Source organism: Asterias rubens, chromosome 9, assembly GCF_902459465.1.
Source record: "Asterias rubens chromosome 9, eAstRub1.3, whole genome shotgun sequence".
Taxonomy (NCBI): Eukaryota; Metazoa; Echinodermata; class Asteroidea; order Forcipulatida; family Asteriidae; genus Asterias; species Asterias rubens.
Window position 1 is genome coordinate 17,737,491 of NC_047070.1, and position 123,555 is coordinate 17,861,045.

General features: G+C 38.3%; 9 protein-coding genes and 1 long non-coding RNA gene across 14 annotated transcripts; 5 read left to right on the forward strand and 5 right to left on the reverse strand.

Moving 5' to 3' along the window:
• The first annotated feature begins 1,262 nt into the window (after nt 1-1,262).
• LOC117295081 lies at nt 1,263-6,408 on the forward strand. 2 transcript variants are annotated; one of them, XR_004519632.1, is made up of 3 exons: nt 1,263-2,604; nt 3,177-3,273; nt 3,657-6,408. It is a non-coding gene; the product is annotated as an uncharacterized LOC117295081 (long non-coding RNA). The 2 variants fall into 2 exon arrangements; XR_004519631.1 differs by having other exon boundaries at nt 1,263-2,598.
• Nucleotides 6,409-6,413: 5 nt separating this feature from the next.
• Nucleotides 6,414-11,114, reverse strand: LOC117295080 (protein DPCD-like). Its single transcript, XM_033777649.1, has 6 exons — nt 11,005-11,114; nt 9,035-9,115; nt 8,428-8,549; nt 7,861-7,994; nt 7,438-7,540; nt 6,414-6,621 (listed from the first exon to the last, which is right to left on the reverse strand). The coding sequence occupies exons 1-6, from the start codon at nt 11,090-11,092 to the stop codon at nt 6,517-6,519; spliced, it is 633 nt and encodes a 210-aa protein (XP_033633540.1). The 5' UTR covers nt 11,093-11,114; the 3' UTR covers nt 6,414-6,516.
• A 5,453-nt stretch (nt 11,115-16,567) lies between these two features.
• On the forward strand, nt 16,568-22,909 carry LOC117294799 (protein MAK16 homolog). The gene is made up of 7 exons (XM_033777329.1): nt 16,568-16,699; nt 18,479-18,635; nt 20,537-20,753; nt 21,114-21,243; nt 21,681-21,788; nt 22,261-22,332; nt 22,559-22,909. Exons 1-7 carry the CDS (start codon nt 16,685-16,687, stop codon nt 22,733-22,735), a joined length of 876 nt encoding a protein of 291 aa, XP_033633220.1. The 5' UTR covers nt 16,568-16,684; the 3' UTR covers nt 22,736-22,909.
• A 1,510-nt stretch (nt 22,910-24,419) lies between these two features.
• On the forward strand, nt 24,420-65,228 carry LOC117294431 (UPF0687 protein C20orf27 homolog). 2 transcript variants are annotated; one of them, XM_033776826.1, is made up of 5 exons: nt 24,420-24,834; nt 32,972-33,223; nt 53,175-53,303; nt 58,968-58,973; nt 64,013-65,228. In XM_033776826.1, exons 1-5 carry the CDS (start codon nt 24,702-24,704, stop codon nt 64,120-64,122), a joined length of 630 nt encoding a protein of 209 aa, XP_033632717.1. In that variant the 5' UTR covers nt 24,420-24,701; the 3' UTR covers nt 64,123-65,228. The 2 variants fall into 2 exon arrangements, with proteins under 2 accessions (XP_033632717.1, XP_033632718.1); XM_033776827.1 differs by lacking the exon at nt 58,968-58,973.
• Nucleotides 65,229-69,838: 4,610 nt separating this feature from the next.
• Nucleotides 69,839-81,844, reverse strand: LOC117294432. Of its 2 annotated transcripts, none has more exons than XM_033776829.1 (8): nt 81,662-81,844; nt 79,557-80,776; nt 74,782-75,114; nt 74,089-74,220; nt 73,444-73,798; nt 71,704-72,925; nt 71,076-71,273; nt 69,839-70,474 (listed from the first exon to the last, which is right to left on the reverse strand). In XM_033776829.1, the coding sequence occupies exons 2-8, from the start codon at nt 80,758-80,760 to the stop codon at nt 70,190-70,192; spliced, it is 3,729 nt and encodes a 1,242-aa protein (XP_033632720.1). In that variant the 5' UTR covers nt 80,761-80,776; nt 81,662-81,844; the 3' UTR covers nt 69,839-70,189. The 2 variants fall into 2 exon arrangements, with proteins under 2 accessions (XP_033632720.1, XP_033632719.1); XM_033776828.1 differs by having other exon boundaries at nt 74,782-75,117.
• A 603-nt stretch (nt 81,845-82,447) lies between these two features.
• Nucleotides 82,448-86,399, reverse strand: LOC117294434. Its single transcript, XM_033776831.1, has 4 exons — nt 86,112-86,399; nt 84,860-85,108; nt 84,634-84,681; nt 82,448-84,047 (listed from the first exon to the last, which is right to left on the reverse strand). The coding sequence occupies exons 1-4, from the start codon at nt 86,235-86,237 to the stop codon at nt 84,021-84,023; spliced, it is 450 nt and encodes a 149-aa protein (XP_033632722.1). The 5' UTR covers nt 86,238-86,399; the 3' UTR covers nt 82,448-84,020.
• Nucleotides 86,400-87,020: 621 nt separating this feature from the next.
• Nucleotides 87,021-96,573, forward strand: LOC117294433 (serine/arginine repetitive matrix protein 1-like). Its single transcript, XM_033776830.1, has 9 exons — nt 87,021-87,178; nt 88,836-88,956; nt 89,785-89,943; nt 90,301-92,024; nt 92,413-92,462; nt 92,940-93,165; nt 93,450-93,611; nt 93,848-93,993; nt 94,975-96,573. Exons 2-9 carry the CDS (start codon nt 88,944-88,946, stop codon nt 95,219-95,221), a joined length of 2,727 nt encoding a protein of 908 aa, XP_033632721.1. The 5' UTR covers nt 87,021-87,178; nt 88,836-88,943; the 3' UTR covers nt 95,222-96,573.
• Nucleotides 96,574-97,048: 475 nt separating this feature from the next.
• On the reverse strand, nt 97,049-103,947 carry LOC117294435 (NAD-dependent protein deacylase sirtuin-5, mitochondrial-like). Its single transcript, XM_033776832.1, has 9 exons — nt 103,893-103,947; nt 102,644-102,848; nt 102,283-102,390; nt 101,886-102,003; nt 101,533-101,620; nt 101,272-101,325; nt 99,113-99,236; nt 98,675-98,790; nt 97,049-98,436 (listed from the first exon to the last, which is right to left on the reverse strand). The coding sequence occupies exons 1-9, from the start codon at nt 103,919-103,921 to the stop codon at nt 98,361-98,363; spliced, it is 918 nt and encodes a 305-aa protein (XP_033632723.1). The 5' UTR covers nt 103,922-103,947; the 3' UTR covers nt 97,049-98,360.
• A 702-nt stretch (nt 103,948-104,649) lies between these two features.
• On the reverse strand, nt 104,650-111,531 carry LOC117294341 (cilia- and flagella-associated protein 99-like). Its single transcript, XM_033776706.1, has 14 exons — nt 111,446-111,531; nt 110,899-111,021; nt 110,588-110,732; nt 110,353-110,447; nt 109,864-109,976; nt 109,609-109,700; nt 109,099-109,265; nt 108,450-108,691; nt 108,072-108,276; nt 107,557-107,698; nt 107,045-107,238; nt 106,438-106,601; nt 105,870-106,041; nt 104,650-105,487 (listed from the first exon to the last, which is right to left on the reverse strand). The coding sequence occupies exons 2-14, from the start codon at nt 111,004-111,006 to the stop codon at nt 105,332-105,334; spliced, it is 1,995 nt and encodes a 664-aa protein (XP_033632597.1). The 5' UTR covers nt 111,007-111,021; nt 111,446-111,531; the 3' UTR covers nt 104,650-105,331.
• Nucleotides 111,532-111,611: 80 nt separating this feature from the next.
• LOC117294263 (protein SERAC1-like) lies at nt 111,612-121,258 on the forward strand. 2 transcript variants are annotated; one of them, XM_033776623.1, is made up of 16 exons: nt 111,612-111,746; nt 113,014-113,168; nt 113,606-113,727; nt 114,355-114,438; nt 114,887-115,015; nt 115,270-115,388; nt 115,610-115,735; nt 115,971-116,084; nt 116,309-116,474; nt 116,898-117,048; nt 117,338-117,503; nt 117,742-117,842; nt 118,131-118,228; nt 119,208-119,390; nt 119,794-119,937; nt 120,425-121,258. In XM_033776623.1, exons 2-16 carry the CDS (start codon nt 113,041-113,043, stop codon nt 120,643-120,645), a joined length of 2,052 nt encoding a protein of 683 aa, XP_033632514.1. In that variant the 5' UTR covers nt 111,612-111,746; nt 113,014-113,040; the 3' UTR covers nt 120,646-121,258. The 2 variants fall into 2 exon arrangements, with proteins under 2 accessions (XP_033632514.1, XP_033632516.1); XM_033776625.1 differs by lacking the exon at nt 113,014-113,168.
• Nucleotides 121,259-123,555: the final 2,297 nt, after the last annotated feature.

Below are 123,555 nucleotides of genomic sequence, written 5' to 3' on the forward strand. Positions count from 1 at the left end.
AGTGCCTGTAGTGTAAACTTCACCCCGCCCAAAAGCCGAACTCAAAGACATCATTGAGGTAAGAAGAGGCTTGGGGACATTTTTCATTGGCTACTTTAAGATTATGGTGGACATGTGAGTGCTTTACATGTGTGTCTTTCACTTAGAATACACACTAATTTACCACCTTAATGTGTCCACTCTTTCTCAAAATGCAACCTTCTGACCAACACCAGCCCCTCCCCCTTGACTTTATTGTAGCAATGTGTTCGATCATTTCGCAAATAATTGCATTGTTTGGACATGAGTGAATTGAACTGTTCTGATGGGTTATGATCTTGTTTCCTTTATTTCATAGGCGGTGAACTACTGAAGCACCTTTGAGCGATGTACCAAGACCGGGAGCAACTTGAGCATCTGTCCAGCCCAGCTTCAAGAGACATTGATGGTACTCTCCTTCAGAGAGATGCATCTTTGCGTCTCTCAAGAGACTGTGAGCAAATGGGAGTTGAAGATCTATGGATATGTGGTGTGTGGACGAACATTGGAGTCCTCGCCGGATTCAGGTAAGGAAAACTTGGCAACATCCGACCTCCACTTTCTAAGTTCGCTAAAAAAAACAATTCATCTCTTGGATCATATGAAGACTCTATAGAAGTTACAGTTTGTCATTTTGTTCACGGTCCATGCATTGCCCAAAATTAAATGACTTTCTTTGTGTTTTTATTACAAAGTCGAAACATATCTTCGTGAGCTAAAATATGGAAATGAAGAACGTTGGCATCTTATCAGAAGCCGAATGAAAGGAACATAAAACGAATAGAACCGGCAATTCGTTATTTTTCAAAAGTAAACAAAAATGTAGAAGGGGAAAGTTAGATAATTTTTTTAGAGGGCAATAGTGGAGGTCGGATAACGCAAGTTGACCTTTCAAGATCAAGATCAAGACGAAGACTGCGAATTGTAAGAGAAGATCTAACCCGTTCTCTTGCAGAGTCCCTCCCCTTGTACCGCCCCTTCCCCCCAAGATGCTGTGCGATCTTGTTGATGTTGTCCTTGCTTGTGCAGATTTCAAGGTGGCTTCATAGTTTCTTGGCATTTCTTGATGTGCATATTGGTCGAAGCCAATGATGCTTTTTAGTTAGTAGACTGGTCTTACTGGAAATGTCTGTCGGGGTTACTTCAAATAGTCAGTTGTCATGTTTATTTGTATTTGTCATGATTTTTATATGCAGGTAGTGTCATGTTTATAAAGAAACTGTACAAAATTAAACTAAAACTTTAATTGTAAAAAAGTTCAAATTTTCTTCTAAAGAATTAGTACTTGTTGACGAAATAAAGCAAAACAACTTACAAAAGACAAAGTTCAAAGTAATCTGTAGTCCTACTCACTCCTCTATCGTGCTTTGTACTATAGTACAAACACTGAGCCATAACTGAAAAAATCACCCGTCTAAGATCCTAGCCCATTCCCTATTCTCCATTTAATGATTAATGTTTGATTTAGGAGTATAGTAAATATATTATTTAGACCAGCTAAATGAATATTTACATATTCCAAGCATCATCATTACATCATTTATGAATGTAGTTATTTTCATAATCAAATCTGAATGAAGTCATTCTCATCTGAGCATGAACAAAATCACGCAGTGTAATATTCCAGTAGAATCACTATTCATTTGATGATTAATGTCTGACTTAGGAGTAGTAAATAGTTACCATTTAGACCAGCTAAGTGAATATTCACACACTCCAAACATCAGCATTACATCATTTATGAATGTAGTTGTATTCATCTGATGAGTATGAAAAACATTAATGAGCGCTGCGAAAGAAAAAAAATGAAAAGAAAATAAGAAAGGCGAAAAGAAAAAAAGCAAACAGAGGAAGACAAGATTGGAGACAGGATGATGGAGAAAAGAGCAGTTCGTCCATGGGGAATGAAAGATCAGTGATGCGTAGGTTTGTATGGGTGGTAAGATCACAGCTTAGGCTTAGACTATTCATAGTGCAGGCCTAGACATAAGACTAACTCTCTACTCTTTCAGCAGGTTTATTGGCTATGGGTAAAGTATAAGTTATGACTGGTGTAGTTCTTAGTCTTGGTTCTAAGATACTCAATCTTGAAGCAAAATTAAGAGCTACCCAGTCATCAGTAAAGCCATATCTTGAGTAGACGATGAAGACTCTCCCTTTGATGTCCCTGATGAGTGGCTGGAGGCAAGTGAGGTCAGCTTTGCAGCAATGGTTAAGTATAACGTGTGACGTATCGGGTGAAAGTATAGGAAAGAAACCTATAACCTTTTATTCACAGCCTATAACATTTGTATCCACAGTCTAATCTTTTATCTATAGCCGAAACCTTTTAACATTGGTATTTTTTTTTTCACAGCTCTTGGACACCTCAGCTGATATTGGTTAGGTAAGGTATTAGGGTTACCTCATGTAATGTACATGGTGAACCTGACTTTGGCTTATTGAAGTGACCCAATAATATAACATTTCTTGCTATTTTTGTCATCCAAAAAACAGATCATGTTTGCTCTTGAGATGATAAAGTAGCGTATGTGCTGAAATCTTCTCTGAGCTGTGGTGATGTCTACAAGCAGGGACTTGGTTTGTGTAATATAGATTTTGTAATGTATCGATTTTGTTATAAGATACTGGTGAATAAACTTAATGGGGCAACAAAGCAATCAAGAAATCTGCAGGATCATGAATAAACTCTTTATGTCAGTTTATCAATAACTTTGGAGGGAAAACAAAAGCAAGCACGATCAGATTTAAAATTTCAAGAAATCTTATAAGTAGTAAAGATCAGAAGTCAACTAGCAGAGATCAGCCAGCAAGGACTAGCTATAGAACCGCCAACGTAACACATCTTGAGAACCAGTAAACTTGCTTGAACATAAAAACATAGAACAAATGAATGAGCCAGGTCCCAATTCCACAGAGCTTCTTAAGCACAGAAAGAAGCTAAGCACAACAAAATGATGCTTATACCAGAATGAGGTTTCCAGTCAAAGTAACATGTCGCATGTACAATTTATGACTGGTCTCATGCTTGTATTTGCTTAGCAGGAGGTGTGTAAGCAATCTCTGTTTAAGCAACTCTATGAAATTGGGCCAAGGTCTTTGCACAGCGGTTGTAATATATGCTGAGATAAATTTGTGATGCTTTATGTTGTCTTCAGTTGAGCAGTCCCTTTTGGAGTGGCGACTACAACCGGACCAGTTGGATTGAGCATCGCTTGAGAATATGGGTGCAAAGTGTCAACTACAGGCTGCTTGGTAAGTTTGAAAAACTCGCGTGCTAAATTTAGTTTTTAAAGAGAAGTTTCTTCCCACATTATAAATTGGAAAAGGAGTTATTTTTCTTTGATTTGAAATCTTTTGATTTGGAATGAAAGAGTATGCCTACAATCATTTCTACTCTGGTGCTTGCATGCAACAACTACAAAAACAAACTGGGCAAAAACTTCATTAGAAGTTTGAAACATTCACAAAAAGAAAAACAAACACTGTATGTTGTGTGTAGCCCTTTACCATGGCCTATACACATGTTCAATTTTATTTTTTTCGAAACTAGGGTAACATTTGAGGGTCACAAGGGGGTGAAATCTTGTCTAGGGGAGCAAAATTAATCTTTCAAATTTGTTTATTTTCAACCACAGATTGAGATGATGACCTTGGAGATGACACACACCGTATCTTGAGGCATTACGCTCTTTGGACTGTGGAGGGCATGCAACCAAGGAGAACATCCACATATTGGAGCAGAGGGTGAGATCTCGAGACGCAAGACAACCCTACAGTGGCATCATGTTGACTGATGACCGACTTAGCACATGAATCACTTGGCCAAGGGGCGACTTCCCACTGGGATGAGTAGCACTTCATCTTGGAGGTTATGCACACCTGCGAACCCTGGGCTCGCCGGCTTTACGCCTTAAATTGCAAGCTGACGGTGTGACCTCGCTTGACCCTATACTCATCTGGGAGATGCTGCCTGCCTCCATCATCTTCATGCAATTGGAGTCAACCACATCCCTCGCAGTCTATACGGGGCTTACCAGGAAAGTCTACTCAGTTGTAGCTCCAGACCGGAAACTTTAGACCATGGCCCAATTTCATACATCTGCTTGATCATAAAAAGTAGCTCAGCACAACAAACTTATGCTTACAGAAATTACGTTACCAGCTAAGACTACCATGTCACATGCTTGTGACCGATACCCTGCTCATTTCGGCTAATCTGCTGAAGCAGTTCTAGGAAATTGGTCCCTGACCTGATAGTCGTGGAGAGCCAAGACCACGCCTATACATCACTGATGACGTAGCCACCCTCTTCAAACCTCAGAGATACCCTCATTAGGATGGAACACAAGTGCAACAATGAGTGACTATGTCAAGTCTAACTAGATAACTCGTCACTACAAGTCACTATAAACACGTGAATGTTGTGTGAACCAACGCTCCGTTGACTGCGGCTGAAGGACTATGTCAAGTTTAACTACAAGTCATCCGTTGACGTGATAGGAATTTTGAGAACAAACAATGCTCCTGTGACTCTAACCACCAGCAGCTGAAGGACTATGTCCTTCCAATGATTGTTTATTTATTTTAATAATTATCTGACTTTTGTTGTCTTAAAGGTACCGGACACTATTGGTAATTAATTACTCAAAATAATTGTTACGAAGTGAGACTACTAGTCTTTGACAATTACCATATTGTCTAGTACCTTTAAGTTATTTGATTACTGGTAAGCAGCTTGTGTTGCCCCAATTTCATAGAGCTGCTAAGCAGAACACCAGTGACAACGGGTACATGTGGAAGGCTATTCTGGCTAGTAACCTTTTTCTGGTAAGCATAATTTTGTTGTGCTAAGTAACTTTATGTGCTTAGGCAGCTCTATGAAATTGGGCTGTGGTCAAAGGCCTCCCTGTGGCTGTGCATATATTTGTGAAATTTAAAAGTAGATTAGATTTCAAAATTCCATGCACAGCAACAGTCCTGCTAAGATTATGACAACAGTTTCCCTTTTAAAGGGAATGTATACCTTTGGTAAACACTTTTAAAAAGAATGGCAAACAAACTTTTGGTTTTAAGCCTATAAAAGCTTTTGATAGTATAAAGCTATTTGAGAAATATCATTTTAAAGTAATTTGTTTATGGATAATGATATCAGTTGATGTGCTCCCAAATTTGAATCTGAGAAGCATTACTGTCAGTAATGTTTCTCAGATTGTGATATTCCTATTACAGATTCTTCTTCCTGCGTGGCTTACTCACTCCAGATTTTCAAAAACACTACCACATATTGAAATAAATTTCACAGCTGGTTAGTTTTATTGTATACATCTATACTTATTTATATATAAGATTAAAACAAGCGAAAGTAAACTTCTGGGAATCAATCAATAAAAACACATCAGTCTTTTTAAAAATGAATGTCACTTTATTACTGAAATAATTATTTACACAAATTTTTACATGATACAAATTCAAAAGAATTAACTTTGAAGACAGGGTGGTACAATTGCTGTCACTATCAACTGGGGGATGCATCTGACCAGTTGACCCATATACCCCAATTTCTCAGCACTGCTTAACCTAAAATGTTGCACCTATGACACCCTTTTAAGTGTGTGGTGCTGTAGCGGGGCAAGCAGTTGTGGAACTTTAGATTTGATGATATGAATGATTATCTTTCTTAATCGCACAACCCAAAAGAACAATTACTCACACATGAAATAATTGTTGATGTTGTTTGAGCAGTTAAAATCTCAAATGTGAATTATAGGATGATAAAAGGAAGCTGAATAAAGTAGCTTAGTGCAGGAAAATCTAGCTAAAACTATAAATAAACAAAGCACCTGGTAAAAGTTGAATCATTGTAAAACAAAAAATCCATTCAAACCATTATACACATGTATTAAATGCATATTAAGTGCATTAACACAGAATATCATCACTCTGTGAAATCGGGACTATTCTATTTCACAAGTCGAAGCTCACAGTAAACACACTGCCAGACAATGCGATATGAGAGAGATTTTTCAGCAACTTGAGCAAGGTTTGAATTTAACTTTTTCAATGACTAGCCAATGGGCCAAACTAGCTTTCATTTCACTAGTTTATCAGTGTTTTCATTAGTCCATATTTCAAATAAAACAGGGATATTTTCTAACGGCTGTTTCAGACAGGCGCTCCAGAGTCGCCCTGAACCAAAATTCTGAACCAAGTTCATAAAAAATTCAATGTCTGAAATAGTTGGGAGCGGCTGAATGCACTAGAAGTCCAAAGATCAACTGTTGCAGTAATTATGTCTTTGTTTCAAACGGCAATCTTGTCATGAGCCAAACCAAATGCTATGTTAAGTTCACCTGTCTGAAACCTTAACTTGTTTGGGTCGACCTAGAGTGACTCTGGCGCCTGTCTGAAATGGGTGTAACACTGCCGGACCACTTGAAGAGAATTCCAGCTGGTCCTCAGGGTGTTAAGGGATGGGCGACCGATGTCGACTGGAACTTAGCTTGGAGCACATTCCATATCACCATCTCTTGTAGCTTTTATCTTCAACAATTCCTGCTGGACTTGTCTCTCCATACTTAAGATCTCTGCCGGCTTCTTGTACTGCAAGAGAAGACAATAATCGGGGAGGAATATTATCTATGGGCTCATAGAAAATCAAGCAAGTAGAAATCAAACTATTAGCAGCGGGTATCGCAACAATTTATTAGATGCTGAACGCTATCCCTGGTGCAAATTTAACATCTTATAACTGTTTCAAGACCCACTGCTAAAATATAGAAGTTGAAGTGCCTCTAGATACGACGCTAGCTATTTCTTAAACCATCTCAGCTCCCTGAGGAGTATACAGCCTGTGCCATCAAATATGTAGCGCAATCAATGCTAATCCATCACAAGAACAAACTCTGCCCTCACAGGTACCCATTTACCCCTGGGTGGAGAGAAGCAATTACAGTGAAGTGTCTTGCTCGGGACACAAGTGTCATGACCGGGATTCAAACCCACACTCGGCTGAACAAAATCTCCAGAGCTTGAATTCGGTGCTCTTATCCGCTCGGCCTAGACACCCCAAGGGTTTGTACACATGACTCTGGAAAGTACTGAGTATCAGTGCAAGGGTAAACCCAAATCCCCCTGTATGCTTCAGTTTTAAAAGAGCAAGGACACCGAGGCATTTTCTCATTGGTGAAGGGCGCCCTACTGTAGAGCCTTTCAACATATTTGAGGGCACCAAGTCACTGACAAGGGGGCATTATGGCAATTGCCCCTGTGCATTCGTAAAGTATCAAGCCTGGATGCCATATAGCTGTACTGACACATCCAACAGCAGCAAGTTTTTCATTTGTACCACCCTTTATTGTACATTTCACGACCCTTTGCCTCTATTTAAATGATCCTTATCTCAGTCACACAACTTACCGTCACGATTAATGTATTGTTTGCGTGTGCTACTGTCAGTGCTTGAGGGTCCAGTGGAAGACCAGCTCTATCCATATCAGTCAATGGGAATTTCTTGTAATACCTTTAAGCAAAGAAAATATAAAGCATCAATTATAACACAATGTCATTAAGACATGTTTAAGTCTGTAAGCAGATATTTTTGAGCCAATAAGCAGAAAAGTTTCTTTTTTAAGCCTATAAGTCTTTATTTTTAATAATAGAATAAACCTCTGTTGGAATAGCTCTTTGTTCCACCTCTCATCAAAGCAAGAAAGCCTGGCTTCACTTTCATACATCCTGATAGGAAGAACCAAGTCAGGAACACTGATGGAACATTTACCATGAAAATATCTGTAGAATAGATGCAGGTTTCGACTCTTCGATACAAAATTATCAACTCACTTTTTATTTGAAGTTCTGATAATGCAACATCTGTTGTCTTTGTCTATGGTAACATCATACACACTGACTGGGTAAGGCAGGTTACGAATCCTCCATTGGAAATTCTGTTTAGTGTCTTTCCTTGTGAAGATAGGCTGTGGGATCAATTCATCAGAAAATTTGAGCGGGTAGGTTTTCATCAATCAAAATCACACAGCAAGTTCTCTTTGTTTAAGGTTTTCCATAAAAGGAGTTCATTGTTAGAGCATGCGTTTATGTTGGGGTCGTACAAAGACAAACTGACTAGAGTAGGACTTAAATCTGAGATCTCCCAATAAATATCGCAATGCTCTACCAACTGCGCTATCTAGCCCTATGTTGGCAGTCTCCCAATTTTGTCAATATCTTTGAACACATGTGTCAATAGGAAGCCCTAGCCTGTAACTGCCATACAGCCAGGGATCACACAAGGTTTCCAAATAAACAAGGAAAGCAGAGAGGGATCACCCTAAGAGGATGCAACTTTATATTAAAATCTTAAGCGATAAACCACAAGGGATACTGGGTTAATTCTTAGATAATACTTACATTTAAGTTGCTTTCCCGGAAAAGTTCAGCTTCCAGATTACCAGCTGGGCTGAATTGTTCACCGATCTCATAATCCCACTTTCCCTCTCTGCCTAATGTTGTCTTCGTTTTCCATTTTCTGACTAAATGAAAGATGAGAGTAACATTCCATTCTTATTATATTATAGATGGGAAGGAGGTTTTCTCTATTCGAGTTGTACCCAGGAGAGGAAGTCCATATGCCTCTCTTAATATTTATGCATGAGGTACGTCACAAGGCTAATTCAAAACGAGGCGATGGGCGCAGCCACTGCAAGTGATGGGGAACTTGTGCCCATAGCCTCATTTTGGGTAAGAATTATGACGCCATGCATAAATATTAAGAGAGGCGTAGTGAAATGGGAGTGAAATATTTAGCAACATTTGAAGGACTCCACAAAACTCATGACAACTTACAGGGTACCTTGTCTTTATACACAAAAGAACAATGCTATTAGTTGCTCTGAAACAATGTGGGTCTTTAATATTGCAAAACTGACTATTACATATGCAGAGACAGGGGATGAATTCTTAGAGGTTAATAAAGTAAGAAGTGAATAATGAGGAATAGAGTTATGGTGTAATTTACCGAGTAATTCATTTGTTTTGATGTCGTACTCCTCTACCATTTCAGTGCCTGTCTTAAATATGAAGTGGATCTTCTTACGATCTGCAATTGAACCACAAACGAAATAAGCAAGTAGTCATAATAAATGTAGAATGTATACCTGGCTGTAATAAACAATTCTTTCACATGTTATTGGTTTTGTTTGGGAATATAGATTAAGAAGAAGGTATATTTTGCTTTTACTGTTTTCTTTTGCTTACATTTTGTTTTCTTTTAACCAGGGTTGGTTGACAATGGTTTTGGCCACTGTAAGAGTGTAGCCTTTTTAAGGGTAAGTACCGGTACCCCCTGGGTCAACTCATCAAATCTGGTGAACAAGGTCTATAATGATGCCATATATCAACCGATGCCTTAATTATCTTCATTTGTTAATATGAAGTATGCAAACATATATTAAAACTTGATGGACATTGAAATGTTCACACCACACACAGATCTTCGATGACTTCAACTGGCCCCATTTGTTTTGAGTTTTTCCTGTTTTCACGGCAAACGAGAAAGTATGGTTTCCCGGTGAAGCCATACATGAAAGAAACATCTGCAGTGACTACAAGTGTTCTTTGAGACTCTGTGTATGACTCTATAGCTAGCAGTTGCCTTCATTTTATTCATAATATTTTTTTATTAAATTTTAAAAATTACCATGGTAACTTGCAAAAAACAATTTTTTAAATAATAAAAATTATAAAATGTGTGAATAACTACTGGTTCCAAATCTGATTTTTATTTATTTTGTTCATATTTTTTTTTCTTAATATTTACAATAAAGTGTATAAATAAACAGTGATAATTGAATCAACAAGCTGATGTTTAAATTTCAATATTAATAATAGTATTGATATGAGGGTTAAAAAATTAAAATCTCCAAAAATATTAGAAAATGATATAAGTTTTCCAGAATGCTCAGCAAAACATTTAGTCACATGATTTTGATCATCATGAATTGTGAATTGAAAGTGTTTGATGAAACTTTTTCGAAGGGCAAATATTTTTATATGGCCTCAACATTCTGACATGTTTTTGAACCTTGTAAAAATGCCTAAAATACCAAACTTTTTGCATTTACAAGTGCAAATGACCAGCGGAGCCTTACGTGTTTCTAAGTTTTGGTCAAGGGAGAGGAGACTCTTTTCTTGGCAAATAAAACCACACAATTTTTATATAGGGACTGTTTACATCACGCACAGAGAGGTAAAAGATTTGCCACGATTTTAGGGACACCTCGAAAACAGGACCTCCTAAGATATATTCATATTGAAATGTCAGAGCTTAAGATGTGACACCACAACAGCCAGGATTGAGTTAAAAATTTGATTAAAATAAAGAGATTTGTGCATATACTGTTATTTTGGAACGCATACATTCAGTGCACTGTGTACCAGGCCGGGTATGTATCCATTTTTTTATTAAGTCAGCATTGACATGATTGACGAGTAGGCAAGAGATGGAGTTCTTGCTGACTTTCTTGTTGGACGGTAAGTTTGAATGAAGTTCAACAATAGGGACTTTTTCGTTTTCGACGACGGATGGTTCTGCGACGGTAAAGATGACATTTGGCGTCATCTGCGCATGTGTCGGCTTTGAGGACGGTCGTCCCTCAATTTCTACGACAGTACTTTGGATGAATCTTCATTGTGCTGAAAACGACAACGTTTAGCTGAACAACCGTCGCAGAACTCTCCGTCGTCGAAAACGAAAAGTCCCTAATAGCGGGTGCCATTGAGGAGAAAACTCTTCTTGGGAATGAGGTGTCGGTACCCTTTTCAATTTTCATTCAATGACAATACTTTCATTCCATCATTCATTGATTCATTGCCCATCATCGGGATTGGGCATTATTGCTGGCTTCCGAAGTGAAGACCAGGTTGAACTCATCTACTCATGAACTCAGTTATTCCTAATCAATGACTAGGTTTTCTTCATAAACCTACCATCTTGTACCAAGGCTGTCTTCTTGGCTGATTGTAACTCTTGCAGCCAGTTTTCAATTGAGGAAACTTGGCTCGTGGAGGACGCCATTTTGTTTTCGGCAACTACGGCAACAAATTAATCCACTCAATAGAGGGCGGTATTTCAGTTTAGCTGTCTCCATTATTTATTTATTTGTTCCAGTCAGTAGAGGGCGGTATTTCAGTTGGAGGTAGAATTAACTTCCATGGTGGTCACAATGGTCACGGTGTGAGATGAGACCGGTGTTAAAAAAGAGAGCTCAACAATGTGGGCTAAGGACAGGTAGGCGCATAAACGATGTGTTCAAAGTACATAATATGGGGCGAAAATTTTAGACAAAATACGATACTTAGGACTTTTTTACTCGGTACACGTTCGTGTCGTTTTCGTGTGTGACATTTTTACAACCGATTTATTAACAATAATAAATTTAATTAATACATTCGATTTTTTTTTCACACACGAAAACGACACGAATGCTTGGCAATCAAGTGAAAGTCCTTATAAATAATGCTAATTTGTCTACAATTTTCTCTCCAAACCTTGCTTTGTACATAAACAAGGCGTCTGGGTATGTCCAAATAATTGATCGCAAGAAAGAATCAACAAACATGACAAAGCGCCCTTTTGTAGATATTATTGTTCCCTCTTGGTTTCTGCATAGAGTCCTATGGTTTCTGCAACTCTATAATTCGTCACCGTTAAAGTTTGATAGCGCCCTCAATCAAACAATGGGCCTTTCAAGTAAATCTGAATAATTATTTCGGACCTTCGGCACCGTTAAAGTTGAATAGCGCCCTCAGTGGACATTGAAGTTGTGAATGTATTGGTTTACACTACAGCGAGTGCTTTGGACTGTTTTGAGATGAGACTAAGTTTCGAATAACGCCGTTATATGAATGCACAAAGCGTCGCAACGTAGTCTTATGTTCAAGCCGAAATTTTGCAGTTAACACGCAGTACAAAACCCTCGCTGCGATGTAAAACAGAAATACAGCGGAGACCGTTAAAGTTGAATAGCGCCCTCAATTGAACAATGGGCACAGTGTGACTTGTGGAAAGTTCATTTTGGTCACACCATAGAGTAAGGACAACTCTATGGTTACACACACGACGCGAGAAAAACTTGAATTGTGAGAGTCTCTTAAAATCGTTGTAATTATTAACAAACTTAGCCCCCAAACTATACTTTGTTCAAAAACTTGGCGAAGCCCAGTTTTGCCAAAGTAAACTGTTGTGCAAATTAACACTGACAGCTGGTTTCAGAAAATCTTAACAATTTCGGCACCGTTAAAGTTGAATAGCGCCCTCAGTAGGCATTGCAGTTGTGAATGTATTTGGTTTACACTACAGCGAGTAGGATGTACTGTTTTGAGATGAGACTATGTTTCCGATAACGACAGTGTATGAATGCACAAAGCGTCGCAACGTAGTCTTTTTGTCAAGCCAAAATTGTGCAGTTTACACACAGCAGTACAAAACCCTCGCTGCGGTGTAAAACAAACATACAGCGGCTGAACAAGAGCAAATTAATTAAAAGTTCACAGATTTACAAATAACTTACAGGGTTTACAGAAGGTAGTGGTGAAAGATTTCACTTGAAATATTAATCCATGAAATGCTTTACTTATGTAGAAAACTTAAAAGTAACATTACAGAATTTGTTTTGCTAGCAAAAAGTTGCTGGCAGAATAGCACGTGATGTAATCCACATATACCTGAAGAAGTTCCAGATCGAATAGTGAAAAACAGATTACACATCTTGCATTGCATCGATGCCTAAACAAAAATGAATAAAATGCTCACTGAGCGATTAACTCCAAACGCGTAATTAGATTATTATTTCTCATCAAATTCAAATATGAAATTTCAGACAAATATATTTCATGGGTTGTTTTTCTATCATCATTAGACCGTGTAAGTTTTATGTAAATCTGTGTTCTTCACGATTTTTGTTTCTTACTAGTTCTGTACGTTCCTTTATATCAGTTCTCGATATCGAGAATAACAGATTTATTTTAAACACATGTCATGACACGGCGAAATGTGCGGAAACAAGGGTGGGTTTTCCCGTTATTTACTCCCGACTCCGATGACCAATTGAGCCTAAATTTTCACAGGATTGTACATTTTATTTTTAATTTGTGATACACGAAGTGTTGGCCTTTGGCCAATACTGTTAACCGATGTTGCATGGCTGCTTTAAAATTGAATAGCGCCCTTTATATAACACCCAAGCAGATCCTTGCCATTTGATTGGAGGATTATCCGTCACGTGATAGCAAATAAAAGTACTGTTGAAGGCTATGAGTATGTTACTCACCAGGCATTTTTCGTTCCATCCGAAAATTACTATTGCACACTGAGTAAAAAAATCTGCCCTTACGATCACGATTCCCCGCTTATTGCAAGTGCTGAATTTCTGCGCTAGCCTTGTTAGCATAGAATACCTATATGATGTGAAGTTCTCACACGCAGACCCCAAACATTTTCGCTTGGCTGTGAAATATGCTTGCCGTAAGCACGTAACTGCCGATTCTATGCTAACGGTAAGCAGAGCGATGAAATTTGGCCCAGGCCATCCAAAAGAAACGGTTGTAATTTCACAATAAAAAATTGTAGGCCTAAAAATTGTAGGCCTACGCTTTGTTTTGAAAGTTGTATATCCAATCAAAATGACAAAAAACTACTTGGATTTTTATATATAAACACATAATGAATGTTTTTCATTCATGCAATAGTGCAAATATTTTAATTTGTCAAAAGCTGGGATGCGTTCCATTCAACTCGGCTCCGCCTCGTTGAATAGATCATTCCATCTTTCAACTCATGATATTCGCATTCTTGCATCTATTATTTGTATATAACTGAATGATGGGCACAGAGTGGGTGTGTGTGACAATTATGGAAGGGACATTTTGTTCACACACTAAAGATTTCATACTGTGATAGTTAACAAACAGATTATTAACAAATTTATCCCCTAAACTGTACTTTGTACAAAAACTTGGCATAGCCTACTTTTGCCTGAGTAAATTATTGTGCAAATTAAAAGTATTTTACCTCCATGGTTTCAGAAAATCTAAATAATTTCGGCACCGTTAAAGTTAACTAGCGCCCTCAGTAGGCATTGCAGAGCCAGTTGTGAATGTATTTGGTTTACACTACAGCGAGTGTTATGTACTGTTTTGAGATGAGACTAAGTTTCCAATAACGCCGGTATATGAATGCACAAAGCGTCGCAACGTAGTCTTTTGACCAAGCCAAAATTGTGCAGTTTACACACACGGTACAAAACCCTCGCTGCGGTGTAAAACAAAACTATGGGTACAGTTTGTGTTTATTTAACATTGCAAAAAGTGTACAATACAGAGTAACATGGTCAAAGCCTGGGCCGGGCATGGAGGTAGTGGTTAAGATGACAAAGGTCAACGAATTTTAACAGTTTTAAATGATCAAAGAGAGGCCCAGAGTGCACACAATAGTCAGCTTGGGAAATGACCAGAACTGCCGCACGTTATGGAAGTTTCATTAAGTTAGTTAATTCACACACGACGACGGCACGAAAGCTTGAATAGTGAGAGTCCCTAAAAATCGTTGTAATTATTAACACATTTATCCTCTAAACTGTACTTTGTACACAAACTTGGCATAGCAGTTTTGCCTATCGATGCGCCTTTATTTATTTATTTGTTTCTTAGGCCGTGTCCGAATTGGCGACTTCGGCTACAGCTACGGCTAGATCAGCGCGTCTGTCAGTGTTAAAGAATAGCAGACGCGCGCGCCCTAGCCGTAGCTGTAGCCGAAGTCGCCAATTCGGACGCGGCCTTAAAATCTAAATAAGTTCGGCACCGTTAAAGTTGAATAGCGCCCTCAGTAGGCATTGCAGTTGTGATGTATTAGGTTTACGCTACAGCGAGTGGTATGTGGTGTTTTGAGATGAGACTATGTTTCCGATAACTCCGGTATATGAATGCACAAAGCTTCGCAACGTAGTCTTTTGAACAAGCCAAAGTTGTGCAGTTTACACACAGCAGTACAAAACCCTCGCTGCGGTGTAAAAAAAAATTTCCTGAACAGAACAAAAATTTAAAGTTCACAGTTTTACAAATAACTTACAGGGTTTACAGAAGGTAATGTTGAAATACTTCCCGTGAAATATGATTCCACGAAATGCTTTACTTTTTGAGAAAACTCTAATTCAATTCTCTATACACACGCGGATACAAGGTGGGTTTCCCGTTGTTTTCTCCCGACTCCCATGACCAATTGAGTTTAAATTTTCACAGGATTGTAATTTTAGATATAAGTTGTGATACATGAAGTGTGGGCTTTTGGACAATTACTGTTAACCGATCGGTGAATGGAACGAAAAATGCATGGTGAGTGACGTAGTCTGCAATAGCATTTATAATTTGCTATCACTTGACGGACAATCCTCCAATGAAATGGCAAGGATCTGCTTTGGTGTTATATAAAGGGCGCTATTAAATTTTGAAGCAATCGCACAACTTCAATTGAAAAGCGCCCTTTATTTAACACCTAAGCAGATCCTTGCCATTTCATTGGAGGATTGTCCGTCAAGTGATAGCAAATTATAAATGCTATTGCAGACTACGTCACTCACCATGCATTTTTCCAATAACGCTGGTATTTGATCGAAACGTCCAACGGTTCTTTTCAGAACCACCCCAACTCATTTAGAGACTAGTCATTACATGGTGTTACCGCAAACTCTTCTATATCATGCATTTTTCGTTCCATGGCACCGTGCATTTTTCATTCTATCCAAAAAGTACCATATTGCACGCTGAGTAAAAAAAAAACTGTGTGCGCATGTCTTTGGTAACGCAGCAGTGTTACTGCAATACATTCTGCGTCTATGTTTTAAAAAAGCGGTACAGAACGCACATTGTCGTGGTGAATGCAACAGGGCCTAATTTCAAGGCTCTGCTTACCGCCGAATTCTGCGCTTACGATCATGATTCCCCGCTTACGTGCAAGTGCTGAATTTCTAGTAACGTTGGTTCGAATCCCACTCTAGTCAATTCTTTGTTTAACCCCAAAAGTCATTTCAAAATTTACCCAGTCAGTTTCCCTTGTGGTTTATATTGATAACAACCAGTTTGCTATTATTTAAAAAAAAATCGCCTAAACTGTACTTTGTACACAAAACTAGGCAAAGCCAACGTTTGCCTGAGTTAATTATTGTGCAAATTAAATGTATCAACACGCCTTTATTCCTTTCTTGGTTTCAAAAATCTAAATAGTTTCTTCACCGTTAAAGTTGAATCACGCCCTCAGTGGGCGTTGCAGTTGTGAATGTTTTTGGTTTCAGTGCAGTGAGTGGTTTGTACTGTTTTGAGATGAGACTACGTTTCCAATAACGCCGGTATTTGAGTGCACAAAGCGTCGCGACGTAGTCTTTTGTTCAAGCCAAAATGTTGCAGTTTACACACAGTAAAAAAACCCTCACTGCGGTGTAAAACAAAATACGGCGGAAACCGTTACAGTTTAATGGCGCCCTCAGTCGGTTTATAATTAAAGGACAGTGAGTTACACGTGAGTGAAAACTCTGGACGTGGAAAACATTTTAATTCTGTATTTGTCATTCCGTGTGAAGAAAGAACAATTTATTTGTTTGTAACTCATCTTCTTACAATGCAGCACGACGAGGTAAGTTTCTTATTTGATTGCTTTATGTGGTCTTCACAAAACCAACGATTTAAATAAATTGTCCAGATTCCGGACGTGTTGAACTTGAAATGAAAATTGAGGGTCGCACTAAATACTGACAACTCACGACCCCTCACGACAACAATTTTTAAATGCACTTTAACAAAACATTTGAACATAAGTCAACCTCTAAATATATGCACAAGATTCATATGCATCTAAATCACTTTTAAACTGTTGAAAAGATTGTATTTTTAAATGTACAAAAAGTGTTTTTTACCCCGAATTTAGTTAGTAACAAACGAAAATATCCGCCATGTTGTCTTTCGAAGTACTTGGACGATTCTATTACACCGCAGGGGTGATACAATATGCAAGTTGATTATTTACCATTTTATGTGCCTCTCTCATAGTCCCCATAGAGTTTTTAAAAAATATTATATTTAAACCTTCCCTTTTATCAAATTCCAGAGTGTCGGCTTAGTTACTAACAAGAAATTTAAAAAAACAACAGCTAAAAAAAACAACAAAAAAAAACTCAGCCCTCAGAAATTACCCATGCCCCCTGCGGTGTAATAGAATCGTCCAACCAAGTACGTCGACAACATGGCGAATATTTCTGTTTGCTACTTAATTCGGGGTAAAAACCATCTTTTTTACAGTTGAAAGAACAACATTTTCAACAGTTTAAAGGTGATTTAGATGCATATGAATCTTGTGCATATATTTAATGGTTGACTTATGTTCAAATGTTCTGTTAAAGTGCATTCAAAAACTTTTGTCGAACGCATCGCGAAGGCACAACAAGTGACGATTATTGTGTACAAAACATATGGACACGCGTCTAGGAATCAGACGCCTGTCCATATGTTTTTGTACACAAAGCACTGTTGAACGAAACCGTGTCCGAGGGGACGAACAGAGAATCCACTCCGCAATCTCAAAAATTTTTACAAATTATAAATTCTTACCGTAATTCAGTCCCCAACTACTCCGTTTTACCACTACACTACAAATGCTGATTGTCCCCGAACCCTGCCGAACGCATCGCGAAGGCACAACACGTGACTATTATTGTGTGTACAAAACATATGGACAAGCGTCTAGGAATCAGACGCCTGTCCATATGTTTTTGTACACAAAGCACTGTTGAACGAAACCGAAATAGTTCTAGGAGTAGGGTCAAGACAAGTCGACGGATGACAGTGACGGGGGCTCAGCGCGGGGCGAGCGGGGTGGAATAGCAGTCTGGTGGGCGTGTACTGACTTGGCACATGCACGGGCGTTCCCCGGGGTTGCAGGTATATTATGGTGTGTGGGTTTAATATTCTGGTGAACGGATATTAATTTCTATTTTATTTTTAACATTACCATTTCCAAATATTGTTTTTACCATCACATTGTTTTTATGTCACATGATCGAGTTGTTGTTGATGTAGAGTCATACAAGTCTCACAGGACATAGTCACTAACATATGTTTCTTCTACGTATGGACACCTCCTTTTCTAGACTTTGGATAAATAATAATTGTTAAATAATAATGATACATTATAGAATCACAGGATTTAGGCTATACAGGAAAATTCTCGTTGTCTCAAAGTCAAGTTGTTTGAACTGTCGAGTTGTTTGAACTGTCGAGCTGTCTGAACCGTTGAGTTGTCTGACATTCTTAACAATTTATCATATTATTACCAGGATTTATTACCATTTCCCTTCTCTAATCTAGATTAAAAACAGATTGTTTTCAAAGTAAATTGTAATGAATTTTTTGTTTGCAGGTAATTTGGAGTATTATCAATACAACATTTTGCTCCTACAAAGTCAATGCAAAGACACATCAATTCTGTCGCAATGAATACAACTTGACAGGTCTCTGCAATAGATCGTCCTGCCCGCTAGCCAACAGCCAGTATGCAACGATCAGAGAAGAAAAAGGTACACACTTAACCTCAGGTCACCATGGTCAAGTGGTTAGACTGCAGGACTTGCAATCACAAGGTTGTGGGTTCGAATTCCCCAGCTAATTGCTGATTTCATTATGATTAGAATAAATATTGTTGTCTATTTACTTAATCACAATTTCTTGATTTTGTGCAATTCATATTCATAGATGTTAAAGCAATGTTTGTATGAGAGAGATTGGCTGTTGCCAGCTCAGTGGTTATATCCCCTTGTGGGAGTTTGCCGAGTTCCCTGGATGGGAAGATCATCTAAACAAACAAACAAACAAACAAACAAACAAACTTCCCTGTGGCTAGAAGTGGTAGAATGTGGTGTGTCGTGGCCGAACGGATAAGATCACAGGACATAAGCTCTGGTGTTGCTGATCAGCAGAGTGTGGGTTTGTGTCCTAGTCATAGCAATACATTTTATACAATCATTGCTGCATCCATTGGATGGGACATAAACAGGCATGAGAATCTTCCGGTTTATTCCGTTTTTTTTCCTTTCAAAATTGTGGTCTCCGAGTTTGATGTGAATTTGCTATAAAATTCGGGGGGGTAGGTTTTTGGGGGTATACATTTGGATTTCTCTAATCCCTCTTCTCTAGTCAGACAATGTCAGTTTACCTCTGTAATTAATATTATCGCGGATCCACACGTACGGCGTTCATGAAAAAAACGGCACCTAAAAACTAAACAATAAATTGCCGTCCAGCAACTGGCCCAGTTTACGGCTTATGGTCTTCCTGGCATCGCGCATGCATGCAGCAGCAGCGACAGATGTATAAACTTGCCTCATTCCTCGCTTCGTTTAATGTGGTACGGTTCGATAATGTTTGCGTGTAATGCGCTTGCTGCTGCAGCAAAGATAACACGTGTGGAGACTTTTGAAATTCTACTGAAAAAACAATGCACGTGTTTGCACCATGTGTACTGTGAACTTTGTAGGTGCAGGTTTGTACACGAACCAATGAGCGGCGCGGCACGAATCTGAGATCGCCGGCAGGCCATGGAAAACTGGTACCTGTTATTGCTTCACAACCAGCGAAAGATATATTGGGAACCAGCGAACACACTGTACGTCCGGACGACGTGCTTTCTTCATTGGTTCTATTTCTATGTTGGGGTCTAATCTCAACCTCGTTCCAGTTATACCCTATGCTGAATAACAACCTCTTTCACAAAAACACATCGCTCTCGCCAAATATATAGGCCTATATATATTTTAAAATGTGCGTCGCCGATGGATCGTTAAAATCACAAACATTTAATTGCAAAAGAATTTCTTTTACACAACCGAATTTAAAATGGTTGTTGGTGAGAAAAAAAGCATTTTCAAGGGCAGAAATAAGGGATAAGATCGTCAGAAAAATAAAAATATTATTACTATTATGTATTTTTTTCCTTTCTTTTTCCGGAATTGTTACAAAATCGCAGGCGAACCCAAAATTGTTGGAATTGTTTGAGCTTTACATTCCTTATTTTCCCTTAAACCTATTATTAAAATAAAAAAAAGGAAAAATCACACAAAAGTAGCTCACTTCTACCTGGAAAAATAGGTGTCAGAAATGCATCAGAGACCACCACAGAGCTTCTAAAATACCCTTCGCACACAAAAATGATGGAATATTGACATTTCCGATCAACTGAATTTTGTTCCTGTTTTTTTATCATCACTCATTCTCATGCCTTCATAAAGCGGCCCATCCCATGTGTTGTGGGGGGGGATACAAATCTGCATATTTTTATATAACCACATTCTCAAAAGTGTCTCAAAATGCTTTTGAAAACTTCTGTACTTCTAAACATGTAACTTTGTATTGCCATTAATTATTAGAGTGATTACCAAGCAATACCTTTTCTTTTTTGAATTGTTCCTTCATGCAATCTCAGGTGTGTGCTATCTGTACATGAAGGTCATTGAAAGAGCAGCCTTCCCCGACAGGATGTGGGAGAAGGTGAAACTTTCCAGGAATTATGAGAAAGCGCTCCAACAGATCAACTCTCAACTTATCTACTGGCCGGGCTTCATCCAACACAAATGTAAACAGCGCTTCACTAAGATCACTCAGTATCTTATTCGTATGAGGAAACTCACCCTGAAGAGACAGTGAGTAATATTTACCAAGCGTTTTAAAGGTCTCAGGCCTGATACTTCATGAAGGTAACATAGGTGATTACCTCCGCAGGCACACGCCCACAGTCCATTGGACCACCAGAACTTTCCGTTACTCTGCATCATTATTCCAAAAGACAGGAGCAATTCTACACAAATGAGTGCGCGCACAAGTATTTTTACTGAAAAAAATACGCACGGGTATTTTGAACATTTCAAGAGATTCTTCGACGGTTAATTATACCAGTCTATGTACTAAGAATATATAACCAATCCATTGGCTAAATATTGGACCAAGCTTGTTTTGGTGAATCTTTAATACCTAATAGATGCTTTTTACTTTTTGATTTCTAGGAAGAAACTAGTCCCTCTAAATAGGAAAGTAGAACGCCGTGAGAAGCGAAGGGAAGACAAGGCTTTGATAGCAGCAAGACTTGATAACGCCATCGAGAAGGAACTTCTGGAACGACTGAAGAAAGGAACTGTAAGATTTGCATACATTAGTATTATTATCAAGTAAAAGTTACATCACCTAAGGTGATCCCTCTGCTGCAGCTTCCCAGGTTGTATGAAGCACAGCAACATTATGCTTAATCAGATTAAGATTATTAGCCAAAATACCATGCCTAATATACTATTTGTTACTGTTAATCCTGTTCATTTCTGCTGAACAGGAAACCTCTCAGCAAAGCAGCTCTATGAAATAGATTTACCTGAAGATCAGCTGTCATGTGACAAAATCTTTTAATTCAGTTGTCAATATCGCCAGTAGTGATTTATATTGTGACATCATACTTGGCAGAGTGACTAAGTTTGATGCACAGTCTTCGCTCTTTGTGAAATCAGCCCCTGCTCCGACAAATCGGTCACAGCTCGGATTACAGTTGGGTTTTTGATCATATGTTTGTGTTTTTCCTGCAGTATGGTGACATCTACAACTTCCCCGTGACTGCTTTTGACAGAGCTTTAGAAGAAGAAGATGGAGAGAAAGAGGACGATGAAGAAAGAGAAGACGAAGAAGAGGAAGAGGTTAGCAACAAATATTTACTTTATTGTTTAAAGACATGTTAACCAATTGAGGCCAAGCCCGGATTCAAGGATGGTCTTTCAGTCCGCTCAGTTTTACCTCCATTGAGCCAAAATACAGCAAAATACATCAGTGGAAGCCTCTCGAGGCCAAAGAGACAAAAACCTGCAGTCGAGGATTATACAATAACCCAATACAAAGAATGTTACCCTTTTTTCTACTGCCAGCTTGCTGTCCTCATTGTGTGGTTGAAATGAAGCATTATACAGGCATGTGTGCTCTGTCCACACTCCTTGGTGGACGAAATATGGCATGACAATACAATAGCCAGCCCCCCAAATTCTAGCAGTGAAAAATATAGGCGCGTCAACACGACATCTGGCATCAACATTGCCAACTGACTGATATATGTAGCAGGAGAACGCTCAATGTATACATTTGTATATAACTATCTTTTTTCTTTCTTTCTTTCAGGAGGAGGGAGAGGACGAGATTGAATATGTGGCAGATGAAGATTTTGAAGAGAGTGATCTGAGTGACTTTGAGGTAAGGAATGTTACTAGGAAAATGATAACAATAATGGTGTCAATTTATATAATACACAGTGGAAACCAACGAGTATGAACTGGTCATAAGGCATGTACATTTTTGGAGTAGCGTGTATTTTGCTTGAAGTGATTGTTCGAATATCAGATAATGGCACCTGGGGCCAGAGCCCAAGCCGAGGTCTTAGAAAGGCCCCTCTAGTAATTTAATATTTGTTATTTTTCAGGATATGGACAGACTTGGGGCAGAGGGAGGTGACAGCGATGACGACAGCTCCTCCTCTGATGATGATGATGCAACTACAAAGAAGGCACTCCGAAGAAAGAGAGGCCACGTCGAGATTGAATATGAGCAGGAGACAGACCAACCATCAACGTCAAAACAGAAAGTCACGACGGGCTAAAAGTGGATTTTCAAATGTCCTCCTTATTATTGTTAAACAACTGAAGGGACACGTTACCTTGGATTGTGCGATTTTGGGCTACGTTTGAAAGGCAACATGTCCCTTTAAACAACAAAATCAAAAAACTATTGATGGAATAGAGAATTGCAAAGAATTGAAATCTAGAAATTGTTTCCTGTGTGCATTGGCTTGGTGATAGTCCTCACACATACTTTCAGCACAATAAGCATCTAAATTTGGAAGTTTTCAAGACATTGACAAAACTCAGATCTCTGATAGTTATGTTAAAATAAATTTAACGAACACGAATGACTGTTTTTAATCACCTAGGAGTATGGGCACCATCAAGGGCAGGGAGTTTTCAGTGGTGTAACCATGTCTTAGGGGTGGGTGCACGTGAGGTGCAGAGATGTAATTTTGGGGCCATAGAAAGATCAATTTGTTTCTTTCTTCTTTTCTTTTTTCGGGGGGGGGGCCAATGGTTCTGTGTTGGGAGGGGGTTACGACTCATGCTTGTTGTTCTTAATTGGGAACACAGATTTGTAAATAACACTCCATGTTATCAATAAATACAACGTGTATTTACCAGAATCTTTTGTTTTGAGTGAAACGGTTTGTTACTGATTAGTCCCAACAATTCTGTTGTTTATATTACTCTGTAAAATTTTAGTTTTTGACATATTATTTTGTTCTGCTCTAGAGCAAAGATGGACAAGATTGAATCCCATTAAAATTCAAAATGAACCATTTAAAATAATTTAGGTTTGGACAAAGGCAAATTTACAAGAGCAGGACTTGAACCTCGACCTCTATATTAATAGGCTGACACTCGACCAACTGAGCTATCTAGCCCTCTTTTGGTAGTCTCCCTTTTTGTGGTCAACCCTAACTTATTGTTAAACTTACCCAGTCCTTTTCTCTTGTGGTTATATGTGATATGAATCATTTTCCCAACCATAGGGTAGATAACAATCGTAGCGCTGGAATGTTAATCTGGAGGTCATTGGTTAAAATCCTACTCTGGTCAGTTCTTTTTATCTTTGTCCAACCCCAAGTTGCTTTTAATATGTGTAATAATAATCATAACAAGTGGCTTCTTATAAAGCACGCATATTCGTCACTCAGTGATGCCCATGGCGGCGTAACATACAGTATATTTCCTGCAAGATGTGGGACTGCGTTACGAGACCTAATCCTTTAACAGCATATGCTGTTGGCAATTTGCTGCCGATCAGACCAGGAACACTGGGGTGAACCCCGTCTTTATCATAGGTGCACTGGGTTATTTTACATGTGTTGAACAGCACACAGGACCAACATCGTTGCGTCCCATCCAAAGGATGAAGCCCGAAGGGTCTCGAACCCACACTCTGCTGAACAGCAGAGCTTGAGTCCGGTGCTGTTAACTGTTATGCCATACAGGCCACATGTATGAATGTATTGTGAACCAGAAGACACTCCAAACATTTCTAGATATCGAAAACAAAATAATTGAACAAAAAAATAATTATTTACTGGATGGGGAAAGTTTGCGCCATTATTTCAACAGAGGGCGCTTTCTCTGCATCCACTAAACAAGGCGGAAAACGGTAAGTCCTCTGGACGTCACTATCCTAAATTGCACCTGTAAATGAATTGGGTACCAGTCTCGACTTGCTGGTTGTTGTTGATGTATGCAGCGCGAATGTGGTGAGCTAGTTGAGAGTCGACTGCTGGAGGTTGAACTGAGTGAAAGCGGTAACTTTTGTACAGCTCTTTTGCTGGCTTTTTTGAACTCGGAAAGATAGCTTCACTGCCTTTTATTTGAGAATAATTTGTTTAATTCAACGTAACTAGTGAACCTCGTCGAAGAACAACAACTTGCATTTGGCTACCTACCTCCTGAGAGCTCGATAGAAACTTTGTGTTTTTGGGGGTGAGCGCAATATTTGTGATTTACTGAACACTGGACTACCACCAACCAACGATGGCTGCAGCTGAGTGTTCAACATTGGCTGCCCCTTCCCTGACAGCAGACCCTGTTGTAGACATGGAGACGGATACTACTCCCAGTGCTAAAGTCGTGGTGGAAGCTACAGTGGTTGAAGAAGACGAAGATGGTGAATAAGAGTTTTATTTGTTGATGGTTTTAAAATTTATTTAGGACAAATACAGGCTCAGCAGATTGGCAAAATTAATTAAATGTACAGTGATGACGACTACCAAAACATTGTTAAGCTGTGAAGCTGATAAATACCTAGGCGATACCTAAAAAGGGATAACTTTCCGTATGGCGCCACCACTTTTTCACTCATTTTTACAAAAAGGGAGGATAACATTCCGTATGGCGCCACCACTTTTTCACTAATTTTTACAAAAAAGGATATCTCATTGAGGTAATTTAGATACTATATTATTTCATATCGAATGAAAAAGTGGTGGCGCCATACGGAAATTTTTCCCTAAAAAGTGCTAGATCCAGATTGTGTTATTTGAAAGCTAGTCTTATTTAATCTCCTCTCTCTCTTCGATGTGCAAATTCTAAAAGCTCAATTTAATTATACTTAAAATAAGGACACGTGATGATTAATTGAACGCGTACTGATAAAGTTCATAACAATCATACCAGGTCTGCCCAGGCTTTCAGTGCAGTGCAACAGGGACAGAAAGGCAGTACTTTACAGCTACTCCACAAACAAAAAATCTGACAAAAATTTAATTTTGTGTTGTACAATTTATGCATTTGGTCTACCTCCCTAGTTAGGAAAAGAGTTTCTAGATAAATCAAGTGTGCACGACGGCAGCTTTGGCCTGATTAAATCTCCACTCACCTCGGAGGAATGCCTCTACACGCTGGCGAATTCAATTATAGGCCATGAAGACGTGACAAAGTTCAGGCCTTTGGAGACTAGTAAAAGATGGGATTAAACTCACTGCGTGTGGTGTGTTTTTTGAGGCTTTTGTTTAGATGACGAATTCATTATTTGCCATGGCTTGCCTTTGTTGTAGTCTCCTAGTCTCTATTTCACATAGAAACTAGGCTCATTACTTAGTGTGTTGTGGCCGAGGAGGGTAGTTCATTGGACCCAAGCTCTGGTGTTGTCAGCGGTAGAGTGAGGGTTCGAATCCTGGTCATGATAAGTGTGCCATTCAGCAAGGCACTTTAAAACCATTATTGCTTTGTAAACAAATGAGAAGGTTGTGCACTCTGCTCTGCCAGCCAGGCTCCTAGTGGATGTGAGTGATACCCATACCTATGTCATGGACTGTGAAGGGGGTTACCCTGTTTCAGCCACTCCCAGGAGTAGGCGACAACATGCCCCTCGTGACAGTTGATTTGGTTCGACAACCCAAATCGGTTAAGTGTAGCCCTCACCTTGGTAGTGGCCATCCGGCCTTGTAAAGTGAAGGTTATGAAAGTACTGTTTTTGTGACATAATCCGTTAGTGATACATTAATTTAACGTTAAATTAAGTCATTTTAGTGTGAGTTCTGTAAGTGTCCTGACTCCCCTTCAACATAAACAGGTGAACCCAGGCTACCCAGCCACTGTACAGCTTCCCTGATGTTGCAATCTAAGATTCATTTCATCTTGATGGCCTCCCTGTTATAAAACAAGAAGTGATACACACACGTAGCTGTCTGATCTTAGCAACCTGTCGCAAGCTAATCAATCTAGGAGTAACCTTTTGTCTGGAATCGGAGTCCATTCTCAAGTTGGATCTTTCTACTTCACTCTTCCATGATATTTAGACAGATCCCAAAAACATCCAAGCCGACTTGTATCCCATAGGGGATGTACAATGTAGGTCCCCCCTTCACCACCCCCCCCCCCCCCATGAACCATCGCCCTTTACATATGATACAGAAACAATGTATTGATTGCCACTGTTCAATTTCCGAATATTCTTGAGAGAATTTTCCTGTTTTGAATGCGTTATTATTCTGCCTCTGGCAGTTTCCTGTATTGTGTTACGTACATATTCATTTCATCTTGCAGGATTATCTGGATAGGATAGTCTCGTCTCACGTCGTCTTAAAGGTATTATGCAGAATTTGTAGAGCTGATAGAAAAGTCCAAGATGTGTTCATGTTATGTCTGATGAACCTTCTACAGGTGCATGAAATAACAAACCTGTAAACATTTGGGCTTCATAAAGTACATTGTAATATCCATTGTTGGAGTCAGGAGAAATTAGTCGATAACCATGCACTTTTTGTACTTAACTTTGGTTGGTACAGTTTTCTTGAATATGACTTTATTTTCCCATGGAAAGTTTTCACAAAATATAAAGGTTCTCACACTGTATGAACTCCATAATCAGTAAGCTTTATATATTCATACTTTAAAACTAAACAGAGATGTTTTTTACCCTTTTCAAACTGTCTTTAACTTTGATCTTTCTGGCCTCGCAGATACTTTGGTTCAAAAAAGTTAATCCTTGTAAAAAAATAACTTTGTAAGAAGCACTGCAGCTCTTGATTATGTTGTAAAACAATACCCTTCAAAGAAATGCAGTTTTGTAAAAAGGAATTCAAAACCATTTCAATCAGAGAAACCCTTCTCTGGTTGTGTATTCCAATTATGGATTAAATTATTTCTACATGGACACGATTACTCCAGATTATCTGCAATATCTATAACAAAAATGCTACCACCTTTTGAAATGAAGTTTTAACAGGTTAGTTTTGTTGTAATCAACATTTATATAGGGTTAAAACAATCAAACATTTCCAAAAAACATAGATTATATACTTTGGCATTATCAACTTTGAGGAGGAATTGAGGGCGAGAAGAAAGTATTGACAAAAGAGAGGGAGCTGAGTATCCATGGAGACGTCTGATAAGAATAGGAACCTGACACAATGTCACCAGCTTCTTAGATGTTTGTTATCTTTTGAGGTCTTGGGTTGTGTTCTAGAGTACTCTTGCCATTTAGTAACAATATTTTCAGATGTATTTAGTTTCATTCCCCTGCTGTTGGATGTATGAATGACGGAGTTGAAATGCAGATTGTGACAATCTCTCGGCATACCCGTGTTGATACAAAGGACTGTCAAAATAAAAAGTCTTAAAAAGTCTGCCATTTGGATTGATTTTAAAACAGGATGTTTTCAAAAAACCTGAAAATTGTTGAATAAACAATGTGTTCAAGCATAGAGAAAGTGGTTGAAGGAGCAACTTGAAATACACAGTATGCAAGTGTTGACTTTGTGTAACATTTATATTGTGTAATGAAGTTTACAATTTTTAAAGTATATTTTTGTTTTGAAGGGGGATACTCGGATACGGTATGACTGTGGCACCTAAAAACAAGAACAGGCCTTCAATTTCGCTCTTTTCCTCAGGAAAATTTCAGTTGGTATTTAGAACTTTGCAAAGGGCATCACAGCAAAAGCACAGGGAACCAAGGCAATTGCTGTGGGTGCCATGGGTAATTTTGAGGCCGCAAAATTAAACGAATTAAAGATATCACAATCACATTTTGTTGAATGTCTTTTCGTAGATTTTGTGAGATTTGTGGCCTTGAAATTTTATTAGATCTGACATCAATCTGCTTGTACAACTATTGACACACCAAATGTGACAATCCCTAGGAAATGTTATCGTTGTACACTATCCATCCTTGGACCTGCAGTGCTAGGAGGATTATTATGTCGTTCCAAACGAAACAGGTAAACAGCCATCTGAGCTCATAATTCCTACAAGAGTTTGAATAGAATCCATGGGTAAAGTGAACTCTCAACTTGATTAGTGCTGCGATGGCAGATAAACGTGCAATCCCCCTTCTTTTCACAATGTACTATATGGCGTCTCCATTATAGGGGAAATTGAACCATCTTTGTAACCGGAGCCGGGTTTTGCCAATCTCTGCTGATTGGAATGAGATTGTAGACTTTACTATTGGCCGTACACTTAGTCCCTTTGGGGATTGTATCATTTGGACTGAGTACATGTTGAAGACAGCCTAATCTGAGTCGTATTTTTCAGGCCGGTCCGTTGAGATGTTTGCTTGCGTTAGAGTACAGATTGAACTTGTACTTTCTCTGCAGGGTGTTTGTATGTAGATCTAGGTTTTTAGGATTGTAGGCTGCGGTGTCAAAACACATAATGTCAAGTGCTTTTATCCAAACAACAGGCTTAACTGTTAATCATAGATTGCCTAGAATTGTTTCCTAATATAGTACAGAATGAAATTAAGTGATCTATGCGTACATTGCAGGGGATTCATGCACACATTGCCCGTAGCCATGCAAGTAAAATCCATATAGGAATTTTCCTACAAACGATCACGTAAGTTCGGTCTGAACTGTACAGTATGTATTACGGGCCTGTAATTTTTTAAGATTTTTTGATTTAAAACAATATTGGTGTTTGACATAAATTGCCCTTGAAGGGTATTTATGAAAACAGTTGGCATTTTAAACCATTTTAATGTGAGGTTAGAAACTTTTATTTATTTATTTTTGCTCATGTTATGACTTTTTTCAGAAAAATAAGTGGATCTCACTTTAAAGCCTTTTTAAAAAAGTGCTTGACCCGAATTCTGGCAGTTCCCTGATTATTACAGCTTATCAGTTAATTATGTTAAATGCACAAAGCTATAAACCATGAAATTTTCAACCACTGAAAAGGTCATTCTTTTTAATTTAATAAAGAATCATTGTTATCTAGTAAATAAACATCTGCACTTAGGGTAAAGTTTGCACCTTTGCTTTGGAAAACTATACAGACTCCAAAATCAACATGATCATGATATGATTCATTTGAGATTGGTCATTGTCGCCATGCACAGGAACTGTAAGTACATTAACTAACATTAACATAAATGTATCATTGATCACTTATTTGAGTTATTCTATAACTATGGGGGCCATGAAGACCATTGCCTGTTGCCCCGGTTTGGCCTTGGTGCACCTATAAAACGTTGCTGTATTTGAAGAGTTTCAAGTGTTTTGCTATTGTAGGCTTGTCTGAAGGGAATCATACTTGTAGGCCTATCACACAAAGGTATTTTAATGGAGTTTGAGTGTCAAATTTTTTACATTTATTTCACACTACATAGATATAGACATCAATGCAAACACTCAGTAGGCGCGCATTAGGCGTGGAATGAGGTGCATGCTGGTCTAGCTAGCGATCAAGTTTGATCCCTACATGTAGCTAGACCAGTATGCACCTTGTTCTAAGTTTGCGCAATGGGTATAGTTATGTACACCCTGTACAAGGTATACATTACAATTTATCAGAATAATAGGCCTATGAATTTGATTTGATATTGTACAGCCTAAAAATGTATGCAACATGCCAGTTTGTGTGGGGGGAAAAAGAAGCTCATACTCATAACCTTTGAGTTTTCCTTGTTCATGCTTTAAGACGGACGGAACTTAAAACACTGGACAGACAAAACTAGGGTACAAAATACAAAACTAGGGTACAAAATACAAAACATACAAAAATAATTGGCTGTTAGTATTTAGGAAGTAATTGTTCTCATGGGTCCATGTCTCGACAACTTTCAGTTCATATCATGTTAAACTAGTCTTCAAATTGAGTAATGGTCTACATTTTACAGGTGCTTCTTGAATCATGTATTTACTTCACCAAACACCAAGTATTTTGTTCAAGATTGAAAGGTCGCAGACCAGGTGCTATGGTGAACCCAGCCCATCTTTTATGCTGTCAGCATCTTAGGAAATGAAGAAGTGACTCGTAGCTTTGCCAGTGTTCAATCCAATACTACTGTTTTGTATGGATGATGGCCTGTGTGGAAATCTATACCATTCGGACACATAACGTTAAGTCAATGGCTTTGCCTCGTGGTTCAGGCCTAAGTTTCATTGATCCAAACTCAAGACGGAAATCTATGCAGTCACTTACAGTAACGGTGCAAGGATATATGTTTTTACAAAAACTTTTACACTGACTAGCCAGTGTGGTTTTTATTGTTCAACTGAAAAACACAAGACTCCTGTATTTGTCAAGTCATGAGTTTACAAGCCTGACACCTAATCACTGGCCTTTAAGCCTGTAGTCCAAGTGTAGAATTCAAGCCCTACATGTCTTAAAACTAGCTGGTCTCATTTCAACTTGTAACTTTTTCAAAATCCCCTTTGTTTGATCATGGTTTGATGTACATCTGTAGTAAGGCATACTTGCAGTCACTTGAACTTGATGTTATGTTTCTCTAATCCTATAGGCTGAAAGGAAGCCTTCCTGTGGCCGGCTGTATGTTGCCCTGTCCATAAATTGACCTTCAGCCTTTTGTCATGACATTTTGGCTTATTTCCGGATTTTATTCACTAAACAAAGAGTCCAAGGACTAACTTTGTTTTACAATGATAAATATTTAAAAAAAAAACTCTTTAAATGCATTGTATACGATTTTACCTTGAACCATGTCAAGCCATGAAGTGTACTATTGACTTTAATATTGACCTTAGAAATTTTCTTAAAGCCATTGGACCCTTTCGGTACAGAAAAAAAAGTTCACAGATTTACAAATAATTTACAGGGTTTACAGAAGGTAAATGGTGAAAGACTTCTCTTGAAATATTAGTCCATGAAATGCTTTACTTTTTGAGAAAACGGTAAAACAATATAAATTCTCCTTAGCAAGAATTACGGATAATTTATTTTAAACACATGTCATGACACGGCGAAACGCGCGGAAACAAAAGTGGGTTTTCCCGTTATTTTCTCCTGACTCCGATGACCGATTGAGCCTAAATTTTTACAAGTTTGTTGTTTTATATATAAGTTGTGATACACAAAGTGTGGGACTTGGACAATACTGTTTACCGAAAGTGTATAATGGCTTTAAGCAGATTGCATTTGTATCTAGGCAAGCAGAAAATGCAAAATAAATACAGCCCTGGGTAAGTTGTGTACATATTATGTACAAAATTATGTCATTAGTGGCTTTAAAACCATTCCATAAAACGTATACATTGCTATAAAGTAAGGTATTATAATAAAATACGAGGCTCCTTTTAGTCCTTGTAGTAAAACCTACCAAGGCTACTTTGTGTCAAACACAGATCAAGACATTTGCATCACAAAATAATCCTGAAGTACATGTCGTCTGTAAACAAGATGTTACACATTCTCTAAAGTCGTGTTGTAGAGTTTACTTGCTTCGTAAAAAAAGTAATTAAAAGAGGCATGGTTTTTATCAGCCTTACATTTCCTGTAATTAGATCCACGTTACACTAATCCATCTGTGCGAGCTGTTTTTAATTATAAGAGAAAATATTTCCTCCGTTACACGCTGAATCGTCAGCATTGTGATATGAGCCTTCAATGCGGAGAGCGTCCTATAATTATTTGAACACCATCCTGTATTTTTTAATAACTTACATTGTAACCCTTGTTTGCATGCATTCAGTGCAAAATCAATTGGGGCTATTGATATGGGAAGCACGGGCAAACCTGATGGTTCACAGTAAATACAATTTAAAGTGTGCTGTGAACATAAGGTCATCTACAGGTAGCGCTACAAGTTGCATCATCGTATTTTATTCTAAGTATCACTAATGCGACTTTGCATGTAAGTTAGTTTCGGAATGTTTGCCAGACAAACAGATAACTTGAGCCAGAGCGACAATCATCAGAGCAGAGTGGTCAAATACTAAATGCCAGTTCTTCCTTTTGTTTAAGGGCTATACATGTAATATATATATCTATATATCTATTTTTTTTGGGGGGGGGGGAGGGGGGTTGCCATACCCCAGGCTTCCCCAGGCTACACCCCTATACCATACCGTATGTAACTATGTCTGATTTTTTTTAAACAGCTAACTTATGGGAGACTTTTAGACGATCCTTTTCACAGTAGTGGCGTGCTCAGACCTACGCATGCTCAGAGCCCCAAAAAAGGACCAATTTATGTCGTCAGCATCTCAAAGTCTCCTATTCTACAGTAGTAGGGTACATTTAAATTCATTTTTAAATTCAATAGCATCAATATTATTGGTAAACTATTGTTATTAATATGTGATCACCATGTTACGCTGTCGCTAGGCAGTACGATGAAATGTGATGCTGTTTGTCCATATCAGGTTGTTACATCAAGAGTGCTGTGAGAGCTTGCAACCCTGACCAAAAATATAGGTCATACAAGGATATGTATACATACGATCTACAGTATTTATAACTTACTTGTAAACTACTAGGTTGCTTGCTTACTTTTTTCCTGATGGTATTAGAGAGAGATTATCACCGTGTAATCTTCTTATTTCGTTCCTTTTCTGAAGATAAACCAGTCCGGATGACGAGACCTCGAGGCAGCTCTCGCGTCCACTTCCCAGAAGATGTCCACGATCCGGAGATCCACGTATCCCGAGAGATCAACTCTACGATTGACGTCAACCTGGGCTTCCTGCAGTCCAGCCACCGCTACAGGGCGAGCTTCAGCGTTGCGGACACGCTCAAGGGGGACATTGAGATACCGCTACCGGTGCAGACTACGGGAGTGGTTAACGCAGAGGCACATCCAACGCAGAATGGTGAGTTTTTGTGGGTTTTTAACTGTATCGTTGGAAATCAAAGGGATTATGGTGCAGACATCTTGATTTTTCTCCCACTCAAGTCAATGTAACCGAACCAAGTATTACTGCAGTTGGATACATGGAACGTGCCCGAGGTGGTGGCAGGAAGATAACGGTCTTTTTTGGCAGGACGACTGGTCAGTCATCTTCTAGGAAACCATCAAGACCCCCCCCCCCCCCGATTTCCTTATTATTGGCAGCAATCTTGAACTGGGGAGTTTCGATAGATTAATTTCAAATGTCGATTCCAGCGCCTTTTGTCCCTGTCTGTACCGAGGCAATGAAGCAAGACACCATGTTCATTTATGGCCAAGACAGTAAATTTTATGAGTGAGTCACACGCAGAAAGTTCTGGGCATGTTATCATATCAACCGCTTCGTCGGGCCTCAAATTACAGTACAAGGAGGTCATGTCCGCTGTTGCCCTGGTCTTGGCCTTGGTGTCCCTTCAAAAGTTTCCCGGAAGTGCCCTTTGCAAACTGTATGTTCAAAGATGAAATTCCAGGCTAATACGTGTATACAAAAAGAGTCTACAATGTATTCTTTAATATCAAGCCTCCACTCTTGTTTTGATGAAAATCTAGCATCACATAAACACGTAAACCAGCGTAAAGTGAGCCTTCAAAGTGTACTGAACTCAACCACAACTTTTATCTCACAAATTGTCTGCACACCGATTTTCTCATTACATCACCAGCTGTTTTTGTTTATGCCTTGAACTGGAGATGAATGTGTTGGGGGGGGGGGACACCTCAGGAGTGAAAAGTCCCTCAATTTCCTCTCCCCCATCTCTCTGTCTTTTCATTTGAACCTCTTTACCAAAGAATCGTTGCAATTGCTTTCCAGCTTCTGAATTGCCTGTGGGCCTATACGGTCTGACTCGTGTGAGCCTGTACTCTGTTGGGGTGTGCTGGATTGTTGTTTGTGTAATACGTGAATCAAGTGTACACGCTCTGAATGCACGAACACATGGCCATGCTCATGTTTTATATAATTAATTGGGCCAGTTAAAAAGTGACGTGATGGTTAGGGTCGTTATGAAATGTATGTTGACTACTGTTTGTTTATGTTGGTAGAAAAATATTGCTTATTACGGAGTGCAAAAACATCATTGCATGTTTTTACTTTTTGCACAGATTGAATATCCTAGTTCCCAGGGTCTTTAAACAGGATCTTTAAAACATTAACACATACTGTTAGATCAATACATTAAGGATAAAAGACAATGAACAAAGGTGATATTACATATCAAACAACAAGGACATCAAAACATGATAAAAAGAAAATTTTTGCAAGGAAAACGTTAAACTTAAAAGGACAGTAATGATTGTTCATGAAAACACAAGGTGGCAATAAACATGTCTAAAGTTAAACAGGAAGGTACTTTTACGTTAATTTGAGCTTAAATCATTAGTTTAAGTGAGAACTTTTGAATTGTTATCAATGCATGAGACCATGGTTGTACCTGCAAGTTTATATTCATATTTATATTTATAGTTGCTCTTAATGCATGCTATGTTGTGAAGTAACATAGTTTTAGAGAGAGGAAATTGTTCACCTAAAATGTTGAATCTGAGAAAGATTTATGTGAGGCATCTGAAGATCTTGTTACGCATCTGAAAGCACACAATTTTATGCGACAAGGTTTTTTTTCCATCACTTTCTCAGCAACTTGAGCCCAAATTTTCACAGTTATGCATACATGTATGTTTAAATTGGGATTTTACCAAGTGAGGATTTTGGTCTTTGGCAATTACCAAAATCATACCCTCCCTTTAAGGGGAGAAGATAACCCTTACAGCACTCTAACAATTTCTCACACTCTGTAGCGAAATACAATTTCCTTACTCTTCACGAACGTGCTCATCATTTCCATTCGTACCCTAAGCTCCAGCAGAAATCTAGGTTGCCCTTCGATTTCTAGAAAGTCTAATCCCAGCCTCTCTACTTCCTTGTTTCCCTCCCATCTATCCACGCTTCATCATCTCTCATCGTTCCTTCAAGGCAATCAATGCACACCATTTCATGAACTGAAACTTACTCAAAGTAATCAAATTAATTAACTCTCCTATATATGCCATGCCAAGATACCTCGAAATCCCCCGTTGTATACTCAATTCAATTCAATTCAAGAATACATTTATTTCCATACTCTCATAAAAGAATAACAACAGTTACATGTATTACGGAGTAAAGCTAAACCGTAAGTAAGAGTAAACATGAATAAATAAATAGAGTACGGGGCCATTTTGGTAGCATAAGTATACTACGTGCCTACATAAATGGTGAAGTAACTCATACCACACTTTCCTGTAGTGTCCATTGATTTGAATGTGTTTTGTACACGGATCATCAATCATTGTCACAGATTGCCAGAATTAGACTTCGCAAGTCTCGCTGGTATTCAATCTTCAAGGATTTGGTCCCAATTCCAATTTTGAGTTGTATGTGTGCCTGATCTATTTCTTCAAATACGTTGGTTTTTACGTGCTTTATGGCTTTTCGAATTAATATTGCTTGAAAAGTAAAATTTAGTCGTGAAATATAGGAAAGTAAAATAGAAAAGGTGAATACAAATTTCGTATTGCTTAGTTTTTTTTTGGTTCTGTTTAGCAAATAATTGTCAGAAGACCAGTCATGCACAATACCCAAGACATTCAACTTTGGCTGGTAATCTAATTCTGTAATATTAAGCAACAGTGCCTAGCAAGTACGTGGGCCGAACTATTTTTATAAATATTGACCATGGGCAGCGGAGGCCTCTTTATGTTGCCGCTGAGAATTTCCATGGAGCTGTGAACCACAAACAGGAAAACATAAGGAAAGAATCGTTGAGAGCTTTAGTTGGGTCTGACACAGGCTGTGGCTGTTGTCCTGGCCGTTAGCATCAGCTGCGATGTTGAAAGTTTGCGAGAAGATGTGGTAATCATGTGAGCGGGACTCACTCAATCTATAAATGATCGTAACGAGTAGTTTTAAAATGGTGCCACATGTGAGTGCCTGAAGTATCTGTGAAGCAAATTAAGAAGTCTCTTCGGGAATGAATTAACAATTTAAGGCATCAGCAGAGCTGCAAACTCTCCCTGATTCTGCAGAAAGCTCCATAAGAAAAAACCCAATCTTTCCACTGTTCTGATGAACATTTGAAAATCTCTGTGATTTTGGAAATGTTTTCCTTTTATGTTGAATGTACTTAAATATATCCCTGATTGTTTTTACAAGATCTCCCTGATTGCAAGTCAGCTCTACACTGGTACAATGGAATTGCGTTCCATCAATATCGGAGATGAAAAACCAATCTCGTATGAATGTTTGTATTTCAGGAGAATTTATAGACTGAAGTGTTGTTGAAACATGTACAAGTATGTCGTCGGTGCAAAGCAGTTTGCAGAAAATAACAAGCCTTGTTCAAACATTTTACGAATCAATAAGCCGATATGGTGTGGCCAGCGCGCTTGATGACCTTTTAGAGTCACCGTGTATTGCCATCTCCATGGGGTTCGTAAGCGCGCACTGAATGCTTTTCCTGTAGGCAATTTTTAGCGAGTTCTATACACAATTGGAACAGACTTGAGGGAAAAAATGCGTATTGGATTCACTGCAGGGCGAGAGAATTGTGGATTTTTTCCGCGTGTAATTTCCAAGGAAACAGGTTTTTAATTTAATCGGGGGATGGATGTTGGTACATGCATTGGCCATTAAATAATTATGTTGATACATGGTATGGGTGTATGTAACCCTAATAAATATTACATCCTTTGGTATAGGCTACTTGTGTTTTTGTTGGGGTTTTTTCTTCACGTTTTTGAGGTTTCTCGGGGGGTTTGAAATGTTTAAAAGATGATTTAAACCATCTGAGGGTTTTTGTTGCCTGAGAAAACAAACTCGTTCAAGATTTAATCATGTAATTTCTAATACAGGCCTGATGCTTCATTTTTGAGGGCAAAAGCACCAAGGCGATTTCTCCTTGGTACAGGGCATCTCTATGAGGAAATGCAAAATTTCTTGTGGATCATTTTAAGAGACACTAAGCCAATGACTTGGGACAACTGCCTAATTTGGAGACAACGCCTTGGTGCCCTTCCAAGACTGCAGCCAGTACGTGCGTGTATGTCAGCTCCACATGCAGTTTACCAGACCCTGACGCTAATACAGCGGTTTTCTGAGATTTATGTTTTGAGTAATTTACATTCAGGGAATTGGAGCATGCTACCATAAAGTAGGGCTCTGAAATGTGCTCTCATGCACCTAAGTGGCATTTCGTCTTTCCATGCATGCACACACATATAATTGGCAAACCAGCCATGAGGCTGGAGATGGAATATCAAGCTGGATGTTTATAGTTTTTCTGTTTTTTTTACATACATTTTATGTAACAATTACACGCGTACAGTGATCCTTCTTTATAGACCTTTATCATGGTGTGGTCATCTTGATTTAACTCCATGCCAACTCATTGTGACCAAACTGAGGCTGGACGACATAATAGTCTGGTGCCATGCGCAATGAATGTTAGCATTCATTACTGTTATTGGAAACAGGGAACATGACCAAGATGGTGACAGCGTGATAACGGTCTATAGTGTCCTCTGGCAAGGACATTCTTAAAGGATGCATTTCAGTTCTGGGAGAACTCTTTTAAATGTGCCTACTATTCATTGCTACAATTCAATACTCTACTATGCATCCATACACAGGTTTAATACCCAACTATTCAATATCAAACCTTCATTTACACGGCCGGTCACAGCTACATGTATCAACGTAGGGCCTATGGTACATGCTCATAATGTGTGACATGTTGCCATGGCATTACTTGGTTTTGATAAAGATCGATAAGCTGACAATTGAGACATCAGCATGTAACTGTGGATATGAGCATGCTAATCCAAAATCAGGAAAAAATATCCATACACAATATGCACGTCATTACGACAAAGGTATACCCGTGCTACATAAATGCAAGTTCAATATTTGTACTTGGTGAATGTTTATTTTTTGCTTTGCTGAAAATTGTCGAGCAATATCTTTTGTATAAGCAGTCCTATAAAATTGTGCCCATGCAACAGCCTGAGTCTTGAGTCAGTTATCCTTAAAGTCAGGTCTCAAATATCATCTATGGATATGAACGTATGATATTTCAGTTGTTTTGGTTAGATTATAATTAAAACCTATCATATCTTCAGTCACTCTCAATCAAACAGTGTTTTTTCACCATTGATTCTTCCTTCTTCACAACTCGAAGCATTATAAGTATTGACAATAGTGAAGTATTATTTTTCATCTTTTTTTAGACTGTTGTGTTGAACTGATCAATCTACATTCATATGTATGTTCACGTTTTATGGAAGTGTCCAAACCCTGGGGAAGAAGGCAAAGAGTTGCTTTATTTTTAGTGTACGTGTAAAGTTTGGTTCAGAGATCTGGATGTCGGCAAGTGAACGTAGACCAATCCATCTGCACAAGTGTTGCAGGCAACACCACCGTTGCTTGTGTGTTGGCTGCGCAAGGTTTTGTCTTTTTAGTTTTACATATATGATGTGAATTAGGTGTCTTACTTTATGCTCAACTCTGTGACAGGCTCATATGTAAGAAACATGGTGCAGGCCTGATACTTCACGGAGGCAATGGAGGCGATTGCCTCCGTTGCCTCTTGCCATTGCCTTGGTGCCCTTGAAATGCTCCAGTAGAAATTCGCGATTGCCTCCGTTGCCCCTTGCCATTGCCTTGGTGCCCTTGAAATGCTCCAGTAGAAATTTACAATTTCCTCATAGGGTGCCCTTTGCCAAGGAGAAAATGCCTTGGTGCCCTTGCCCTTTCAAAAACGAAGCATACAGGCCTGACGGTGTCTAAGAGGGGTTTTGAGTAAGACTCTCAGACCAATACTATATTTTTGCAAGATAGTTTCTTCTCACTTTGAAATCATCAAGTTGCCTGCCAATAAATGTTGTGCCGTTATTATAAGATTGTTCGTCTGGTCTAAACACTCAGCATTATATGCAGTCCCCACCCCTCATCCTAACAGTAGTTTTCCAACACCATTCTTCCACATCAATTGAATTCTTCGCGTTCTAATAGTCAGGAGATGACAATTCTACAAAATGACGTCCTCCATTATTTGTTCAGCGTCTCGTCTGGCGTCAGAATATGTCATAGTACTTTGAACCACCCCTGCCCTCTCCTTACAGATGTTAATTATTTGTATGACAGCTATGAAGAACGTACGCTCAGAGATAAAGAAATATTTATGGGAGGCACTGGCGGTGGATAGAATGGACGGGAAGGGTTTTCAAAATTATTCTAGATGCTGTGTTGACATGTTGATCATTTTATATCTTAGATGGAATGTAGTTTTTTTTTAGACCTTCAAGACAGCGTTACATATGTGGGACTGAAATTTTATTCACTTTCACTTCAGGAGCGAGATGCAAATATACATTAAGGAGTATACAAGTTTCATGTTGATTGTGTTTGATGCTTTGCAGTGTTACACCTAACCTCATTCCCAGGGGGTGATCAATCTCTCAGACAGTTCCATGTGTTAACGGCGGGTACCGCAATACTTTAATGGATGTTAGTTTTGCATTGAGGATAAATAATACAATGAAGAGAGAGAACAACAAGACCTTCTCACTCCAAAGCCTTTATCACCCCCCTCCCCTAGCTGTCCCCTTCCCACTCTACCTGTGAGATCAGGGCCAGGAGGGTTACTCCCCTCCTAGGAAAGGTCCCAGTTACAGCCAGGGAATGATTTCATCCAGCAATTTTACACAGTAAAATATCTTGACTTAACAATTTTGGTACACACTGAAGTCTAATATTGAGCAGCAATTGATGATTTCTGATGAGTAGCAACTGAAACATTTTGTGTAGCATTTTGCTCTGAGCACTATACAAGGGAAATCAGTCACTGAATGCCAGTGTCTAAAATCTAAAGCTGGAAATTATTTTGACGGCAGACCTTACCTACCATTCCTGAGTCTCCTATTTTGAGTCTAAACCAATTCCATGTACTGTCTTTATTCTAAAACCTGGACGTATAAATGCATTGCTCATGTGTTCTGCCCCAATGCGAAGTCGCTTCATGTTTATAATTTTCATTTCAATAAAAACAGCCATTGCTCAGATAATCCATTTATGATTCAATATTGTGATGTCTGCGTGCATAGCGATCCAGTTTAATCAAAAAGTGTCTTGCACAATTGTACATGAGCCTAAAGGCAAAAACAGTATCCTTTTACCAACTGCCAAAAACCCAATCAATTTCAATCAACACAATTCTTTGATTTGCACGGCGTGCACAGGTATTTTTTGTTCGAGAGTGAATGGCCGTTGAAGAGAGAAAAAGATAAAAAATGAAATTGAATTCAGACACGCTTCTGTGCAGAACAGGATCACGACAACTTCTCGTTAATGCAGAAGGTCCAGAAAGGGTGATAAAGTTAGTAGGCTTAGGGTCGCCAAACCTCCAATCTCGAGGTCCGACTAAAAGCTCTGAAATATTGCAACTGTTCAGTCGTCCCTCAGAGTGGAGTGAGCGAGGGAAAAGAAAATCAATATTTACGGCGAAAACGCGGCGGATATCAAATCTGGAAACTGGTGAATGTATACAAAATTGGTATTGATGAGGGTGGTTACAAGGACTGTGATATGAAGTTATTGATTGAGTTTTTGAAACAAAGTAACCAAGTTTAGTGTGCTCAGTACACTGTACAGCACTCCATCACTCGCAGTGAAGCTGTTAAAGTGGGGATGGTTCAAACATGACGCTTCATCGTCAGTACTACTTGGCATATATTGAGCATCACGGCTGTGTGCTTGGAATCTTGAGAATTGTTTGAGAGGATTTTTAGTTGTTTTGAGAAGGCAATGTTCAGGCCTTTATGCTTAGTTTTTGTAAGGGCAAGAGTGGTAAGGCAGTTGCTCCTTGGTAAAGTGCACCCTTTGACAAAAAATGTAAATTTCCACTAGAGCATTTCAAGGCCACCAAGGCAGTGGCAAGGGGGCATGGAGGCAAGCGACTTCATCTCCTTCATTAAGTATCTGGGTTGAATGTTCACCCTCTAATAGCATTATCATTGTTACTACGCCAGGAAACATGCACCGACATGGAACAAACAGAGTTCGCTTTAATGGGGTCTCCTTACTAGACTCTATCCATCACGCTGATGAAGAAGTGTGTAAACTGATGATAAAGTATTTTCTAGTTTGGTTCGTTGGGGAATTCATGTCAAACACATACATCAGGGGAAACCAATTTCAAATGGAATGTGACAGACAGGATAAGGTACATACTATACGTTGAGATTCATCATGCGGTCGTGACTGTCACTGTGTACTGGTTATATCCCCATGCATTCTCTTGACACTGATGGATTACCGTGCGATGGTGTGCATAGATCTCTGGCTGAGTTTGCTGGGACACATTAATTTTGAGATAATGAACACCACACTAAATGTCCTGAATCAATTTATAAAGTCATTGATTAATTCAGCGTAATTTAGGGCAACCCAAAATGCATGATTTGACAGCTTCCTTCATATACTTGTGTTCATGTTATTGAATCACAAACTGGGTTTCAAATGTGAATTTTCAAATGGAAATGTCATGCTCTTTTCCATTGAAGAAATATCAAACCTTTAGGTGATTTGATTTTGTCCCTGCTATTATTGACTTATTTTTGTGCACCATCTTTTTTCCCATGGTTGTTTTTGTCGATAATGGTTTTTTTTAAACTGTATTTTCTTGGAAGTGTGAGGGAGCTATTAATATTTATGACTATTATTGTAATGGGAAATATACTTGTTATTTATTCCCCCTTCCTTAAAGTATACCACCTTCTTTACTCATGTTTCACTGGAAGTGCAATTTCTGCTTTTCCATTTTCTATTTTTTGTGTAAATACTGCTGGACCGAAAGCTTAGTGCAAGGATTTGTCTACCGTCTACATGGCTTAACTGCTTTAGGAGAAATCCTTGTGACATTAAGTTGTCTCCATGCGTTGTGGCCATGCCAATAAAAACGATCGGTGAGTTGCTTTCCAACTGCCCCTCCCCCCTGCCAGCTGTGATTTCGGCCATCTTGGTTTTGTTTTCCCTTTTCAAGGGACCTTATTCAAAATTATGCTGATTGTCAGGTAGACAACAGAGCCCAATTTTGTGGAGCTGTTCGAGCATAAAATATATGTTCTTATAATGTTCTTGTTAAATAGTCATTGCCTGTAGGCCTGTGTATAAATGCAAAGAATTCAACTTGTGTTTGGTCGATGCAATGTCTTTAAAGCAATTTGTATTCAAGTACAACAATGTTTTCTGTTGGACCAACAGTGGAGATTTCAAGAAATGTGGTTTTAATAACACAATACCCGAACATCGCCCAAAGTGACTCCTGTGGTCACTAAAGACCAATAAATGGGTGAGAGTTTTGGTTGCCACCTCAGCGATAGCAACCAATACAAGTAGTCTGCATTATAAGACTTTAAGATAAATTATTACGGTAATCCAAATGTCGACTGCTGCTTTAATTATGTTGTATTTGACATACAATTCACATAAATCATCTTTCGAGTGCGAACCCTAACCTACAAGAGATTGTGTTTTCAGCGAGGCAGAATGTTTAAGATATGAGCCGATAAGAATTCTGCTAGGGTCCAATTTCATGGAGATGCTCAGAAAAAAAAGTAGTAGAGCATATAAACAACATGCCTACCAGAATAAGGTTACCAGCCAAAATAAAATGTACCCTTTTTGACTGGTATCGTACTCAGCAGAAAATTTCCAAACAATGTTTGCAGCTCTATGAAGTTGAGACTCTTGTCACAGTGGTATGAATTGTTTTTTTTTAGTAAGCTTGGATAAAATCTGCTTATAGAGGATTCGGAAATGCCTTTTAAAATGCCTTTTAAAATTGGCAATACCATTTATCACTAAATAATTATTACTACTTCGTGGTTTCCACAAAGTGACAAATCTACCCAAACACTCAGCTACTATTTTATAGAAAAGAAAACAATTAGATCAAAGTTTTGAGAATAATACATTTCAAATTCAACCTTCTTCTGAGACTGTTTTGACCAACAAAAGACTGCAAAACTACAAAACTGCAAACAACAATTATGAGGTCTGGAGACACTTGTAAAATAAGAGCTGCAGTGAATGCATCAAAATGTGTGCATAAACTCAGGGTTCTCCGTGGTCCGTCAAAATTCTCTGCCAATGGTGCAGCTGGCTCCATGTCGTTCAGTGTTGGGAAGCATCTCTTTTTTTTATATGAAATATGGACCGGTGTAAATAATTAGCTGACTCAAGAAATGACAAGCTGGGCCCACTCGCTGGTCAATAAATTATTCAAGGAAACCGGGTTCACTTAAATTTATGGTATCCGCTCAATTCATCACAGTGTGCTGGAAGGAGCGGTTTGCCAAGTATTTAAATTAGTCATGGCATACTGTTCAAGGGAAGATATATGTTTAGCCTACAGCAGCTTTCAATGGGTAGAAGCATTTTGAGGAACATGTCACTTCGAAGTAATGTGGTTATTTAGGGTTTTTTTGAATAGGTTTTTATGCCCCAAAATTATGATCTGAGAAGCGTAACTGTCAGTACTGTTCTCAGATCGTTTATTCCTATAATAGGTTATTCTTCCTGCGTGGACGTATTCATTCCGAATTTGTTGGCGATATCTCAAAAGCACAACCACCTTTTGAAATGAAATTTTAAAGTTTTATTTTGTGTGTCTACATTTATATAGGATTAAAACAAAAGAGTGGTTCAAAAAACCAGTGGTGTACTTTGCCTTTAATCGTCATGTGATGACCACCTGGCAATAGGGTGATGACCACCTGGCAATCAGGTGATATTGATTGTTGGACTTTCACTTATCGGGCAAGCAGCTGTCACCTGACGCCGCCGCAGGTTTTCTGTTTTTCTTTACGCTGAATACAAATGAAGATAAACTCCTTTAAGGGCTCACTGTTAACAAGAAGATAAGACGTAGCAATTAGTACGCAACATATGGTTGTATTTCAGTGTAGTCTGTTATTCATACTTTGCGTTTTATGGTTGATGTAGAGATTGACAAACGCTGTTGACAACCATATTTGTTTCAAGTTGATTGATGACTTCTCTGAGACTTAAGTCAAAATAGAGTGAGCATATAAATTACGAAAGAATAGAATTGGCCATTCCCTGGCATCTGAAAGCATTCAATTCTATGCAACAAGGTTTTTATTCCCTTTCATTATTTTCTTGCAACTTTGATGACCAATTGAGCCCAAATGTTATTTTGTGCATATTATGTCAGGATAGACCAAGTGAAGATATCGGCACCCTGCCTTTAAACCAAGTGGTTTCAGCACACCTGTCATGCAATATTATAATGCCTGAATTCGTGTATGTATCCTGGCCGTGTCATTGATATCCTTGAGCAAGAATCGATTATTCTGCCTGTTTATTTGTTTGTTTAGATGATCTTCCCATCATGGGAACGTGCTAGACTCCCACAAGGAGATATGAACACCAAGCTGGTAACTGCCAGTCTCTCTCATACCATAGAGCTAGGCATTGCTCTAAGCTCATACAAACATTGATTGAACATCTATGATTATGAATTGCACAGATCAAGCAATTACAACCAGTAACTAAACAACAATACTTTTGCTCAGTCATTATTAATCAGGATCAGTGCATTGGAACAGACAATCTTTGCTATTTGGAAAAGACCTTTCTCTTGCTAGAAAAAGAAAGGTTTGTCAGGTCTGGGGGGATTGTAATTAATGATAAATGTTATGGAAATTCCAGATTAGTTTTTTTTCCAACTTGGCATCTGGTACAAGCCTTGAAGCGATTCTGATTGCCTAATGTCCTCGTTACATGCACACCTTGAGAAATTAATTTGCTGTTAATTGAATTTGCTTGACTGCACCATATGCTGGCACAACACCCCGGCAAGCGTGCACATATAAGTAAATGTTCATCATTATTAAATAGATTTATAATGGTTGTCATTTCCTTATTGTCCATTTTTTTTTTATTAAAACTCTTTATTTTTATGTAAATATTATTTATAATAGCCAAGGAACAGTCTTGATAATATCATTAAACTTTGCATCAGGAAATTCAGGCCTGAAATTTCATCTTTGAGAAGCAATTATCCCTTTCCAATACTTTGACTTCTTAATTGAGGCAATAAAAAGATGGAGCTTAATTATATTATCAAATTTCTCTCTAGCTCATATTCGGTTATTGCAGGTAATGCGTGAAGGGTTTATAGCATTGCAATATCTCCTGTGGGTGTTATTTATTCTCATTCCATGCAAACGACATCAATGATTGACGACGTAGCTGAGTGGAATTACATACATGTCTCTTCCCATAAGTCCATTAGGGCATCAGGGGTCCTGTCCCAGGGTGGTCCTAGAAATGAACTCCCTTCAAGCCTCCCTGTCCAGTGCAGTCGTTGTTAGATCATGCAGGCATATGTGCCTCGTTTTTGAAAGGGCAACTGCACCAAGATAAACATTTTTTTCTGTGGTAAAGGGCACCCTAAAAGGAAATTGAAAATTTCTACTGGAGCATTTCAAGAACACCAAGGCAATGAGCAAGGGGCATAGAGGCAATTGCCTTCTTAGCCTCTGTGAAATATCAGGCCTTGATCACGCATGCTACTCCATGTAAAGGCAGGGTACACTTTTGGTATAAAGACCAGTATCTTCACTTGGTGTATCCCAACATGCATAACAAACCTGTGAAAATTTAGGCTCAATTGGCAATCGAAGTTGCAAGAAAATACGGAAATGAAAATATCCTTGGCTCCTGGTTTGATTGGCTGTATATTGCTCCACAGCACCTTAAACAATCTTCCACAGCAATCTTCAAGAACGTAGCTCCTCATACCATGCAACAACAAAAAACCAATGCTGAAGTGCCCGAGTGACGGCCTGTAAAAGAAACCACTAATTCTGTAGTATAATTATTATTACGATTTTATTTATTTCGTGACAAATACACATGTGGTGTACTAATGGGAAATCTTTGCTTTGGTGAGGAGAAAAACCAGAACGCAAATGATGCGAAGCAATTGTAGAACCGCCGTGAAATTACACAATGCAATCAGTTGGAACAGGATATATCATTCCATAAAAGAGATTGGGAGAAATGCAATGACATGAATGAATGAATCCAACATTTGTCTGCCTCACGTCACTCACAAATTATATTTACAAATGCAGGACACATTGTGCAGGCCTGTACATATTTGCACCAAGGCATATAGGGCACCAAGGCATTTTTTCCTTGGTTAAGGGCACCCTATGAGGAAAATGTAAATTTCTGCTGTCAGAGCATTTCAAGGGCACCAAGGCAATGGCCAGGGCAAAGTATGAGGCCTGCACAAGTTCATTGCGAAATGTGACAACAGATTTATCTGCTAACTAGCAGAAACTATAACTAGGTATTTCATGTCCGTTTGGTTGACAAGCAAAACTTACTTGTTTTCATCACATTTGAAAGCTTAAAGAAAGACTGTTGCCTGTGGGGTACATAAAATTATGAACTGTAACCCAGTTACTACACACCTACTCTAGCTTGCCGTCACATCACAAAGGGTGCTGTAATTTGGATATTGTGAAGTCACGGCCAGCGTGCGCATTTACAGTAACTAGGTTAGAGTTTACAATTTCGTGAACAGCCATTACATGTAGGTCTACTATGATCATGATGACTGTCCCTCTTTAAGTTTACAACTTGTTGGCGCCATAATTATTTTAAGAGATTCTTCTGAGACCCATTTGATACATTACTTTTAAAATAAGTAAAATAATTAAATAAAAAGACTGCCATCTGCCATTTACAGTGATAACACACTTAATTACAAATATAACTAAGGCATTGAAAATAAGCAGTCAATTTATCTAGGGATCCGTAAAGGGTTAAACTAGGACATTAGCTTAACCCTTAATGGACAATAGTGGCCACAAACGGCTTTTACCAAAATGCCAATGGCGGCCGCAAACGGCTTCGTATCAAAATGAGCAGCTGTGAACGGCTTGTACAAAAAAGCTGCAAACCATAGCAAATTTTGACCTACTTTGGCTTAAAGAACAGGTATCGGACCAAATTTACTTTTTCCATTTACCGGAATGTACAATTCTAAACCATGTATTTCTGTTACATACATTGTATTAATTTTTTCCTGAGAATAATAATGGAGCAAAATATTTCTAAGATTAGCAATGTCTAGGTGACGGTTATACAGAAATTAACAGTCTCTTTAAAGGGTTAAACATCACAGCTATAAATAAGAAGCAGAATTGTCCTACTTATTTGATTGAAACTCAAACTTTAATAAGGAAATGTGAGAATAGACTGAAAAGCAACAATCAGTATTATGGAATTCCTTTTCTGTCATCCAACCTTCCATATCTTTGTTCGGTCTCGTTAACACATTCCCTATTCTCCTACAATGTCCCAGTCGGCAATACAACACCTCACCATGGAATGCAATTTGTATCTTGCCCTTCCCTAGCGATAATCAGAATCCTGTAAGTTTTATGGTTTAACAACTTATCATCCACCTCCTTATTCATATCAGAAGAAGGGAATAACACCAAAACAAAAATGATCCCAACATCAGATAGAGTGGATTTTGATTTTTCCGAGAAGTGTTGTTATTTTGTCGCACCTTGATGATGCGGAGAGAGTATCAGGAGCTTGTTACTGAGTTACAAGCTACCCCTGGATGCAGGGATACAAAGGAGACGAGGGGGGGAGGAGAGAAAAAAATAGGCCAAGATGAGAACGGGGAATATGAAATGAAGATTGTCCTCACTGCCGAGTGTGTTTTACATGCTTCACCGGAGGCTAGAAGCAAGAGTGTTGGGGAGGAGGATAAAAGGATGTTGCTAGGGTGGGTATCCGGTTCTGTTTGTCCGTCTCGAGCAAGAGTGCCAGCGAAGCTTTGTCTACACACTGTGTGGATCCTTTCGCCCTGCCTGATGGCAATCGACAATGGGGAAGGCAGCAATTAATGGTCAGGCAATGGCATGCTTGCTTTGCAGGTTGCCTAGCGTTTGCATCTATTTATTGGCTCGTTTCACCTGTGTGGCATCGATAATTTCTAGTCTTGTTAAATGCAAACAAGCATAAATTATGATTTAATTAATTTGTTCATTATGTTGATAATGTGAAATTAACCAAGCGAATTTGATGCACATTTCACATTGTTTGCATTGGCTCGTTTCCCCCTGTGTGGCACCGTCAATTCCTATTGTTGTTGAGTGTAAACAAATTATGCATATCATGTGAAATCGTCGATGACGGGTTGTTCATTGTTCTCATTTGACTGAACAGAATTAAGGCGCTGTTTAAATTGGCGGCTACAGCTAACTTTCCACGCCATTTTTGCGTTGGATGTGCTGAGCATTACCCTTAGCAACAGTCATAGCCGTAGTTGTAGCCGCCAATTTGGATACTACCTCACTAAGATTTTGTTAACGTTGAGTTCCCTGTATGCATCAACAGGAAAGAAACCTGATGAGAGATGTATGCATAGGTTGTCTGGCTATTCCCCTTTAACATAAATTTTGAGATAATAATGGATTTGAATATAACAGCAAAATATTTTGAGTCTGAGCCAAGATTAACGTTTGTTAGAATTAGTAATATTGATCAGAACAGTGGAACAACATTTGCCTTCACTTGTGCACGGATGAAGATGTCAGCTTTTACATGGAAATTGTTGTGATGTTTTTCTGATTGGTAACACATCCTGAGCCTTTAGAAGGGAAGGTATACATTTCGTTATCACTCCTAAAATAAATGGCAATAAATATTAAAAATATCAGTTTGTGTCCCCTCAAAAATAAATCTAAGAAGCGTTACTGTCAGATATGTTTCTTAGAATGTTTATTGCAATTATGGATTATTCTTCCTGTGTGGATATAACGGCTCCGGGTTTTCGACAATATCTCTAAAATGCTACCACCTTTTGAACTAAAATTTGCAAAAGCTGGTTGAAGTACTCAGAAAATGTATGTGTGCAACGAGCTGAGTAAATAAGAATGCAAAAGATGAAATGTCACAGTGTAAAGATGATACTTGCCAATTCTTTTAATGTAAACACCTCATCACCTTTGAGCGATGAATGTTTCATTCATTTCAAACCAGACACACTGGCTCTCTCTTGAAAAAAACCTCTCTCATAAAAACCTAAGAGGGCGAACAAAAAACACACTGACAGAGGAAATGTAGAGACTTCCTCGTCGGGCATTCCGGAGCTCGGGAAATGATAAATGAAATGCTGTATTTTAAGATGTCTATGGAATCCCTCCCTCGAGAACTAATTAAAATAATTGTAGATATCAATCTTGGTAGGCGTTGTGGTTTCTTGTTTGTTATTGATGGTGGCGTTGCAGACCGCAGGTAACAGGAGGATGGTTCTTTTTGTTTGTTTTCTTGATGACACAGTACTGTACTTTTAGTTTGTAAATCACATTTTATTTGAAGATGTGTTGTTTCAACAGTAATGGTTTTCCCGTTCTACAATAACCAGAATTTATAGAGGGGCTTGTGAAATGAGTCTCTGTTTTTGGGTAGTGTTTGTTCTGAAGAAAAAAAAACACTGCTCAAAAAGAGATATTCACATGGTGTTACCACAAACCTCCCTTAGTTAATCTTTTTAGCTTATACCATCAGGTTTCATCATTTCTTCTGTGCACTTTCATGGCTTACTGTTTGTGGGAGGAGTGATGAGGCTTTTCCCAGGAGAGGTAATGAAGAGGATTAGTGTGCTGAACTCTGTAATTGCTTATGGAATTACCTACTTTAAACTATTCATTACAGTCATGGGATTTGGCGCTGTCTGCTTCTCAGACATTTCAGTTTTGAGTTGTCGCTAGAAGTAGAAAATAAGTAATGTCTTGTTTCCCCAGCAAAATGAAACATTTGGGATTTGGTTATTAAAATGGAACTGTACTCAAAAGAGCTGTAATTGAATTGTACCCTGTTTTTGCTTTTACAATTTACGTTGTAAGGGCCATACCCTATAAATTGGCAGCTAGAGCTCTGGCTATGGCTTGTCATGGGTTGATGTATAGGACATCCTTATGAACACGAGATAGCAACAGCCATAGTCGGAGTCAGATATGACCTAATTCAAGATGACCCGACATCAACTTGATTTTATGCATTCGAGGAGGAATTAACATAGACTAAGTCAGAATTTACGGCTAGAGCTATGGTTAAATTTCCAAGTCATCGTTCATTGAAGTATTGAATATTCTCAGCAACACCCTTAGCAACAGTCGTAGCCGTAGCTGTAGCTGCCAATTTGATATAGCCTATCCCTTGTTGACAGACAGACTCTTGCCATTTCAAGAGTGAAGTATCAAGCCTGTCCATGTATAAAGTAATGAATAAAGACAGTGGACACTATTGGTAATTGTCAAAGATTAGTCTTCACAGTTGGTGTATCTCAACATATGCATAAAATAACAAACCTGTGAAAATTTGAGCTCAATCGGTCGTCGAAGTTGCGAGATAATAATGAAAGAAAAAACACCATTGTCAAACGAAGTTGTGTGCTTTCTGACGCTTGATTTCGAGACCTCAAATTCTAAACTTGAGGTCGAAATCAAATTCGCAGAAAATTACTTCTTTCTCTAAAACTATGGCACTTCGGAGATAGCTGTTTCTCACAATGTTTTATACTATCAACCTCTCCCTATTGTAATCAAGAAAGGTTTTATGATGATAATTATTTTGAGTAATTACCAATAGTGTCCACTGCCTTTAAGTAATAACAATATTTCTCAACTTGAGGTTTGTAACTCCTGTTCAGAAGGCCATGGAGGTTCTGCACATGTGTCGATCATTCAACTGTTTTCGTTGGCGAACGAGCCTGTTTATAATCAAATGACGATTGCCATCTCTCTAGCATTGAGTGGGTTTTAATCTGATCATTTTTGTGAATGTTTCTGAGAAAGCCTCCGTCACACGACGGGCCAGATTGTTTTTCTGTCCTAATCATATTCATCTTACCGTAGCGGCAGCTGAAATATTGAGCTTTCCGTAGAAGGTGTGTTCCATCGAATGAAAATGAGATCCTCTTAAAAATGTTTTTTTCGTCTGTTGAGATTACAGAAATGCAGACACAGAGCTTTGGGGTGTTATGGCCGAGCGGTGGTTTAGACATTGGAGTGTGGGTTCGAATCCAAGGTGGATTTACTGTGCAGTGCTTTACTATAATTGCTTCTCGGACAAGCCCCCATTCCCACAAAGCCGGGTTATCCCAAATACCAAAAATCAAAACTAAAGAAAACTGTTCCTCCAAGCACACCACAAAATTACAAATAAACACTTACTTTTGAATTAATGCGTTTTACGCTAACTTATTTATTTACAATTGAATATTTACACTTGGACCAACTTAACAAAGGAAAATAAAGTACGAATAAATTATTAAATTACGATGTCGCAAATCAGTTAACAATAATCTGTCAAAGTCTTGACGACTACTGCGTCCAAAAATTACTCTTCTGGCTTCCACCACCCACTGCCTACAATATAAATTCATTTCAAGTTTACATCACCAATCCTTCTCGTCATTAGGTTCCGGGAGTCTCTCCCTGTCAGCCGGGTGTTCCGGGTGTAGCGACGTGTCTCCCCACGCACCCACCTCCACGGTACCCTCTCAAGGCCGATGTATCGTAATCTCTACTCCATACTGGGAGCCCTGAAGTAAACCCAGAGGCTTAAATGCAAGAGTTGATGTTGATATTTTGTTTGAAAAAGCATTCACGGCAGCTCAGACTGAATACAGAGTCTGTTAACCTCCTGGCATGTCACATCTGAGGCACGGTTAAACAAAACTTAAAAGTAAGGTTTGCAATGACAGCATCATAAGAAATTTCTTTTGTTGGTAGTGGTGGCTCTGAGAAGAGCCGGTTGGCTGCTTAACATTTTCATCATTATTCTTTGACTGGAGAATGCTGGACACTGCTGTATAATATATCAACAATTGAAGAAGTAAAACAAGGAAAAAGAAAATATTCATTTGGGAGCCACAGTGCTGACTGCTGACAGTGTAACAAGCTTTGATTTCCAGTTCCACTTGCGCAACTGTGTTTCTCCTGGGGTATTTGTACATGTACAGGTAATAAATGGATGTAAATGCCGTAGGAAAAAAACAATTGCCAAGATTGATCTTTTGAAATCAGTTGACAGCGACGAGAGAAGTGAAACATGATAACTCTGAAGGAATCAAAATTGGATTGAGTTCATTTTTTGGTCAACTTGGAATTGGAAATTCCTCATTCAATCAAGTGCTCTCCACTATACTGCAGTACCTTAAAAAGGCTAAATATAAATTGAGCCATCATCAAGTAAAATGCTAGTGTTTTATTAGACTCTTGTAGCTCCCTGTGTGTAGCTGTGACTTGGCATTAAGGGAAGGCAATTTGTGCCCGACATTGTAGCATCAGTTAGGAATCTGAAGATGCACACAGAATAAGTACTTGTACAGAAATTGGATGCATCAAATTAATTTTACCAAGGGAAGCTGCATTAATGTTACATCATTTGTATTTTTATTATTATTGTTAAACAAAGGTGCTTGCTAAGTGAACCATAAAATAGTATGAAAGGGCAAGATCAACAGCTTCTGATTATAAAAGAAACATTGCATAGTAAAATATGTTGACATCAAAGTTTTGTGCACAATGAATGCAAATATTGAGCAGCAAATGATGATTTTTGAGTAGCAACTGTTACATTTTGTGGAGCATATTTTGCGGGGCTATGCAAGGTAAAATTATTTGCTGTCTTTTTCCTTTTATCAGTCCTGTATAATATCTTTAACTACAATTAAGTTTATTAACAATGACTGTAATTTTCCTTTCTTGTTTTTCTATAGGTGAAGGACATGATATCATCCTAACGCTTATTCACCACAGGGATGGGGTCCTGTCCGAAGATTTGGAACTCGTCAGCCAGAGCGAACCTAGCAAAAAAGTCAAACTCGTCCTCCACTGCCGATTGATAAGTAAGTAGGACCATAGTCCATCAGGTCACTCATTTATCATTGCTCTTTGAGATTTATTTGATGACTTTTGTGCTCATCAGCCCAAATCCCAAACCTACTGCCGCAGAAATGTTGTTGTGGGTGCGCATTTGCAAGATGTCGCTGCCATGGTTCATCAGAGCCCAATTTAAACGCTCTGCTTATCGCCGAATTCTACGCCTACGATCACCAACCACTTACCATAATCTTTGGCATACATGTATAAGCAGTGGCTTACATTTTGGTTTTGGCCCTAAGAAAAACTTCTGCGACCTAAACGCTATAGTGTTATAGACTCAGAACCAGCGTTTACTTTTTGTTTAAAGAAAGATCTTTTTAAAAACCTCCAATCAAAGCAACACTCTTGCTCTTAAACGAAACATAAAAATGGCAAAACATGGCCTGTTTGATGTGATCATTTTGATAAAAATTTTGTTGAAAAACCCAGCACATCTTTCAAGCGGAGGTGTCATGAAACTTGTTGCCCTATACCATGCTCGTCTCAATTGAGACTTTCGCTGGTGACCGCTTGTACCAATCTTCATGCAAGCTTTTCTTGGGCTTCACTGATGCTTTTCATCAAATCTAAGGATGTGCTGAAAAAGACTGGTGTATGTAACAAACATTTACACAGCAGTTGGTCACACTGTTCCTTCAGCGTTATTCAAACTTGACTCTTGATGCCTAGGATGAGGACACCCGCTTTTATTCATGCAGATATTTGATCCTGGGCTTCAACGGGTGTTTCAGTGGCTCAAGTGTCTGTGAGAGGTGGTCTTGAATGCTCAACATTCCCAATGTTGCTTCCTGGCTGTGGCTTGTGCATTCACCTCTCGACTTTGGATCTAATAATGCCTTCATGCCAAACTTAAAACTTTCCCACAGTACAACTTGAAGTTCCACATTGCAAATAATCTGTAGCAAAATACAGACTGTACATAACACTTTGCAGACTAAAAATCCAGAAAAGAGAAATGGGGTTCAAACAAATGTGTATCTTAGAAACTTGTATTCCAATTACGGATTGTTCTTCCTACTGCGGACATGTACACTCAAGATTTTGTTGAAATCTCAAAAATGCTAACATGCTTTGAATTGAAATTTTCACTGGTATAGTTTCAGTAATTAATTACAGATTTATATAGGATTAAAACAATCAAATGGTTCCAATAACCAAAGGTACAATGTATACTTCACCATAAGACTGTCAGAGACTTGAAATTCTACAAACTCAATGTTTCAGTACAGAGCTCAGTGTACCTTTCAATTGAAGATTCTATTTTCCTTTCCAAGTTCACAGTGTACATGTTTTGAGCTTGTTCATAAATGTACAAAACAAATCAGAGCTTCCTGTTCCCTCTCCCCTTAAGGGGATACAAATCACACAAATACCACAACAGGATTTGCACCCGATGGTGCATTAGACATGTCTCACATTCATGCAGGCTGACACAACATTTGGCAAGAAATTGCGCATTATTGTATGCCGGAATCCTCCATGGGGATCTGCGGAAGCTACGAGCATGAAAGTTACCCCTGCTTTATCGGGGGAGAAGGAGAGTGTTGTGTCGCCAATAAAAACACTCATCCAGTGTCACTGTGGCATGTAACGCAGCTCGGCGTTGAACATGACAAGGGGACCCTCTTAGATGGTGTTCGGGGATTCTTAAGTGATATGCAGCCATGGCAGCGTGTCGGTTGTTATTCTGAAAACTACTCCACAACAGTAAAAAAAAAAATATATATATATATATATATTCTTAGTGTAGAAATGTATCTGGGCTATGCAAGCGATTGGTCTGGAATTATTCACGCTTACAACTATTCAAGCAAAGTTTCCCCAAATCTATGGGAAACATTTGAAGGGGTACTATGGCCAAGATCATGGGAAGCAGTAGCCGTGACCTCCGCGGCCTTCTTTTAATTCCAGGCCTGTAAAACAGACAACAAAACCATTGCATTCAATCAAATCCCATCAATTTTTCCAGAGTCTGTAAACTTCCTGAATCGTATTTTATCTGGAGAGCTGAAGGGTCTAGAACAAAGGGAACCCAGACCTGCCGACCATTTTCAGGAATTCCCGCATCTGTACATTTTCATACTTGGTGATTCACTAGTATCGTCAGGCCCATGCTCCAAGGCATTGTGGACGATTCCTTGCCTTCAAGGACTGAAAGGCATAAACATACATCAGCTTGGAACATAATTTATAAACACAGAAAGCAAAGTCATTGGCTATTAACTAGAATGATGGAAGAGGCGTACAAACAGTCTCCTTAAAACAACAGAAAGATTTACCCCAAACTCCTCTCCATACAAAATGTCACTTGTGATTTGTTTACCACAGATTTAACTCCCCCACAGTCAAATACAAACTGACTGTGATGAGAACCGGTTTTCTAGCATCCCGGAATATAAGACTGAAGTGTACCGACCAGACAAATTGTGGCTTATATCGCAGGTGTTCAAGTACAAACATGTTCAATGTAGCTTTGCTACAAGATCAATGTTTGCTGATTAAATTTCAGGAAACATTCCCCCCCCCCCTCCAAAAAACAAAATAACAAAAATAAAAAAATAAAATGAAAAAATTGTGACACGAAACGCACTTAAAAGCTCCAAAGCCAACAGACGCTTTTTATAGACGCATGTTTTCTTTTTAAGCTGACAACTATGACAAGCCTTAATTACTGTTCACAGTCCATTCCCTTCCCGGGTTCCTGACATTTTGAGAAAAGAACCAGGGGCTACGGGCTAGCTATAGTTTTTTAACTTTCCTTCTCAAGTGTTTTCTGCTCAAACTGTCGCGGGGAATGTTTTTGTCTTCAGCTTGACATTTACAAAGCCGTTTGGTGTTTTTGTCATCTCTCTCTCTCCCTCCATCCCCCCCCCCCCCCACAACAGTCTGAGGCAGTATTTGGAATGCGGGGGTGTAAATTCCATTGCAACAATACAATAAGTACATATGTGTTTGTTATTTTAAGAGGGTGTTGATCTTTAAGGGGAGGGGTGCATTTGATAATAAATGTTATTCTCTATTTATGAAATCCAATAAAAAATTGTGCAGCAAAGAATCGCCAACAAAAGTTTTTAATTGTTTTTGTTTTAATTATTGCTGATGAAAAATCTCTAGTTTTGATTTTTTTTTTTAATTACCTCGTGCTGTGTTGGCGAAGCAGTCAAGTGTACTGGACTCAAGCTCTGATGTTTCTTATTAAGCCATTAGTCCCTTGTGTTAGTGTAATGCACAAGTCGCTACGAGAAGGCGTTGTTAATATCATTATCATGGTAATATGTACTCTGCACCATCTGTGTTTGCTGAACCAGCTGGTAAGAAAAATACTCATTGCAGTTATTTGGAACCTAAATTTGGACTGATTTTATTTTAGAATTAACATAACAGGGATCTACCCTTTGTTATACAGCGCTTTGCACCATTAAGTCATGATAGGTTAATTAGACTATCATGCAAGAGATGAGATTTAGGCTGTGATTGCATGCAGCACATTCAAACAGCTGTTTTAATGTCGACTAGGTTCATCATTCGCAATCTTATATACTCTCTCTCCGTGAGTTTCTCTTGTGGGGCACAGTCTACTCTATGCCAACAACGATTGAACCCAATAGTGCCTTGAAACATGGAGCCTGGTCGACTGTCGACTCCCAGGAGAAAGGCCTGTACTGTGGTGAATCAATTCTGTGCCAGACATTGAAGTTTGAGTCAGTACTGTAAACTGAATTAGATCAACAATTCAGAGCATATTATTATAATCAGTGCGATTAATGAAAAAATCATTGAAACCTTTGATCTAGAAGAAATATATACACCCCTTTATTCCATTATTCCACTTGTGTATTGCCTTACAGGTTAAGGCAGGGGTAAGGTACTAATCAAAGGAAGAAGCAATTAAAATCAAGGTCTGGTAACCTGACACTCACACCATACTCATACAGAAGTGACCACAGGAAATCACAAGTCTGAATTTCTGGATGATTCATGTGACTTTATTATTTGGGATTGTTTCTCAAAGGAAACGTGTACCTTTGGTGTTCGGACAGTTTGATCGTTTTAATCCTATACAATAAAACTAGAGGTATCACTGCAAATTTTGAGCAGTTTATTCCGCGTAGGAGGAAAGATTTGTAGTAAGAATATTCAATCCGACAGATTTTGGGGGATAAAAACTGTTATCTTTTTCCATAACCACATTACTTCTAAGTGAAATGATTCTCAAAATGCTTTACTTCTCACTAAGTGAATTTTTATTGCAATTAATTTTCAGGAGTGGTTACCAAAAATATACCTTCCCTTGATAATTTCCAAGTACTTGTAAAGAAACAAATTGCAACATGGCATTGAATCACCAGTGACGTAGCTGTAGACTTTGCGTTGCGCAGCCATATATATTTCTCTCCAATCTGGCCAAATGTAACTAAACTGAGGTTGGAAGACAAAATAGTCTGGGTTTTTTTTAATTTATTTTTTATTGTTTATACAGTGCAATGAATATAAGCATTCATAACTGGTATTGGATAAAGGAAACATGACCAAGGTGTCGCAACAGTTGGTTCAACTCCTGCGAAACAGTTGCTGCACAAACAGCCATGTGACTTCAAAATTCGCTTTGATTTCTTATTCGTAGGAAGTATGACCCGGGCTTAATCCCTGCGGTAGTGTGAGTAATGACAAGATTTGATGCAAAGTGCAAGGGTAGATTAAACCTGTACTGTTCAAATTCAGGAAGGTCACCCTGAAGTAAAGGGGATTCTCTCCTCAAGTTATGTCAGATTGTATTTTCTTCCCCGTCTTTAAAAGCCCAAAGTACACGTATATCCCTTGCTCTATATGGTGGTTCAAGGCACAGCTGCAATATTACTTTAATGTAAGAAAAAAGATTATTACGTGAACCTTAAATATGTGTATCAACGTCGTTGATATTGCATTATCACCAGGCGCCATTAAGTGAATTGGTCATGCTTGCATGGGCAGCAGACAAGTTAGTGAAACTGTATCCACATTGGCCAGGGTGTAATGTGTTAATCCGGTGTGGACTTCATTGCCTCTGATTTGATTTATGAAAACTACTTGAGGCAAACAGGAGTTTTAGCAGATGTGGTTTGATAATCAAGGCAATTTATAAAAAGCCTCATTTGGTTTTTATGGGGACACCAGCGTATACTACTGAAGAAGGTTGAAAGTGTTTTACTTGTGTATTTGATTAGACCCCTTGCATCACTATAACCAAAACAGCGCCCTCAAGCTCATACATAAATCTGGGAACATGGTTGCCAACACTTTTGAGGAGACTTTTTGAGTTGAAAAACTTCAAGGAATAAATTGATATAGTGTGCTCTTTATTTCTGGCTATGGAAAGTCCTTTTTGTACTATATATCTCTGCACTGTAGTTTTAACATAGATTTATTACCAAGTACCTGTAGACAACCTAGACTAAAAACACAATTCTTTTGCAAATTGTTTGTAAAATGTCTCTTTCTTTTACTTCCTTTCTAACACATTTTTTGTATCCCCTTTATCGATGTACTTTTGCTCAAGCCTTTTTCTGTCTTTTCGTTATTTTTGTGGCTTATTTTGGAGTTTTTCCCAGGTCGGTGTATGAACTCTCAGCAATTCTTTCCTGTTTTAGACCCAGGTAGGTTGTACGTTGATGTGTGTAGAATCTAGGTGTAGGTTCTTCATTCATTATGCGTGTGGCATGCACTCTTGAATCTGCGACTAGAAATTTCTCGCAATTGAAGAAATTTAGGAGAAGAGTGACAAGCTATTAGTGTTCTTATTTTCAAGAAGTTTGTCCTTTTTGTCTTTTACATTCTTTTTTTGTGTGTTTTAAAATAAAGATATAGGACAACCTATTTTATGTGTACATTTTTCTTTCCCTCTTTTTTTATTTTGTATTTTTGTCGTTTTTTCGAAAGCTTTCACCATGAAGCTACTTTGAAATTGGGCCCAAATTATTTTAAGTGTTGCTGAGAATAACAAAAGTTGCAATTGTTTCTGTGAAAGGGGGGTGGCACACGTTTGCTCTTTGAAGCAGATGTTGTGTATGATTTTTGTTTTTTATTACCCAGTGTTTTCGGTTATCTTTTTATTAATTTATAAATTTGTCAAATTTGTTTTGACAAAGGATATTTAAAGGGGAAAATGTTAAGTGTGTAGACTGTTTTTTTTTTAAACGTTATTGCACGGCTAGCTTAATCCATGTATTCTTACAGGGTATCTTAGGAGAACAGCCCGTACCTGATTTGTCTGTGCATATATGCTTAAATGTAAAAATAAGAATAATATGCACTCTTTACAATTTGGTGTGCTTTTTCTTTGTACTTTGCATACAAGTAAGCTTGCTGGTTTGGCTAGAGTTTGTAGTACTTCTTAAAGTAATTTAGTCTACATGTACATTGTAACTGCAGCAATTTTGTTATAGAATTAAACTTGGCTGACGACATTACTATACTGTGAATGCTTTGTTGTTCAATTTTGTCATGAAATACGTCTGGTTGTTGAGACCGATGAGTTTACAATGATCATGACCTGTTTTTGTTTTCTTTCCATAAAGCGCATGGCTTCTGTTTTTCATATTTTCACTATTATTGTATACTTTGTAAACATATTTACAAGAATTGAAACTGTTTGTGTTTGATCATGGAGCTACCCATGCTTTTATCATAATTGATTTCGGAAATGTTCAATTATCCCATTCACCATTTCTATTTAAAAGCATGGTGTACTTTAGTAACTTCCTTTTTTAAAGATCTTTTAAGCAAATACTATCAGGCGGCAGTCAATGGAAACAAATACCGTACACTTGAAATGCACAACCACTGTTAATGCATCATGCATTTCAAACAGTGTTCCTGCTTTTAGAATCACCATGGTGCCATGAAAAAAACAGCAGCTCCATTTAAGCAACTAGCATGCAACATACATTTCGTAAGATTGAACAGTCCGGAAAGGGTAGCTACAAGGGTTCCATGCCTGATTATGTGTGTTTCTAACCCATGCATTGGATTGAATCTGAAGTTTGCTGTGTGGGTGTCCATTTTAACATGAAAGTTTAGAGTAATGTTGATAAAAGGTCATAATTGCCTTAGTTTTTAACACCAGCATTCAGAGCAAGGATAGTTTCACATTTTCCGAAGCCTTGGTCAAGGTGTTGGAGAGTTGTTTTCATTAGTTTCTAAGGCACAAACTGTGCTGTTGTTTTTATTTATTATTTTTCTTTAGGCTCGCAACCTGCCCGAGCTTTACAAGTCTGTACCTGAGAATAAAAGAAGTCCACATAATGTAGGGACTTGAATTACTACATGTAGGTGGACTTGAACATTTGAATTTGTGTGATTTAGAAACAGTAAATGGTTTCATTTTGACGAAAGGTTTACATCCACAGCAACAGCTGTCAAAGGGTGCCCTCAACTGATAATAAATGGAGAGGCATTCTGGCACTAGATAGATTATTTCAAACACCTGCTGCTGATTATAGATTTCCGTTCTTTGTGTGCATTATTATTGACTTAAAACAGCAAACTTGCTGGAAAGGAGATGGGGCAAACAAGATGAATGTTGTGTTTGTAATTCAATCATCCACCAATCTGGAGATTTTTTCCGCAATCTCAAAGATTATGGCAGATATTCCTCCCAGGGGAGATTAGATGCAAATTGGAGATTTATTCGATCTCTTCAAGGTATTTGTCAGTAGTTTCAGGTTGGATGGCTTCTGACTGGCAGCCCCCAACCATGATTATCACAAAATAGGGAGAGTGCCAATAAAGGGACAGAAAGCTCAGTTGGTAGTGCTCTGGCAAAGTAGTCTGGAGGTTGCCGGTTCAAGTCCCGCACTAGTCATTATTTCTTTATTTAATCAAAAAATCAATTCTTTAAAAAAAGTATTGTTGAAAACATGATTGAGCATTTAAACAGCTCCCTGGGCTTTCTTGAAAGGTTTGTGTGGGAAATAAAACAGAACACGTAATTTCCTCAAGTTAAAAAAATCCAGGCCTCCATCATTGACTGGCCATTACTTCTCACCTACACACTTCGTTTCTCGGAGTGCTCTTATTAAACAGTGGTCAACCAGAAAACAGCACGTATGGCTATTTCTGCAAAAAGAAAGAAAAAAAAGTAGAGAATGCTTTTCCGTTTCCAACATCCGTCCTCGCAAGAGGAAGACTGCTCGAGGGATAATCACTTCAATCATTCAGAAATTAAACACGTCTCGTAAATTACATCCAATTCCCCTACATTCAGTTGTTTTTCTCCTCAAACATCTGTCACCTCGTGGCCGGCCTCAAGATTAATTCCTGCCAGGGCTGTGGTCCAGCGATAAAAAGCTTTTCAACAGCTTTTTTTTCCCTTCTTCTTTCTTCCTCTGCTGCAAAGGGTTTGGCACTACTATTATACACTAAGGAGTTTGAAGAAAGCGGAATGCCTGACTAATGATAATGTAATCATTAAGTACATGTTTTGGATCTAAATTTAGCCTAAAACTGGCACATTAAGAATTCATGAATAGACCCTTGCTCAGTATCGAGTACAGTTGTGAAATGTCAATGTACACCACATGTAAATTACCTCGTCTAGAAAATTCAAAATGCAATCAAAACAATTGGGCGTGCCGGGTGTGCCGGGCATTAGGGTGCGATGGAAATAATCCCTGTATGCTATTGTAATAAAGATTACAGATTCTCATTATAGGAAAAAGGGGCCAGACTATTTTCCAGTCAAACTGCCACAAAAAATGAAATGTCATGATCGAAAAGTTCTCACTCTAAGCCAAGAAAACTGGGGGATATTTGTCCCATGAGTTCAAAGCTTTAGACAAAATGAAAATATACAGAACTTGTGAAGTTTCATTCCTTGGAAATAAGCAATCCTGTGAGAGAGAAACAAATTTTGAGAGAAGGTAGGGTGAAGTGAAAAACTGGGCTGGGGTCAGAAAAGAGAAGGTCTCCGGATGCTAATCAAAGTATCTGGCTGAAGTAACTGAGGGGGCAGCGTGACACGCATTGCCGAGGGCTGGAATAATTGAATAGCCATCAAATGAAATCATTGAGCTCTTTTGCCCTCCACAGGCAGGGCGCTGAATTAACCGCATGTCTCTATAAATCCCCCCTTTAAAGAGTAAGCAGAGACGGGTTTATAATTTCAGGCTAGTTCTGCACTGGATTATCACTCTGGATACTCTAAATCTTATGTTGATTTAACAGGATTATTCTTTGAAAGAGGGGGGGGGGATTCTATTTCCCCTTTCCTTTTTTCACCTTTGTGTTTTTTACTTGGACAATCATAGTTACAAAGCCAGCCATCCCACCTTTTTATTTCTTTCTTTGAAGGGTTTAAAACCGGTCACTAGCGACAGTCCAGTCGGCATGTGAAAGAGTAAACACTACCGCGTAGTTTTGGATATATTATTTGTGAACACTGGATTTATGAACTCGTCTTAACCGAACTTAATTGAGGGCAGAGGAAGCCCACTGATTGGCTGAAAGTTTTAATGAGAGGCGACATCCATGTTTGGATTGTTTGACCTCACAAAGCAGGTACCCTTTGCAAGAGATCTTTTCATTTATTGTATATCATCAAGTATTTTGCATGGCTTCATATTGCTTGCATTATAAAAATGTTACGCCATTTAATTCAGTGTTTCTTTCTTTTTCAGATTTCAATTGCATTTCATCTGCTTTCATTTTGGTGTGTGTGTGTTTCATTGTATGATAAAAAGATGTTAAATAGTTTTTTGCTTTGTTCATGATGTTACTCTCCCAATAGTAGACCCTGGTGTGCCTAGTGACAGCAGTCTAAGATCAAAAAGTAGCTAAGCACAAAATCATCCTGCTCAGCAGAATAAATTTACCAGCTAAACTAGCGTGTCACATATATAATTTGTGACTGGTTTCCTGCTCATTTCTGCTCAGCAGACAACTGATAAAACATTTGTTTTCCTTAAGTAGCTCTATCGAATCCGTCCAAGCTTTTCAAATATTTACTTTTCTTTACTTAATTCCATATTTTTGAGAACAATACATTTATCTGGTTCAACTGCTAGCACCTGGTGTCCCTGAATGCTCCCATTGGTTGCCAAGGGCTAGTATCATGCAGCTTCTAAGCATGCACAATTTTCTAGGCACTTACAAATTTGTCTGGTTGACCAGTTGTTTAAACCGAGGACCTTAACAGAAGGTATCCAGGCAATTTGGCAGGGTAGGATGGGATAACAAACCCAAGTGCTTGATTTACAGGGGTAACAATTATGTGTGAATATTTGTTCGCTTTAAATGACCATTCCTATGGAAATACACAGGATTCAAAGGAAAGGAGATGTATGTAGGCCTTTAGTTAGGCTTAAGAATACAAATTGATATTTATTTTGATTTTATCAAGCTCTCTTTTAAAGGCAGGGTATACTTTTTGGCAATTTACTCAGTCACTGAAAGAGTTAAGTGCAGCATTGAGTACGAGTATTCGGCTAGCTGAATTTGAGTAGGAGTACTATCACAACGGTGCTTGAGTAGTTCTCAGGTAGTACTCAAGTAGTACTCAAGTACCGGTACCGATTACGAATACCACAACAATACTTTAAAGGAATCATGCACTTTAACGGGTCATGATTATGGAGCAAATGGGAGACTTCCACAATCTAATTCAACTTCTCTTGTTTATTTGTATTTTTAACTTTAGGTAAGGACCAAGGCACACCTCAAGTCAAGGAAGGAATCCAAACTCTAGGAATCGAGTCTGACCCAGCAGCCGAGGAATCAGAAGGCAGTGATTGGACGCCGTTTGAGTGATGACCCCTCCTCCCTCCGTGACCTCTAATGCCTCTTTCAAGAACTTTTTTACAATCAGGAATAAAACATCTCTTAATTACTTTTTTGTTGGGTCATGGCTATTAGGTCCTATTCCGGGATGAATAGAGGGCGACAAAGTAATGATCTTATTATTGTATATCATGAGAACAGAATGAAATCACAAGTTGCAATCCAGAGTGTTATAGATTTTAGTTACATAGGCAACTAAGCCACGACCCAAACAATTAATTTCAACATATATAATAAAGTGCACACTATCTAGTAGGAAAAATGCAAACGATAAAAGATTTCTGAAGCGAACAAATATATCCCCATTTATAGATAACTACAAACACAGTTAGAGTTTACCCCAGGGCACAATTTCACAGAGCTGCTTAAGCACAAAAAGTAAAATCTGTGATTGGTATCCTGCTTATTTTTGCTAAGCAGAAAAATGCTAAGCATGATTCTCTGCTCAAGCAGCTCTATGTGGAATAGGTGGAATGACAATAAGCACCAAGCGGTTTTACTAAATGGATTTACCTGATCAAGAACAGTCAATACCCATATCGAGAGACGATTGTTCCGATCGGGGGTCAGAGTATCCCAGTTGGTTAGTTTTGTTGGCACAAACCCTGTTCGAGGTAACTATGCGGTTACAGTTACCCTTACCAAATTTGTTTATACTTGTAGTACTCAAAGCGGTCATAAGTATGGCATTGTCTTGTAGCATTCGAAAAACCATAAGGGCTATTTTGTTAATGTACTCATGGAGAGGGTTTTGCTTTTTGTGATTTTGTAGTTGCTATCAATTCTTTTGAATGTTTGCAGCAAGTATTGATGTTAGATTTGGTTGATATTGTTAGAAAGCAACTTATTGTTGTCATATTGATGGTGGTCAGTCAGTCACACCTTGCGCTTTGTCAATGGCATGCACAGATCTTGCACTTACTAGTCCCTTGGTGATCTGGCCTACATTTGAGTTTTCTTTAACCTTTATTTAATAAATTTTGGTTCTAAAAAAGCAATATAGACAGGATGAAACAATTGATTTTAGCCGTTGTGAAACACATGTCAGGACTCAAGGTGTAATTCCATAACACATCAACGCAGAAATGTCCTAATATATTGCATGGCTGCGTTCCATACAGAATGCAAAAGTGTCTTGCTTGATTTAGGACACAGACAGGCTATTTTTGTCCCCAATTCACTCATGCTTGTGTGACATCTAATATACACTTCTATACGTATGGTATTTCACCAACAAACCCATGTTTTGAATCATGAAGAAAAAACATGTATACATCAGTTGATTTTCAAGATGGCAACTTGTTTTCAAAGAGTACTCTGAAACCCACAATGAGAGAAGCATTCAATGCAAGCCTGTCATGTTTAAATGGTTCGGGACAATCCTGTTTACTATGCCAGGCTCTTAATATCCACTTCCTAGACTCTATCATTATATTCTAACCCTTTTGAGATTGGCTTTTTGGCTGTCCCCAATGAGAAACAAGATGTTATTCTCCTAGATGCCCTTAAGCCAGGATCACCTTCTTTTTCTGTTTGCCATTAAAGTCATAAAGTCATTGGAAGGTGGACTCCATGGCCCCTTGGGTCAATTAACTCCATCTTTGAGTACCTGTTACCCTGGTTCAAAGTGAATTTACATAAAACAACTGGTTTTTCCTCTCCTTTTTGCGCTGTACAGTAAAACCCTTATCGTCAAAATGTATTACAGTACAACAAGCTGTTTCACAAGTAGGACAAATTCATGACCATGGGGACAAACGGTTTTATTATTATCTTTACGGTGGATGAGGATGAATTGTTAAGTATCTATAAGTGAAAGATGGACCCTTATTGTCTGCCGCCATCAAACTGGTTCCTTACTAATTGAGCCATCAAACTGGTTCCTTACTAATTGAGCCATCAAACTGGTTCCTTACTAATTGAGCCATCAAACTGGTTCCTTACTAATTGAATAATAGCATTCTTTGGCCAACCTTGATTTTGTTGTAACAATTTAAATGTATATTAAGTCCGACAATTCTACAGTAAATATTGTTCGTTTTTGGGGGATATTCAGCATATATTTTGGATCGTTGCTTTATTTTGTATACCATGTTCTTTTCCTGATTTAGAAACAAACTTTATGATAGGTACATTAGTCATGCGTGTTCAACTGTTCTGTTATGTTTTATAAAATGAAAATCAATGTGCTGGATGTAATGGAACAAGAATAAGAAAATAATATTTTTGTGTTTGGTCGATATTTTAAAGTCTAGCCAATATATACTGAAGATTTCTATTGTATATACTGAATATTCTAAATTGATGTGTATGAAGTAGCGATAGCTATATTCATTTAGGGGAAAAGGAAAGAAAAATGCCTGAGTCTGGGAAGTATTGAAAGAAATTTAAAAGAAGAATAGATTTTTGTAAAGAATATTCACTGTATTAAAGTGGGGCAAGCCATGGCTTGCCCACCTGCCTTGGTAGTGGTTTGCAACGGTTGCGGATAGAGTAGAGTTTTCACCGGCGTTCACGCATGATTTAGGATTGAGAGATATGCTAGATAGATGCACTTAGAGGGGAACCACTTAGGGAACCACGGAATGGCTTCAACACCTCCTGGAAAAGACACTGCTTGACATGTTACTGTACATCTAGGTACTCAAAGGAAATACTCATGTACATGTTTAAACCTTTTTGTTTTTCAGTTTGTTTTTCGGTTTGCGTATTCTGTGCCAACCTTAAGCTGTCACACTGGAAGTACTTTTAATAGATGACTTGATATGAACATGGAGGTAGAACAAAAATTTGTTATCTGATGAAACTTTGTCAAGTAAAAGTGGATTGTTATTTATTTAGGCATCTAGGATTTTGTACTTAAGTCGGTTTCTTAACTGTACTGATGTCTTAAATGTAATATCTTGTTTGCTTGCGGTTGGTTCAAAGATTATCATTCCGTTGCCCAAACATTTCAAGCCAATACATTTTCCATGGTCGTGCATTTGATATCAACGAAAATCTTGGCATGTTTTGAAGAATAATCTGCCATTGGAGTACACACTCGGAGAACCTTTCTGACAGATAACATTCTCAGATTCAAATTTTTTGATAGAAAAACTTTAAAAAAAATGCTTAACCACATTTCTTTGAAGTGAAATTATTCTAAAAACTGCTGTACTTCTAACCAAGTCAGAATTATCATTGCCATTACTTTAAAAGTCATCACCAAATCATTTTAAAAGTCATATACCGTCCCTTTAAGCGTTGTCAGTCGTATGCGACTGGCACTCACTGACAAAAATATCTGCAGGCAGTCATTCGGAAAGCTTGGATTAAATACGGCAGGCGGTCAGCCATGAATTGGTCAGTACTTGCCGATCACGTAGCCCACGAAATGCAGTCAGCATCTTCCTTGTTACTGGTCGATTAGGAATTTTGTAATTACAGCATTGCTAATGGGTATGAAGGGAAGTCTTTTTATGAAGTCAAACTTCTGGTTGCTCTTCTGTTATTACATCATTGCTAATGGGTGGGAAGGGAGGTCTTTTAATAAAGTCCAAATGCTGGTTTCTCTTCTGTGTTAAAAAAAATCAAAATCATTTATTCTGTTGCCATCTTCAGATAAAAGGGCGGATGTCATTGGGTTTTTTATTTGTGTGCCACAGAGTTTTTGGGCACCTTGATCCACAAACAAGATTTCTGTGTTTAATGCTAGGCTAAATTTCTTGTTTAATAACTTGAATTGTATTGAGTGTGTAATTCAATTGAATCCTTTTGAGTGAGTTTACCTGTTGTTTTTCTTAGGAGTCACTATTATTTGTCCATCTGTTTTGTACTACATGTACGTGTTCGTGTAGTTTGTTGAACGAACTGTTGTGGTCTGTAAAAAGGTTTGAAAACCACTTTTTATCGTGAATATAAATGTGTGGTCATCTCCTCGATGTGGTAAAATTTTTCTGTTTCGTCAGTTAATAGTCAAATTATTTCATTAGTTATATTTTACAGATTTCTGAAAGAAATTTTATAGTGTGTTATATGGGGACACAACTCTGGCTCCTTGAGCTTTTTTTTTTTTTCAAGCTTTCTCTCATGCTGTCTCTGCAAAGGTAATTGAAATACTATTCTTGAAAGGTAATAATGTGAGAGTCTAGGGCAAGACTTTTAATCCACACACAGGGAGATTAACTTGTGGGGGTAGAATTAGACTGGTCCCCTGTCTTGATCTGCAAGGATAAAGAGAGGCACGTACTGGTCTTACAAGGGCAATGATTTAATTGGACACAATTATTTCATTGGATAATTGTGCAGTGAAGCTTTCTATATCTGTGTTTCGATTGGTCCGAGGTGATGTTTGTCAGCTGCACTTATGGTCATATGCATGCCGCGTGCATGATGGTTGTATCATGTACATTTACACGCGCGTGTTATGTTGTTTATTATGTATACATGGATTTGAATCTAAATTTCCATGTGAAATGGGTGCGAGGTCAAAGGTACATTCGTACGGATCAAAAACCAAGCAAAAATTACTCTTGACAACTCATTATATCAATCAGCCGAGAAAATGAGAGGGTTGTTTGGTTTTTTTTTTAATTAGCTTTAAAAAAGTAAAACTATTGTCTGAAATAATTCATAGTTTTTATCAAGTAAATGAAAACATTCTGTGTAATGTACCTTTTTTTTCTTCTGTTTGAAACAGGCTGTTTTTAAGTATAAATTATTCCTTACTTTTTTCTGATTTTAAATTCTTTACTTAGCTAGCTGAATATTTGTCAGACTGGGGCTGCAAGGAACTTGGACTGTCCTTGTTTTAAGACATTGTGTATACAAGGAACCAGACATGATAGCCGCAGTATGGTCAGACTTAACTTTAGAAAGCTTGCCCAATTATCCAGCTTTTAATTAGACATAAAACTGTTCGATGAAGCCAAATAAAAACGTCAAAATATTTGAAATGAAAACAGTTTGTGGTGAAGTGTAAATTTGTTTAAACAAATTGTGTATATTTTTTAGATTCTTTAATAAAAATGAAAGTACCTGCGATCGACAACAACTACCTTACTCCTAAATCATATACTCATTTCAGTATTTATTCATTTCAAACCTTTTGGTACATCTATATTGTTAACACAAAATAATAAAATAAAATCCTGCAATAAAAACAAACTTTAAGTTGCATTGCAAAGCTTCACACTTTTAAGGACAATTTCAAAAACTTAATTGGCTGTTGCTTGTATATATACAAAAAATGGTTGCCTATTGCTTTTTTTCTCAAGCATATTTGAAGAGAAACTGAATAATTGATTGAAAAAGTTGTAGGCCTATGCCAATTTGTATTTATAAGATAAGATTGAGTTATTCCACAATATGTATGACTATTTTTTGTGTTTTTTACCTTGACACTGATGTATATGAAGCACTGTGGTATACTCGGTATTCATACAATGCAAGTACACATCAGTGTTAGGGTACAAAATAATAAATATTCTTTATCCCAAATGCAAAATTTAAACCTACCAAATCTTTGCAATACCCACTCCTAAAGCATAGGTTTGGAACTGCCTCTAGCCACCGGGCCAGCTCGGTGGTCTAGCAATGCAAAAGTGGTGGGTTCAAATCCCAACCAAATTATTTTAGTCATCTGATCGAAACGCACATATCTATCCAACAAGGGTGGTGTTAGCTTTTTTTTATTTTTACACACCAAGTGAGGACACTGGTCTGTGATAATTACCAAAAGTATACCTTGCCTTTAAACATTGCAAAACAAATTTTGTATTCTTTCTTTTCACATTGTGATTGGCACAATGTCATATACTTGTAACTCAAGTAGTCTGAGATCTGAGTACAAACTGAGTATGCCAATAACCACTACTCAAACACTGCATCACCCATTTCTTAAATTCTGACTAAAGTTTTCTTTGAACTCTATTGACTTTGTACAGCGCATTTGTAATAAGAACTAATATTACTATTATAAAAAGAAAATACCAAAACACTTTTAAGTCAACACTGATTTTGCTATACTCTTGACCTCATCTATTTTCTATATCTGTTATGTAACCACCACCCCTTTATAAACGACCATTCCTTTGCTCGATTCCAATAATGCGGGCCATAAATGTTCCTTAATTTTTGGGCTTCGTCGGCTGGAGCTGGATGTCCTCTGGTGGACCGATGGATCAAAGGATCGTAGCTCAAAGTCGATGACATACGGAGAGCTCTGAATTGAAAGCTTCCAGGCGATGCTCACGCAGCTCGTTACAAACTTCTTCAAAGGAGTTGAGCCCTCTAGAGTGGCGTTGTCCTCAGACAAGTCGTACACCTGGTCCAGAACATCCTGTTTATATAACAAAAACGTTGTTCTCAACACAACATTAAAGGAAAATAGGTAATGAAAAGGAAATTATTTTTGGGATGAATAAAGACCAATTTACTGATGCAGTTGAACCTGCGACCTCCTGGATTAATTCGGCGGTGCTTTACCAACTGGGCCATCTATATAGCCCTAGTGTAGCCAGTCTCCCTATGCTGTAGATCTTGCTACGAAAGCTTATGCAGTTGGGTATGTAATACATGTAGGTTAGGCTGTAAGTGCCAATACTAACCTCCTTGTTTTATCTATCAGACTACATAACAAGGATATATCTACAAAGATTTTGTATACTTTCAGGAGTTCTTTGTGTACTCGGTACTTTTCAGAGTTCTGTGATTTTTGGGGAATTTATTTTACTCAGGTGAAAGTATTGACTATACAGTGCTTACACACACAATTGTGTATGGTTAAAGGTTAAAACCAAATAATATTCTTTATCCCTCTTGCAAATTTAGCTCAGAAGGTTAATAGCTCAACACAATAGAGTATTTGCTGACACACATTCATTCTGTCCCTGCATAAATGAAGTAATTGTGTAAATAGGTTTTAGAGGTGGATCACTTACGGCTATCATTGGGGAGAGGTCAAAAGTGTTTGCCATCTTGCGAAGGTGTTGAAGTAATTCCACTTGTGACTTGTTGTTCGGTGGGATGTCAATGGTGTAGCTACTCACACTCTCTTCATCATCCGTGGGTAGCTGCTGCATCCGTGCCTTTGCCATGTGTAGTTCATGTATGGTGATCTGGGCACTGCGGAAAGCAAACTGCAAAATAAAGATGACAAGAAAGAAAAGCTTCATGTAAATCGGGACATTCAGGAGGATGACTACACGACGAATAACAAAATAATGTCTATAGCAACTTTTATGTAGCACCTTTTCTGAGGGGTGCAAAGCACTCTTACAAATAATATCATGAAACACAATTGAAAATCCAGTGCCAGGCAGAGTCCAGCTTAAGCTGGGCTCTCCACATGATGAATATGTGCAGGCCCAGCCTGCAAAGTAACAAAAACAATTGTATATTTTTTCTTATTTTATAAGCTCATACAAAATTTATTTCTGTGAATGTAAATGTGAATATTTTTATGCAGAGACCTTTGCTTACAGTTTGAGATTCAGTTGTCTGTCTTTGGCGAGTATTTTTATGTTTCTCACAAAACTGAGGGGAAAAAAGAACAATATATAACCATACCACAATAACTGAGAAAAGTACAGCATCCTTCTTCTGTGGATCGATGCTCAGACCAGTCCATGCTATAGCTCTCTGCTCTGAGTAAAGTTTATCATACGCATACAGCAAGTCCCCTGTAATGTGTCTGATGTGGTGCTTGGGTAAATGTCGATTGATAGGAGTGGATTTGTTGGCTGTTTGCTGGGAGCGCTGGTGGGACCCTGTTCCCTTCTGTTTGATGAGACTGGCTGACTTGGGCTGGAGCGCTGGGGAGGAAGCCTGTTCAACAGCAGCCGGTTGAAGCCCATTTGGAATGGCAGAGGCTTCTACTTCCTCAGCTGGGGGGTTCTTTACTTGTACTTTTTTAGTGACCTCCGACTTGATGTTGTTGTTAACAGGAGCCTCCTGTTTTAGAACAGTCTTTATGGATCCATTAGTTTTTGTTGGTCCATTTTTAGGAGATGTATTGCCCAGAGAGGGATTTGTTTGACTCTCGGCGGGAGGGATCACTGCTTGCTGCTTTTCCTTGGAGGGTTCCACGTGTTGGACAACAACTTTAGCTGCAGATTCTTGTTGAGCAACAGGGACTGGCTTGTCATCTTGTCCTGGCTGAGCATCAACAATGGAGTCCTTTGGCTCCCTGTCTTCCAGCTCTGTTGCTTCTATCTGTCGTGGATTGGCTGAACCCACAGTTTTCACAGACTTTTCCTCCGCAGGTTTGGAGCCCTTTGCCACCCTGTCTTTTAGCTCTGAAGCTTCTTTCTGTGGCGTCTCGGCTGAATCAACAATTTTCCCATACCTAGTCTCTGCAAGTTTCTCCACGATTTTCACAGACTTAATCTCTGCAGGTTTCTCCTCGCCTTCTTTCAAGGACTGTAAATTGGCTTTTTCTGGAGCAGCCTCTTCTGACATCGACACTAACTGCTTTTCAAAGGACTCCCTCCGCTCTTGGACACTAGACTCCTCCAGTTTCCAGAGAGATTTCTTTGGGACAGATGGGATCACACTTTCAGCTTTCTGCTTCTCCAGGACAGCCACTTGCTGTTCCACAAATGATGGGGATGACGATCTTCTGTCTGTAAATTCATCAGGCGGACGTAGAGTTGGAGATGTTTCACTGAGTTTGCCTTCCTCCGAGGACGGCTCTCCTTGATCTGTAGGAAACAGCTCCGTGTTTGATGATTCTCTTCGTGGGATAATTACAGGTGATTTGTCTTCCTTGAGGGCAGGGGTAGGATGAGCCCTGTACGAAAGAAGATCATGAAATTAGTATAAAATCATACAAATTAAATCAAAGCATCTGGCTGTCTTTGATACAAAAACTCCAACAAGTTTTATGGCTCTACTTACTGTAAGCAACGAATCTGTGCTTACGTAAGCATTACATGAAGCATATTTCATGGGCTAGCAGGGAATTTTGGCTCTTGCGCGTGTGTACATCCACATCACTAGGAATTCTTCTATAGTTACCATAGCTACCATACTAACCATTGTAAGCAGAGAATGGCCATCTTAAGCACAGAATTTTGAAGTAAGTAGAGCCCTGAATTTGGGCCCAGTCATACATCTTCTGCCTTTGACTCTATAGCTACACAAGGATACAGGCTTTAAAAGTTTCACTTAGTTTTGGCAGGACAGGAGATTATTAATCTATTGCATCGCCAAAACTCTGCTTCTGGAGATGCTTAAGGGTTTCTCCCTTGTAGTCATAGAATTACACAGAAATCCTTTTTCAAAAGATGTTTTACTTTAAAAACTTACCCTTTTGAAACAGCTTTCTCTTGTGCATCTTTTAGTTTCTGCATCTCAATGGAGTTCCTTTGAAGCCGCTTGATGAGTCGCTCGTTCTCCAGGTTCAATTCCGCTTCAATCTTTGCCAACTGAGTAGGATCAAGCTGCTCCAGGTCGGGCGGAAGGGTGAACAAAGTGTCGTCATCTTTGGCCTTTGACCCCTTACCTTTGACCTTGATTTTAGCATACAGTGGATCTGAATTGGTTGCCTCTGATGATGATTCAGCTTTAGTTGAGTCTTTGTCTTTGCTGCTGCTTTGAGGTGGGGTCTTGAATTTGAGTGTTGCATAGGTCGGGTCGGCATCATTATCTATTGCATCATCCACTTGAAAAACAAGAACACCGGTAATATTTTTACTTTAACTCATTCATATTACTTTGAGTCAGAGGGAATAGGGGAGAATCATTGTTTTGTTCCAAGTAAATTAAAATGGAGGTTGGAGGTTCAAGTCCCACTCTCTGTCTTTGTTCGACCCCAAATTATTTAAAAGTTAAACCATCAGTCAATTTCTTTTGTGGCTTATGACTTAAATTTACACCGTCTTATTTCAGCATAAAGTCACAATGCATGTTTGTCAGTGCTATTTTCTACACCTTGTTACTAATCTTACTTACTTTGGGAACTGATAGATGGTGTCTTTTCTCCGCCGCCAAAGTAGTGTTTCCTCAAGACAGAAGGCGAGACTGAAGAATCTCTGCTCCTTGGCTGACTTATCCCTCGTTTCTCCAGCTGACGTCTTCCAACAGCTATTCAAATACAAGAGTAGGAGTTTGTCTTAGAACACGTTTTAAGAATTGATGAGTTAGCCCCTCCAAATGGATCGTATTATTACTTTTGAATGTTTACAGTCTGACAGCAAGGTCACTGATGAACAATGGATTCAGATGTATGTATTCTGTGAAGTTGAACTAACAGTAGTTTTTTTGTTATTTTGTGTATTTTCTGGTAAAGAAACCAAAGATGCCTCTTAAGTTACAAGTCACTGTAGCTCCCAAGCAACAGTGAAAACAAGGTCGCTTCTATCTCGCAAGCAACAGTGAAAACAAGTTGCTTCTATTTGAACCAGAAACACGGAGTTTAACCCCTACTCTTTGACCCCAACTTTTCTGGGGGGGGGGGGGGGGGTTGTGCGCTACAAATCCAGGTACACAGGACCTACATAAAGCAATTACGGTAAAGCATCTTGAGCATTGTCATGACCAGGACTCGAACCCACACTCTGCTAATCAAAAACACCAGAGCTTTCTTCTCTTTTTGTGTGTTATTTTTATTGAACTTCTGGAGAGAATTTTGTTTTAAAAGATCACCTGGGGATGAAGCAGACATTTTGCGGATCCTTGTGAGCATCTGCTGTAGTTCTGCACTCTCCTCTACACTTTCCCTCCTGGGTCTGGAGATGACAATGGGGTCCATGGAGCTGCTACGTGAGGGCTTCGTCTGCTCTGCTTCATTGCTGCTGTTGGACACGGCGGCTTGAGTGGATGGAGACAATTCCAATGAATGACTGCGTTTATGGTGTTTCCACCAGCGAGATCGCTTCTCTGTGGGCTGCTCACCGGGCATAGCGGACTTCTCATGGTGGTTGGTGGTTGGTGCAAAGATTTGCTCAATCAATGGGCCTTCTTTCTTGGCAACTGTCACTGCTGAGAATATTTCAAAATGAAAGAATCAGTTAATTTATTTATTCATTATTTATTTTATGTACCCTTTTTTATGTTAATCATTTGTCTATTATTATCTGCAATCAAATCAAAGTTGTGGAAATAAATCAAATCAATTGAACGGTACCAAGGGATCAAAGGTGGATCACAAAGAGTTAAGACTATCTCAAGTTTTGACTAGTTACTCATCCTAACTTAGGACTAGTCCTGATTGGGAGGCTATCTTTGAGAAATCAATCCCAGGTTGGCTCAGTGTTTTTTTCCCTGCCTTTTACCTCAGTCTGTGAACACCAGTTCCAATCTCACTTCAGACCAGAGCCTTGCATATTGTGGTTTGGGTTTTGCAGTCCCAACCTGATTCTGAGGGTTGCCCCCATTAATTTGGGGTTTTTCTACCACATAAAAAAATATATATTTTTATTTTCATTTCCTGGTCACCTGTATCCTGTAATGTTGGAGGTTGTGTAATGAAATAACTCAATAGTGGACATTTCTTTTCCTTTGAAAGTTAGCCAATATTCATAGATTTATTGAGTTTCTTAGACTCAAAAGCTTTGCTTCTGTTATTGTTGTTTCAGTACTTGTTTTCATAGGCAAAAAAATAAAGAGGGTGGTAACATGGTTTGAACAAATAGTAAGTTCAATTTCTTAAAACAATTACACGTAAACAATTCAAGCCCATTAAAGAATCCTTTCTCAGAATCTCATTGAAGACCCTAATCATTCCAATCACTTGCAACAACAACTATCACACACCAGCAAAACTAATTCCCACGGTGGCTGCAACACTAAAAAATATTGTTGGTGTCTCATCAAACACATGACATGAGATCAAGCCAAAATAAGTTTCGCAATTGTAGAATTGCAAAACAAATTTGACGTACACAACAAAAAACACAGCAGCTCAACAATCAAGGACAATCACCGATCCATCAAATATGGATGTTGAGTTTTGTTGACTGGTGAGGTATTTGACTGCGGCGAGCATGACCAAAAGAAAGGGGATGCTACAATGCAGATTGACAATGGACAACCTTTACAATGCATCTACCTTCCTAAATGCACCACAATTGCGTGAGAAAAACTTGTTCGACAAGTTGGAATTTGTTCACGCATCAGTTGCATGGAAGCACACACAATGCTGGAGTAGGCCTACACACATGTATGTTTATTAAAAATGGAATTTCAAATATTTGCAAAGTCACTTTTATGTTGACTTCATACCTGGATAAAGGTTTTTGCCAAATAAATACCTGAATGAACATAATAAAGCTTGGAAAATTACTACATAAAAATAATAATAATAAGATAATAATAAGTATTTGTAAAGCGCCATATCTGTCAGAAAGACTCCTGGGGCAGAAAAAGGACTCTGCTAATGACTGAATCTATTATATGACTGAACAAGTGACTTTTTAGTTTGGTTTTGAAGTTGAAGAGAATGTCAACTCGTCCAGCATGTGAACAAGCACGGTCTCCCCAAGCAAGCATACATATAGACAAGATTTACTGACAACACATTCAATGATCTGTAAATTTGTGTACAGAGAAACTTTTAGCATTGCATTTTACCTTTTGAATTTTACCTTCTGAATAATATGACCTTTTGACTGGTGCAAAAGTCCTCTTAGACTAATTTGTTTTTGATTTCTGATAACTTTATGTTTTAAACTTCGCTCTGAAAGGGTATCAAACAAGGTGACACTTAACACCCACTTAAGAGTGTAAGGTTAGAGATCTTCTCCCCCAATTTCCATATAATGGAATTTAAATGCGTCACCTAACTGAAACTGACCTTAGAGCTTCTCTTTTAAACAGTTCACCAAACTTAAACCCCCGGGCCATATCAGAGGCAGTTTTTAACGCTTTTATTTATGTTCATTGATTGAACTTGTTTGAAAGTCACGGATTAACAACACCTCAAATATAGAGCACAAAGGTCAGTCCAGTGTTTGTAATATTTACTAAGAAAATAACCCAGTGGTATTTTCCCAGTTCCATAAAGGCAAAGTGGTTGAATAGTGTGGAAAGTTTATTATTTGGCACTATAAGCCGATTAACAGACTTCTGGATTGAGAGGTCACAGGATTTATTTCACAGTTGAGTTAAAATTGGGGGAAAACTCTCAAACGAACATGTTAGATATTTATGGGTTTAAAAAATGTTTAGGACAATAACACAAAAACCTTTGTATCCTCTGGTAGTTGTCTGTGATTTGTGTTTTCATCAGACATCTTACACATACAAGTGAGTAATGCTTAAAATATGTGCTTCAATAAAAGACTTGTTAGCCTCGAGAAAGACTTTGTTTGATAATCATTTAAGTATTTCTTTACAATTATATGATACAAGTAGGTCCTTTTGGTTGGTTAGCAGTTTGCATTCAGCTAACTCTATTTTCTCAATAAAAGTACAATTAGAAAGTTAACTTTCTAGTCTGTAATCATTATAGGTTTTAAAATATAGGAACCTTAACAAGATGGTGGCAGTTTGATAAAGACTGGATTTCATTTTACAAATTGATATATTATAAAATGTCCATATACAAAATACTGTACACACAGTAGCAGTATTCTTTGATTCCAACCAATACAATACAAAGTGTTCAGCAACCTAACTACCTCTTCAATATTTATTCTATACACCACTCAAGGTTAAATATGGCTGGAACTTGATTGTTGTGATTATTACTGTAAAGTTATATTGTATCTTACAACCCACGTATATCCTTGCAGGATTTTAAACAGTATTTTTTGTTTGGCAGTAGAACCCTTTTGATTAATTCTGTTGTTTGGATAAAATTGTGTCTGTGGTAAATCTGACTCAAGGTTTGTGACTCATTAAAAGTTTAAAAGATGGACAGAGAGGTTCAAAGTAGTATTGAAGACTTATTAAAATAAATAAAACATAATACAGCTCAGAACGCCAGCACATTAATCTGGGGTCCCAGGTTAAGGTCCCACTCAAGCAGTTTTCTCTTTGTTCACCCCCAAATTATTTCAAATTTACCCAGTTAGTTTCCTGTGTGGTTTAGGCCCTAGTCACTTGATATTGGAAATTTAAAAAAAGTTGTATCCCTTTAGGTGATCCCTCTGCTGCCTGGCTTGTATCATTGGGTGCAATTGATCCCTGACTACACCGCAGGTACAGGTAATGGCTTCTGACTAAAACCCCCCAACAAAGATACTGACAAAGAAGGGAGACTGTGGGCAGCCCAAACTAGAGCTAGATAGTGGAGTGCTTAGGCGTTAAGCCGGAGGTCACTGGTTCGAATCCCACTCCCTTGAATAAAAGGAATTACAGGGATTGGTGGGGTAACTTTTTATATTAGAAATGGCTTCTGAAAAAGTTGAATGACATTGGACTTTGACATTTGACAACTGACACCTTCGAGGAAAAACATTACAATTACTGTTAAATTTGAAATGCTTTGGCATAATGGCAAGCCTTCACAAAACTTCTGTGAAGCTTTTGTGCATCTATGGATGACTTGTCAAGGCAAAATTAAACTTAGCTGAACACAAAGTAACAAATAATGAGAGGAGGTTGTAGAAAAACCATTGTGCAATCCCAAATCTTTAAGTCCTTCAAATCCTTTCTCAAAAGATGCATTACCGGAAAGTGACCCCTCAAATAAGACGTAACCTTCAAGTGCTTATCTTGTTTTGATGATCTCACCTATGTTTTGTTAGAGTGTTACTGTAACAGTAACTGTAACAGTAACACTAAATGTTTCTGTGAATATCTTTACATGGTGTGTTATGGCCGAGTGCTACAAAGCGCACTCAAGCTCTGGTGTTTCTGATCAGCAGAGTGTTGGTTCAAGTCCTGGGCCCAATTTCATAAAGCCTGTAAACACAAAAACTTGCGAAGCTCAGAAGAAATTTGTGTAGAGGTAGGTTCTACTTTCTACTACTTTATGAATTAAATATTACTTATATTATGAGCGGCACCATAAAGTATGCTGCCAACAACAAAAACACCTGCTTCCAGCAAGTGCACCAAAGATTCTGAAATTGCCAGGATGAGCATCTTTTCTTTTTTGCTGACAACAAAGTGCTAACTGATGCTCATTACAAAAAGAGATAAACATCAAAAGTGGAGTGACATGCATTTTTCCCAAAGTGACAGGCGCATTCACAGTTCACCAGTCACTGAACTACAACCACAATAAACTGACAATCACAAAATCATGACGTTGCATCCTTGGATACACCCTAAAAGAATCAGTCAGTTAGGCCCCAATAGAATTATTTTTTGGTGAAACAGTATTTGAATGAAATAAGATAACCTTCATGCTTTTCGGTTTTTCATTATAGACAATGGAAAACTAGTAAACAACTCTTTTTTTTTTCAGGCCTAAATGAAATCAGAAACTTTAAAAAAAAGATGAAAAGTTTGAAAGGGTAAGAAATACTGACCCATTTCTTGCTGGACTTCAATCTCAACGACAACCACCTCCTCCTTGGTCGGTTCTTCTTCCGTATCTTCATCCTCTCTGTGTAAACTTATGATGTCTTCTTCATCACTATGGTAACCAAGTGTTGAATAAGAGCTCTGGTCTGAACTGCAGTGCTCATCCAAAAGCTCTTTGAATATGTCAAGAACAGTCTGAAGACTCTTTGAGTACTGCGCGATGAGGGGAACAACCTTAGCATTGGACGAAAAAGTCTTGATTTCTGTCTTAAGCTTTCCGAAAGCAAGGAGCGCACTTTTGTCATACTCTATGCGGTCTTTGAGGGTCTTAATCAGGGATGGTAGTTGTGAGTTCGTTCGGAGCTCAATGGCATTCAGAAGAGACTTGTTTTTGTAGAGACGGTTTTTGATTTGGTTCTCGTTGAGCTTTGTGAGAGCCTGGTGGTTTCCTTGACTAGACTTCTTATCGCTGTTGATCTTGAGCTTGACCGGCTTACTGTGAGACAGGTTAAGGTGATCTAGGGTGTTCACAGCAGCTTTGAAGGCTTGGATGTTCTTATTAATTTCAAATTTAAGGCCGTCGTGGAGGTCGATGAGAGACCCGTTCATCGGAATGAATCCGTGCTCGCCTATGCCTTGTAAAGCCGTGTCCATCAGCTTCTTGCGTTTGAAGAGAGTCCGGACAAGATCGGGGTTGATGTGCAAGACGATTCTAAGGATGTTGTGGATGGACTTCCTGGCCTCCTCAGGTTTGGGATATTTAAATTCTATGGCGCTCTGGACCATTGAGATGTACCGTACAATATGGAACACCATTGCCTCGACTTGAAACTGCTCGACGGGGAAACTCTCCACATCGCTGAGGAAGAGTCTAGAGTACAAACTCTCAAGGAAAACTAAGGACTGTGGGACACTATCGATGACAGGATCGACAGGAATGTCCAGGACGATCTCCTTTAAGGACTCGATGGAGATCTTGTTCAGGAGTTGAGAGGCATCAACAAATTTCCCCTTCTCAATCAAGACGAGAAGCTGTCGAAGAAGAAAGCTTGGGCTTACCTCTTGGTACTTAATAGGACTGGCCCCTTTCCCCCCAAAGCTGCTAACCCATGATGAGTTTCGCCAGGGACCAGGTAGAGGGACCGATGTCTTTCTTTTTCTAGGTCGACTCTTCCTCCCTGTTGCTGCTGGTTTAGCTTGGTCACTCATACTGGTATCAACTCAACTGAAAATAAATAAGTAACAAATTAACAATTTATTCTACTCCTTCAACCTCATTCAATAGACCACTCTTTCAAACAGAAACTGTTTTCATTAAATTAAAGATTAACAAATCCTCGAAAACTTTTCCATACAACCTTGTTAAAGGTGCAAAGTGACAAATTAACATTTTTCTTCTACTCTTGCAGCCTCTTTCTTTAAACCACTCTTCCCAACGAAAACTTGTAAAGACATTTTACATCAGCTTAAAGAATTATAAATCCATGTAACTTCTTATATAATTTTTAAAAAGAGCACTCAAAGTTAATTTGTTGCAAGTCAACAAGTGTGTATAAGTTTGTTGACATAAGTCCTTCAATTGTCATACTTGGTTGTATTTGCAGGCATATGAAAAAAAGAGGAAAATATAAAACCGGGCAAGAAAAAAAGAGGAAAAGATAATATTCCTATAACTTTGTACACAGAAAGTGAAGAAAAAAAGAGGAAAACCAAAAGAGAGGGAATCAGCTGAAAAGAGGAAGTCTCACGTGACTGTTTTTGTCAAGTGTCTTAGTTATTTAGTATTATTGTTGAGCTTAATGATTTAGTCAACAAATTAAAAAGTAAGATTGTTTAGACTCCAATTTGATATTAAATCAAAGTTATGAGAACAGAAATCACAACAACTTTTTTTTTGGCAGGCATTTTAGAATCAACCTTTTTAACAAGTTGAGCAAAGCCATAAAAACACTTCATTCGGGCAAAGACAAATTCTAAAGTCCCCTTGAATTTAGCAATTGGTTTGTAAAAATGTGTACAAAATACAAGTTTCAAACACTAAAAACACGTCAAGCACAAATATAAGTCTGATTATTTTGATAACAAAAGAACAAAATCTTGAGTATATTACCTTTGAGAAAGCAAGGCCAACGCTAACCATTTCCTTCATTCAGCAAACTGTCATGTACTGTACTTCATCCACCAACCAAACAAAATGAAGTTTTTATCAACAACGCATGTTATTGTTGGGACAAACCTCCACATAGCATGTTCTTATATGGAAAGACTGCTAGGCTGATGGTCCCTGCATGGACCCCGTCAGTGGCTGGTATTGTGAATTACTTTGATTCACTTCAATAGTTTTGCTGTCTGAAGCCTTTTAATAATACTGTGGTGGCGCTATTCAATATCCATGGCCAAATTTCACAGAACTGCTTATGAGTACCAAATTTATGAAGCGCCAAACAATTTTTCTTACAAGACAAATTGTTTGTGGTTGGCTACTTTTTGTGCTTAAAGCAGCTCTATGAAATTAAGCCCTAATTGTAATAATTTGCTTGCTATAGACCAAAGTCGATTCAACATTTGTTTACTTTGGTAAAACATTTGCAACTTCATGCACTCTGACACTTGAACATCAATAATGTGAGTTTATCATGTCCTGAAGTGTCTATGACACTGAGTAAACTTGCGGGTACAAATATCAAATCAAATATCTGTTGGGAGAAGTGTTGGTTCTGAGAAGAACCATTTTGGTCTCTCATAACCCATACCTCTCCCATCAGAGATTGTTTGCATGCCTTTACATCTGCATGTTACCTATTTATAGTTAAATGTTTTACCAAAGCAACAGTTTTTTTACAATGAGAAACTGAGATTTGAAAAAGATGTAATTGACAAATTGAAAAGCATCACATTGTATCTCATAGTTGGTCCCGGGCTGACCATAAATTTTAATATCACTCTTGAAATATCTGGCACACGCTTTAGCTATAACTATTTTATACTAAGTATTTTTCTTTCATTATAATAAATTATCTATATCACTCGCACACAACACAAGTACCTCTACTCATAAAATGGTTTAGAAATCTTCAGTGTAAGGTTTGTACTCTTTAAGACAACTCATAACATGGAAGTTGACAAAGCACCTTTTGGATTCCTTTAGTTTCTGATCATTGCACCATTTTGATTGTTCAATGCCTTAAAATATTATCATGAATCCAAACATTTCTGAATTGCTAAAAAACTAAAAAATAATCAACAGATAAAAATCAGATTTACCAAACTATGTGAATGGTGGCATGAATTTGCGCTGACAGGCTTTCCCAGACAGATTTATAATTGCCTGTAACTCCCCCACATTTTATAGCAGCATTGATTTTTCTTCTTCTTTGGCATTTTAGGTTTCCTTAATTTGTTTGCTTCAAATCACTGTACTAAATATGTATTTGTTGGACTGGTTACAATTTGCATTATTTGTGTTTTGGCTTATTTTGTAACATCTATTGTTTTCACATTATGCAACATGAAACTTATTCAGAAAATACTATGGATATATTTTGGATGATCCAAAAAGAAATATTTTAGAAAAGTGTTCATTGCAACTGAACTCAAGGCATAAAATAAATACAAGACATTCAATGTGAATGGTATGTTTCTTTGGAAGGCTATCTCGCGAAAGCCAAATCATAAACCTTGCATAATATTCCATATAGAAGACGAGATACCTCTCTAATGCAACCTTATACTAAGCTACCTTTACCTCTAATACTAAATAATGTTTGCTCTGTTTAAACAAAACTAATAATGCCTCTTTCTGCCCTTAATGAAAGGGTCATAGATTATTTTGGTTTTTTTAAAGTTTATCCCTTGAGTATCTTTGATCTACATGAACATTTTCTGTGTTGCTATCACATAATGTATACCTGGATCTCCTCTTGACCAATCTGAACAGATAAACTGTCCCAGGTAATTTTGAATTATCCTTTAAAGGGAAATAAACAACTTAAAAATTGTATACCTTGTTGGTGTTTTAATACTATATCACACATTCAAAACATATTTCTAACATAAAAAAAAACAAAAACTCAGACTTAATTACATGCAAAGGCTAATTCCTTCTCGGAAAGCATTTAACAAAAAAACAATGTCATGAATGTTTAACACAAGAAATAATGTACAAATAAAAAACAGAACCTTGGAAGTTTGGACTGGACCAGCCCTATTTTATAGAGCTGCTCAAGCAGAAAATAGTGCTCAAAACTTATCTGGTTAGCATAAATGCACAGAATACCAGTCACAAATATTGTAATGTGACATCATTGTATTTCAGCTGGTAACCCTTCCTTGGTAAGCATATTAATGTGCATAGCTATTTTGTGCTTAAGCAGCTCCAGTTGAAATTGGGCCCTGGTTCTTGGCGGAATGAGACAGCCAGCTACCTCTTGGAACCATGGTGGGGGAGTTGAAGAAAGCGTCAAGAGACTTTAGCTTAGGATATGAGTAATGTGACCCTGTCAGAGATGGAGAGAAAGTTTGTCAAAATTTGCTACTTTTTTAATTGTAACTACTGAGTAAGCACACAATCTTGCTTACTGTTGAGCAACGATATGAAATTGGTCCCTGGTGTTCCTGATCGATCCCCATTCATGGTTTATGTCCTTGACCTTTAAAGCAACATAGGGCTTATACATTACCATAATTGCTTTGTCCTTCAAATGGGACATTAAGACGGAGGTCCTGTATACTAGGATTGGTAGTGCAAGTAAAAGAACCCATACCCTTATTGTGGAAGCGTAGGAGTTTCTGGTTCTTTGCAAGGGCTTCCTCAGGCTTGCGAGCTGCACTAATTAAGTGCACTAATGATGCATCTTTGGTTTCTTGACCAAAAATATATGCATTGACGAAATGAGTTACAATCATGGCACACAGATTTTTATTCCTCAGGTCTCAGACATCCCTGATTATACAGTACTTATCACACATTGGTGTCTTGGTACAGTACAGGTACACAGGTGATACATAGATTTAACCTTTGACCATTTACTTTAACCATTGACCCCTACCAACCCACCCACTACCCCACCATCATCTACTTACCGACTCTCCTGAACGACATCTTTGACAAACTTTTCTCTGTTGACTCTGCTGTAAAAGAAAGGAACAATAACAAATATTAGACGCTTGTAGGTGAAACAAGAAGTCAGGTGCTCTCACCTCCTTCATCTTGATAAAGTTTTTCACTTAAGGCACTTGACCTTTATAATTAACATACTTTCTTTTTTATTAAAAAAAAAATGAAACATAGAAAATTTCAAAAAAATACCTCCAAATGCTGTGATAATGCTGCAGATGTTGCATCTCCTCCTGCAGTCATAACGTAACAAGAACTTTGCATAGCATCGGCTGGAATGTGTGGATGGCAAGATGAGGCATGTATGGTTTCCATGGCAACAGGGTCATTCTTCATTGACGAGAAAGCGTTTCCGCCGAGTGAGATGCCTGTACACTCCGATGTTGGGCCCACTTGCTGTAATAAAAAGCTTGAAACTCCATTGCACATACGTTTCTGTCCCTTCAAAGAGAAAACATAATCAGATGATTACTACATGAAGCTATTTAATAAAATATATACACCAAATGTTTTGTAATTGAAAAAGGTTACTAACATAGCAAGCAAATATCTGATGATCTGATTCTGAAACAATGAAGATCAATATTGCGAGCATTGTTTTAGTTGTGATTTGAATCGTAACCCTCCACCTCCATCCTCCTGGCACAGTCTCAGATGGGAAGGTAAAAGGAATCATAACAAAAGGTAACAAATCACTGAATTAATGGGCAATTTCAATGATTTCTGCTAGGACTAGTCTATAGTCACCAGGGCCTAGTTTTATGTCATGGCTCTGCAAACTACCAAATTCTGCGCTTCAATCATCAATCTCTCTCTGCTTGCTTGCACGGTTTGAAGGGTGAAATTCTGCACTAGCTCAGCTCATCAGCTGTGTAAGCGAAGGATGCCTTTGTCCTATCACTTGAGCAATCATGCCTAGTACCCGTACACGGTACTTCTAGTACTACTAAGTACTAGTTGTCATACGTAGTCGTAGATAGAAACGTTATGACATGAAGGTGGAGTATGCACACGCAGCAGAAGCCAAAGTTCCCGCTAACCCTATTCCCCGCTTTTGAAAAAAAGGAGTACAGCACCCCAATATTAATTATTATTGTTGTAGCCAGGTAACCATGGGAACCTGGCAACTGGGTCTAGATTCGCCCATTTTTTACCACATCCACAATCATTCACCTCAGAAATCAAGAACATTCTTGTTCTCAGAACACCGTACACGGATTCAATCTTAATTGTGTAACTGTGTAAATTACTAAAATAGTATTAGTATTTAGCAGTTAACAATAAATAACAATAACATGGTTAATTTAAATCAGATTAAATCAAATCATGGCACTCAAATTTGTCATCGAAATAAATGTATTGAAATCAATCAAGTTAGTCACTCAGTCACTGACACTGATGATTATTTTACCCCCGTGTATTTATTAAAACAAAAAAAACTTACAGGCATGAGGTTCAACTCCACGTGTCTTTTGTTGTTGTGCGCTGCACTAGCACTACCATCATGATCATCACGATCGTAAACATTTTGGTCACAAAGATGGTAGCTTCTTTTCCGCATAATTTCCATCGAAAGCAAACTTTGGAGATTGATTCAAAAGTGTTAGTTAGGAGCTATGGGATATATGGAATCACACTGCATAAAAACAATTAGTCAAAATCCTGTCCAAGTCTGTCTAGACGGAAGATTAAGCACGTGTTGTTGTTGATGTTTACTTCCTTCTGCGACTCACCGGCGGACAGTTCTATTCAAATTTTGAGCTCAATGAATAATGTGACCACATTTATTTCCTTACGAGAAATCTGATTGGCTAATAGAATTTTATTTATTACCATCTATTGTCAACTAAAACAGTAATTCGTAGCGATTTAATGTTCAAAAGTATCAATTAACACTTTATATTGTATTTTGAGACATTTGTATTAGTTTTAATCTACGGTGAATATTTGGTGTATTGTACTCGGATTATTTTGTGTTTGTCATGTGTGTTTGTTGACCAATCAGAACGCGTTTATACTAGTTTGCGTTGTTCCGGCCAAACTTGAGAATTGTCCCAACTGCAGTTGGGACCGGTCCCCAATTGATTCTGACTAGTCTTGATGAGAGACCCTTGTTGTGTTCATTTTTTACAAATAATCCAACGTTGGTGGCGCTATCCTCCGAGAGCCGCTCTCATCTCCGTTGAGCTGTGTGTAGTTGTGAGACCGTTTCGTGGGGAAAGTTGCACAAATCACCCCGAGGTGGTCTTGTGCCAAGACTAGTTGGTGACTTATCTTTGGATCCCAGTTTATAGTTGGGCTGTCCAAACTGAAACACTCCAGTTGGGACCAATCCCAACAGTTGGGACGGAACAGCATTTTTTGTATACAACAGACAGCCAGAGATTCAGCAGCCTTTGAAAACCAAAACGGAGTACAAACTATCTTAATAAAATAAAAATAACAGGTGACACATTTGGAGATTCGCCTCAATTTTGATGTGAACTTAAACTCACTGGAACAGCCACGTTTGTAAGTCGTTTCGTTGTTATAATAAATTATTAATCATATTTATTTTGTACTTGTAAAATTGTATTACAATTACATACAAATACAACTTACAAATACAAGTTGTATTGTTGTAGTAGTACTCCTAGTATAGTGTAGCTCTTTATTGACTTATTTTTATTTTGTATGTCCGAATTGTTGGTTTCCCAGATTGCAACCCAAGTCTGTAGGTAGGCCTACTCGTAATTCTGTTGTCTATCTGTAGACTGTACAGTACACCCAGACCGCCCAGACCAGATAGATAATGAATAATTTATAAACAAAAAGTTATAACTCATTCCATTTTAAAACTAAAAGTGCATTGTGCGGATTGTGTGTCGAGAACTAGACATGCTAGAAATAGAACAGTGGTAGACAAATTGTAATGAGTATTATGACACAGACTACAGCTGTGTTTTGTCATTGTTGTGTTATATATACACTGCAGCACTACATCGAGTTGCTATATGTAGGGAATATGAGTACATGTATGTGACAACTTAGCTCTGGTTTAGGTCTATACAATGCCAACACAAATTTGACTCAAACTTTCTTTACTTTTTTTCCTGATTTCTGTGGAATCCTTAGTGATGACGGCAAATGTAAGGGGTCTATTATTGCTTAAGACTGGTTCTCCACTAAATATTGTTACTAATTTAGTAAGGCACTGAACACTATAGTATTGGTAATTACTCAAAATAACCATGCAAAAAAAACTTCTTGATGAACGAGCAGTGGACAGCTATCGAAAGTGTAAAATATCGTGAGAACCTGGTCTTTGACAATTACCAAAGGTGTCTAGTGCCTTTTAGCAGGATGTTCTGCCAAACAGCTTAAATCTGAGTCTGATACAATCGCTTGGCTTATAGCCAATAGATTATGATCTTAGAAATTTTCTGTTTTAAAAGTACCTTGTATGCACATGATCAAGCCGAATGCTTTTTTGCATTTGAAGGTCGATGAGAGTTAATTAAAGTTGATGAAAACAGTAACTGAAAATCTGTTTAAAGTCTTTGTCTTATATATACAGTTGGGTCAGTCGGGTTGGTGTAGTGGTATCTTTCCTTGCCTTATTCCTCTAGTACCAGGTTCGAATCCTGCTGGTTGCACTACTATGATTTGGTTTTCAGTGCCTACTTGATTGCATGAATTTTCCCAGGAATAATTTGTCTATGGTTTTCCTCCCACATCTAAATCTGAACTTCCTTCTCTTGTCTTTTCTCCATGATTCTTTGCTAGTAGAGTGATTAGGTTTGCTTTTCTGTGAGTGTTTGTATTCACATTCAAAAGTACAATGCACTGTTAAAGTTCGCAAGTTAGTTTCCATTAGCAATGTATGTGGGACAAAAAATGTTCCATTACGCCCAAGACTTGCATGGTGTATAGCAAGGTTGGTGGAACATGTTTTTTTCCCCTGAAATATCTGGTCCACGAACCTTCAGATCTGTAATTTCTACTAGAGGAAAAAAGGCTGAGGTTCAATAATTCTGCCAACTATTCTAATTCTTTATCGATCATCTTATTAAAGGTAAAGTATTGGTTTTTTAACCGGAATGTGTAATTAGCTCTAACTGTTTTTCCTTTTTTTCTCAAAAAATAAAAAAATCATTTTAATAATTAAGAATTGTATAATTTGATACAGATAATTATACATGGGTAGCAACACCAACCTGTGAGATGAGCATTTTTACAGCTGAGAAGACGTCAGATTTGACTTTCGAATTTTGTAATTGAGGAGCAGCTTGCCGAAATGCCGATTAAAGGTACGTTCAATAAAGTTTTGTATGTACTTACTTATTGACCAACTGTAGAATGTTTGTTTTTAGGAGACACATGTAAACTTGTTGTACATGGCAAAATAATTGTTATGAAATTGTTTTTACTCATTTCTCAAAACACAGCACATCAGCAACTAATGTTTTAAGGGAAGCTTTCTACCACCATTATCTTTAAACCGTGTAAGTTTAATATGAATCTGCACGTTTTTGTTTTGTGTCGTACATCAAGTACCCAAACCCTTTAAGACAGTGTTAAGGCGCATTTAGCAAACCCCTTCTCATAGTGACAGACCTGTGTAAGTGGGCTCTTTTACATGTGTTACACAACACACAGGACCAAAGGCTTAATGTCCCATCTCTGAAGGACTAAGCATTAATGGTTTTACGTCAACACCAGGTCCCAATTTCATGTAGCTGTTTCTGCTAAGCAGAAAATACTGCTGAGCAAATTTCTATGCAAAGCAAAAAAAATGGGTGGGTCACCAGTCACATCATTGTAAACGTTATGGTCTTATGACTGGTAATAAGTTTCTGCTAAGCAATATGTGTACAGCAAGCTTTTGTGGTTACGGGCTCTATGCAATTGGGCCCAGGAGTCAAACTGATGAAATTTATCTACTGGTACAATCCAAACTTTGATGTTACTTGAGTGTAACTGTAAATTTCAAGGTTATATGTATGTGCGTACTTTATGATAAGCTGTGATAAAAAAAAACAATTGTTCGTAGGTTAGGTGCTTGTCATTGGTATGAGTTGCATGGTACTCAATCCAAAAGCCAGTGATCAAACTTAATTTTAAATTATATTCTCCAGGTGGCCCAACCGACCCTCAAGGGAAATCTAAAAACTTTGACGAAGAACTCAGGATGAAGCTCAAAGATCGCAAGAGGAGAGGGCTGACCACTGGGCTGAGTGACACAGCAGAAGAGAGTAACAGCGATGTGAGCTCAGATGACATTGGTGGAGGGGATGGTAAGTTAAGGCTCTGCCATCAGATTTTTATAAAGCAGTTGAGCAGAAAATACTACTTAGCCAATTTCTAGGCTCAGCGCAAACATTAGTGGGGCTTCTGTCGCAAAAATTATAACTTTATGGAATGTTGGCTGGTAGCCTGTTTTTGCTAGGCAAGATCTTCTTGTGCTTACAGGTTTTTATTAAATTAGGCCCAGGTCCTAATTTCATAAAGCTGTTAACCAGAAAATACTTCTTAGCAAAATTCTAGTCGAGCAAAAATCAAGTGGGGCACCAGTTGCAATGGATTTTCGGCTGGTAACTCCCCTTGATTTGCTTTTCATCAACCCTTTTGATTTGCTTTTCTTTTTTGTTCAGATTTCTTATCACAGTTCACTGCAAGTGCTGCCCCGAAAAGCCAAACGTCCTCCTTCAGTGGATCCTCCAAACCTTGGGCACCCCCAGTCGCAACCCCTCGTCAGCAGGCCAAGGGGAATGCCTCACCGTCCCCCTCACCAAGGGGCCTACCACCATCACCTAAGGGTATTCCCTCCCCAAGGGGTCTCCCCTCACCAATACCTCGTGCTAGAACAAGATCTATCGACAAACCTGAGGAAGCTTCCAAGAGAAGATTGTCATCCTCCTCTGAGGCCGTCTCACCAAGGAGTGGTGTGCACCCAAAGGATCTGGCAAGCACTCCACTTCCGAAGCCTCGTTCAAGGACAAATACCGTGGACTTGGATTCTCCAGGAAGGAAATCTTCAGTAGACTCTCCAAGAATGAAGTCCGATCAGTCCGAAGTTGATAAACTTCTCGGACTGGCTCCACTGAAGACAACCCCAAGGAGAAAGGACTCCCGAGGGGATGACCCGTTTGGAACAAAACCAAGCTCAAAGTTTCGCAACGAGTCCCCAGAGTCTAGAAGGAAAACCAGATCACCGTCAATTATTGACGATTTACTTGGCGATGACCCAAAACCAAAAGCACGCAGTAAATCGCCAGAACCAAAATTTCGCAATAAATCTCCAGAGCCAAAAGTCAGATCAAGACTTGAAGCTGAGGAGTCGCCGGTCAGCAGCAGGAAAATTAAACCAAGGAGTGGATCAATGAGCAAGGGATCCAAATCCCCTGAGTTGACATCTAAAAATAACTCTGTACTGGATGACCTTCTTAATGGCGACGGGAAAAAAACAAAATCACGCGGCAGTTCCCCAGAGCCTAAAGGACAAAACAGATCTCCCTCTATCTTAGATGATCTCCTAAATGGGAGTTCAAACAAAAAGCCAGAAAAAGGGAAACCAAAAGCTGAGACGGACAATGTCTTAGATGATCTACTTGGTATGGCCAAGAAGCCTAAATCAAGAAGTGGCTCACCAGAACCCAAACCCAAACCAAGATCTCGTGGCGGTTCACCTCCACCTCTCGATAGATCTCGGCAAAGAAAGTCAATTCTTGATTCGGATGGGAGTGAAGATGATAACAAAGTGAAGAGGAGAAATAAAACAAAATCTCCATCACCCTCGAGAAAAGGAAGCCCCAAAGTGGCCCACCCACCTCCTAGACGCCAGAAAGGTCTCTTGGATTCCTCTGATGAAGATGATGATTTCAATCGAAGAGGGAAACCTAGATTGCCATCGGCCAAGACCACCGGCAGTGGAAAATCTCAAACTCGAAGAGGCATTTTGGATTCTTCCGATGATGATACTGATGATAAGAGAGTCTCAAAATCCAAGCCTCTCGGAAGATCAAGATCTCCTTCTCCGAAAGGGTTCAAGACGTCTGCGCCATCACCTAAACCTCGATCCCGACCTGGAACTGCTGACACTAAAGCACCCTCCAAACCTGAGCCCAAGAAACAGGGCTTCAAAGTGGATGATTTCCTTGATTCTGGCTCTGATTTTGATTTTGATGGAAAGCCAGCCAATGGTAAGCCCTCTTTGCTGGATGTTCTTGAGAATCAGCAGAGTCCCAAGAGCAGAAAGAAGAAGAAGAAAATGGGGAGGAATGCTTTGGAGGACAGCGATGATTCAGATGATGGAGATGTTTTCCACAGACCATCTTCTAAGAAAAAGCCTCCAGTCATATCAGGGAGGAGACCTAAGGTAAATTAATTATTGTACACTTATTTACGGTTAAACCCATAATTTATGCTGGTAATGAGCAAAAACATTTGCAAATGCTTTTTCAATGTCAGTTCTGACTTTTTAAATAGTTATTGTGAAAATTTGTTTTCATCTGCAAACTGTGATGTTTCAGAAAGTCAGTGTCCAAACACCTAAATTCTTCAATTTCATCAAAGATTCGATTTTTCAAATGAAAATAAATAATTATGAAATGAGTAAAGTGGTTGGACAAAATGTCCCTTTCTGCAGTTTCCCTATTTGTATCGTAAAATCATATTTACTTAGGGAGAATAACATGCATAAACATTTGTCTTGTGCAATCAATATTTGTATGAAACATTTTGATTGCTTTTTGCTGCTTTCATAGGAGGGTTATCAAAGTGCTGATGAAGAAGATGGTGGAAAAGATAAGACACAGTAAGTACAACTTAATATCAAATTGAAGCAAAATTACTTTAAAGTGTTGTGTGACCCATACAGAGAAATTGTTGGAATCACAATAAGCAATTATTTTGAGCAGTCTAGCTCCCCTTACCCAAGCTCCGTTGTTGTCAGCAGCAGAGTGTGGGTTCGAATCCCAGTCGTGACACTTGTGCTCTTGAGCAAGGCACTTGGCCATAATTGCCTCGTAAAAGTTGGGGGTAGTCAATTCTGCTCTACTTGCCAGGCTGGTAGTGGATGAAACACATGCCTACATCCTTACAGGCTGTGAATGGGGTAACTCTGTTTCAGCCCCAGGATTCCACGGCAACGTGCCCCAGGGGGAGTTGATTTGGGTTGATGGTCAAGTAAAGTGTAGCCCTCACCATGAAGTGGCCACCCATGGCTTTGTGGTGTTAGACGATCTCTCATGTACAACAAAAATGTAACAAGTAAAAATCCTTCTTAAAACAGGTCAAAGGTTGTCAAGCCAACACCCAAGCGCCCAGGTTCCACTGCCAGTAGCACTGGAGGCAACTCTCTTAACTCCAGCCTAAACAGCAGCATCAATATCCAAGACTCCTCCAGTATTCGGCAGGCTATCTATGATGAGTGGAGGGCCCAGAAGCAGGTAGTCTTAGTCAAACAAGCCAAGGAAAAGAGGAAGAAAGAAAAGGAAGAGATCAAGAAGAAGGAACTGGTGAGAAAAAAACTTGTTAAGGCGTGGAAATATGATTATTAGATTTCTGAACAGTACTATAAATGTTGCCTCTGTAGTGTTGTATTTTCTATTTGGGGGAATTTGCAATTTGAATGTACATGTGTTGTGAACTTCAGTAGTGTTCTTTTTTGTTATTGTTTAGATTCTTAATATCTATGGGGTTCTTGGGTAGAACAGTGATTAGATTTGCTTTTATGAAAGGCCTTGGCTTGACAACCAGAATAAATTAAATGAAATGACAGTTTAAAGTGTTATCTTTGCAGGCGGTGCTTGAGAAACGAGCAGAGTCGGCTGCCTCTTTCAATGCCTGGAAGGAGAACAAGAAAGGAACCCTGCCAAACAAGGCCAAGGAAGAGGAAAAGAAGAAGAAGAAACTACAAGAAGAAAAGGAGAAGAAAATGATGCAGACAGTTCACGCCAAAAAGGTTGGATTAAGATCATCAGATCATAATTCCTTTGCAAAAGTCTCCCTGTGCATATTTGTCAGGCCAGAACTTTACAATCTTTTTAAATCTCTGTTAAAAACTTTGAAGCTGCTTATTTGTAATTATATCGTTCACTCTTTGTATATTTTATTGTTCTCTTATGCACCTAGAGGCATTTTGCATTAGGCGCTTTTCATTATTATTATTATTATTATTATTATGTTGATTGTGCTTAGGCATTCGAGGCATGGAAAGGAGACAAGGATGAACATCTGAAGGAGCAGCATCGGAAGAAAGTCAGAGGCGAACTTGAGAAGACTCGAAGCTTGGAAGATGAGAAGGAGATGAAGCAGAAAGATTCACAGTCTGCTTTTAGAAAATGGTAAGATACTCAAACCCACTTTCACTCCTTCCTCATTCGACCACACCCTCCATCCTCATTTATTTTAGGCATTTATTACCATTGTTTCTAACCATTTTGCCTTTTTTGATGTATAATTGTGTAATTCATTTGAAAAATACTACATACTGAATTACAATGTGTGTAATGTGTGCTAAAAACAGTTTGATGGTTATTTTGGAGTGAGTTTAATCAAGCTTCTGGATGATTTAAACTGTTTGACTCTCAGGATTTTTTCTTATTAAGTTTCATTTATCCATTGTGTTATATCTGTTGGAAATGGTGAAGACATTCATGTCCATTGATGTTAACGTTTTGCCTTGATGTTTATTATGTAAATCATTTGAAGGAAACAATGCATGCTGAGTGTGTGGAATGTGTGTACATGTACATGTATAATTATAATGCCACCCTTAAAACTGTATGGTTCACTTTGGCTGTAGGAATATGTGATGTTTTATAATAATAATAATACATTGCTTTATCACTCCTAAGTGCATCTCAAAGCTCTTGTTATTCTTTCTACATTGTTAAGCAGAGCTATGTAATATATTTTGAAGCACCATGTTTTTTAGTGCCAAAGCAGACCTTCAACTCTCTCGCTCTCTCTGATTCTAAACCAGTATTTCCATGTTCCTAACAATCCCTGATTATGGTATTTTCCCCCTTCCATATTGAATGTAATTTTTTTTTCTATGATTCTCTTCTTATTTCTATAGTTCTCTCTGGTAGAAAACTGAAAAACACATTGTATAAAGTGCTGCTTGGAACTTTCATTTGTCTGTCTTTTTGTTCTAATAATGAAAAATTTGTTACAGGTCTAAGTATGAAACAAAATTATTAAACTAGTGACCAATGTTACTTAATGTTATATTTTTTAATGTTATGTACACCAAGTGAAATGTAATTAAAACAAAAGTGTCAACAAGTTAAAAATAACAATTATTTTTACCAAAATCATAGGAAGAGCACCAAAGATGAAAAGATCAGTCACCAGACGAAGGAGAAGAGAATGGCAGAAGATAAGAAGAAACAAAGGGAAGAAGAGGCAAGGAAGGCTAAGGAGGAAGAAAGCATCCAGGCCTACGAGGACTGGGAGAGGAAAACCGAACGTAGGAAAGAGAGAGATGCTAAGAGAATGGCAAGAACACAACCAATATCCACCATGCCGTTCAGACCTAGTAGCAAAACTATACCATATGTGAGGTAGTTTATAGCATTTTGATGCTTTATTGATGCTTTGTTTAAAAACTCATAATAATAAAAGTGGCAATTTATAATGCGTCTGTTCTGTCTAAAGGACACTCCTGGCGAGAGAAGCCGAAGAAAGTTGGCCTGCAGTGAGTTACATAGATGAACTTTTAAGCACGTACATGACTTATAGGCTGAAGATTACTGGAGCGGGGAAGAAGGTTCTATATTATTCAGAAAATTTGTGCAATAAAACTAAACACCTTAACTTTAAAAGTATGTTACAACCGTCCATAGCTGGGTTTTTGGGGGGCAGGAAAAGGGGGTGTATTATTTGTTGTACTACATACTAGAAATATACACGTATGTTGCTCCATGGTATAAGTGATTTTGTGCGACTATGAAAGTTGTCAAACTTTGGGTTGAAATCCACACTGCTTACAATTTAACCTGGACCAGAATTTTGTTCACAAGACCAGATTCAAAATGTAAAAAAAACCTTGAGAAGAGGAGAATCTTTCTGTACACGAATACTGTTTGACAGTATTGATATTGGCTGCAGTTTATATTTGAATACTGTTTGTTATTGTAATATAGATTTTAATAGATTGTGAATATTTTGATCAAATTGTGAATAGTGTGCGTTGTTGATGGTATTAATATAATGAAATGATATTGTGTTTGCTTAATTTAACTGTTGTTTTAGCTAAACTCCCTGCCCGTCTTTTGTCTTATATATGGCATAGGCTGCAGTATGTTTATATTTAAATAAAATCTATTGTATTTCAGTGTTGTGAATAATTTAGATAAATTGTGAATATTGTGTGTTGTTATGGTATTAAAAAATTACTATCATATGTTGCTGTGTTCTCACATTTTGTTTGTTTTCCATAACTATTTGAAAACTCCCCTGCCCTTCTTTGTAAACATTTGAATGATGTAATATCACCGGCAACGTAAATGTTGTGACGCAGAGATTGATAAGGTTTGATAGGCTATTTTTGCTGCTAACTGGTTTACTGTTCTCTGGTTAACTGGTTCTTTGATTACCTGGTTCTCTGATTGACTGGTTCTTTGATTTATCCAAATCCAAACAACAATATTTATTTTTAATAGTCATTAATTTCTTCCAATTTAGTTTAAGAAGTATGACAGCCATGACCCAATTTCATAGAGCTGCTTTAAGGCACTGGAAACTAATTATGCCTATTGTTTAGTACTCAAAATGGTCGTTAGCATTAAAAACTTACTTGGTATAAAATGTGAGAAACAGCTCCCTCTGAAGTAATGTATCTTTTGAAAAAAACAAGTTAATTTCTCACCAAAATATTTGGTCTCAAGCTGAGGTCTCAAGTTCAAGCATCTGAAAGTACACAACTTGTGAGCCAAGGGCTTTTTTTTCTTCCATTACTCTCACACAACTTTGACAACCAATTGAGGTCAAATTTTCACATGTTTGTTAATTTATGCATTTTGAGAATACTGGTATTTTGCAATTACCAATGGTATCGAGTGCCTTTAAGCAGAACACATTACTAATGTACTTTCTTTATAATGATATTTAACATTTTACTTAGGCTTGTAACCATGTTCTGGCAAACAAGGTTTGTTGTGCTTAGCTACTTTATGAAATATAATTAATTTTGCATTTAGCACAACTAGAAGATCCCCTCCCCCCCACCCCCAAAAAAAATATTTAAAAAATGACATAGATTCCATCAAAACATCCTACTTTCACTCAGATATTGATGATTACATCAAAAGTATTCAGTCATTTACTTCATAGCAGTAGGTTTAAAAAAAGGGTATCACAATCGAACAAAACCAGAAGGAAATACAGAAAGGCTTATTAGGCTTAACAAGATTTTTTATTTGACACTTAACAAATTATTAAGTTACCGGAAACATTTAACAAATGAATTGTGGTAATCTTTCTCCACTTAGGATAGTTCTTAATTTTCACAGTCTGAGAAATATTTTCTTTCAGCGAGAAACCATTGTTTATGACACTTGCAGCCCCCCCCCCATATACTCAAAGGCTTTCAAACATTTCATTCATAAATTTGTCATTCTCTTAGTTCTTATTTTTCACAATCTGAGAAACCATTCGATTCCAACACCTGCATAAAAGCATTAATATACTTGAAAATCCCAAATGATCAAAACCAGTGAAATTATCTATTCTGATATCCAGCCGAGTCCTTGAATGTTCCACAATCCAAGAAACCACTTGTTTATGACATTTGCAGCCCCGCATACCCCACAGCCCATCAAGCTTTTCATTCATAACTTGTTTCCTTCCTCACTTAAGAAAGTTCTTTAATTTTCACAATCTGAGAAACTATTTGTTTCTTCTGAGAAACTAATTGTTTCTGATTCATTGCCTTCAAGTGATCAAAACCAATGAAATTAACATTTCTTTTATCAAATTTTACCAATTCCTTGAATGTTTTACAATCTTATAAACCATTTGTTTATGGCACTTTCAGGGTACACCTTTGTGTTTACTCCAAAACCTTAAAGCATATCCAATGCTTGAAGTAGTCTGTACCATCAGAGATGCCTCGAAACTATGATTTCTTTCATCCAATTTGGCAGTCCTTCAATGCTTCACAATCTTAGAAACCATTTGTTTATGACTCATACAGCCCCCTCCCCCCTGTTTACTTCAAAGCCATCAATCATTTCATTTTTAACTTTTTTGTTTCCTACTTTAGAAAGTTCTCAACGTTTCACAATCTGAGAAACCATTTGTTTCTGATACCTGCATCAGCATTAACCAATATACTTTCAAACCCTTGAAGCCCTTGTTGCTTGCTCCATGCTTGAAGTAGTTTGAACCTTTGGAGAGGTCATTTGGGTAATTGTTCGTGATTTTTACAATCTGAGAAACCATTTGTTTAGGACACCGTGCAAATACCGCATTGCATTTGTTATAATTGTGTGCAATTTTGATTGATAAGCTTGGGACTTGAGAGATTTGACTGGCAGAGGGATTGCCCCCTTGCAGCCATAACACTTGCTGTGCCCTGCTTATCATTATCAGAGTAAATAGGTACAGGTGTTAAATGATGCCGCATCGACTAAAGTCCGCGCAACACTTAAAAACATAAATTTGATAAATTTGGGGGGAACTGTTGAAAACGATGAGGATCAAATCAAACAGCTGGCTCACTGGGGTGTCTTGCTAGCGCTTCTGTGACAGTCTGGCCTGCTGGACCATGAAAGTGGTACCTGAAGGGAAAAGATTTGAGAAAATATTTTAAACTTTCGCAAAGAAAATCATGTTATGTCATTTTTTTGTCACTTAATGACTAGATGCCAACTTTGGTGAAAGGCTGTTGGTTGTGTGATCGGTTTTATTGAAATCTAGGGGATAAGAATTAATTTACTTTTCCAAGAAACCACTGATGTACAAATCATTTACACAAATCTTAAAGAATTGATATCACTCTGCAAATGATTGACTTACTTAAGTGCCCCTGTTGCTGGTGTTTCTTCTGTATTGAACTCGGCTACACTCACTCCACGACTAGCGATCATAGGCGCATACATAGCAGCGGGATAAACAACAGACGATGTGCCAATCTGATGAATGAAACAAAATTGATAAACAAATATGGGTGGTTTATTTTAACGAAAATGTTTTAAATAAAGCATCTGATAAGCTGTTTCAAATTTACAAAGGTTCAAGAGGCTATCTAACAAAATCACCATATAATTAAAGTGAGGGTCAGAAATTGTACAATACAAACAAAGGTTAAACAATAAAAACGAATAAGGAGGCAATAACATTATCAAACAAAAAAGTGAAGGAATAGTAGATCTTGATACAAAAGTTTTACACACAAACATTTCAAGAAAGTCAGTTCATTTTTTGTTATTAAGAAGTTGTTAAGAGTTTTCTTACCACCAGACATAAGTCACACTCGTCACATTCGTCATCGATGACCTCCAGGTTTTTGGAATCAAGTCCCTCTCCAAACCATACTACATGCGGTCGTACAAGAGAATCACAACCGGGTTCACTGCACCTATCCAAATATCAAGTCAGTAACAAATAGATATCAAATAACAACTAACTGGTTTGTGCAAAGAAAAGTTGACCTGAGCAGGATCGCTGTTTTGTTGAATGATATATAAGGGTAACATTGATGGTCTAGGACTCCATTTCACCATGATTTCACAAAGAGCTCCAACTCAGTCATAATTATAAAGTAAAGTGTGCACACAAAACAAATCACTTTTACTAGCCCAGAAACGCAATTTCTAAAACTAAACATTTCTTTATATACACTTCACCCTAATAAAGAGTCCCTTGAGGAATGTTGTAAAAGGATTGGCCAACCTGTCCAACCAATTACATTTAGGAAGGCCAATGCCCTCCAGGGTGTGGTTTGTTCTGGCTGGGGTATTCATTCATAGGCCTACACAGTATGATGTATGCAAGAAAACTAAGGCCATGTATTTATAGGCACAGAGAGTTGTGCATAAGCAGCTGATTGTAGTGTGAATTGGCAAGAATAACTGCCCATAATATCTCCTTGCCAAAATGCTCTTGTACAAGAATTGGTTTCGGTAACAATACACTTTGTTAAAGTGGCTTTGTGATGTTGCCTTTGTGAAAGTTCAGCCCCTGGCTCTGCTGGGGAGCAGTGTCTACAACAACTGGCCCCATAGTTCCAATATGCTGGACTCCCTATCTGCTATAGCTACCTCCATGGTACTGTACTATTAGTTGGCAGGAGGGTTACGTTATCGCAACTACTGTACTATGATACTACCATGGAGGTAGCACTTATTTCTACCTCCATGGTACTACCATTAGGGAAGAAGCACTACGTAGCTAGTCCAGCCACTGGTCCTTGCTCTATGGTGCAGCGTATTATTGTCACTATTATGCGGCTGCAACAACATTCAAAAAGCAGAATCAGTACATTTACTTATTCCATGGAGGTAGAATTCCATGCTTATTCTCATCTCTATAATTTCATTTACATAATTATTTAACTTTTTTGTGATTTACTTTCTTTAGAATAATTATTCCATAGAGCAAGGCGTAAATCTAAATAGCCTATCTATACAGAAACATGAGAAAATAGAATTAGCTGTTGCAAACAACTTGCCAACCAAATGGACCGAGAGTATAAATGCAAAAAATAGTTAATGGCCTGATGTTTCGACCCTAGCAGAGTCTTTCTTGAAGGCTAAATGACAACACAACAAACATGAACAGGTAACTAAGTGAAACATAAGCAGTGAAGTGGAAATACATGAATGGGGTTAGAAAGCATACATAAAAAAGCAGGGGGTAAACAATGAATAGGGGGACAAAAAGGGGGGGGGTGAAGGGAAGGGACTGGCTTGACCACAAGCAAGAAGATGGAAACACAAAGGACAACATCAAGGGTGGTGAGGTTGGGTAAAAAGTAATTTATTAGCGAATGAGGCTCAGGCTATACAGAAACATCATACATTGTACCTTGAAAACCACAGAAAATAACCACTCAGCCTTGGCTCAATTGCAGGTTGTGTTACATCAGCAGAATGAGATTATTTTACCCATGCAGTTGCAAGGTGACCTTTTATCTTCAATGTAAGGCAAACACTAGTGGGCTACTCCAAATGAAAAATAGGGGTGGTTTATGTCTAAAGTTCATGAAGGGGGGGGGGGAATAAAAAAGCTTATGGACAACCCTTTGAAACCTTTGTTCTTGTTCCATGACCAAACCATGCAGGAAAACTTTTACATTTTAAAAACTTCTTTCTTTTGAACCACAAAGAACAAATTGTTTAACTTACATAAAGAATAATTAATTTGCATCCTACTCCAGACAAGCTATTAGGGTGGTCAACTCTTCATGCATGGGTCAAGTGCAAGGGCTAACCCTGAAGCAGGTTTTTAGTAATAAGCTCCAATCACGTTTTGTTTTTGTTTTTTTTGTTTTGACAATGAGGAATGGTTTTTTTGGAGTAATACTCTGCACCAATTTTCCAAGCCAGTTATCTTTCAGATATATTTGTTTAAGGTTGAACTTATAGTCTGTCCAGCTCCTATCAGTGACTTACCTTGGCAGATCTTTCTCTGGAATTCTAGCATCTTGAGTTGATGGATCAGGGGCTCTGTGGAAAATGAGCGCTGTGTTAGTATTTTCCAAACTATTCAACTTTTTCTTTTCATCAAACCCACATCATGAACAATTACTTGAGACAGGCAATCAGGTTAAGTTTCATTAAAGTCATGTGATTAAAATTTAATCACATGACTTTATTAAATCACCTTCCACAGTCCGTATTACCTGAAATTCAAAATTAAATTAAAGAATTTACCCTCTGTCTTTCAGAGCTGAAACAATGGGGCTTTTTCGGTCCTCTTTAATCGTACCGCACTTGACACACCGAGTCTTGAACAAGGTTCCTATAAAAGAAGAAAGTTATGAGATATTTAGACTCAATTAAACTGCATAGAATGACGCGCTAAGCAGCACAGTATAACTTTATAAACCAATTTATAGAGCTGATAGATATCTCATATTTTAAACTTGATTATTTTTTAACTTTATAAAAGGTCACAAGGTAATTTAGAGCGGGATTTGAACCAGCGACCTCGGATTTCATTGATGCCCTCTAATTTCAGCTAAGCTCTAAGAATGTTTTCGTACTCATAAGGAACTGTATCCTACCATGCATTTCAATGATATTTTGCGTTCCTGCTCGAATGTGAAGCTCATCAATGTTCTGTGTGACGACCGTTACTCTCCGTCCCTGACCAGCAAGGCGCTTCTCACACTCAGCAATCGCCTTAAAAAATAGTAATTAATTGATTTTTATCAATGGGTCTGAAAGACTCATTCAACTCATTGCTTTAAACCACTTGACCCTAACACCCTTGTCCCAAAAGTTGGGTCATTTCCCAATCTTTAAAAGCTACAACCCCCCACCCCCAACCACCAAAATGGTAAATGCCAACAAAAGGTTTTTGATGAGGTACCGGTACTACAGTTTAAAAGTTCAGCAATACCATACATTAAGCTATAAAGTTGCCATCATCTTAAAAATACAATTACCATGGAACCTCACCAGATGGGCCTTATTTGGACTTTTGGTTGCCATGACTTCCCTCCTGTAATGGTAGAACTCCCATACCAGAGAGGGGTTGTCTGCAAAGGCTTCTGGTGTAGCCAAATCCTAAGGGGGAAGAACAAAGATTAATTCCAAGGTAATATTTCACTAGGCTGCATGTTACCAGTCACAATCTGTCACAAGAAGACTCGACTATAAAGTAACAAGTAAAGTAGTTTTAGGAAAAGTTCACCAAGGCTAGAGCAAAATTTCTTCCTAAAACAATAACAAGTTAATCCCTGAAGCAGATGGTGACTAAACTGGGATGATTGTAAACTTTCTTGTGTTTGGATTCGGAAATAAAATTCAGTAAACATACCTGAGCCTGCCATCGCCTCCAATACCCACCAGCTCCTCTGAATGTTGGTACCCCACTCTCAGCACTGACCCCAGCTCCTGTCAATATCACAACATGCTTAGCCTTGGCAAACTCCTCACGGAATGCTGCCATGTCAGAATTCCACCTGGGTTGACTAGCCATCCCGTTGACTAGTGTGAGTAGACGAATTCCTTTGGTCGTAGCTCTGGACAAGAAAATGAGGATGTATAAATAAAATCCAATACATGATCAATGGCAATTGTGAGTTTACTCCGATGTTTTAGGGAAAACATTGCCGTATCCTACCAACACTTTTTCATTCGCTATGAAATCTTATAATATTTATAGTATCCAATTTACTTAAAAAGATTTATACATTTTGCCTATGAGTGATAAAGTGGCGTGGCAGTATACGGCAATATTTTCCTTTTGGAAAGTCTGGCCTGCTGACTAGTGTTGGCTAGCTAGCCCCATGAAATAGCACAAGTTTCATAAAAGGACACAGCGCCCCATTACCAACAAAACGTTTTAGAATTGTGTAGTAGGGTGCCTGTTTTCACTAGACTGCAGGACTTAAAGGCAGTGGACACTATTGGTAATTACTCAAAATAATTATCATCATAAAACCTTTCTTGATTACGAGTAATGGGGAGAGGTTGATAGTATTAAACATTGTGAGAAACAGCTCCCTCTGAAGTGACGTAGTTTTCGTAAAAGAAGTAGTTTTTCACGAATTTGATTTCGAGACCTCAAGTTTAGAATTTGAGGTCTCGAAATCAAGCATCGGAAAGCACACAACTTCATGTGACAAGGGTGTTTTTTTCTTTCAATATTATCTCGCAAACTCGAAGACCGATTGAGCTCAAATTTTCACAGGTTTGTTATTTTATGCATATGTTGAGATGCACCAAGTGAGAAGACTGGTCTTTGACAATTACCATATAGAGCAAGCAAGAGATGGTTAGATTGCTGAACTTGCAAAGCAGCAACTGTACACAGCGTGCACGACTGGCAACTGGTGCAGTGTCATGTCAATGCCATGTGTTGTGTGTGATGGTGTGATGTGATGGTCTGTGTGTGCCCATCATCATCAGTGGTCAGTGCGACTGCGAGTGTCAGATTAGTTCAACATTTTCCCTGTTCTTGTATCAACCCACAAGACCATTCAGCCAACCCTAGTGTGTTTCCCTCATTCAATTTTGTTATCTAAACCAAGACCAGTAAACAACCAAGTATTACGATTACATACCGTCTTAAGCCCAAAGCAACACAAGGCATCGCTGTGCAAGGAGAAAATTGGGGAAAGTACCTTTTCACAAAAACACACAGCCTGCCTCTGTTTAGTCTAGCGCCCTCTCGAGTTTGCTCAACTTTCAACTACTTCTGTATTTCTCTCTCAGAAGTTTTGGCCATTCAGGGGAATTTCCTACAACTCAACTGTCCTCACGAGCTCTTGTAGAAAATAAACCCCACCCCCTCATCCCATGACCATAGCTTCCTTTGGCGCTATATAAATTCCCTCCGATTGATTGACCATGATGACCAGTTACTCAGTAATAACCCCCTTTGTTGACCTCAATGTAACACTTTTACAAATTATTTTCTAATGCCAGGTTTATTTTAAGTGTTTAGTTAACATAACATTTGACTTGTGTGTAATTTATCATTCCACTGAGTGAAATGTACACATGTGGCAGCTGTGTATTGTCTAGATAAGTCTAAATTGTAGGGGTAGCCCCTCGATTGTCCAAATAACTGTTTTGGGAAGGCGCATTGTATGTTTCGGCTCAAACATGGAGCTATAATGGACTGTTTCAATTAGCTCACCCCACCATCTCAATCCACCTGTCTCCCCTTCTCCCACCCCCAACCTTATACCCCCCCCCAAAATAAAGTTTTGGTCTTGGAAAAGATTATTCATTAACAATGCAAGTCAATCAAGCTCCATCTTAAAAAATTAAAAATAACAGTCAAAACACACTGATCACTGGAGTCATCACAGCCACTATTTATTTCATAGTCCTCCTTTTATTTATACAAAAGACATAGCTCTGTCATCCCTTAAAATACAGGAGAAAAAAAACTTGATGTGCCACTCCCCTTTTGCATGAAAAACTTAATCCACAACAGTTTTCCAGATTTGTAAAAAGAAAATTGGGGATTATGTACAAACTATAATGATTTTGAATAGGCTTTGATTTTTCGAAGCCATTCTCACAACAATGTGTGCCTTTCAACAAATTATATATATATATGTACATTTTCACAACTACAATATACAGACAGACCTAGCATTTTCTCATTCCCACTTTTCGCCAAGAAAAAGAAAGACAAGAAAAAACATGGTCGAAGGCATCCCTACTAGAATTAGAGGTATAAGTGTTTTCTCAATATCTTTATAAATTAATGGACGGGTGTACATTTTGAATTTTTAAGAAAAATATAAAAGGCATTATCAGAACCATTAAATCGTATGGGTTTTTCTTTATTAGAGCGGCAAAGAACAGTACCAAAAGATACAGTAACACCACAGCTGCCAAGTTTTGTTTGTTTGTTGTTGTTTTGGTGTTTGTCTGATCTTAATTAAATCTGCAATGGCAGACAGCATAAGTAAGATACATAATTGGACTCTTATGCATCGATGACAATCATGGTAATGCAAACAAAAATTGCAATAAGTATTCTCCACTAAGATATGACAGGGCCGGCAGAGAGCTGTCGACTTCTACTGAAGGAGTTTAATTTCTGTCCAGCTACGTCAGTCATGATACCCTTTGCCTGTAGGGATGCCTGCTTCTCTCTCCTCTGCTCCAGTTCTTTCCATCGACTCTCCTCTATTGTCCGCTGTTCATGTAAAGGAAAATTAGATTGTGTTCTCAGTTAATACATGAAGGTGCAGTTTGTTTTTACAAATTATATTCACATTGGATGGAGACAGGGTAATTTCAGAAAAGAAACCGCGCTTAAGAAGCATATTTCACGAGTTAGCAGGAAGTTTTTGCTCGTGTGAGAGCGTACTCCACGTTACTAGGCATTCTTCACTTGCACAACTACGGCAGAAACTTTAAATATTAGCATGGAAAACATGCAGACAATGGCATGACCTTATACTTTGTGCTTCTTGGTTGAGTGGTAATAAGTCTTCTTGCAGCTTTTTGTGGCCGTTATAGACAATTAATTGGTACACGCCGCTTGCGGCTACTACAGTTTAAAGAGTCAAGTTTACCTTTTGTTTATTCAGAGTTCTAATCTTGGAAGCAGAATGCTTGGACTGTTTCATCTTCATCTCCTCGTTGGCTTTCAATCGTTCTTGCCTCCGTTGTTCAAGCTTCTGCTGGAGATCGGCCAGTTTGGGATCTTTAACCTCTGGTTTCTTGGCAGAGTTTTTCATCTCTTGCCTGGAAGACAAGTTGAACAAAAGAATCTTTAATGAATTAATAATAATGAACATAAAACAATAGCTCCTTTCAAATACTCAATTCACAGAGCTCTGATAATCCTACAGATAAAAAGTGATTAAACCTACACTGCAAATTTCTTTGCTAAGCATCGACTCCAGAAATAGAGAACCGCTGCTAATCTTAATCCACATGAAAAGGCATGCTCAACTTCCAGGTAGTACTGTAGTTAATTACCAGGACAGTTCTTTTCTGTCTCTCAAATTTTGAAAAATCTACTCCGCAGCAGTAGAAGTTCTCAATAGAAAAATCTACACAGCAAAGTAAACATATATGGTATTACCGCAAACCAAATACCTCACCATGCAATGCCTGAAAAAACACTGATATATCTACCTGACAGCTGCATTTTGTCCTTCCACCACTCTGTGTTTTGATATCTGCTGTAAAGTATCCATCAGTTTCCGATCCTTGGCCGCCTTCGATTCCAAGATTTCATCTCGCTTGTTCTCTTCTTTCGCCTGTTGTTCTGTCGCCATAAGAGCGAGGCGCTCTTTCAACTAGACAAGACAAAAACAAAATAATATTGATGTGGGTTGTGCTCTACAGTTTCAAACAAAAGACCATAGACACCTGTGTGGAGAGTGTGACTGTGGAAATATTGTTTTTGACATCATAATCAAAATCACAATTCCAGTGTGTGTTTGATCCAAATTGATTATTCTCACCAGCATGAGGAATTCTAGCACTAGTGTAGCTAAAAAATTAACTATAAACGCGTCATGCAAAACAATTACATTAACAAATCACATAACTGGTTACTATGGTTGATCCGATTGCTGCATTTAAAATAATCATGCCAACAAGTTTTCATTGATATAAATCATAAAATCTATAATCAGTCACCCATCTAATGAATTCCCAACAAATCCGACCCAAAGACAGTGAACAATTAAAAAATTGTCCAATTTGTGTTTATACTATTTTTGTCAAGATTTCCTACCTCCGCCACTGACATCTCAGAGAGGAGGGAGTGGCCAGCGGTGGCCGTCCAATCAACAAGTTTGTTGCGGCTTTTGGGCGTGGCCTCCATGGCTCGGATCTGCTGGATCAGCTCCATCTTGCGTTTCATCTCAGCCTCAGCCTCTTCAAATGCTTGCCTCAGAAGCTCTCTGCTTTCCTCACTGACTTCCTCCACTGCAAAGAAAATAAACATTATACGAAATTAGACAGAAATAATTCTGAAAAATACTAACGAAATAGAAAAAGCTTGAATATGAGGACCATTCCATATATTGACCCCCTTGCACCAACCGCATATTATTACTCAACTCAAGCTTCTTCTCCTGCTGCACCAAGGCTATGGAATAACATCCCCTTGCTATTTGCAATGCTACCTCAATAACTGAAATTAAGCATCTCCTCAAAACGCACACTTTTAAACACCACACTGTCCAATAATCAACAATTTTCTTGTTTATTTCTTCTTTCATAAAACATGAATGAAACTCTCACCTATCTTGCGTTTGTAATCTTGTATTTTGTTCTTGGCCTCCTTGGCATTCTTATGTCCCGAGATGACATCTTCCACCATCTGTTTCAGAACCTCTTCTTCTTTTAATCTTCGTGCTACATACTCTTGCATCATCTTTTCTGCCTAGAAAAAAACAAAACCCCAAATAATGGTAAAAATGTTTTAAAAAGCGCCACATTGGGCAGATTTTAACAAAGCATTTTGATAGTACATAGCATATACACCACATCAAGAAGTTATTCCTGGGTGGAGAAGAGCAACTAAGGATTTTACATCTAACAAAATGCACAAGTACCAAGGCTGTTGGTGCTCATTGTTGAGTTTTCAATGTGTGCTTGGAATCTCAGGAATTCTTTAAGAGGATTTCAGAGGGGTACTCTGCACAATAGGAAATCAGTGTACTAAAGTATGCCAACATTGGGGAGATACCCTCTGCCCTGTATTGGGCATAGCATACCAATGGGAGCTTCTGGATTTAGTCTGGTTCCCAACCTACCTCCTCCTTCATCTCCTGCACTTTCTGCCTGTTGTCTTTAATCAGTGACTGTCTGGCCAAAATGGCCTCCTCGTGGCTGATTTTGCCCTCGAGCCGACGCCGTTCAATGTCAGCGAGCTGCTCATCCATGTCCTTCTGTTTCATCCCCCGTTGCCACTCTAGGAATTGAGAGGCATCCTTAGCACCAGCTTCAAGAAGCTCAAGCCTAAACAAAAAATAAACAATAAAAAGATTTAATAAGTACAGGGACCCAGATTTGAACCCACATTGTGATGACTTAAATTTGGTGGGGGTTAGCCATGGCACACTATCAACCATTTCTTATACATGTTCCTTTAAGGTTTTTTTTTTTTTTTTTTTTTCAAGGATGTAACTCACTTTTTCATCTCCTCTTCCTCCCGCTTTTGATAGAGGGCGCCCTCCCTAAGGATGGTAGCAGCATTCAGCTTGATTGGGATGTTCTCTGTGATGGCAAGTGGTATATCTTTGGTCTTCTTCTTGTTGAATTGCAGCTTGCCATCTTCCATGGCCAGGATTTCGTTTCGTCGCCGCTGTGTCTTGTCTGATTTCTCTGCATTCGCGCAGGAAAACTGCCTCTTGGTAGCATCGTAGAGATGTTCCTGTGTTTGTAATGAGTGCAATACGGTCATTAATAATCTCAGTGGATACAAAATGGATGTGGTACAGTTTAAGAAATATTTCAGTGCAAAGAACACAATTATAATCTCTAACTCGGGTTCCTTCCCCAAGCTAAAATCTGCCCAAGAAGAGTCATGTTGGCAGGTCACTGCTATCGTCACCCTGAGCTTCCAGCAAGTAAGCTTATCCTCTGGGAGCCCAAGCTAGGTTGAACCCAAAGAGGTCGAGGTCACCTGACTTATGTTGATCAACTAAGAAGGGACAGTGGGTTTGTGCAGATGAAATATCTACATGCATGAAGGACAGGGAGGGAGATCTAGAGACAACTCTGTCCTTACATCTTTGACCGAGGACACTACTCAAAATAGAATGAAAAGAGATGACTCACCTCAACTCTTCTCCTATTTCGTTCCTTGGCTTCTACAATCAGCTTGTCTTCCCTTGGTATGTCATAGGTGCTCTTGGGTACAGGTTTATGTCTATGAACAGTTGGTATCTTATCCGGCATAGGAACACTCCTAGGTCTTGGCTGTGTTAAACTGAAGGGCTTTACCTCTTCAAATAAAAACATTACAATTATCGTTAGGCTCAGTTATTTTCCAAATTATCATTCCAACCACCAGGGTTTCAAATCATCGCTTGACTGATACTTTAATTTTCATAAAAAATTGTTGAGAAAGTGATGATAAATCATGTTATTCTGGCAGGGATTGCACTTGTATGTGCGATTATGCTCATAATGCTGGATTATAAAACCCACACTCTGCTGCTGACAACACCAGAGCTTGGGTCCAATGTACTAGACCACTCGGCCATGCCACGCGTATATGCTGGGCACTTGATAAAGGTAGATAGGAGTATGCTGAAAAAGGGCTTTTGGAAATGTTGTTTTTCTTACCAGTTGCTGTTTTTACTGTCCTCTTGGCTTGGACTTTGTTGGCGATTTTATCTGCAAGCTGATTTACTAGTTCATTTAACTCAGGAAGCCACCTTTAGCAAGTTGTAAAAGTACAAAAGAAAAAAGGTTGCTTTATGTAGCTTGGTTTTCAGCAAGAAATTAAATGTTTAGTAGAATTGCATACTATGTTATTTTTTATTTGTAAACAGATACATATCGTTGCATCAGTGCAAAAACAATGTAAAGGAAATTTACCTCAGGATTGGTGACATGAGTTGGACCTGAACGTAACTGTTTTCGTAAATCTTACACCATTCATCTTTTATCCACTTCTTTAGGTTGGACTCATCCAGGAAAAATGCTAGAAACTGATAAATAACAAGGGGGAAACCTATAATGTCATTTATGTTTAATTTAGCAGCAATCATACACGATCTGTTCACCATTTATGAAATACATTTTTTTGCGCTTTATAAGGGTTGTTTATACAAGCTTATTGAACTAAATGGTGAAACAGTTTTCAAATTAGATCTTTGAGTCAGCCTGTGAAAGAACAAACATGTCAAAGGTTTAATTTATTGTCAAACAGTTAGCTGATTAAAACTCCCAAGCCTACGCTTTATGCACATTTCTCTGCTATTAAAAAAACCCGCAAAATTCCGGTTATGGTTGAACTTATAGGAAATTGGAATAGGGGTTCAATAAACACACTGCGAACCAGCTCAAAAAAATCTTTGACCTTACCCTGAACATCTTGTTAACATCCTGTGATCGAACAAACTTCCTAAAGTTGGTCATCTCCAGCTCATCAAGTCGATACAACGCCAAATAGCATAAAACTAGGAAGAATAATTGCATAATGCATATTGTAAAATTGTATATATTTATCTACATTTGTATGGGGTTGAAACAATCAAACAGTGTTAAAACCCAAAGGTATACTTTAAGTCTGTATGCCTTTAAGTCCCCTTCCACTCACCTGTATATAGATTGATGTCTGTGCGGAGGCAGCTCTTGCCTGCCCGCAAGTAAAATCCGCTGACAACCACGCCCATGATACGGGTGTGGCGGACACACCCAGAAAAGACCTCGGTGAGGAAGACTTGTTCCTCGTCATCGAGATTCTGTGAATAAAATATCAGCAGACGAGAATACAGGTTTTTGAAATGAAAGTTTCACAGATTTAGTTTGATGGTATGTAAATCTGTGACTAAGATTGAAACAAACAGTGGGCTCCAATTACCTATACAACCCCTTTAATATTAGACTTGTTTGTGTCCCGCTAATTACCGTGTTTTCACCGAGATATGTCTTCAGATGTTGTTCCACCCCATAAGCATTGGGATCATAGCCATCTAGTATGGCTATACAATGATGCAGCAGTGATGCATGATTCATCGTTAAAGTCAAGACCTGTGTGAAGGGAAAATTATATATAATTAATATTCAAGTTCAACTTTCAAGGTTTACACTAATAAAATAATAATACAGCAGTTCATGAGTTTGAAGTTAATTAATAATATGCAATAAGTTGAGTACTATGATTATGATTTAATTAACAGGAAAGATATTTCATAAGTAGGACCCCCTATGCAATGTATAATAACCTCTCAAAAATTATCTTTTAAATAGGTTTCATGATTAAGAATGACACTGATCGAAAACTTCAGGAAATTACACAACCGCCAACGTTGTTCCGCACACACACGACCCATCATGACAACGGTGGTTCATAAACTCTACGGAATCGTCTACAAAAACGTCATTAAAATTACAATTTGTAACAATCATGAAGTAATTTGATAAATGAATATATGATTGATAAAAGGGTACTCACTTTATACACATCAATTACTCTTAATAAGACCAAAATTAAGGCCAAATTCCGGTAAGATTTTTGTGAAGTTTACTGATTTGTTGACCTAAACAACGGAAGTGCGCCACCAACGATGGCTCAGTCATACTTTGGCTGTCACGGCATTTCATTTGTCGACATTCCCCCATTCATTCTCTATTAGAACTTTTGATTGGCTGATCAATTGTTCGGCAGAAACAACATGGCGGCGTCCATGAGCCGTGGGATTATGTAACCAGAGAAAAGAACACAGAATTTGTTATTATAAAGTTCTTGAGAAAAAGTAAGTAGAAATTTATTATATCTAGAAACTAAATAATGTTTGACTGGCATGGGACAATTTTTACGATGTCAGTGCTAGATAGTAGATGGTTATTAACATTAAATTAGATTTTAAAAAACGAAATAAAGTAAACCCCCCAAAAAAGGAGCAGGCTGCATCAAAAATATGCAGTGCCGGGGGGTGGGGGGGTCTTCTCGCCTCCAGCCAGCTCGCCCCCTGACAATGTCCGCCCCAAATAACTTTCCGTATGGCGCCACCACTTTTTCACCCTTTTTTACAAAAAGGGATATATCAATCAGGTAAATTAGATACTATATTATTTTATTTCGAATGAAAAAGTGGTGGCGCCATACGGAAACTTTTCCTAAATTAGATACTATATTATTTCATATCGAATGAAAAAGTGGTGGCGCCATACGGAAACTTTTCCATAAGGTTTATCGCGATTCAGAAACGCAATGCATTGTGGGAAGGAATATGGGGCGTTTCTATGCAGTTTCTACGACTTGCGCACGCAACGCCTATACCTTTGTGTGGGTTCAACAGCGCCCTCTCTTGATATTTTGCTATTCGCGATAAACCTTATTGAGGAAAAGTAGATTCTGTTTACATATCGAATGAAAAAGTGGTGGCGCCATACGGAACCTTTCCAAATACTTGAACTTTCCACTACAAAAAAGAATGGACAAAATTTAAAACTCTCATTCAATTTAAAATGCTTGTTTTAATTAAATATTTATTTCGGCCTGTTTTGTTATTTTAGAAAAAAAATGTATACTATTTGTAAGTATAAATATATCATGTAAAATTTAGGGGAATGAAGTTTATTTCTTGATGACTATTTTTACCCAAAACTAAACACACTGCTGCTGGGGGCAACTTTGCCAGGGGACGACATAGTCTTGGGCGACATTCTCAGGGGGAGGGGCGACTTCGCTAGAGGGTGACATTGTCACTGTCAGGCCAAGGGGGCGCCTTTGCAGGGGCAACTTTGCTGAAGGCGAGCTGGCTAGGGGGCGAGATGACCAGCATCCAGTACAAGTTTTCTTATTTGGAATTTTTGTGACAAAAAGACAAACAAGATCAAAGACAAAAGGCCACCAGACTTAACTAAGTGTGGGCGTGCCTTTTAGCGACCAAAGGCTACAATAAAACTGTGGCCTTGGGCCTGCAGCCAGTGTTAATTTTAAACCCTGCTCTCTGAACTAAATCAAATATATCTGGAAAAGTCAAAATTAATACCACATTCTATTTTTATGTCTAACAGTTGACAGTTTCATAGAGAATCGTCTGAATGTTTGGCATGGTAATCGGTAGAAACTTCTGCATCAACAGAATCCCGAAGGAGGCAACACTGACAAGATGGGCTTGGGTGAAGAGTGGAAAAGTAAAAGCAGCAGCACTAGCTGGTGTAATGATTGGGTCAGTTTGATTCTTCAGCCACACAATTACTGACCCTTTTGAAAATCTAAATATTTAAAGGGAATGGATTTTATACGTTTTTTTTTTTTTTATACTATGTATTAAATGTAGATAAAAAGCTGTAAAGTCTGGAGTTGCGATGATGGAAGTAATCCTCCATCCTCTGTGACTGTCGGGAGGATGGAGGGTTACGATCAACACAACTAGTAAGTCTGGTGAATCAGGATAGAAAAAACATTCAAAAAGAAAACCCAGAAACTTTTCTTTGCAGAGAAGACGAGATTATTTATGGTTCACTTTGAAAATATCTCACGTATCCAACATGCAATTTAATTTTTTTATTATAAATTACATTTTTTGAAATGAAAAACAATCAGACCTACATATTTTCTCCATGCAACCGCTTATGATATGTGATGTTGATATTTGTTTTACAGAGGAGGATTATTCTTATACAGAGAATGGGTTAGCTTGGATCGGGCTGTCCACTACAAATCAGACGCTGCTATCCGTGATCGACCAAACCCTTACATCTATGTCACCCCTGCACCCAATGGAGGTAAGTCATTCCACTTTTCTTGTATAGGTAACACTAATGGCCCAGTTTCATAGAGCTGCTTAACTGCTGATTTAATGGCATTGTTTTTAACTAATAATTGTTTTATTCCTATGTTCCAATTGAAACTAAATTTCTGTATAGTTATGATGCAGACAATAAAACATTCTAATTATTGTTTGCTATAGGAGTTGTGCACCCTTACCTGGTAGGTCTGCTGCCCTCTAGTGGCAGAGCTTTCAAAAAGTCTCACATTGAAACTAAATTTCTGTATAGTTATGATGCAGACAATAAAATATTCTAATTAAAAAAAAAAAAAATTGTTTACTGAAAAAACCCAAGCCAACTACGCAAAACCAGCCAACAGTTATTTGGATAGAACCATTGAACGGACTACTCATCATTGGTTTTTGAAGAATAGATTCATTCCAGTCTTGTAGTTCTCAATCAAATTCCAACCAGCCCAGGCCTGATTCATTGACATGGTACTGCCCTTGAAATGCTCCAGTAGAAGTTTACAATTTCCTCATAGGGTGCCCTTTACAAAGGAGAAAATGCCTTGGTGCCCTTGCCCTTTAAAGAAACGAAGCATACCTGTTCTAATAACATTGATTTTCTCTGTTCATTTAGAAGACCTCGTGACCCAGATGAGGAGTAATTTGAAACTGAGATTATCCCTCCTGGAACATTTCCTTGAAGATAATCATCCTGAAGGTATTTTTAGGCACCGTCTTGAAAATATTCCAAGATAACTTGATAGACTTGTCCACAGTGTATTCATTTACCTGCAATATATCTCCAAGCGGTCCGATTACATTGTAGATAACTTTGAGGGAACAGTATTGCAACAAGCCCATAAAAATGTGTGTTTTCTGGTATGGTTGTCTGCAGATTGTGACACAGCACTTTGTAAAACATGACATTGTGCTGTGTAAAGTAAAATGAGTCTATACTTAGAACAGAGCTCTGCATACCTTATAAAAAATAATGAGCACTTTGAGATGCCTTTTGGTGTGATAAAGTAATACATAAAAACACTGTGTATTATCATCATTAGCATAATAACAACCACAAGAAAAGAAGTACTGTACATTATCAAACAATATTATTTTATGCACAAAATTATGAAACAAAGTTAATCAAATTTCCCGTCGCTTTTCAGTGCTTTCCAAGCTACCCCTTGATCGGACGAGTGAGGACCCATGGCGTCTCTTGAAGAAGGCCCAGTCTGACAACCCTCAACGCCGGCGAGCTGCTGTGGCTAAACTAGCTAAGAAACACCACTGGCATGGTAATTAACACTGGCTTGGTATTTGCAACACTTAACACCTTGAAGGCAAAGTTTACCTTTTGGATTTTTGAACCGTTCGATTGTTTTATATAAATGTAGATAGACATATAATAGAACTAACTTGTGAAAATTAGCTCCTCAGCAAAAATGAAATTTTTGTTAGTATTGTGGCACCGGCCAAAACAATTTAATTTACATGGAATTTTGGCTGGTATTTTATTTCTGACTCGGACCTATCCCTCTTTCTCTTCCAGATGCTGAATACAGAGCTATCGCCCAAGCCTGTGATCTGAGAACTCTGATTGGTCTAGCCAGGTCAGCTGATGTGGATATGCGCTTCTTTCTGGATCCACCTTCTCTTGATGAGTCAAAGGTAGTTAACAAATCTCCTTGTCAACTAACAATTTTCTTTGTTGTGCTGTGTAAATTTGTTCTTAAGAAGTTGACTCACTACTTTTTTGATCTGAAAGAACTGTCCAGCTTAGTAAGTTCTACCTGGGGATGTACAGTAGGAAATCGGCAGGGACTACTACTTTTGCTTAATGGATCAAGGGGCAGAGTGTTTTGTTTAATTGGTTTGTTTGTCTTTACAAGGAGAACACAGAGGAAGGGTTCAAGCGACTGCTAGGAGCTCTGCCGAGGGACAACATTGACAGATGTACCGAATTCTTCACCTTGAGAGCCGTGGCCGAGAGCAAGGCAGTCCAGGCCAGTGATCATGTGAGTCTTTAGAATTTACCCTGAGTCTTTACAGTGACTAGCAAGCAGGACCAGTTATCTTGTAATTGGTCGGAACATTTCTGATATCCAACCGTAATTTCACACTTTGCAGCTCTCTTCCCCCTTAAGACTATTATTATAACTGTACAGACTTTTTATGACTATTAAACTTTGCTACGAACTTGTAATCTGAGATTGAAGACCTTTGTTTCTTTCAAATGTGTTTTTGATTCAGAGTGGAACGTTGTGCTTTGGGGGCAACACTCTGTCATTTGTAACGGGTCTGAGTAAGATCCCAGAGGAGGCCAGAGAGACTGTAAACCTACAGGCCCTCGTCAGTCACTCTGAGGTAAGTAACAGGGGACACCAGACATTGGGAAGGAGCTGATCTTATAGCCTTGCTACCACATGCAGCACGCTGTATTGATACCTCTCGTCACTAATCCCTGGTGGGGATGTACTGAAAAACAATGCCGATTTACATACACTCTTTTTCCTAAACAAGATTTCCAGATTTTTCTTCAACATTCATTCTCATGCCTGAATAACACAAAGTTTGCTTTGATTTTGAAGGTACCCACCCACTGTGAAGAGATAGTAAACCATGGTGGACTCCAACTCTTAATGAAGCTGCGATCCTCCAAGGCAGCAGTCAGCCTCAAGATTCAGTGTTACATCGCTCGTATCCTCGCCAACATGGCACTAAATGAACATCTTCATGCTAAGATAGTGCAGGCAGGTAAGGTACACAGAGCTTGAGGATTCTCAATTTCGTATAAATACCACAGTGGCGTTTGTGATGCATGTGAGTGCCTTGTTGCAGAAAATGGGTGGTCAGGTTGGTGTTGAGCTATCTTTCCTCCCCATTCCTCCACTAGAACCTTGGTTTGAATCACGCCAGGGGCACTATTGTGGATTGGGTTTTCAGTCCGTACCTAGTTGGTAGAGTGCCGGTGTATCAGTCAATGTTTTCCCTCCTGCCGAGATTCTGTCCCCCTTTTCCATAATAGGGGGATAGAATCTACAGAGGACAGATTTCCCCATGACATTGGTATGTTAATCCGAAGGTCATTGGTTCATATCCGTGCTAGATATCAGGCATTGTATTCAGTGCTGACCAATCTATTACCCTGCCTTGAACTGACACAATTCTTTCCTCTAGGTTGGGTCAGCGTTCTAGCATCCTGGATGAAGTCGGACTGTATCCCACTGGCGGCTCAGGCTGCGAGGGCGCTAATCAACATGGACAGGGACACCTTGACGGAGAAGCTACACGATGGCATCTTTCTTCTTCACCCACAAGTCAGAATGAGGTCAGAGGTCAATTCCACATAGAGCTAAGATTGATCTCAACTCTAGGGCCTTATTTCATACAGCTATTAATCAGAAAATACTGTTAGCAAATTACTTTGCTCAGCAAAAAATTAGTGGGGCACCAGTTGAAACAATGTTAACCTGATGGAGTTTTTGGCTGTAACTAGTTTTGTTAAGCAAGATTTTTCTTTGTGATGTCACAATACAAATTACAAATCCAGTTTGCAAAATTGTTTTTGGCTTAGTAAATATTTGTGCTTAAGCAGCTCTAATTTCGCCCTGCACTAGGCAATCTTTGGAAGCAGACGTTGTCTTTGTCCACGGTCTGCTTGGAGGTGCCTTCAAAACGTGGCGCCAGAAGGACCCGGAGGCGAAGACGTCAAAAGGACCCATTAAGGAGGAGGAAGAGGAGGTTGAAGTCCATAATGATGAGGCGACAGAATGCTGGCCAAAGGTGAGGTTGGGAGGGGTTAATACTTTAAGAGTTTACAGTTACCCAAGCACCTTTGTCAGAATGTTGTCCTTAAAAGGGACTGTGTCGTTATAATCAAAGCAGGTCTATTGCTCTGCATGGAATAGCTCTTACCCAACTGCTACATGAGCAAGCATGCTCTCCATAATAAAATAACCCTGCTTAATACGGATGCCATGAGAAAGGCAAGTGTAACATTCTTTTAAATGTTACTTTACAGACATGGTTGGCTAAAGACTGCCCCCACATGCGCATCATTACGATATCCTATGACACTCACATGTCGGAATGGTCAGCCAAGTGTCCCTTCCAGAGTGAAAAGTAAGTAAAACAATTTACAAATGGGCTGGTCCTCCTTTAGAACTGTCTTTATATCCCATCCCCCGATAAATAGCTACTTGTTTGAATTTCGCTTCTCACTAGGCTTTCATTTCTCAAATTTAATAAGTTCAGAACGCTGCTGCTTGCCTCTTCTCCACAATCTTATTTTAACATCAAGAACTCCACTTGCTCTTTATCAAACTGCATATCGCATATAAGTTCTTCAAAGCTCTTGGTGACCAATCTCCTGTCTATATAACTGATCTTCTGCATATGTTTGTTCATCAGACGCTCCTTGGCAAACCGTTCAGCTGAGATAGCCAATAAATTACATGAAGCTGGAGTAGGTCAACGACCTATCATCTGGGTGTCTCACTCTATGGGAGGTAAGACTGTTTATTCCCCTACAAGCTGGTATCCTCGCCTCAGATTTGTCTATAACCATGACATATATGTTGGTATAATACTGTGAACTAGATGCGTGGCAAAACATTTCGGAAATTCTATATTGTAGCCTCGGTTTTGAATGCAATAATATTCCTGCTTGATTATTTGAATTGAGTAATTGATGTGTTGTGCTGGAATATTAATATATTACTTGTTTGTCTGGCACCATGAGTGACAAAACTTGTTGATACCGGCAATTTATAACTGCTCTTATTATATTATTATTAATAATCTTTGTGATTTGTTCATCCTATCGTTTTAATATTGTGTTTTTATCCATTCATGTGTCTGGGTTTGTTTTTACACCAGACTATGTACCTTGTATATTTTTGTCTTTTGTGATAGTTTTTAATCTATCTAGCATTTAAGGTTTTTAAAAGTGTGTGTGTAATAATTTATGTAACAAATGACAATGTATATTCTGTCTTTTAAACCTTTTATGTCATTGGTGTATTGTTGTTCTTCTTCTCTGTGATAACTTTTACTTTTGCTAGTTATATTTTGATCAGAGTAATATTATGTTATTTCTTCTATCACGCTGATCCATGTTGATTTTTGATTACGGTCTTTGTAATACTTAATATTTTATTTTGTAAGCATGACATTTTCAGCATAACCGTTTAATAATGCCAATCATGTTTAGTGTTATGAAACTAAAATAAATTAGTTGGCAGAAACAGTCAAACAGTATTACAGGAAGTTACAGGTTAACATAGATGGGCAACCTTACCCTGGTTTCTCAGATCCACCCAGATTTGATATATGCCACTGTATATTAACTATTTATTTTAATTCTTTTAAATACATACTTACATTCACAATAAACTCTATTTTGCTGATCTTTTTATCATGTATAAAGATTAATAAAGATTTTGCAATAAATAAATAAATTAATAAATTATTTAAATTGTCGTGTAGGTTTACTGGTGAAGCAAATGCTACTTGATGCCTGTGAGAATCCCGAGCTGGAGAACATAGCGGAAAAAACTCATGGTGTTATTTTCTTCAGCACACCACACCATGGTTCCTCTCTAGCAGCTGCATCACAGCAGGCTAAAATGCTACTTTATCCATCTGTAGAAGTCAAGGAATTAGTCCAAGGTAAGAGTTATGTTGTTGAATGCGTTTGTCTGTTTAGCCTGAACATGCCTCTTTGTTTTCATCTTCCAGACAAGGTATTTGTTGACAATTTTTGGAGAACTTTGTATAGGTGCTGGTCACCTGTGTCTCCTTGCCACTCACTGGATAGGCATTTTATTAAAATTTGAGTTTTTGAAGTCTCTGTCAATAATTTTAAAGACAGGCACTTTCCTTACTTGGCTTCAATCAGGTGGACAGACCTCAAGCCCAAGGCCTTGTTTCGAAAAGGGACCTAGAAGAAAATTTGTTTTTCAGATTCGCTTATTTGGTCAACCTTTGCAAGCTTGTGCAATCAAATTTGGGATAGTTGTTAAATTCAGCGCATCATAATGGATGTGTTCGTATATTTTGTTTCCCTTTGTAGCTTCCCCATCTCTAAAGAATCTTCATGGTCGCTTCAGAGCCTTTGTGCAGACACGCCATCTACCGGTGCTGAGCTTTGGAGAAACCAAACCACTAAACATTGGACTTGGAGTCAAGACAGTCGTGGTGCCCATTGAGTCTTCACGTAAGTTGCTTGATAATCATTGTTGTTAATTGTGTATATGCCCAAACTTTTTCACGGATGCAGAGAAGACTCGTTTGTATCTTTTCAAAATGTTTGTGTGATGCGGTAGGTTTATGTGCCAACACGCCAAAAACATGCTGCATGCATAAATTTATGATGCACCCAGACACTTCATTGTGCAGCTTGCACAGCTTTTTGTTTATTTGCCCCAGTCAAAGAGGGACAAAAGGTACTGGAATTCATGTTGGAAATCTCGCTTTTCTAGGCCATCGTCCTGTTGGACAAGTGAAGACCACAACAGTCTTTACTGCATTTAGTCATGTGTTCTGAAAAGTTGTCTCGCTGTGAGGCTTGGACAAACTATGGGAATACCAGATTGTCTTTTTAGGACTGCTTGGTGTGTGTTAGTGTTTGCCGCAAGCAACCTCTGGTGTCTCTAAATACACTTTATAAAGTGTATTTTACCTCCTGCACTTTGTCATGTTAGATCCCGGTTATGGCGAGTTCCACTCCTTGAAAGTAAACCACCTTGACATATGCAAGCCAGCGAGTCCCCGCTCACAACTCTACCACCTCACCTTGAGATTCATTAACCACTCAGTGCCGAGGTCGTTGCCCAATCTGCTGTCGGAGAAGCTCAGAGAAGACATGGACGCCGAGGACTCGGCCGAGGTCTTCTACCCGCTCGGAATGAGTTTTGGTGAATAGAAAAACAACTCCAAAGAATATCCTGTAAATATATTAAGTGGGCCTCTCCACATCAAGCAGACAATTTTATAAATGTTCACAAAATCTCTTTTCCCCTGTACATATTTACAGTTTTCAAATGATAGTGATGCAGCTGTAAAAAAACTATGAGGCATTAAAATACGTAAATGCCAATGTTACACATCTCTATATCGGTGGCCAATTAAAGTTCACAGATAAATTAAACTATAAATGGCTAGAAGAAAAATTTTCTTTTCTGCACGGGTAATTGAAAAGTAATTGTTTTTTTTCTGAGGTAAACTGCTTACCAAATGTATATACACGTGTACATGTATGTGGGGCAATGCTTGATTTAAAATTATAGTATTTATAGCTGTGAATAAAATGCCAACTCTGTGCTTTTATTCCATCTATGTTGTTTTACCCTTTCAAGTAAAAACATTTTGTTTGTATTCATCAACTAAGTATATTTATTTATTTTGATTAATAACATAAATGAAAAACAAAGGAAATTTAATTTATAAATTTGTGCGCTTCATTCATTTGTTGTTCTTGGTGTCTGAAGCCATTTTGGAATCACACTTCCTGTATGTGTAGTGACCCACTACCTTTAATAACCCAAGTGTATTATTTTTACTCATACTCAGTTCTGCACGCGAGTACTATTTTGATGGTACTGGTACTATAGTATACTAAAGTACTTGAGTACTCAAGTCCCATTTGATGGTACTTGTACTGTACTCAGTACTATAGTACTTGAGTAGTACTCAAGTACTATTTTGATGGTACTTGTACTCATTCTCGAGTAGTACTCACATTTTGATGGTAGATGTACTTCTACAAGGTAGTAGTACTCGAGTAATAGAGTAAATGTTATGCCAAAGATTTCTCAGGTTGGTAATACAATGTGCTGCCCTTGGACAAGAATTTGAATACTTTTCCTTGTATAAAACAATATTGGTGTGCATTAGGGGACACAGTGGAGTTATTTGTGATGGTTTCTGCTGTTGGTTCTGGGTGGGACAGTGTAAAAAACTGGAAGCAGTCAAACTGTCAAGCGGATAAGAGAAGGAAAAAATGACATATTAATGTGAATGTAAAACTTTAACTTCCTTTACAATTTTAAGAGGTCAAAACAAACTCAAACTTCATGCCACGACTTTGTCTTTATATTACATGTATATTCTAAAATTAAAAGAAAACTTAAATCAAATTCAAGAGTCAAATCTTTTAATTTCTAAAATCCAAGGACTTTGATGCATGGATTTGCCTCTAATTTGATGCCTATCAGAAACAAATTTATTCCCGACCAGTCCCCAGAGACAATTTTCTCACACAATTCCTACAAAGCCAAGTATAAGATTTAAATATAAATGTGTATAGCATTGGCGTTGGTTAGATGCAATTTGTTGGTTGTTGTATTATGTAAGTGCAGGCAGCATTCCCATGGGCAAAGCTGTGTATTTATCCATATCCACCCCCCCTTGTTACTTACCCTTTGATTCAATAAGACATTTAATTCATATTGACATTTAAAGAGAGAGACTGACATACAATGCTGACTGGCTCCCAAAATTTATTACTCGTTTTTAGCGCACTTTCCTTGTAAACTTTCACTCCCTTTTAGGTTGCTTAGCTTAGCAACAAAATTGCAAAAAATCTTTCAAGCCAATAACACATGGTAATTTTAAACAGCTTGCATTTATACATGCCACAAACTCACAAGTGTTCAAAATCACAATATTTTGCAAATAAGTTTTTGTACAAGTTATTGTTTTTTATTCATTGCTAAAGGTTTTTAGCAAGTTTCGGCACTTCATGCCTGATACTTCACAAAGGCAACAGAGGCGATTGCCTCCATGCCCCCTGGTAACTACCTTGGTGCCTTTGAAATATGCCAATACTCCATAGGACAACCTTTACACATGAGAAAATACCTTTCTGCCCTTGCCCTTTCAAAGCGAAACATATAGGTACATGCCTGGGACTGAACACAAAATAGTTTTGTAAGTACACTATTAAATTAGCATGATCAACGTATTACTAGATTTGTCGTTCTATGTTTTCAAATGTTTATTTATTTATTTCTGATCACAGGGGCATTTAAGATTGAGTAATTTTACAGGATGCTTATTATTTCCATAACCATCTTTATCATTAGAAAGCGTTCGGATAGAAATTACACCATTCTTTTTCAGGGTCATTCCCTACAAATCAACAACATATAGGTTTCTCAGCCAAAGAAACACTAAATTAAACCAATGCAGACTTATAAGTAAGTAATATTACATTAAGTTACAATTTTAAACACAATTATAATATCTTTAAATTAATACAATGTTGTTTTTTTTGTCCCAACTTGTTTTCAATAGGACATAAAAGTTATGAAATAAATAACTATCCACAGTTTTTACATTACGTAGTTAGGAGATACATACGTCTTATCTTTAATTTTAAAATAATCTTACATTTAATAATAATAATAGTTTGCGTTATCTAATTTAGTTAATAACAAAAAAATATATATAATTAAGTATATACTTTAACGAGGGTATACCTTTGATAATTACTCCACAAATTAAAGACCATAAAAACTTACTTGGTAAGAATCACTACAGCTGTTGATACTGTTAAACATTTTGAGAATAACTCCTTTCTAAGGAATATGGTTTTACACATGATTAGTACTTGGGTTTTAAAGTAAAGGATTCTATACAATGTCCATGTGAGAAACGTTGCATGCATGAAACCTTTCTCAGATTGTGTATTTCAATTACAGATTATTATTCTTGCGTGGACATAACCATTCAAAATTTTTGAAAATGTCTCAAAAAAGGTTAACTAATTGTACGATTGACCTTTAACATGTTATAATATTAACCAATGAATCACTCAATGTCATCAACAAGA

Excerpts from the sequence above, each read along its gene's own strand:
- LOC117294799 (XM_033777329.1), top strand. Across the intron at positions 18,636-20,536 it reads AACGATCAGAGAAGAAAAAG|GTGTGTGCTATCTGTACATG; the intron begins GTACACACTTAA and ends ATGCAATCTCAG. Across the intron at positions 22,333-22,558 it reads GTGATCTGAGTGACTTTGAG|GATATGGACAGACTTGGGGC; the intron begins GTAAGGAATGTT and ends GTTATTTTTCAG.
- LOC117294263 (XM_033776623.1), top strand. The coding sequence starts at position 113,041 with ATGTTTGGCATGGTAATCGGTAGAAACTTCTGCATCAACAGAATCCCG. Across the intron at positions 113,169-113,605 it reads CTAGCTGGTGTAATGATTGG|AGGAGGATTATTCTTATACA; the intron begins GTCAGTTTGATT and ends TTTGTTTTACAG. Across the intron at positions 117,504-117,741 it reads CGACAGAATGCTGGCCAAAG|ACATGGTTGGCTAAAGACTG; the intron begins GTGAGGTTGGGA and ends GTTACTTTACAG.
- LOC117294434 (XM_033776831.1), bottom strand. The coding sequence starts at position 86,237 with ATGGAAATTATGCGGAAAAGAAGCTACCATCTTTGTGACCAAAATGTT. Across the intron at positions 85,109-86,111 it reads TGGAGTTGAACCTCATGCCT|GGACAGAAACGTATGTGCAA; the intron begins GTAAGTTTTTTT and ends TTCTCTTTGAAG. Across the intron at positions 84,048-84,633 it reads GATGTCGTTCAGGAGAGTCG|GGTCACATTACTCATATCCT; the intron begins GTAAGTAGATGA and ends CATCTCTGACAG.
- LOC117294432 (XM_033776828.1), bottom strand. The coding sequence starts at position 80,760 with ATGAGTGACCAAGCTAAACCAGCAGCAACAGGGAGGAAGAGTCGACCT. Across the intron at positions 71,274-71,703 it reads TACTTTTCTCAGTTATTGTG|TTTGCTTTCCGCAGTGCCCA; the intron begins GTATGGTTATAT and ends TTTATTTTGCAG. Across the intron at positions 70,475-71,075 it reads ACCTCTCCCCAATGATAGCC|GATGTTCTGGACCAGGTGTA; the intron begins GTAAGTGATCCA and ends TTATATAAACAG.
- LOC117294431 (XM_033776826.1), top strand. The coding sequence starts at position 24,702 with ATGGCTGCAGCTGAGTGTTCAACATTGGCTGCCCCTTCCCTGACAGCA. Across the intron at positions 24,835-32,971 it reads GGTTGAAGAAGACGAAGATG|ATAAACCAGTCCGGATGACG; the intron begins GTGAATAAGAGT and ends CCTTTTCTGAAG. Across the intron at positions 33,224-53,174 it reads GGCACATCCAACGCAGAATG|GTGAAGGACATGATATCATC; the intron begins GTGAGTTTTTGT and ends GTTTTTCTATAG.
- LOC117294433 (XM_033776830.1), top strand. Across the intron at positions 93,166-93,449 it reads AGATCAAGAAGAAGGAACTG|GCGGTGCTTGAGAAACGAGC; the intron begins GTGAGAAAAAAA and ends TTATCTTTGCAG. Across the intron at positions 93,994-94,974 it reads CAGTCTGCTTTTAGAAAATG|GAAGAGCACCAAAGATGAAA; the intron begins GTAAGATACTCA and ends CCAAAATCATAG.
- LOC117294341 (XM_033776706.1), bottom strand. The coding sequence starts at position 111,006 with ATGAATCATGCATCACTGCTGCATCATTGTATAGCCATACTAGATGGC. Across the intron at positions 109,977-110,352 it reads ATGTTAACAAGATGTTCAGG|TTTCTAGCATTTTTCCTGGA; the intron begins GTAAGGTCAAAG and ends GTTATTTATCAG. Across the intron at positions 107,699-108,071 it reads TGCAGGAGATGAAGGAGGAG|GCAGAAAAGATGATGCAAGA; the intron begins GTAGGTTGGGAA and ends GTTTTTTTCTAG.
- LOC117294435 (XM_033776832.1), bottom strand. The coding sequence starts at position 103,921 with ATGCCTTGTGTTGCTTTGGGCTTAAGACG. Across the intron at positions 101,621-101,885 it reads AAATATCATTGAAATGCATG|GAACCTTGTTCAAGACTCGG; the intron begins GTAGGATACAGT and ends CTTCTTTTATAG. Across the intron at positions 98,437-98,674 it reads CCAGCAACAGGGGCACTTAA|GTACCACTTTCATGGTCCAG; the intron begins GTAAGTCAATCA and ends TTTTCCCTTCAG.
- LOC117295080 (XM_033777649.1), bottom strand. The coding sequence starts at position 11,092 with ATGGCGTCCTCCACGAGCCAAGTTTCCTCAATTGAAAACTGGCTGCAA. Across the intron at positions 8,550-9,034 it reads CAAAACAAATGAATTACTCG|TCAGAAAATGGAAAACGAAG; the intron begins GTAAATTACACC and ends TCTTTCATTTAG. Across the intron at positions 6,622-7,437 it reads ACAATACATTAATCGTGACG|TACAAGAAGCCGGCAGAGAT; the intron begins GTAAGTTGTGTG and ends CTTCTCTTGCAG.